Genomic DNA, 144,179 nt, shown 5'->3' on the forward strand with positions numbered 1-144,179 from the left:
ATTTGTTGAGTCGAGTCTCAAATCGTCAAATTGGTCACTCGAGTTCAAGTCTTATGACTCGAGTCCGCACCTCTGGTGCATGCTAGTGCAGTGCTAGTGTAAAATTAAAACTGTATAAATATGCAACTTTGCCAAAGTTATTTATTTAATTCCCATTTCAGAACAGCTATTAAGTACAAGTTATTTTCAGCATCAGGAAAAACAGAAAGAAGGCTGAACGAGTTGGGGAAAATATCTGATTGTGATTTTTTCTAAGCAATATTGCAACCGCAATTTGCTACCTGCTACTTTCGCCAAGAAGACCAAGATATACAGTTTTTATACATTCTGACATCAGGCTTAAACACAGCCCTGTTAAAAAAGACCATTACAACCATTAGGGACTAAAACCTGATGGTTTCGCTTTCTGATGGGAATTGGCTTAATTGATACCTTTACAGACCACTAGTTTCTTGTAGGACACCTTTAGATTCCATTAAAAAAACCATCAAACGCATCTGGAATCAGAACACCTGTTAAACCAACGAGTCCTTTACACTGTGATATCAACCTATTAGGAAACCACAAAATACTATTTGAGACTAATGGACACCTCAGAACCAATGCTAACCGAGCAGCATTCAGTAGCTGTAATGCTAACCAATCAGCACTCAGCAGCAGTAATACTAACCAACCAGCACTTAGTAGCAGCAATGCCAATCAATCAGCGCTCAGTAGCAGTAATGCTGACCAATCAGCACTCAGTACAGCAATGCTAACCGATCAGCACTCAGTATCAGTAATGTTTGCGTCTTGCTGCCCAAAACCTGTTTTGCTGTAGAAAAAAGGAAACACACAGGTGAGTTTTCTTTGCTTTTTGTAGTGCAACTCATTCTTCTACATTCTAAAATTAAATTTCTGGTTAAGTGATTAGAAACTGTTTTGACTTTTGTTTGGCCTCTGGTGTTTTGCAGTCACGTTGATATAACTGGGAAAGGCCAGACTCCTCATAAACAGGCTCTGAAGTTAGCAGCAGTGGTCCGCAGAGACCCTTTCTCTGTTTTCTGCTCCAACTACAAGATCACACCTGAAGTTATCCATGCTCAGATAAAATGTGACTTTCCTCATCGAGTGTTAATAACCCACTACAGGCTGCATCAACTGAAGCTACCTCAGGGGGGCGCTATATGACACTAGAAAAGAAAAGATTCTAGCTTATGTATTTGAGTGTTTGTGTTGCTTTTTTCCGTTGTACTGAACTGTGACTTCTGTGTACTGTTACACCCCATTTATATTTTTAACGAAAACAAAATTTATCACGATAACGATAAAATATCGTCATATTGTTTACCTTTACTTGGGTGTTTGGTGGCTTTTCTTAGAAGGATCAAGAGCTCCATGTTTTTAAAGCTTAAGAAAACAGTGTTGATAATATAGGTTATAATTAAAAGTAGCTGTAATGCTAACCAATCAGCACTCAGCAGCAGTAATGCAAACCAACCAGCACTTAGTAGCAGCAATGCCAATCAATCAGCGCTCAGTAGCAGTAATGCTAACCAGTCAGCACTCAGTAGCAGTAATGCTAACCAATCAGCACTCAGTAGCAGCAATGCCAATCAATCAGTGCTCAGTAGCAATAATGTTAACCAATCAGCACTCAGCAGTAATGCTAACCAATCAGCACTCAGCAGTAATGCTAACCAATCAGCACTCAGTGGCAGTAATGCCAACCAATCAGCACTCAGCAGTAATGCAGTAAAGTGTTATAAAACTGCAGCTCTTGTAATTTGAGGCAGAGCAGTGCTGCAGCTCTAGTTAGTTAAGAGAGAGAAGCTGATCGTGGGTGAAGCAGATAAACAATGAGCTTCACGGAATCTGGATTTGAGTGTCTATTTAACCCAACAGGCAGCATAACATCATAATAAGCTTATTTTCAGGGACCCCCAGAATTTATAGACATTTGAGACATTCAGAAGGTCCAAGAGGTTAATTATGGGGTCCCAGACCCCCAAGAAGCCCTTGTATTTCATGCTTTGGTCTTTGTTTGACTGTAAATGTGAAGTTTGCAAAAAAAATACAGGTGTTTATTCGCCTGTGAACTTTGTGTGACTTTTCTGTAATGGAAGCTGTAAGTTTTGTTTATCTGATGGGGACATTGTTAGTCTACCTCTCTTGCAGGCAGTTGTCAGGAGTCCCATGTTCTCTGTAGATTTTAATCTTTTTTTAAACTCAAAAAACTTTCTTCACTCTTAAAAAGATGGTTATTCAGGGGTTCTTTAGTAAAGAAAATACTTCTATATAGAACGATGAATGCTCAAAGAATCCTTTGCATGATTAAAGGGATTTTCAGATGGATGGAGAACGTGTTATAGATGGTTCTATATAGAACCTTTTTGAAAAGGGTTCTTTTACTGTGGCAAGCTTGACATCGTAACAACCCCTTTTAACAACCTGAAGAACACTTTTTGGTGCTTTTAAAAAAGGTTCTATATAGAACCATACACAAGACATTTTCTGTCAGTCTAAAGAACCATTTCACAATGCATATAATCCTTTAATCATGCAAAGGGTTTTTGAGTGTTTATAGTTCCATATAGAACCATTCTCTTTACTTAAAGAACCCTTGAAGAACCATCTTTTTTAAAGTGTCTACAGCACCAAAAAGGTCTTCTATTGTTTGAAGCTTACACAATAGAAGAACCCTTTTTGTTGCTATAGAACCATATAAAGCACATTCTCCATCAATCTGAAGAACAATTTCACCATGCAGAGACCTTCAAGCATGCAGAGGGTTCCTTGAGAGTTAGAACCATTTTCTATACTAAAGAACCCTTGAAGAACCATCTTGTTTAAGAGTGATATCTAACCTCCTCACAAGTATCTGCTGAAAAATCAGTAACTTCTACTTAATAGCTGTTTTGACTGTGAGTTAAATAAATTAAGGGGGTTTCTAACTGGTTCCTTCCAGTCGGTTCTGAATTATAAACTGGTGTAAAGTGGAAACTATTCATGACTCTGCTGGTGTCAGTGAGGCATTACTGCTCCATTTGATAGAGTGGAAACTATTTACATCTCTCCGCTGTAAGTGTTATTTAACCTCAGAGAGCTTCTCTGTTTGAGGTGTTGATGCTGCACAGATAGCGTTGCTTTACACAGCAGCGCAAAGAACACTTACGTTCTCTACTGAAGATTCAAACATCAGAGAACCACCTGACATCCTCTCAGCACTTCGTCACAGCTCTGACTGAGGAACACTGCTCACGTCTGGAGTTTTCTTCTGTTTCCTCAGGGGTTCTTTATTAAAGTTCTACAAAGAACCCTGAACACTCAAATAATTCTTTGCATGATAATAGGGTTCCTTGCATCATTAAAGTGTTCTTCAGATCGATGGAGAATATGCTGAATGCGCTTTTTGAAAAGCGTTCCATATAGTACTCAAGTACTCAAAATGGTTCTTCTATTGTTACTATGTCTTGTAACAATAGAAGAACCATTTTGGATGCTACATAGAACCATCTCCAGCACATTCTCCATAAGTCTCTTTAATAATAAAACCCTAAAAAAGAGTTCTTCCATTGTCTGAGCTTGTAACAATAGAAGAGCCCTTTTTGGTACTGTATATACACTTTAGAAAAGATGGTTCTCCAAGGGTTCTTTAAGTAAAGAAAATTGTTCTAGAACCATGAACACTTAGTGAACGCTTTGCATGATATGATATGATGAAATGTTTCTTTAGACTGATGGAGAATGTCTTGTGTACAGTTATATATAGAATCTTTCTTAAAAGGGTTCTATATAGCACCAAAAAGGGTTCCTCTGTTATTACGATGTCAAGCTTGCAACAATAGAAGAAGCCTTTTTTAAAAAGGTTCTATATAGAACAGTCTACAGCACATTTTCCATCAGTCTGAAGAACCCTTTAATCATGTAATGGGTTCTTTGAGCGTTCATGTTTGATTAAAGAAACATTTTCTTTACTAAAGAACCCTTGAAGAACCATCTTTTTAAAGACTAAATAGAAGAACCTTTTTTTGGTGTTATATAGAACCTTTACAAACAGGTTCTATATAGAACCATCTACAGCACGTTCTCCATCAAACTTACCAAACATTTAATTATGCAAAGAACTCTTTAATCATGTAGAGGGTTCTTTTTCAGGGTTCTAAATAGAACCATTCTCTTTAATAATCAACCTTTGATAAAGAGTGTCCTGAAGATTCAGGCATTAGAGAGCTCTGACTGAGGATCACTGCCCACATCTGAAGTTTTTATCATATTAGGTTTAACATACACTCTTAAAAAGATGGTTCTTCAAGGGTACTTTATGAAAGATATTTGGGCCTCATTCTCCAATATCTGTTCTTAAATGTGTTTTTGAGAAAGGTCCTAAGAAAAAGTGTACGTCAGATTCATGACATGTTCTTAAAGTGCAGAACTGTTTACACCTTTGTGCTCTTGAGTGTGTGTAGATTCTGTTCTTACTTAAGAACAAATCCCGAATAAGAAAACACTGATTAATGTCAGTGCAACGCGACAGAGTGACGCAGACGCTCTCAGGTAAAAAATGAATGAGAGGCTTTACTAGTGAAAACAGTCCACAATCATAGTCAGGTCACAGGCAATGGTCAAATCCAGAAAGGGCAAAATGCACAAAAACACAAACATAACCAGGTGAACAGTCCAAAAGGGATCAAGCAAAAGGCAGGTCAACAAACAGGGCAAAACAGGTCAGATCAGCAATAAACAGTCAGAAATAACGCTAAGTAGCTCTGTGGAAAGAAGCAATACCTCGCAATGAAACTATCTACAAACCCGGGCTTTAAACTAAAGTAATCAGAGAAGAACAGGTGATACAGATCAGTACCCTGGGGAACTGGAGCGCTGGTTGGAGCGGGAGAGAAATCTGTTTAGTCTCCATGACGACTTCAGTAAGGACTGAATTTAGGACAGTGGCTACAACAGAATAACATCCTTCCTAACTTCATAATCTCTTCATTAACTCCAGATAAGAAAACAGTATTACACAAACATCCTAACTAGACTAAACCTCCTAAATCCTGTCCTAACTTTAGGATGAACCCCAACAGTGTTCTAACTTCTGTTTAAGGTCCGTTTCTATGGTTTTTAGGCAGCTGAGTCAGCAGCATAGTTCACTACCAGCATAATGAGCTCCATTTATTCCTACTGTAAAACGCTGCTTTCACTGTGAGATGATTTTCTTTTCTAACTCTGCGTTTTAAAGATCTCAGACGCTGCAGACTCGATCTCCACCGCCCCTCTGATCACCTTCGTGTGTTAATGTTGATGATAAAGTATTACAGTGATGTTGGTGAATAATGAGGAGACGGAGCTGAACATGTGCCTGTTTATTAGGAGGAATAACGTTAGCGTTTGGGAAATGGAGACTTAAACTGGAGAGCGGTGACGCTCTGATAAACAGCAGGGGGCGCTCTCACAGTATTCACAACTTACAGTTTAGCACACTTTAGTTTTGTTTGACCTTTTTTACATTAGTAACAGCAGCTGTAACTTACATGTTTAACATTATTTTGATTACATGTTTATGTTTTAGCTGTGTGTGGTCGGTTGCTAGGTAACAGACATGATAGCTGATTATGCACACTCAGCAAACTTTAATAAAATCACCCTGCAAAAAATTCATGATTTCTATGTTTTGTTTTGTTTTTCAAGTCAATAAATAAGAACTATTATCCTTAAATATGTTGTTTCAATCAAATTGGATGCCAACAATGTTAACAGGACAGAGACCTACAAGAAGCTGAGGAGGTCAACCTTCTCCAGGTCTCAGGCTCTCTGAAATAAGACTGCAAGGTCCACTACTGCTGCAGAAGTTAAAGAATACTGCAATTTAAGATGCAACTCCATTTACTTGTGGTGGAGTATATCGTGAGAATCCTCAGAGATCAAGGAGATCATGGGTTGTGAAAGCTGCACTCAATGTTCCCATGAAAGTAGCCAATGTCTGTTTGGATGTCTGTTCTCTTTTTCTTTCCATTACCTACAGCACTAACACTTACAGTTCCTCTATGCTGAGAGTGCCAATGAATCATAGTACTTCTATGAGTTCTAAACCTTTCTGCAAGATTATTCTAAAAGACAAGGAATAATTACAACCCTGTTTCCAAAAAAGTAGAGATGTATAAAATGTAAATTAAAACACAATGCAATGATGTGCAAATCATTTAAACCCCTTATTTATTTGAATATTGTACAGAGACAACATATCAAATGTTGAAACTGAGAATTATTTTGGTTTTTGAAAAAAAAATATGCCCATTTTGAATTTGATGCCAGCAACACATTCCAAACAGTTCGGGTGGGGGTCTGTTTACCACTGTGTTTCATCACCCCTTCTTTTAACAACACTCTGTAAGCGTTTGGGAACTGAGGAGATGCTGCTGTAGTTTTGAAAGTGAAATATTCTCCTGTTCTTGCTTAATATAGGATTTCAGCTGCTCAACTGTCTCCTTTGTCATATTATTTGTTTCATAATGTGCCAAATGTTTTCAGTGGTGACAGGTCTGGAGTGCCGGCAGGCCAGTTTAGCACCCAGACTCTTTTAATACAGAGCCATGCTACTGTAATACATGCAGAATATGGTTTGACATTATCTTGCTGAAATAATCAAGGCCTTCCCTGAAAACGACGCCGTCTGGGTGGCAGCATATGTTGCTCCAAAACATGTATATATCATTCAGCATTAATGATGCCTTCACAGATGTGCTTGCTTAATCATGATGATGATGATGATGAAGATGATGAAAAAGATGATATTTGTTTGCAATTTAGGCCTCAGTTACATCAAGGAACATCTGGCTGAGAATGATGAGCCTCTGCTTTGGCCCGCTGACTGCTTCTTAATGCACTTCTGATAAGGGTGATATCTTTTCTAATATGAAGCATGTGTACACACCGAACACAGCCAAATAACTGGATGCACTCTGATGTGCGCAACTGGAAGTATGGACATGTTGACATCTTACCAGCTGTATACAGCCTGTCGCTCCAGCTACACGCAGCCCTGCCTCTGCTGCCTGTGAAAGGCTTTTTAGGGCAGCTGGAAAGTGGCCCAAATCTGATTTTCTTACCAAATCTGATCTTGTTAGGCTGTTCACAGTATTTTTTAAATGTGACCTACATGCAACATCAGTCTGAACAGATCACGCTCCTAACCTGACCCTCATGCATAAAAGAACAATGCTTCATGTGGCTCATTCATAGGTAAACAATAAGAATGGAGTTAACAGTAACAGAGGTCTCAGTTTCATCTTCTCCAGGATCACAAGAGCTAATAAGAAGTTTTGATGGCTGACAGCTGGACTCATCACTCAGAATCACTTGCTGTAAAAAGGGCGTGTTATTCAGCCACATCTACTTCTTTGGTTTGCGTTCTTGGTTTCTTTAAACTTCACTTTCAGACTTTTAATTTTCTTTGACCCTGCAGTCTTGCTCTCCCATGGCCGTGTCCAGACATTTCTTTCCAAATCTCTTTTGTTTGTACAGAAACATCAGCCCAGATGTTTGTGAGGTCTCAGCAGTGCGAAATTATGACAAATGTTCAAGTTGGATTGACGTAGAAGTCACATGAATTCTGTAAAAGTGGCATGAATACCACTTATGAAAGTGTCCCATTGAAAATGTCAGATTGAGTGTGTTTTTGCTGGTCACACTGACACACAGACAACACATCTATGTCACATATGAGGAAAAAGATCAGAATTGGGCCACTTTTACCTGCTGTGTGAACAAAGCCTATGATATTATTCAGTAACTGTGTGAATAACTGCTGTCTGGTGGTCTGATAGTGCATAAAGACACTGTTCTGTCTGCACTGATTCTTCTCTTTGAGGTCTGGTTGTTACAGAAAGGTGCCTCTGTTAGTTTTCTCTAAATGACGAACTGCTCCAGCTTTTCCTCTCCAGTGCTAATGTACCACATTCATAACATCTTGCTTAAATTAGAAGCCACACGTACTTCACCCATCGGGTCTGGCATCCAAAATCCCTCTCAGACAGTTTACAGTGAGCGACCATCTTACAAAAATGTTCTCTCAATCTTCTCGTACTTCAGCAGGATAAAGTTAAGAGTCTAAGTTTATATGAATAAATTCCATCACAGGCCGGGGTGTTTAGAGCTGCACGCTGGGTCTGATCGGAGCTCTTCCACAAAAGCTTTTGTTTGAAATATTCTCCAAAATATTTCTCATACAAAAACAGGCCGTGTCCCGCAGCAAACACACACAATCAGAAGTTATTTCACTGATTTACTGATCGATCCTGACATGAATAACTGTTCAGGCTGTTCTAACAGTAGCTGTGTTTTATCGTTGTCTGGCTGACTGGTGCTTTGGGCATTGAGACGGCCCTGCTGTGTTTGTTTATTTCATTTTCTGAACTTTAATTGGGCTTCTGGGGAAACACATGCGCTCCTTATAAGGCAGAAGAGAACATCTCTGTTCTGTCTGACTGGCTGCAGCTCAGGACGGCTCGTTGTTTTCAGATGGAGAGACGGCGGTCAGACTCACCGGAGCCAAAACACACTCAATCAGTAATCAATACAATCAGTATCAGCTGATCTGGGTCTCAAACGTCCTCGTCATTGAGGCAGTGTGTGTTTGGGGGCGGAGCCTATAGACTTCCCAAAAGCATCACAGCATTAAGATCAATGTAAAATCATAAAGCAGTATAAAAATATAAAAATATAAAGCGGTTAATCTGTAAAAAGCTAAAATTGTAAAATGAGATAACAGTAAAAGTGTAAAACTATAAAGTGGTTAAACTGTAAAAGATAAAATTGTAAAATGAGATAACAGTAAAAGTGTAAAACTCTGTTAGGTAATCTAATGTGGATGATCTTTGGGAAACAAGTCAGCATTCCTGTAAAAACAGCTGCCCCTGTATTAGCGATGCTAATGACTTTGATGAGCGGAGTTTGGCTGTAATGATCAGAAATTAAACTGCATCTGAAGATCGTCTCCGCACAGATATTTAGTCAGTTCAGTCTAAAACCTGTTCTTCATGTTGTGAGAAGCAGCTTAGCTGCTTTAATTCATGATGAATTATGTGGATAGATGAAGTGAAGCTGAAAATCAGATCAGATCTAAATCCCATATACACTTCAGATCAACCTCTGATATTTTTACACTAGAATAACATTCTCACAGAGAGAGAGAGAGAAAGAATGAGAGAATAGCCCAAACAACCACAGAGAGATGAAACACGGATGTGCTGTTTGTGGCTGTAGTTTATCATTGTGAAATCTGCACCATATGTCTGTGAGACTACTATGACACCTACTAGTGATGTAGTGGTACACGGTATATACGGGTTTCCTGTTTACAAACATAACTGCGTGTGCACAGCTGAAGGGGCAAAACTGCTTTGGTAGCTTAGCTGCTCACAAAACTGTCACATTAGTCAACTGTTATAATCAACATAAATTTCACCTTGTTTGTAAATTCTTGTTGACACAATAATAAAATGCCATTTCAGAGTGGGATCTGTTTGTTTTTGATTTGCATGTCCATAGTCTTCTGCGGTGTTTGGCGAAGGGATGTGATTCCTTCTGAAGCCAATCAGCATGCAGTTTGCAGATATGAACTGATGGGGGGGAAACAAATAATGCCTCAGCTGCAATGTGACAATGGCGAGCGATAGCAAGACAGAGAGAAGTTAAGGCCACTGCATACTGGACACATCCAAAAATTTGAAACTTTGAAAATTTTGAATGAATAATCAGACTGTGGCTCCCATAATTCCACTGCAGCTCCCGTAATCCCGCTGCAGCTCCCATAATCCCACTGCTGCTCTCAAAATCCCACTGCAGCTCCCATAATTAATAACTGATCACATTGATTTATCAGTCTACTCAGGCTTTAGCAGAGCTCAGTAACACTGAGATTAATAACTGATCACATTGATTTATCAGTCTACTCAGGCTTTAGCAGAGTTCAGTAACACTGAGATTAATAACTGATCACATTGATTTATCAGTCTACTCAGGCTTTAGCAGAGCTCAGTAACACTGAGATTAATAACTGATCACATTGATTTATCAGTCTACTCAGGCTTTAGCAGAGCTCAGTAACACTGAGATTAATAACTGATCACATTGATTTATCAGTCTACTCAGGCTTTAGCAGAGCTCAGTAACACTGAGATTAATAACTGATCACATTGATTTATCAGTCTACTCAGGCTTTAGCAGAGCTCAGTAACGCTGAGATTAATAACTGATCACGTTGATTTATCAGTCTACTCAGGCTTTAGCAGAGCTCAGTAACACTGAGATTATACTATCACTGTATCTACTCAGGTTTGAGCTACACTGAGTATCAGATTTATCAGTCTACTCAGGCTTTAGCAGAGCTCAGTAACACTGAGATTAATAACTGATCACATTGATTTATCAGCCTACTCAGGCTTTAGCAGAGCTCAGTAACAGAGATTAATAACTGATCACATTGATTTATCAGTCTACTCAGGCTTTAGCAGAGCTCAGTAACACTGAGATTAATAACTGATTATATTGATTTATCAGTTCACTCAGTAACTTGGACTGAATCCAGATGCTTAATTTCTGTATTCTGAGTACACATTCCCAATACTTCACTTCTGTTACATCGTCATGATGCGTGTCCGGTGTGCTGTGGTCTTTACAGCGTCTCTCCTATACACATTCTGCAGCAAAGGAATTCACAAACTCTATGAAACATCACAGAGAGGAATTGAAAACAACTGACACAGACACCACTGTTTATTTAAAACAGAGAAGGTAAAACACCTGCAGGCTGTCAAAGCTAAGAAGCACTTTTAGTTTGAATGTTTTTCTCATGTGTGCAACTTTTCTGAATGGAACATTTTATTTGTCTTTCTGCAAGATAAAGATTTTACCGTTTAAAGGGTGATGTGTTTTCTTTATCTCTAGTTTATATCTCATCTATAATCTCTATATGTAACAGTAATGATCAGACCTGCTATAGTGACTGGATCACCTGGAGAGTTTATGCTGAACTGGGAAAATCTGCTTTTATCCGCAGAGCAGCAGCAAGCCAGAATTTATCACAGGAAATTTATTACAGCTCCCTCACTGGAGTCACTCAATCATTCAAACTTTTAGCCTCTGACCATCTTCAGACAGCCTGAAACTATTTTAGCTATGTTTAACTTTTCTTTTCTCCTTTTTGTGTTATTTTATTATTATTTTTCATTTACTTTTTCCCAATAGTGTTATTTTATTTTGTTTTATCTCAATTCCATTACTGTTTATATTTCTTTAAATATTACTTAATGAAATCTTAATTTTACTTAATGAAATTTTTTATATTTTTATAATTTATATATTTTTTTCTTTTTATCTTGTCTGGTTTTTCTGTTCATTTGTTTGTGTAGTTTTGTTTATTTTAATTTAACCTGACTAAATTCCATTTAAAATTCTTTTTCAATCTGTTTAAATTTGTAAATGCTCAGCTACATTAAAAAATGAGGGTCAGCCTCACTGTATTTCTGAGTGAAGGTCAAGGTAGACTGAATGATTGATGTGTTTATTTTTTCTTAAATATAAATATAAAACCAAAACTGGACTGTTACCATGGCCCAAAAACCGTGATACATAAGGAACTGAGGGCCCACTGTACATTGCATAGGATTTCCGTGACAGCTGATATTAACCCATTTTCTGGGAGGTTGAAGAGGCTGCAGCCCTTCAGATCTCAAAAATATTTAACTGGAACTGCTACAAATAAATTACATTGTTAACTAAACACATTTAACAAAACTGGGGCTGACCTAATCTTTACTGTCACTTTGTAAGCCAGGCAGAAGTATCTTTTTAACACATTCTCACTGCTCTCGCTTATTTATCACACACACTCACAAAACAAGTAATGCAGATCCCACAGAAAATATTGGAAAACTGTGTAAAACAGAAGGATAACATAGTGACAGCTGATAGAAAATACTCTAATACAGTCGCATAATAATTTGTCGTCCACTGCTGACAGTAAGTGTGGATAAAGGAGACTGTGCACATGTTTATATCAGATGAGGAATGGGTAACAATTAAGACTGTCATTATAAACACACTGAGTACTTTATTGGGAACAGTGCACTAGCACTAGTTAGTTCTTTGTGGCATGGGTTCCAGAAGATGTTGGAAACATTCCTTTGAGATTCCTTTTGAAAGTTATTATGATTTGAAAATGCTCAGAATAATACAAATCCATCAATATTAATAAGTTCACGAAGAGTTCATTTCCATTAACAGATATGTCCATTTTAATGATTTCAATCAAACTGCAGTTAGGTTATTTTGATTAAGTAAAAATAGCAAGATAAAATACAGGTAACTTATAGAGTTAAACTTTATCACAAAATTCTTTTGTTTATTATTTAAATTTTGTTTTTTAGGCAAAAGTCAAAGCTCCAATGGTCATGAGTTGTTTCAGAATTAAACAAAAACGCAAAAGTTTCTTTTAAAGTCAATATTTTGCCATAAAACAAGCAGGTAAAGAGTTGAAAACTGAACACAATTAATATTAAACATCTATAAGATCAGAGTTTGGAAAATCCTGAAGCTGAATCTCAAACAGCTCACTGGTCCCTGTATAGTGCACTATGTGATTTATGAAATTTTGTCTTTTGCTCCCTAATATTGCGCTTTCCTCGACAATGAACAATAATGGCCTAAGTGACAAAACGTGTTTAGGGTTCAGAATGTGCTGTATATTGGAATAACTCGCCACAGTCAGCTCAGTTTTTAAAAGATGGCATTTGACCTTGAAATGAACTGTTACATAAATTTGAATGAATGTAAGTAGTTGTTTTATGTTGTAGTTGTTTTTTCTTCCAATATTTTACATATTGTTGAGAAACTGAGCACTAATATGTGCAATAAAAGCAAAGCAAAATTAAGTGTGTTCTCTGTAGAAGATGTGTTCACTTGTAAACTTTTAATTTGAATAGAAAGTGTTTAACTTTTCAATTTTTCATTCTTAAGGATAAAAAGAGGTGGTAAAATAGCCATGTAATAATCAACTTTGGTACATCATAAGTGGACCTCAGGACAATTACAATGCAGGAAAATGTAGGATATGGGCTCTTTAAGCATTCAATACCGACAAATAATATTAAAGCATTCATAGATATTAATAGATGAAGTAGTTAATATTATTTACAGCCGGTTGTAAACAGTGATGCTTAGCGTGGTGGGAAAACATCCATAGAAGAGTTAAACAAACGACAGGCCAGTGATGTACACCATTTGGACTATGAACTCTATATGAAGTATAAACTGAAGATGAAAACTGTAAACTTTCCCAAAACATTCATTAATGTTCGTCTCAACAGCAAGTTCACATTGTGCTCCATTGGAGAACGTCCACTCTCAGCTGTCCGCACTTATTGTTGCTATAAAAAGTAATCTGAGTGGACAAACATGCTGTTCTCTGAATTAACATTTATAGTAATAATCACAAAAGGAAACATAAAACAGATAAACAGCTTCACGGGTGGATTTTAAAGAGCTGCATGTTTGCAAACACAGCCATTTCTGTCCATCTGTCTGCCTGGGAAAACCACCGCAGTTCACTAGGTTGTGAACATCACTGATTTGGACGCTTTCCCGAAATATTTTTCTTCTAATGGAATTTCTGCCACAGGATCTGCGTCCTCCATTCCCTTCAAAACCACAAATCACAAGCTCCTCTCCCTCAGGCTTCAACTTTTAATATTAGTTTACTCTTTAAAGGGCCAGGTTCTCCAGGTTCTTCCATTAGAGAAGCAAACTATGAGTATTTAGAGGTGGCAGAGTCAGTTGAGTAGAGTTGTGTAGGCATTTTGGTGGCAATGCTGGTTGAGTGGAGATGTTTAGAGGTGTTTGGATGGCAGTGTTGGTTGGTACAGATGTTTGGAAGTGTTGAGTGGTGGTGTTGATTGAGTAGAGGTGTTTGGGTGGCAGTGGTGGTTGAGTAGAGATGTTTAGAGGTGTTTGGGTGGCTGTGTTGAGTGAGTTGGTACTGTTGGTTGGTACAGATGTTTAGAGGTGTTTTGGTGGCAGTGCTGTTGGTACTGATGTTTGGAGGTGTTTGCATAGCAGTTTTGGTTGGTACAGATGTTTAGAGGTGTTTGGGTGGCAATAATAATATAATAATAATTATAATTTTTATTTATGCACTTTTCATGCCGGTTAAAGTTAAAGTTAAAGAGATACATTTTTAGATGCTTCTTAAAAGTGAGCACTGAGCTTGACTGTCTAATAAAAGGTGGAATTGAGTTCCACAGTTTAGAGGCATAATAACTGAAAGAGTCTCTCCATGTTTTCTGTATTTTACAGAGGGTCTCTGTAGAAGGCCACTATCTGCGGATCTTAGATTACGTGCTGGAACATAAACAGACAGACACTCTGTGATGTAAGCAGGTGCTAGGTTGAGCTTTAAAGACTGGTAGCAGAACCTTGAAATCTATCCTGAATGATACAGGCAGCCAGTGCAGCTCTTTTAAAACGGGATTGATGTGATCTCTCTTTTTTGTTTTCGTTAGGCTGCTGCTGCTGCATTTTGTACGAGTTGTAAGGGATGTATAGTTGTCTTAGGAAGTCCAGTAAGAAGAGCATCACAGTAGTCAAGTCTGCTTGTAACAAATGCATGAACAAGTTTCTCTGCGTCGCTCTGAGACAGAAAAGGCCGATATTTCTTAAATGATAAAAAGCTACTTTAGTGACCGTGTTTACATGTGGGGTAAAACAGAGCTCAGAGTCTAAGATCACACCCAGGTTTCGTACTTCAGGTTTGATATATAAAGCTAAAGAAAGAAGTTTCTCATAAATCATTTTTCTCTGAGTTTCTGTACCAACAATCAATATTTCAGTTTTTTCATGATTTAATTGTAGAAAATTTTGCGACATCCACTGAGAAATATCTGACACACAGCTGGTTAGTCTGTCTACAGAGTCTTGATCTTCAGAAGGAATAGAAATGTATAGCTGGGTGTCGTCAGCATAGCTATAAAAATGTATACTATGCTTCCTAATAACATCACCTAGAGGTAGCATGTACAAAGAGAAAAGCAAAGGCCCTGAGACTGAACCTTGAGGGACTCAGAAATGGCAAATCTTTTTGATGAATGATTTCCAAGTGAAACCCTGAACTGCCTATGACTTATATATGATTTAAACCATTCTAAAACTATGCCTGAGAGGCTGACCCAGCATTCAAGACGCTGGATTAACATCTTGTGGTCGACAGTATCAAAAGCTGCACTAATAAAACCAAAATAGAAGGATTTTGTGCATCAGCGCTGAGCCTGAGGTCATTCATAACGTGAATCAATGCTGTCTCTGTACTATGGTTAGAATGAAAACCTGACTGAAACTTCTCATATAAATTGTTTGATATGAGATGCGCATTTAGTTGTTTGAAAACAACTTTTTCCAAGACTTTACTTAGAAAAGGTAGGTTTGAAATCAGTCTAAAGTTATTTAGTATAGGAGGATCCATGCTACTCTTTTTTAGCAGAGCCTTCACCAAGGCAGTACAGATGTATAGAGTGGGTTGAGTAAAGGTGTTTAGAGGTGTTTGGGTGGCAGTGTTGGTTGAGTAGAGATGTTTAGAGGTGTTTGGGTGGCAGTGTTGGTTGAGTAGAGATGTTTAGAGGTGTCTGGGTGTCAGTGTTGGTTGAGTAGAGATGTTTAGAGGTGTCTGGGTGTCAGTGTTGGTTGAGTAGAGATGTTTAGAGGTGTCTGGGTGTCAGTGTTTTTTGAGTAGCGATGTTTAGAGGTGTCTGGGTGTCAGTGTTGGTTGAGTAGAGATGTTTAGAGGTGTCTGGGTGTCAGTGTTGGTTGAGTAGAGATGTTTAGAGGTGTCTGGGTGTCAGTGTTTTTTGAGTAGCGATGTTTAGAGGTGTTTGCGTGGCAGTGTTTGTTGAGTAGAGATAGTTGGAAGTATTTGGGGGCAGTGTTGGTTGAGCAGAGATGTATAAAGAGGATTGCGTGGCAGTGTTGGTTTATTAAAGGTGTTTAGAGGCATTTGGGTGGCAGTGTTGGTTGAGCAGATTTATACAGCCATTTAGTGGTAGTGTTCATTGAGTAGAGATGTTGATGAGGCGTCTGATTGGCAGTGTTGGTTATCTAGAGATGTTTAGGAGTGTTTGGGTGGCAGTGTTGGTTATCTACAGATGTTTAGGAGTGTTCGGGTGTCAGTGTTGGTTAAGTAGAGATGTTTAAAGGTGTTTGGGTGTCAGTGTTGGTTAGGTAGAGATGTTTGGAGGTATTCAGGTGGCAGTGTTGGTTGAGCAGAGATGGTTGGATGTGTTTGGGTGGCAGTGTTGATGCAGATGTTTAGAGGTGTTTGGGTGGTAGAGTTGGTTGAATAGATACTTTTATATGCATTTTGGTGGCAGAGTGGGTTGAGTAGAGATGTTTAGAGGTGTTTGTGTGGCAGAATTGGTTGGGCAGAGATTTTTGCAGTAATTTGGGTGGCTGTGTTGTTTGAGTAGATATTTTTATAGCCGTTTTGGTGGCAGTGTTTGTTAGGTAGAGTTTAGATCAAGATCGTGCTGATGTCCCAGTGAGTAAATCTACTAATAATGTTTGTAGAGAATGACTTGTTTATCTTTTCCTGGAAGTCTGTTGATCTGTTCCAGTGTCACAACAAGGTTATACAACTACAGACAAGCCAAACAACTGGGAATAAATGACAGACCAGGATGGTTTCATTCTCATGCAGATGTGAAAGCAATGATTTTTGAATGAGCACATTTTGAAAGTGATGTAGCGTGCTCCAGAAAAGTTGGAACAGGAGTTAGTTAAGACAAGGAACATTGATAAACCTCAAAAATCATTTTAAACAGGTGCTTTAGTAATACTCAATAGGCATAAAAGGAGACTTTAGGAAGTCCTTTTTGAGGAAGGATGGGTCAAGGCTTTCAGTTTAAGTACAACATTCCTCAATGAGTGATTGCAAAAAATTTCTACAGTGCATAATTTTATTAAAATATTCATCATCATCATCGTCATAATAATAATAATAATAATAATAATAATAACAATAATAATAACCTTCATCAAACATGGCAGAATACCCTCTGTCAGACAGCCAGAGTATAGCGCTGTATGATGTGCAGATGAAGTTATGTAGGCATGCTGAATCCTGCCCTAAATGTTCTGTCTGTACTGTTCTTCATTAAGAAATCCCCCCTTCAGGGTTCCAGGAATCCTCAAGCAGAACAGTTCCACGTCATACATGACCTGCTTCAACACATCCTATTTACCCCGGCTCTTATCTCAAACATTTCTAGGACCTCCTCTGCTCTGCTGCTCTCCGGATGCTTCTTCAGATTCCTCTGCGTTCCCACAGAACTGAAGGACTTCTCCTGAAATCTCCACATCTGTGTTTACTCACCAGGCTGCTGACCCATGTGTCCTGCTGCGACCCCCCCCCCACCCCCATCGCTGGCTTTATCCACACTATCTTCATTAGGACCGTCTAGACGTCTTCTTTGTGTATAAATTAAAAAAGGCCTTTGTTGCTCTTTTAATTAAATTGGAATTTCAAATACTTTCACTTTGTGGAGATCTGGCTGGTCCGTGTCACTGCAGCGCTGAGAATGACCCACCAAAATAATGTCTGAGGGCGGTCTGACCACTGATGACTGAGCTACGTAAATCATACAGAGAAATATAGAGAGAGACAGAAAAAGAGAGAGAAAATAGAGTTAAAGAAAGAAAAGATTGAAAGAGTTAAACAGAGAAAGAGAGAGAACATAGAGAAAGAGTTAAAGAGGAAGTGAAAATAGAAAAAGTCAGAGAGAGAAAATAGAAAAAGAGTTAAGGAGAAAGAAAAAGAAAGAAAGTAAATTAAAAAGAGTTAGAGAAAGAGAGAAAATAGAAAAGTTAAAGATAAAAAAGAGAAAAAGAAAATTCAGTTAAACAGAGTTAAAGAGAGAGAAAATAGAAAAAGTCAAAGAAAGAGAGAAAATAGATAAAGAGTGAAAGAGAAAGACAACATAGAAAATAAGAGAGTAGAGACAGACAGAGAAAGAGTGAGAGTTACAGAGATAGAAAGCCAGAGAGAGAGAGAGAGAGAGAGAGCGAGAGAGAGAGAGAGAGAGAGCGAGAGAGAGAGAGAGAGCGAGAGAGAGAGAGCGAGAGAGAGCGAGAGAGAGCGAGAGAGAGAGAGCGAGAGAGAGAGAGAGAGAGAGAGAGACAGTGCTGTCTGTTGCAGTTTGTATTCAGTAAGCTGCTGATTGTTTAAACAGTGAAGAGCTAAAACAGCACAGCAGATCCAGCAGCACAAAAACAGACTGAGTTTTATTCACACTCAGCACAGCCTCACAGTAAAGCTGCTCACAGAGTCCATCACCATCACCACTAGCATTGACCCTCTCACCACCACTACCATCACTATCCCTATCACCACCACTGTGTGTACGTGCACCCAGTAATCGTCATTATCAGACCCATGTAGAGTTTCCCCATTATCAGGGATGGGGAGTAGCTAAGTAGCGCACTACTTTTTGTAGTTAGCTACAAATGTGTGTAGCTAGTAGCTGTAGCACCTACAATTTTTTGTGTAGCTTCAGGCAGTCTGCGCAAATTCTGAACCGCAGAACATAGCCGTTAACTGGGCTTTTGGCAATTGCGCAATCCTGACTGAGCTGCGGACAGCTCGAGCAAACGGTCATGTTCTGCTCCCCCACGCGCGAATCACCCCTTTCTAGTAGGCTTAGCTCAGGGGTCGGCAACCAAAGCATTTTATATCCGTTTTACCATCTTGGCTGTAAATAACTCATAATACCATAAAGCTGGAGTGATTATAAATGCAAATAAGTCCATTCGTCTCCAAATCACTGATGTTCGTCTTAAATCTGGGGACAGAATATTATGCCTCATTTTTTTTATATGAAATTTGATTTGCTCTCTGTGAGCGCTGTCACTGAATTACGGCCAATCAAAATCTGCCAAGCTCCGCGTTATTTTCTCAGCCCTCCAATCACCGCTTATTAATTGTTGCTGTCCGCAATCACTTCAGTAATCAGCGCCTGTGACGTTCGGAACTAGTGTTAGGATTCCGAGCTCCTCAGAAGTTTCTCAGAGTTTTATGAGATTCAAAAAGCGATGAAACTACACAGCGAGCAGTGAGAGGTTCTCGGCTGACCTCAGTACAGCTGTGGCTCAGCCAGACTGAACTGCCTGCTCTGTTTGTCTCTGTACGAGACGCTACAGCCCAGAGAACCAGAGTAACTTTGACTTCTTCTTGAGATGTTCAGGTATGCAGCACACATCCTATAACATCGCTATGGCAAAATGTAGCTAGCTGAGAGTTTATGAGCACAATTAACACGTTAAGATTGTAAAAAAAAAAACTATAATTTTTTTTGCTTGGACTGCTCGGAATGTGGCTAGCCAAATCAGCATGCTTTAGTCCAGCTCCAGTAGCTGCTCAGTTTAGGCTACAGGCTCCATAGTCGGCTATATTAGAGATCAGATGTGAAATTAAAGTTATATTGTGTTACCTACTCATAACATACTACAAGCAACATGAGAAAGTTCAGCCATACCAGCATATCAAAGGTATAGTATCATGTAGCAAACATTAAGAAATCAGCTGTACATTAAACTATATTTTGTCTCATTAACTATATGAGTAGCTGCTTTTCCCTCTAGCTGGGCTTTGGTACAGACAGCCTTTTAGAACATCTGTTTAATGTGTGCTTTTACAGTAATCAGTGAGTACAGAGATGCAAAAGAGACAAGCAAAGATAGAGAGAGAGAGGTAAATGAAACAAAATCAATTTAAAAATATCACCTGATTTAATATAGGTTTGACATATTTTTTTTTAGCTGAAAATAGACATAAATAAATAGTTAAATGATTTATTAAACCTAAACAGGATAATTGAAGTCAAATAAGTTTATGGAACATTAATAGCAGTTTACAGAGGGATGAAGAAGGAACCAATGAAAGAAAAAGGTGCATAGATGGTTAACAAAGGAGCAGTGATTGAATAAAAAAACGAAAGGAGAAACTTATTGTTGCTGTAATACTTACATTTGGTAGTTATTTTAATCACAATCAGATGTAAGCAAAATGGACCTCACAAAAATTCTGATCCTAGTTACGGCCCTGTTAGCAGTTCTACGTTAACTCCAGCGTTTAAGACCATTTATTGTTAAACTGTGTTGAACGATCAGCGGAGCTTTATTTTACTGCAAAGGATGATTATGTTATTTTACCTAAAAATCTAGTTCTGCTGTGGAGCTGTAACAGGGCAGTAAAAGAGCCGCATGTTGCCGACCGCTGCCTCAGCTAAAGTGGAAAAAACATTTTCGTAATAGAGTATCACTAATAGTACTCCGCAGAGCCAGGGTCACTGATAAAAATTTTGAGGCTGAAGTGTTGCTGAAGTTTAACAAAGGACTCTGAATGTCATGTTTGTACATTTCTTGCTGAAATGTTTAAATTGGAGCAGTTTTATTTCAACAGTTGACAATGCCTTGCCCAAAATTGTTTGGTTTGTATCCGGTTATTTTTGTTGATTTTTGTTAGGAAAAACCTGGAATGATTGACTTTGCCTTTACTTAATCTACATTTTTGTTGGAGTTACAAAGTAGCTAACTACAAATTTTTCAGTCGCTATCCCAACCCCGCGCATTATCTGATTACTCAAGAGCATAAAAACACACTGAACCAGCTACTGACACAATATGATTTTCTGCAGTTATCAGATTATTAAGTGTAAACACACTGAACCAGCTACTGACACAATATGATTTTCTGCAGTTATCAGATTATTAAGTGTAAACACACTGAACCAGTTACTGACACAATCTGATTTTCTGCAGTTATCAGATTATTAAGTGTAAACACACTGAACCAGTTACTGACACAATCTGATTTTCTGCAGTTCTCAGATTTTTAAGTGTAAACACACTGAACCAGTTACTGACACAATCTGATTTTCTGCAGTTCTCAGATTATTAAGTGTAAACACACTGAACCAGTTACTGACACAATCCGATTTTCTGCAGTTTTCAGATTATTAAATGTAAACACACTGAACCAGTTACTGACACAATCTGATTTTCTGCAGTTATCAGATTATTAAGTGTAAACACACTGAACCAGTTACTGACACAATCTGATTTTCTGCAGTTATCAGATTATTAAGTGTAAACACACTGAACCAGTTACTGACACAATCTGATTTTCTGCAGTTATCAGATTATTAAGTGTAAACACACTGAACCAGTTACTGACACAATCCGATTTTCTGCAGTTTTCAGATTATTAAATGTAAACACACTGAACCAGTTACTGACACAATCTGATTTTCTGCAGTTATCAGATTATTAAGTGCATGTAAACGTATTCACCACCATTACCATCACTATTATTTTCAGTATCACTATCACCACCATTATCACTATCCTTCTCACTCTCACCATCACTATCGTTCTCAATATTACTATCACCCCCATCATCACCATGATGTGTTTAAATTTTTACAGTGTTCACATACCACATCAAACTTTTCTATTTCAACAAGTGAGGAAAATTCAGTTCTGCATGACAGGAGCCCTTTAATGCAACTTTACCCCTTAAAATCCACTATTACATGCTAAAGCTTATTATTCAGTAACTACAGGGACCTCAGTGCAAACTGGCTGAGCTATTCTTAGCTAAAGACGTGTGTAATAAAAATTAAATCACATTAAACTCTGTTACTTCGCCTCTTCCACACAGTTCGAGGTTAGGAGAGTGACTTCCGTTGTTATGTGAGTAACTCTCCACTAAAAGAACATTGAGCGTAGTAAAAGTTTATAAATAAAGCACGATGTCCAGCACTGAATATTTACACACTGCTCATTTCCTCTTTGCTTTTGTTTGTATCTAAAACAGAGCAGTAGCTATCTTACCTCATTTCTGGCCTGGTGAAATATTTATGTTTACAAACATGCATGATAACAATTACTTAACCGTGATAATATTTAAAGTACAGGGTAAATAATCAAGCACTGGTACAGGAAAAGGGAAAAAATGATGTTGGATGACTAGTTCTCATCCCAAAGTCATTGGATGGAGCTCCATCTCTCCAGAGAACACAGTTCCACTGCAAAGTTGTGCTCTTTTTATGTGACCAACGTATGAACTACTCTGTGGCTGGTTCGTGAAACTTTTGTACGAGGTGGAAATAAGCGCAAATAATGAATCCGCTTCAGTGCATAAAATCAAGTGCCAGCCTACCAACAGGGGCGGATTTAGTGATTCTGGGGTCCTGGGCTTAAATTAGCTAAGACCCTGGGCTCCTGAGATGTGCAGCCATCAATCTCACATAAAATTGATAGTCTTAAATCAGTCAGTACATCCAATATTTCTCATTTTATGATTGCTGTAAAAATATTATAAGACTATTTAATTTATTTCTGGACATTTTTTAACTTTAGTAAAATGATCAATTATATTAAGTGAAATATTTGAGTCAGTGTGTGAAGTACCCCCCTGGTATTTTGGGGGTCCCATGTTGGCTGGCTGCTAACTCGCTCATCACAGCGGCGCTAATGCTTCAACATCAGTAAAATGTTTGCTTTATCAATTGTTCTGCTGGAGATGCTCTGTTCTAGTTTGGTTTTGTGCTCTTTCTCATATTAACTGAGATCTTACTCATCTCATCTTGTCTTCAGTGTGAGAAATGAGGAACAGTCACTCTTTACACCAAAATTTTGGGAAACTGGGCGAGTTTTCAGATTTACAGATTTGCTGCAGCACAACTGAACCAGTCTGCTATAGCGCCACCCTGAGGCAGAGCAGTGTTGCAGCTCTAGTTAGTTAAGAGCACCAAAGACAGAAGCTGATTGTGGGTGAAGCAGATAATGAGCTTCACTGAATCTGGATTTGAGCGTCTGTTTTTCTTTAATGGGCAGCATGACTTTTTTTATTTTCAGGGACCCCAGAATTTTGATTTTGAGATATTCAAGAGGGCCAAGAGGTTAATTAGGAGTCCTGGACCCCCCATGACCTCCTGTATTTCACACCTTGAAGTGTGTACAGAATGATGTAGAAGTAATGAGTAATAAGATTACTTTTTTGAGGAAATAATAAGTAACGTGATCCCATCACAGAGGTCAAGTGAGAACCAGTCTTTGGGAGCGCAGTGACAAACGTTTTGCTTTCTTCCTTCCTTTTGTGTTTCTCTTCTGCTTTTGGATAACTAGCCCCGAGGCCCCACTCTGATGCATTCGTCTGCAGGATGAAAGGCCTGTCAAAATCTGGGTTCCGTAGGACGGGCTCCGTTGTCAGGCGGTGCTTTAGGTGCCAGAAAGCTGCGTCTGCCTCAGCCGTCCATTTCACCTGGTCAGGTTGTCCCTTTTTGGTGGGGTCTGAAAAAGGGGAGGCTGTAGTGGAGAAGTTAGGGACAAATCTCTGATAGTACCCAGCCAAACCCAGAAAGGCACATACCTTGGTTTTGGTTTTCAGTCACTGACAGTTCAGGATGGCAGCCACTTTTTTGTCTTGGGGTTTTAACAGCCCTCTACCAATACGATACCCCAAGTAGTGGGCCTCAGTCAGTCCGAGGTGGCACTTTTTGAGATTGGCCGTGAGTCTAGCCTCGCGGAGACAAGTCAGAACCCTTCTTAGGTGTTCTATGTGCTCAGCCCAGGAACCGGAGTGAATGACGAAGTCATCGAGGTACGTGGCTGTGAAGGTCTGGTCATAGGACAATGTCCATGGGGCGCTGAAATGTGGCAGGGGCTCCATGGAGCCCGAACGGGAGAACACTGTAATGCCAATGACCGCTAGGGTTGGAAAAAGCTGTCTTTGGCCGAGCCTGAGACGAGAGTGCCACCTGCCAGTAACCTTTGGGAAGGTCCAAAGTGGAGATAAACCGGGCTTTGCCCAAGAGGTCAATGAGATTGTTCACCTGAGGGAGTGGGTACAAGTCGAATTGGGAGACCTTGTTAAGTTTTCGGAAGTCATTACAGAATTTCCACGTCCCGTCGGGCTTTGGGACCATGACGATGGGGCTGGACCATGGGCTTTTGGAGGGTTCTATAATATTGGCTGACAGCATGCGTTTAACTTCCTCTTCAATGGCGGCCCGGCGTGCTTTGGGGACATGGTAGGGCCGCTGCCTGACCACAGTACCAGGGGGAGTACAGATGTCATGCTGAATGATGTGGGTGCGGCCAGAGTTAGTGGAGAACATGTCCTCAAACTGGTCAGCAAGCTCTGCCAGTTCTTGTCGTTGGGATGATGATAGGTCTTCCCCATATTGTAGGAGGGCAGACCTGTTTGTGGAAGAGGCAAAAGCTGAGAGCAGAGGGACAGGTTCAATCCACTTTTTTAGGAGGTTGATATGATAGGGTTGTTCCAGCTTTTTTATACCGGGCTGTTCCAGGTGGTAGTTCACTGGCCCCACTCTCTCCTTTACTGTATAAGGTCCCTGCCAGGTAGCCAGGAATTTGCAGTTGGTTATGGGAACAAGGACCAAGACACGGTCTCCCAGCTGAAACTCTCTGGACTGAGCTGGGCATTTGTAAGTTCTTTGCTGAGCTCGCTGTGCTTCTTCCATGTGCTCCCTCACAAAAGGCACTATAGCATCTATTCGGTGTTGCATTTCTCGTACATATTCAATGACAGAGCGAAAGGGGATGGCTGTTGTTCCCATGCCTCTCTAACCACATCGAGAAGTCCACGGGGTCTCCTTGTGTACAATAACTCGAAAGGGGAAAACCCTGTAGAGGCTTGGGGAACTTCTTGAATGGCAAAGACAACATAGGGAATCAACAGGTCCCAGTCATGTCCATCTTGTGCTATCACCCTTTTCAGCATACGTTTGAGGGTCTGATTGAAACACTCCACCAAACCATCGGTCTGGGGGTGATATACTGAAGTGGGTAGGTGCTTTACCTGAAGGAGGCTGCAGAGGTCAGCAATGAGCCGTGAGACAAATGGAGTGCCTTGTTTCGTTATATTGTCTTTGGAAATCATATATCCTGCCTCGTTTTTACTGGCCCTCCTTTAATGCTGAAGTAAAGAACTTCTGTCAGCGTTGCGCAGCTCGGTGCCCGCATTCTCCACCACTGTGGGGCGTTTGCCAAGAGGGACAACACAAGTTCAAGAAAATTCTGTTTAAGGCGGCACTGCGCTGATTTTGATATATCTCTCAACAAAAACAAAAACAAATCAAGGATCCCTCCAGGGAGGGCATTCAGTCACTTTAAATGTGTGTAAGCTCTCTCTTTACTGCTGTGGGGAATGACAGTTCAGGTCTCAGGCAAGTCGGCCCGGGGAGCTTGGCAGGTTTAGTCCCCTAGGAAAGAGAGGGAACAAAAGAAAAGGAAATAAGAGGAGTTAGTTCAGCCACTGGAATGGAAGCCACTCACCCGGCTGATCCTCTGACTGTGCTTTTTATGGGGCCGGCTCCGCTGAGGTGAGCCAGCGCAGATGGTGAAATCATTGGTGGCCAGGCGTGCGGTATTTGGGGCACCGCCCCTGTAGCCACTTGGCCGCCGGCTGTCCGCAACAAGTGGTGCTGGGTTTTGACAGCTGCTGTCAGTGCCTAGGAGAGCTGCCCTTGAACTTGACGGCTCGTAAAAACAGAACTGGCAAGAGCCCCGGAGCTGCCAGTGGTCACAATAGTTATGGGGCCCTTGGCTCATAGGGGCCTTAGGCGTTATCTGCTTTTGCCTATTGCAAAGACCGCCCCTGCCTACTAGCACCTCATTTACATATCATTTACATGAAGCATGCCATAACTCACCCGGATGTTTTGGTAGGGAGCCAATTAAACGAATGAGTTTAGCAATACATGAGCCAATGGCTGTGATCGGAGTTTGAGGTGTAGCGGTGAGTGCACTGCTCTCACTACAGACCAAACTTTATACTGTTGAAATTACCACCACTAGGAGGAATAAAAGGTGAAACAAACAAAACGTCTTAGAGTTTTTTTAAACTTTAGAGTGATGTAATTGTGTAGCGTAAAATAACATGTAAAAGCTGTATTATTGAACTCGCGGGCGGAGTCAGTAGTATAAAAGAAAAGCACAGTGTAATATGGATTTAAACAGAAAATGGAATGTTTATTTATACAGTCTATTTATAAAATCTGCCAGGCTCCGCCTTATTTTTCAACTCTCCAATAACTGCTTAGCAACATTGCTATCCACAGTCGCTTCTGTACGTAATCAGCGCCTGTTTTGTTCATAACTAGCATTAAGACACCAAGGTTCTTGTAGGTTTCGGAAGGTTTTTATTAGCTTCAGTGCGGAAAAAAGTGATGTAACTACCCGACAAGCTCTGACTGGTTCTCAGCTGACCTCCGAACAGCTTTGGTTTGGCCATAGACTTAACTGCCCGCTCTGTTCATCTCTGTATGAGATGCTACGCTGCCCAGAGAAGCAGAGTAACTTCTTGAGATGTTCAGGTATGCAGCACACAAGCTAGAAGCTCACATATAATATTGCAATAGTAAAAACTTAGTAAGCTAAAGGTTTATGAGCGCAATTAGCACATTAAGATTGTAAAATACAAACCTCATTTTTTTATTGTTTAGACTGGTCGTTATATTGTGTCGTTATGTAAAATGAAAAACCCTAAAGAAAAAACTTCACTATGAGATGTAGGTCACATGTATGCTCTGTTTTGATTGGCTGTCCTGTATTGTGCCTCATTCAGAAAGTAATCCAGGCTGAAACGCTCCTTATAACTTCAGTGTGAGTGGGTGGGGCTAAACAGGTGTAGGCTGAATAGGAAGATGTACAATGTGTTGGTTTTGTGACTCCACAAAAACAAAAAATTTAAGAGGCACATCTTGAAGCTTAATTTTTTTTTATGTATGGACTGTATAGACTGTATATCTTTCTGTCCTATCTTTCTGTCTGTTTTTCCTATGTTTCCAGTGGTGCTTGAAAGTTTGTGAACCCTTTAGAATTTTCTATATTTTTGCATAAATTTGGCCTAAACATTCATCAGATTTTCACACAAGTCCTAATAGTAGACAAAGATAACCAAATTAAACAAATGAGACAAAAATATTAGATTTGGTCATTTATTTATTGAGAAAAATGGTCCATTACATATTTGTGAGTGGCAAAAAGTATGTGAGCCTTTAGGATTAGAAGATAATTTGAAGGTGAAATTAGAATCAGGTGTTTTCAATCAATGGGATAGCAATCAGGTGTGAGTGACCAACTTTTTTTTTATTTAAAGATCAAGGATCTATCACAGTCTGATCTTCACAACATGTTTGTGGAAGTGTATCGTGGCATGAACAAAGGAGATTCCTGAGGACCTCAGAGAAGGGGTGTTGATGCTCATCAGGCTAGAAAAGGTTACAAAACCATCCCTAAAGAGTTTGGACTCCAACAATCCACAGTCAGGCAGATTGTGTACAAATGGAGGAAATTCAAGACCATTGTTACTCTTCCCAGGAGTGGTCAATCAACAAAGATCATACCAAGAGAAAAGCATGTTATAGTCTGCGAGGTCACAAAGGAACCCAGGGTAACGGCTAAGCAACTAAAGGCCTGTCTCACAGTGGCTAATGTTACCGTTCATGAGTCTACCATCAGGAGAACACTGAACAACAATGGTGTGCCTGGCAGAGTTGCAGGGAGAAAAAAAACATTGCTCTCCAAAAACATCATTGCTGCCCATTTGCAGTTTGCTTAAGATCACAAGGACAAGCCAGAAGGCTATTGGAACAATGATTTTGGACGGATGAGACCAACATAGATCTTTTTGGTTTAAAGGAGAAGCGTTATGTTTGGAGAAAGGAAAACACTGCATTCCAACATAAAAACCTTATCCCATCTGTGAAACACGGTGGTGGTAGTATCATGGTTTGGGCCTCTTTTTGCTGCACCTGGGCCAGCACCTTGCCATGATTAATGGGGCAATGAATCTGAATTATACCAGCAACTTCTATAGGAAACTGTCAGGACGTCTGTCTGTGAGCTGAAACTCAAGAGAATATGGGTCATGCAGCAAGACAACGACCCTAAGCACACAAGTCGTTTTACCAAAGAATGGTTAAAGAAGAATAAAGTTAATGTTTTGGAATGGCCTAGTCAAAATCCTGACCTTAATCCTATAGAAATGTTGTGAAAGGACCTGAAGCAAGCAGTTCATGGGACGAAACCCACCAACATAACAGTGTTGAAGCTGTTTTGTCTATCTATCTGTTCTGTCCATCTGCTTTTATAGTGTACAGTAGAAGGAGAGCAGTTCAGTTGAATTGAGGTGTATCAGTATTTGTGTATCACTTGTTACTGAAGACGTCATTTTAAAGCCCAACAGGAGTCTTGTATCCGTGTCCTGGCTCATAGTGAGTAATCCAAGTGTGACTGTGTCAAGAATCTGCCCATACCCACCCTCTTACAAAACACTGCCACAGCAAAAGTAATCAAAATACACTCCCCTCTTTCTTCTTTTCATCCATTTCCTATATCAGATGATGTATCAGATATTGTGAATAGCTCTTTACAGTGTGGCATGTTCCTGTGCTCTCTATAACATGCTATTATAACACCTTTACTGAGCCTTCACCTCTTACTATTAGTACAGGCTGATTTATAATATCCTCTTTCTCAGTAAAAAAATTACATGTTTGTCTTTCACAATTAATCTGAATGATATGGTTTCAGAGCTAACCACAGTACTGAAGCTGCACTGGTAGAATTCTAAAAGAAAATGTCAGGACATCTGTCTGTGAGCTGAAACTCAAGAGAACATGGGTCACGCAACAAGACAATGACCCTAAGTACACAAGTCGTTTTTACAATTAATCTGAATGATGTGGTTTCAGAGCTAACCACAGTACTGAAGCTGCACTGGTGAAGGTAGGCACCAACTTTGAGGTCAATTCTATTAGACTTACATGCAGCTTTTAAAACTGTCGTTATATATGTATAGTTTATATACAGTAAAGACCAAACATTTACATGCATCCAGGCTAAAGACATTCAAACCTAATTTATCTCTATACATTTTATGTTACTATTAATTTCTTTTGGCAAATTGATTAGTGTGTGTACTTTATTCACATCAAAGGTAATGTTAAAACAATCAATTAGAAACTTTAATTTGCTAGCCATATCAAATTTCCAGTGGGTCAAAAGTCTACATACACCAAGCTGACTGTCTCTACATAGTTCTCAAGCTTCTGATTGGCCAACTGTAAACATTAGGTGTTAATTACTTTTGCACCTGTGACTGAAGTTAAGAGGCTACCAGTGGCAGCCAGTGAGAACATGGACAAATCCAAGCAATTCAGACCTTACAAACAAAATTGTGGACCTCCTCCTGGTTCTTTATTAGGAGCAATTTCTAAAACATTTAAGGTATCAAGAGCATCTATACAATCAACTGTATACAAAAATCTTTGGATCACACCACACAGATACTGCATTTTTTCTTTTCAATTTCATTTTTTACAAATTAACTCCCAAAGGTGAACAACCTTTAGTTCAGCTCAACCCCAAGACAACAACAGAGGAACTGGTGGAGGAGTTGGAGGCATTAAGTACCAAAGTATCTACATCCACCTTTCAGAGAGTCCTGCAGCCCAGTGGACTGCAAGCCTGACACTCCTAGGAGAAGCTCCAACTCCAAGACCGGCATAAAAAAGCCAGACCGAAGTTTGCAGGTGATCACCAGGACAACGGCTGAGCTTTTTGGAGGAACTGTTTGTTTGGAAGCGGTTTGTGTGGAGGACAAAGGGTGAAGCTTTTAATCCAAACAGCACCATCCTATCTGTGAAGTATTTGTGGTTGCTGCATCATGCTGTTAGGGGTGTTTTGGTGTAAATAGGGACTAAAGCACTTCAGAAAACAGATGGCCTCCGGAGTTTTGAAAGTGAATTTTTTTGCCATTCTTCTGTTATACAAGTCTTCAGCTGTGCAACCTACAGAGTCTTTGTTGTGGTATTTTGCACTTCACTTTCAAGAGGAGACAGGCAGGCCAGCCTAGCCTGCATACTCTCCTTACAGATTGCAGATTGTTTCTTGATGTTGTCATGTTGAAATAAGCATGAGCGTCTCTGAAAAAGAAGGCAGTATATGCTGCTCAAAAATGTGTTCAGTGTTAATGGTGCTTTCACCCATGTGCAGGTTACCCACTTATACCACCTTCCTCCACACACACACAATGCTGTATTTAGAACTTTATGCTGTTACCAATCTGGAAGGTCCTTTTTTTCTTTGTTCCAGAGAACACAACATCTATTATTTCCATAAATAATCTGAAAGGTTGACTCGTCAGGTCACAATACACGTTTCCACTGAGCATCAGTCCATTTCAAATGAGCTGGAGCCCAGAGAAGTCAGCAGTGTTTCTGGACATTGTTGATATGTGACTTCCACTGTGCAGAGTACAGTCTTTACCTGCATTTGTGGATACAGTGCTGGAGGGTGTTTACTGACAATGGTCTGACAGGTATTCCTAAGCCCATGTGGTGGTCTCATTACAGGAACATGCTGTTTATTTAATACAGTGCTGTCTAAAGGCCTTGAGATTTTTTCAGATTCCTTGAATCTTTTGAAGATATGCACCGTGGAGGCTGAAGTACCTAAAATTAATGCAATTATTTGCAGAGGAATGTTCTTCTTATGGGCTATCTGCTGATGCAGTTTTTGATGAAGTGGAAGCTCCCTTTATACCCAAATATAATTACATAATCTCTTTTGAATTGTTTTTGAACATTTAACCCTCTGGGATCTTAGGGCATTTTCTGGGTTTGTGTGTATCTTCCTAAACTCTCCTTTAAAGGCTCTTCATATAACATGATACTCATATGTTTAATATCAAAATGCTCCGTTATCTTCATCACTACTTTCCAAAACCGCTGCAGCAACTTCAGCAGCTGTAAACTCTCTGCACACCATTTCACATGTGTCTCTGATGTGGACTGAATGAAGAATGAAGGGTTCCCGGCGTGATGGGTCAGTCCCACATAATGTAGGTGGACACACAAATCCACCAGTTCCACACGGTGAGAGGCAGATGATGTGTATCTCAGCCTCTCTTCACAGCCTCATGACTCCGGATGTGAGTCATGTATGATCTCGTGATAAGATGGAATGGAAAGGGCGACTCTACAGATTCAGGAAATGTTTGAACTGGATTTCTGTGCTGGATTATCACAGCAAGATAGAAAAGATACAGAACCAGATATAAAAACATCAGATTTGTTTGTGGACTCCAGAGGGTTAACAACATTCCTAGTTTTAAATTGCCCCAGCTTTTTTGGAATGATGTTGCAGGGATCAATTAGAATCAGAATGAAAAACAAAAAGCTGCTAAGATACAACATTATAACTTTAACATATAACATGAGCTATCTTTGGTGAGTGCAAAGAAGTCAGGAAGTCCTATCAAATTTACTGTTTGTCACGACTATCATGGTTGTTATGGATGCAGATCTAAAGTTTCAGAATCCCATTATGTATGTCACTAAAGCAGCATTTGATCATTTAAAGAGCCTCTCAAAAGTCAGAAGTTTCTTCTCTGAGTCTGATGCTGAAAAGCTGCTCCATTAAAAATCATCTCCGGCAGATCGGTTTACTGTAATGCTCCCTGTGCTGGACTCTCGCAAAAGTCAATATTAAAATTATATCAAAATTATCAAAAACACAGCTGCTTACTGGAACCAGAAAAGATGACTACATCGTTCCGATTCTGAGGTCTCTCCACTGCCTCCCAGTCCAGCTCAGAATAGAGTATAAAGTGCTTTTACTTGTTTACAAAGCTTTGAGTGGTTTTGCTCCTGAATGGATTCAGTATGCTCAGTATGTATAAACCAAACAGAACCCTCAGCACATCAGACACTGGCACTGTAGTCACAATGTATTTGTAAGTATGACTCTTACATAGTGCCCTGCAAAAGCATTCAACCCCATTAAAAGTCATCAGATTCATCCAGACTACAAATGACATGTCATATTTTATTTTAATCAAAAATAAAGTGATAATGTTTTAATGCGTCACTTAATTCATGCACCACTGATCAGACTGTGAACCTGATGAACAGCTGTGAAAATAATAATAATGATAATAGTAATAATAATAATAATAATAATAATAAAAATAATAATAATCTTTATTTATATAGCACCTTTCATGCATTAAAAATGCAGCTCAAATTGCTTCACAATACAAAGTGAAAACAACAGAGGAAGAAGAGTAAAAAGATAGACAACAAAATAAACAAATAATAGAAGCTGTAGCAGAAAAAGGAACATAGTAATAAAAATTCAAATAAAAAAGTAATAAAAAATACAATATAAATACAACTAACAAGAAAGCAAAATGATATATTCCATTAAAGGGAAAAAAAGGAAAAATAGCTAAATGCTACAGTACAGAAATATGTTTTCAACTGTTTTTTAAAAACATTTACAGCTGTTTATTGATAACATGTTCCCGATCTTTAGTGAATAAAAACAAAATGTTGCTTCTCTTTTGTTTTTAAGTTTCATACATGGAATATAAAGACTAAAAAAATAGGGATGCAGATAACAGACACCAATTTGTCAGAAAGCTTATATTTTAGTACTCGCTGATACCGTTTCCGACACCAGACTGAGTAACCTACTCAGAATGAAGTAGCTGTTAGTGTAAATAAGTGTAATGTACATTAACAGTTAAATTATTAAAACCTGTCTAATTTTAAATGAAGTGCATTAGCTAGCTATGCTACACTGGTTATCTTGGATTGAGTAGCGCTGCAGTGGAGAAGAGCGGGCTTTGTTCCAGAAAAGCTCTTCTGTACAGCTGTAAGTAAAGTGAAACACAGCTTCTACAGACACTCTGTCTATGGACCATTATCAATAGCGCTGATTCACTCAGAATAACACGAGTACTGAGCAAACATGCTGAGACACTGAGCAGCGCTGCTAACACTGGGCATTGAAGCTAAAAGCAGGCAGCGATGTTCACGATAGCACAGTACGTTCTCTCTACAGCCTGACTTACAAAAAAAATCACTGTATTAATGTTAATGCCTTACTATCTTATTTAGTCAAACACAGTAAAGTCAGCATAGATGGACTTTGTTAGGAAATGTCGACTATTATCTTTTCTGTTTTCTTACCTGCGTGTCTCCTCCTGTATTGGTGAAGCGGTTGTGATTATGTGTTTATAAATGGTCCCTTGAATATAACAATTCCCTTTCTGAGTTATACTGTTTCGCAGTGTGCCCCAGTAGGTGCTGTTGGATCAATTCTGAGGAAGGGGACGCTGCATCATGCCACCCAGACACTGCCAAGATAGGGCCGTCCTTCAAAACTGAGTATCAGAGCAAGAAGGGGATTCTGTGAGGGAAACTACAGAGCCAACAATCACTCTGAAGGAGCTTCAGAGGTCAGTGGCTGAGACTGGAGTGAAGGTGCATCAGTCTACAATATTAATAGATATATGGCTGGACTGAATGGGAGGGCAGCGAGAAAGAAGCCATCACTGATGAAAAAAACACATCAAAGCAAAAATGTGAGATAAGGTTTTATGGTGACATGAGAAAAAAATGTAACTTTCTGGCCAAAAATCAAAACACTGTGTGTGGTAGAACTCAGTGGGTTTCTTCAGTCCAGCTCCCACAATATTTTATCCCCTTCCCACAGAAAATCTGAATGTTCGTCCCACTCCCACCCATGCAGCTCCATCAAGGCAAACTGACATCCAGTATTAAACAAAGTGTATTTACAAACACATTATTCTCTGCTGAAATAACACGGCAGTCATCTCTCTAATGCATGCTTTGTCCCGCTCCCTCCTGCAGTGGGCTGGTTACCCACTCGCTCATTAACACTAAAAATTAGTCCCGTACTGCAAGATATTGTGGTGGGTTTTGCAGGTCCAGTGGGAATTTGTGGGAGTGCAGACCTCTAGTGAGTGACACCAACCAAACACTGCCCATTTCTCAACAAACACCAGTCCAGCAGTGAAGTATGGTGGGGGCAGCATCATGCTGTGGGCATGTTTCTCCTCAGCAGGGACTAGGCATCTCATTGAAACTGAAAGATGGATGGATGGAGCAAAATACATGGACAATACAACCTGTTTCAGCTTGCCAAGTCAGTATAGGAGTGGTTGAACAACAGAAAGGTGAATGTTCTATAAAGTTTAAGTCAAAGTTCAGATCTCACTCCAATCAAGAATCTGTAGCACTGTTTGACAATTGCGGTCCACAAGCGTCATCCAACCAACCTGAACTTTTAATGTTAGTTTGTCGTTTGCAACATTGAAATACACACACACACACACACACACATAATCTAAACCGCTTATCCTTCTGGGTCGCGGGGGGGGTGCTGGAGCCTATTTCCAGCTGTCATTGGGCGGAAGGCAGGATACACCCTGGATAGGTCGCCAGTCCATAGCAGGGCAGACAGACAGACATACACAATCACACACACTCACACCTAGGGGCAATTTAGCACGACCAATCAGCCTGACTGCATGTCTTTGGACTGTGGGAGGAAACCGGAGTACCCGGAGGAAACCCACACAGAGACGGGGAGAACAGGCAAACTCCACACAGAAAGGACCCTGGCCACCCAGCCGGGAATCAAATCCAGACCCTTCTTGCTGCGAGGCGACAGCACTACCCACTGCGCCACCGTGCTGCTCAACTTTGAAATGGTATCAAATATAACTGAATATGGCACACTGTGCTGCATTACCTGCATAATGTGCCTCAGTGATGAAGGGAAGGTGGTTTGGTTGTGAAACGCTCCATTCTAGAGAAACTCACAGTCAGAATTCCCAGAAACCCTCAGTGGTGGTGACAGGAACCAGACATCCACCTCTAGAAGCTCCCTCAGACAGTTATTGCATGAAATGGTTATGAATTCACTGCCTGATGTCTGAGACATTGTTTTATGATAGTTTTGAGAACTTAAATTCATGGTGGAGGGATACATAATATGCAGGGTGTTGTGAGGCAAAATAGTCCCCAGACAAAACTTATTATTTCAGATTTTCCACTATTTTCCCATCATCAACATTCCATATAAAGCTCAGAAGACACGTGTAGGTTCACTGGTCGTTTTGGATCTTAAATAAAATGGATAAATGCTGTTTGAAAATTGCAGTTCACAAACGCCAACTGACCTGAACATATTGGAGCAGATCTGTACGGAGGAACGGGTGAAAATCTCTCCCAAACAGTGTGCAGAGTTGGTGGAAACTCAGGTGATTCTACCAAGTACTTGCCTGTAGGGCTGTGATGATAACTTACCACAGTTACGTGATGCCTTCCTTACATAGCTCATAGCTTGAGCTTACCGTCATCACCACAATAACTTCTTTTCTTATTTTTTTCACTGGAGAAAGTTATGGGAGTGTGTATGTGTCTGCTATGAAATATAAACACAACAATCATTGTTTAGTTATCATTGACTGTCTTCCATCCTGTGTTCAAGAGCTTCTGGACAAACAAAACTTTTCAGTTGCTGGCCACTTCAGCTTCAAGCAAGGGGGTGGGACAGTCCATTAAACATATGGGGGATTTCTTTTGTTTGTGTCTGATAGTTATTAATTATTTCTAGGCTTGAGTACTTGTGGTATCTACAGATAACATTCGACATGCATTTCAGTCTGGTTAACTTCCATCACTTTTAAGGTAAAGACAAAACAGAATTTATTAGTCTTTGGGGTAACAGTGCAACATTTAACCTCAAAGAGTGTCAAATAAACAGGATAACCAATGCACCATTATACGTATATTTTCTCAAATACCATAAGCAAGGAATAACACCACTAAAAATAAAATAAAACCTCTCAAATATTAGTTAATTCTTTGGGATAACAATGCTAGCATTTAACCCCAAGACAGTTAAACAGATTATAAATAATGTTTTCCTCAACAGTGTATAGACTGTTGAATTAACCCTTTGGCAAAATAAAATTTTAAAGAAGATGCAAAGTAAAAGAGAGAAAGAATTATTATATTATTATTATTATTATTATTATGATTATTATTATTAGCAGTAGTAGTATAGAAGTTATATGAACAATGAATAAGAATAATGAATAGTGAATAATGAATGAAGAAACAAAGGAAGCCTGACCACTAGACAGAATTCAGAGTTTCAAAACTGTTACAAATCATAATTAAAACTCCAGACTTTAAGGGTTAAATGTCGCTGTGTGGTTCAGAGGGGGGTGAGGTCAGGGCTTTATTTTGTATTTCCTCACAGCTCCTTTGTGACTTCCTGCTTCCATTGAGCAACTGTCCATGTTTTCATCACCCCTTGCTGGGAAGTCCAGCCAGGCATCCCTCTGTGAGCAAAAATATCAGAATTCAACAATGAGAAATTCAACCAGAGGACCTGCACTGTTACAACAGAATCTGATGACTGATAATAGAATCCTAAACATCGCTAAAAAATCTATTAGACTTCAGAGATCCAAATATGGTCTCATTTTAAAAATAACCCTGCTGAGATAAATCATTTAAACATGGTTATTGTGACGTTTTCCCCTCTTATGATCCTTTGTGCCCCTTTCCACTTCAGGTCAGGGTTGTTTTTAGGAGCTTTTACTCAAAGGTCATATGCCCAAGATTGCTCAAGAAGATTACTCAAGGATGTTATGGCATTGAGTCAAAGTTAACAAAAGCCTCAGATGGAGGGCTTAATATGGCGAGTATTTGGACAATATGCTAAATTTCGTGTTTAAACATGTTCAAAGCAGAAAGCTGGTGGAACTTGCTGGTTCAGTAGGTGGTTAAAGTGAGAAAGCCTGGCTTAGAGGCGAACTACAGAAACTGGACATGCCAAATAGTCCTGCGTTTACTCAGCAGATGCTGACAGAGTGAGCTCAGACAATTACATTAGCTACGCTGAAAAAAGATGAGCCGAAATACAAGAAATAAACACTGAATCTGAGGAGAAAATGAAGTGAAATTATCAGCAAGATCATTTTACTCAACAAGAAATCTTAAAATAAGTTTCAGTCCAGAGATAAAAAGCTCTGATAAAAGTTCAAAGGTCTGAAGTCACTAAAAAATGTTACTTTTTAGATCGGATGACGTGAGATCAGACTCACTACAGCACAAAAATAAAGGAAAATAAATCAGTAATTTAGTGTAAATGACTGAACACTAGTGGAGGAAGATTCTGCTGTTACTGAAACAAGCTGTCTGATGTTGAAACAGGTCTAAACACGTATTTAATTTAAAACTAGTCCTTAATCTCAGAGCAGACTTTTACTGACATCACAACGAGCGCTAAGAGAAAGAGAGAGAGAGAGAGAGAGAGAGAGAGGGGGGGGGGAGACAGAGAGACATTGGACCACTAAAGAACAAAAAAAGTTTGACATTCTTAAAAAAGTGGTTCTTCAAGGGTTCTTTAGTAAACGAAAGAGTTCTATATGGAACCATAAACACTTAAAGAACTCTTTGCATGATTAAAGGGTTCTTTGCATCATAAAATGGTTCTTCAGATTAATAAAGAATGTGTTGTAGACGGTTCAAGAGTTCTTTAGTAAAGAACACGGTTTTATATAGCACCTAAAGGGTTCTTCTATTGTTGTGATGTCTAGCCAGTAACAATAGAACAACCCTTTTTGGTGCTATATAGAACTATTTTCTTTACTAAAGAACACTTGAAGAACCATCTTTTTTTAAGATTGTACTTTGGGTAGTTTGAACATCAGAGGGAAAAACATATCTGAATTAAATAAAACTGAACCTGATAATAGAGTGAAGAACCTCAGCAGAGGAACAGAGGAACCTAAAGACAAACTGGTTATGATTCTTACATCAAGCAGCTGAACTTGAGGTTGTGTCTCTGAATCATGAAAATAGTTTTAGTGACAGAGAGACGGAACAGATTGGTTCCCTATAAAATGTAGCTTGTTTTATCAGTAAATTATTCAGTTTTCCTGACTAACTGAGGCAAAAAAGACACATTCAAGATCAATAGAAGAAAATACCATGAATTCAAAGATAGAAACTAGTAAATAACTTTTAAAACAAGACAACTTATTTCTAGACATTTTTGCTTGTTTTAAGTGTTTTTAGTAAGTTAAATGATCTTACTGTATTGGCAAATCATATTTCTTACTTCAAGAAAAATGATCTGTCAGTACAGTAAGATCATTTAACATACTAAAAACACTTAAAACAAGCAAAAATGTCTAGAAATAAATTGTGTGGTTTTAAAAGTTAATTACTAGTAACTTATAATTCATGGTATTTTCTTGTATTGATCATGAATGTGTCACTTAAAATAAGTAAAAATGTCTAGAAATAAGTTAAATAATCTTATAATAAGCTTAAAACACAGCCTCAATGTTAAAGGGCACTGATTTTTCAAAATTTCTGCACGATTGAGTGGTTAAGATGTTAACAGAGTCGTTCAGAGTGGTTTGATATGAAATGCTCCGTTCTAGAGAAACTTACCGCGCCAGAACTGTTCACAGTGGTGGTGATAGGAACCAGACGTCCACCTCTAGAACTCCATCACAGAAAGTTACTACATGAAATGGTTATGAATTCACAGTCTGATGTCTGAGACATTGTTTTATGATAGTTTTTAGACAATTATGGCCTGACGATCTATCCATGGTGCAGGGATACATAATATGCAGGGCGCTGTGAGGCAAAATAGCCCCCAAAGAAAACTTATTATTTCAGATTTTCCACTATTTTTCCATCATCAACATTCCATATAAACTCAGAAGACACATGTAGGTTTACTGGCGGTTTTGGGTAGTAAATAAAATGTCTATATTTGTGTTGTAGTCATGGCAACCCCTGGTTCCTGTCACCACCACTGTAAAGAAATCTGAACCTTTTCACACCAAACCACTCTGAATCACTCTGTTTACATCTCACTCACTGAGTTACGGGGGAATGTTGTAAAATTGGTAGAATATGGTTTGAACGCAAACAGCAGGGGGCATTCTGACCACTTCCCTATAGCACGCTTTCTTGTTATTGGGATAAGATTATGTACCAGTCGCGTTCTGATTGGCTCTTGAAGATGTGCTGCATTTTTTATTAAAACTGACCATTTGTCCCTACACAAAGATGGATGAAATAACATTGCACTCAATTACATTTACATTTAACAGTGGAATTATAAAGGACCTTTATTGTGCTTTGGAGTTCCTGCTTGAATGTGAGGGAAGTTATTGGGCTTGTTCGAAATGAGCTGCACCTCAACTAAAGGAGGAGCTGAGAAGTGTGCCACCAAGTCAGGCAGTTTTCCCAGCAATACCCCATGTGATCCAGCAGCTCTCACTGCCATTGACATGAATTGTCATTCATTTAACATTTCTTTAAGAATATAAATTCCAACTTTACATTTGAAAATAATAACCATAATCACTACACTATATTATAATATGCTATGTACTCTTTTCAACACACTTTGTGTCCACATGGTTGTTGGCTAAGTTTCGAGCGAATGAGGATTAGGCTCTGTCGTCCTCAAGCCGTCTCTCAGCTCGTGCAGTCGGGAGGTGAGCTTCTGCAGTGCCTGGTTCTGAAAACTGCACTTTATTGGAAATGAGAAATATTTGGGGGGAATTAGGAATTAAAAATTGCATTCATTTCCTAATTTATTCATAACCAGTAATTTCTTAATTGTGTCAAATTGTGTCCTGAATGAATTCACGAAGGCAGATATCCGAACTGCAACTCCAGCAAAACTCTCATTATTTTGTCCGTTCATACATGAACTAAAATCAGTCCAAAGCCTTGTGGCGTTTTACTTACAGAATTAAATGAAAATAAAATTTCTACCACACAGCAGCACTACACTTCTGCACACACCACCTGAGCGCTTCTTAAAGGAACAGTGCACCTTTACTGGCCTGCAAGATCCCCAGTCTTTGCATAATCATGTCAATAGTCATGTCGATAGTCTGAGTCTCATAGTCTGTCAAATCAAAAGCTCTGTTCTGACACATTATCTCACCAGCAGGCCAAACCTTTTAATACAAACTCCTATATCCTATAAGATACATATATAAGAATATAAGAATAAGCATAGTTAAACTCATTTGCATTAAAGTCCCTGTAGTTACTGAACAATAATCCTTAGTGTGTAATAAGCCTGAGATTTGAAGGGGTTAAGAGTCTTTTCAGAGTATTTTCAGAGTCGTCTGATGTGTGGTTAGCAGTAGAATTCCATGACAAACACCAAGAACAAGACAAATCAACACAACAAGAAACAGGTGTTGGGGATAATGAGGGGATGGAGCCAGAATGTTCTGAGGAGATCCAGGAGGGAGGTCAGCTACAGCGTCACAAGTGCTGCACATTTGTTTTTGTCTTAATTTACAAAACACCCAAAAATAATCAGCTCTTCAATGTGAATCAGCTCCCAATGTTCATCTAAAAGAGAAACTCATTCATAAAAAACAGGTCAGTAGTGGACAGATGGTCCCATGTTGAATCTTTGCAGCTTTCGCTGATATTTTATCATCATAGCGGAACAGATGAACACCCAGGCCGGGTTCACACTGCTGGCCCAAATCCCATTCTTGGCATATCCTGATTGTGTCTAGATAGATTTTTTATGGTCTGGATAGCAAAAAAAAAGAACACTTTTTTTTTTTGAGGTTTGAAATGCGACTTCAATCAGATTTTCACAGATGCATCTCAGTCTAGACGCTCTGAACACTCAAATCAGATTTTAAAGTGTCTTGTGCATAACTTGCAACACAACAAACAATGACGATGTCAAATCCAGAGTGATGACGTGCCAGGGATTCAAGAAGAGCTCCAAAGATTCATGATTATGAAGAGAATTCTGAAGAGTTTGGAGGGCGAGATGATGCTCCTCCATCTCTCCTGTATCTGTGTTTGAAATCCATGTCACCAGCGTAGCTACATAGTTACTGACGCCTACATCGTTACCACGGCAACCCATGAAGATAGACTGGTGATGCCTGGACACACAAATCAGATCTGACCACTTGCAGATAACAGAGCGGGCAGTTGCCTCAAAAGATCTGATCTGAGACACAGATCGGATTGGCCTGCAGTCTGAATGCTCAGTAGACAGTAGGTGTGGGTGTGAATGAGGGTATGAAGGTGTGAACATGCTGAAAGGGGTTTTGTGCTGTGAGAACCTGTTCTGTAACCAAAAGATGACGCAAGAGAGTTTTGGAGTGCAGCCAAAAGCGGCAGATTCATAAAGCTGTGTTTGCACTGAGGTTTGGTTTCCATCAAAATGATGATGACGTGTGGCTCAGAATAGCTGTAGGGATCAAACCACCAACTCACAACACTCTGAACAGCTGGATTTAATTTACAAATGCTCAGAAAGTGCATTTATGAATGAAGATCGTCTTTAGGGCTGTAACAATCAAATTTTTGCAGGAATGTGACAGACATCTCATATAAATAAAGAAAAAATGCTGAATATGAGTATTACCCTGACAGTATGCTTCTCTTTTAGGTTTTCTTCCTTTTTTTACTAAATATTTGCTCCTTTTTTACCCATCTATAACTGTTCTGCACCTTTTCCTTTCATTTATTCCTTCATCATTCCTCCATTCAGATTATTAAGTGTAAACATGCTAAATCAGTTACTGACACACTCTGATTTTCTGCATTTATCGGATTATTAAGTGAAAACATGCAAAATCAGTTACTGACACACTCTGATTTTCTGCATTTATCAGATTATTAAGTGTAAACATGCTAAATCAGTTACTGACACACTCTGATTTTCTGAATTTATCGGATTATTAAGTGAAAACATGCAAAATCAGTTACTGACACAATCTGATTTTCTGCAGTTATCAGATTATTAAGTGTAAACATGCTAAATCAATTACTGACACAATCTGATTTATTGCAGTTATCAGATTATTAAGTGTGGACACACTGAACCTGTTACTGACACAATCTGATGTTCTGCAGTTATCAGATTATTAAATGCATGTAAACACATTCAGTGTTAAACTAAAAAAGATCTGGATTAAATCTGGATTAAAACATTGAGGACTCTAGCAGTCCCCTTTTAGCAGGAAGTGAACATCATACAGCTGCAGGACTGTGAGCAGGTTTTCTGACTCAGAGGGATTTACAGGGATTTTGTAGATCCTGCATGTCTGAGTTTTCCTCACTTCCTCGTTCTGGGTGTCATGCGACCTCATGCTGTTTTCATGTTTCAGAGTTCTCCAGTACAGGGAACCTTTCGCTTGGAGTGCAGCAGCTTGCATAACACACCATTCTGAAACATGGTCAACCAAAGAGTGTCATTGTTAAATTTGCCATCTGATGTATGGTTTTCACATAGCAACCGCACATAACAACTGCTTTAAATCCCTGCTTTAAACCACCTAATAACAGCCTAGCAACTACCTGGAATACCACATACCTTCTCCTTCGCACCTGCTTTAGCATTCACCTACCAACACCCTAGCAACCACCTTGCACCTTAGCAACTGCTTAACAACACCCTAGCAGTCGCCTGAGAAGTTAGAGACTATTACAACACACTAGCAACCACTTGCAATGCCGTAGCAACCACTTAGCAACAACCTAGCTGGAATACTACAGAAATCATCTACCAACACCCTAGCAATTTCTCAATTGCTTCAGCTAAACTAGAGAAGTGCATTGCCTGAAGAAAATTCTCTCGTTGTTATTATTATCAGCAGAAGTGACTGTATTATTTTGCTAAGAGTCATACATTTATTTATTTACTCATTTGAGTGTAAAAATTTTATTAACAAAATTACGCTATGTGTTCAAATACTTTAGTCGACATCTTCTGATCCAGAGCTTCTTCTGAAATGAATGAGTGTTAATAGTGAGTCTGTGCTGCAGTAACAGCCTCTACTCTTCTGGGAAGACTCTAAATGTTGGAACATTGCTGTGAGGATTTGATTGAGCATTAGTGAGGTCAGGTACTGATATTGGATGGTCAGTTCTGGATCACTCCAATTCATCCCAAAGGTATTAGATGGAGCTTCATCACTCCAGAGAACTCAGTTCCACTGCTCCTGGTGCTGAAAAGGTTCTACTGGAGAACTTTTATTCACCTGAGTCAAAACCATCTCTGTGGAACAGAGTAAGATCTCTACAAAATGAAAAACATTTTAACATGAAAAATATCGACACACTTCTCCTCAAAATTGAAAATCATATTGAACCTGAAACTGTGTAGTATTATACCTTGACTCTTGAAAAAAGAAAGGGAAAAGACAAAGGAAAACAAGGTAAACCTAAATGGTTGCTAATGTGTTGCTAGACCATTGATATTTTATCCTAAATGGTTGCTAAGGTGTTGCTAGACCATTGCTATGGTATCCTGGGTAGTTGTTTAGGTGTTGCTTGGCCATTGTTATGGCATCCCAGGTGGTTGCTAAGTTGTTGCCAGGCCATTGCTATGGTGTGCCAGGTGGTTGCTACAGTGTTAACAGGACATTGTTATGGCATTCTAGGTGGTTGCTAAAGTGTTGATAGGCCATTATTATTTTATCCTAAATGGTTGTTGATGTGTTGCTAAGCCATTGCGATGATATCCCAGTGGTTGCTAAGGTGTTGCTAGTCTATTCCTATGTTATCCAAGATGATTGCTAAGGTTTCACTAGGCTGTTGCTGTATTATCTTAAATGGTTGCTAAGGTGTTGCAATGTTGCAAGGCTGTTGCTATGTTATCCTAGATGGTTGCTCAGATGTTGCTAGGACATTTGTATGCTGTGCAAGGTGGTTGCTAAGGTGCCATTACTATGTCATCCCAGGTGGTTACTTACATAATTTGTGGAAGTTATATTTGAACTTTCTCAACATTCTGCCGTTTAATGCTTTGGGGAAAAAACTGTTTAAGTGAATGCTGTATGAAAACCATACGTGCAATCTGTCCCAAAAAACGAGCGCACATACTGGCTTCTACAATCCTGTAACGTTCTGCAGAAAACTCATAATAACGGTATAAAAAAGTGTCTAATAATAAAACTAACAGTCAAGTCAATATATATATATATATACATATATATACATATATATATATATATACATATATATATATATATATGGTGTTATGTATTATAATAAGAGAAAGTTCCCCTCTGCTGCAAAAATTATCCTCTACAGATCCATCTATTTGAAGGTTCTTTAGGGAAACAAAAGTGTTTTTTCTCTGCCATCACATCTGGCTTGTATGTTTGTGACCTCCACCCTGGACTCATTAGTGAGGCTTCACAAGTCTCTCTGGTGCTGATAATTTCCAGAAATCACTTCAATTTGAAATGTGGCCAAATCATATGAGAGGATACAACACTGCTGAGAATGAGTGCGGTTAGAAATGAAGGGGAAATAAATCCCATTAAAGCCCTTCTAAAAGCTCAGATCATCCCAGTATACAGCACACAGAGGACCACAGCATAATGTGGATCTGCATTTCTGATGTGAAATATAATACATTTCTGCACCACATTCAGGTTTTGGGGTCATTAGTCACACTATTATGTAAATTGAATCAATATTTCTAGCAAACACAGCCGGAGATCCATTAAGCACAATAATTATATGTGGCTTTACAGTAGAACCAAGGAGAACTAGTTTGATTGGCCAATTGCACCACACAGTAAATCACAAATCTGTCTGTTTTTCTCCGGGGCTTTTCACTTCTCTAGAAGAAGTGACTGACTCCAAAGATATCTGATACGCACTTCCTCTTTCTGAAGTTTTATTGTATCTGTTCATTAGAACAATGCTGATTCATCAACATGTGCCTTTTATCTAAACGTCAAACAAGGACACAAACATGTTTTAGTGTCATCTCATTCATTCAGACTTAATACACCTACAGAAGTACTTAATCTATTATTATTTATTAGACAATAAAAACTGCTACATATCAGCTTGTTTTCAGTTTTTGATGCACTGTCCACTGTATCTGGACACTGTCCACTGTATCTGGACAGTCCTTTTGAGTGAGTTCAGTTACTTTAAGGTCACCCATTGCTGACACAGCTTGTATAATCTCCATAGAAAGGCACTGACCAATAGAATAGGACTTTCCGGAGCAGCTACATATGATCCTAAGGTCACCATGTCCAATGCCAAGTGTAGGCTAGAGGGCTATAAGGCCCCCCAGCATTGTGTTAATTACATCGACCTGTGCCACCAGCTGTTAACAACCCTAAATCAAGACAGATCCACCCCCATGCTTAACAGCCAGCACATTGTTCCTTTCATCAAATGCTGCTCTTTTTTTTCTCCAAACACACCTTTGGTCCTTGAAAATTGACATTTAGTTTTAGATAATTTCTATTAATCCATTCACCATGAAATGTTGAATTTTCAGTTGATGTAAAAAAGCAAAAATGACAGCAGTGATCTGTAGAGCAGGGGAAATGGGTGGAGGGGGTTCGTACATATGCTGCAATCCAAACATAACAATGCCAAAATTCTGAGTGCTAACAGTGCTGAGCTGATATGTGTGCTGATGTCTACCAGAAAAGCAGGATTCCACAGACAAACCACAGCGTGAACCAGAAAAACGTAAATGGGAAAAGAAGTGAAAGAAGTGGGAGTGTTATCAATACATGCTTACGAAACATGAAAGTGTCATTCCATAGCAGGGGTGTCATGTCATAGGAAATTTTATATATGTAGTATGAATGTCCCCAGGAGGTAAATGATTTAAACCTAACTAGCAAAATGTTTATTTAAATGGAAACATCTCACTCCCCAGTTCCACAATAATATTCATCATTGTATTCCAAATGAATCTGAACTGTGTATAAAATTAGGTGCCAGGAGAAGAGAAAATGAATCTGGCTACATAAATCAGGATAAACTCTAAAACAAGCAGTCATTTAAACAGCTGTGATCATTAGTTAATGCAGCTGTTTTGTGCTTTAGAAAACACAAAACTAAAAACCTTGAGCCACTCAATAAACTATGTTGTCCACTGATCTGATGAAATCAAATGTTTAAATTAATGTTGTTTGATATGATCACGTGACCTATTATCATCAATTTGATGAGCTTTAAGTGAGCTGAAGGATGCTTTACATTACACAACACAAGCGCAATTTAGGTTCACGTGGGTTTCAAGCAGCTAAAGTTGCATGTAAGATTGTAGAGCCAGCCTTAGGGAGCTTCCACAGCTACCTTGTTCGGTTTGGACTTTTCAGTTTGGTCTGAACCAAAATAGCAGGTGTGAAAGGTTCCTCAACAAAGCACCAAAATTTGGTCCGACAATGAAAACACTTTTATGGATGGTTCGAACTTTTACAGGAAGGTGAGACAGGATATCGTCACCCATTAAACAATAGAAGAAGAAAAAGAACTGAGAGAGAAGTAAAAATGAGCCGTGGCAGCTCATGGGGAGGATAACAAAAAATTAACTGTAATTTGGCCAGATAAAAAGTCAAAAGTCAACTTGCTTAAAATGCTAAAACTTCTCCCTTATTCTCTGAGAGGATGAGAGAGAGAGCGAGAGAGGATATTCATTTTACTCAATTCAATCAGAAAAGGCTGCCTGCCAAACTGACCACACGTCAACATCAGACGCTCCTCTACAAACCAATCAGTGTCCAGAACAGGGAGACGCAGCCCATGCAGGTGATGACAGGACGCAGGTAAACTGCTGTAGGCTGGATGGGCAGGGCGAAACTGCTGTAGGCTGAATGGGTGGGGCTAAACTGCTGTAGGCTGAATGGGCGGAGCTAAACTGCTGTAGCTGATGGGGGAGCTAAGCTGCTGTAGGCTGATGGGGGGGCTAAACTGCTGTAGGCTGAATGGGCGGAGCTAAACTGCTGTAGGCTGATTTGGGTGGAGCTAAGCTGCTGTAGGCTGAATGGGTGGGGCTAAACTGCTGTAGGCTGAATGGGCGGAGCTAAACTGCTGTAGGCTGATTTGGGTGGAGCTAAACTGCTGTATGCTGAATGGGTGAAGCTAAACTGCTTCAGGCTGGATGGGTGGGGCTAAACTGCTGTAGGCGGGACGGGCGGGGCTAAACTGCTGTAGGCTGGATGGGTGGATATATGTGTTGTTTTTTGTGACATCAGCAAACAATTAATTCAAATGTTTTGCGGTTTACAGTGAAATTTTTTGAAAATTCAGTTTTTCATGGTATAGATGAAAAACGTTGAGCATGTGTTTTTAAGTTCAGTGTTAAATATTTAAACCAGCTTTGTTCCTTAACGTACTATTTAAAAACTAATTACTTTAAACTTAATTAGAAAAACTATATATTTAGCTACAATACGGAATCAACAAATGCTTATGTCGTATTATGTGTAAAAAAAAAACAAAAAAAACACTCACGAACCTACCAAAATGGATAAACAACATGTATTAAATATATGTGAAATATTTCAAAAATATATGGTATAAAAATATGAAAATATTTTAAACTGTCCCAAATTAATACATCACTCAAATATGTGCACATTTATTTTCAATATAAATTTAATAAATCTGTTAACAGCAAATGTATTTAGAGTAATAAATCAAGCAATTGATATTTTGAAATAAATGTACTGTTTTATTTGCAAAACACAAGAAACTAGAGTTTGATCTATGAATATCTGAAATTTGTCAGATGCCATTTTGTTTGGAACTTTACCAAATCGTAAAGTCTAATCTTCAACATGTCAAAACACATTTTTCCACCTATGTTTGTGAATATACTGCAATTTACATAATATATTTAGATATGACTGAATATGTTACAGCGTATTCGTAATATATTTTCTTCACTGTAAAATATATCTATTGTAATTTTTTCTGTATGGAGCAGGCCTCAACACTTTCAGAGCTCTCTCTCTCTCTCTCTCTCTCTCTCTCTCTCTCTCTCTTACTCTTTATGTAATATGTGGAGCTGCTGCCGCCCTGTGGCTAAGAGGATGTATTACACTGAATAGAAAGCAGCAAAGAATGTGTAGAGATGAGCACTGCCGCTCAGTAAAGTTTTCGGGGGTTGCCAAACGCTAGAGGGCGCTAGACGAGTCCAAATCAGCAGAATCCAATAGAGCTTCAGTGTATACTTATAGTTTATAAATGCTTAAGCATTTTTAATATACGTAAAATTGTACATTAAAGATGACATAGAGCAAACCAGCCAATGAGCTGATCAGCTCACCAAACCAATCCGCACTCAGTAGCAGTCATTTTTTTGTGAAATACATCCTCCTTCTTCTACTGCAAATACTACAATACACTAAATTGGAAAGACAGACATGCCATTAGGAGGCCATTTAAACTTTTATTTTTTTTACACATGCATTCTAGTTTATGTGGCTATTTTGAAAAGATAAATGTAGTAAATTTTTAATGCATTTAAAATATATTAATGTTGTATACCGAAAAAGCTGGAAAAAGTAGGAGACGCTCAAGCCATTTGAACGTTTTTACTTCTTACTTTGCTCACAAACAGAAAATGGATACTTTTAAGATCACATTTGTACCGACAGCCGATTTGATCAGACTCTGAAGATGAGACTAAATTCCCAAACTGTCATCACCACTGAGCAGCTTTTCAGTCGGCAGCTGTGACAGAAGAACAGCTGAACAACCTGGAATAAGCCAGAAATGAACCCAACACCATTCGCCAAACGTGTTGTCTGATCTTCAGAGTCTGACCAAATCGGACTGAGCCATTAAACTGCTGCAATAAAAAAAAACAAAAAAGCTCAGTAATGACAATTTCAGCCCTTAGTGTAAGGAGCTGGGGAATGAACTGCCGGCAGTGCAGCGAGTGGGCGGAGCTCGTTACTGTGACGTAGCAACGAGCTGCTTGTTAAGGAACTATAATTTGGCGGAAGGAACTGCTAACATTAAAACATATTAAATGACACGCTCACGGCCCAATTTATTACTTTCTTAATTTTTTTTTATTTAACTGTTGTATAAAAGCAATAGAACACTCGAGGTCGTGTGTTATCGCGTATAATATCACGGCTGTGATTTGGTGGCAGGCATCAGCCGAAGGCGAGTGCCGTAGATCATCTCGCGATATTTCGCGAAAACACACTCCCTCACGTTCAATTGCTTATTTGATTGTTTTAAGTGACTTTATTAACCAAAATGGTCTCATATAGGCAGATAATTTTGTTTGTTTCCGACAAATTTCTCTCAACAAGCAAAATTTTCTGCCACTACAGTGAGATCACTTGACCCGCTAAAATCACTTAAAGCAACTACAAATATCTAGAAATAGGTTAAATAATCGTATAATAAGTTTACAACAATCTCAAATTGATACAAATAGATATATAGACTAGATACAAGATGATTTCACTTGTCAAGATATAATGTTTTGCAGTGCAGAGGTGGGAACATTTTCTCTTTCTCCAGTGTTCTGAAGTCGTCGTATGGAAGTCGGAAAATATCAGAAAATATCAGAAGTCAGAAAAATATACAGCCATTTATTAAGTTATAATAATGAAAAAGTTAATGAGACTTACTTTCTCATAATAATGACTTAATAATGTCTCATACTACTTACTATCTCAGAATAATGACAACATTTTCTCTGAGAATGTAAATCATAATTATAAGATACCAAGTCATAATTATGTGAAAGTGAGTCCTAATTATATGAGTGTCATAATTACAGAATTCTATAACATTACATAACTAATTATGAGACATCAAGTCATAATTATGGGATATTAAGTCATAATTATGAGATGCTAAGTCATAAATATAAGATACTAAGTAATAAATATGAAATACTAGGTCATTAAGATGAGATGCTAAGTCATAATTATGAAAAACTTTCTCATTATCATGATTTACTTAATAGCTATGTGTTTTTCTCCACTGGCGGAAACTGGCTCCCTACCATAAGTCCTCCAACTTCACTCATGTTTTTTTTTTTACATATTCACTCGTTCCCTCGTTCCCTTGTTTCCTCGTCCCCTCGTTCCCTCAGTGCAGCAGGAGGCAGCATAAAGCTCTGCAGATCTACAGCTCGGTCAGTAAAGCAGGAGATCATGGCTGACAGCCGGGAGAAAGGACTACAGGACTACAGAAAGAAATTACTCGAGCACAAAGAGATCGATGGGCGTCTGAAGGAGTGTGAGTGACAAATCTGGAATTTTTATTTTCTACTTTAACCTTTAAATCTCATAACGGACCCGTTTTCGACTTGTTTTCGTATGAATCCGCAGCCTCATTGAACTCGCTTTGTCATGCAGGAGTATGTAACGTTAGCTTAGCAAAATACACCCGTATTCCGCACCGTCCCGCCCTCTCTTGTTCAGGATTGGCTAATAATGTCCCTACGTTCTGCGTGAATATTGGCCAGTACGTTTTACTCTCCACCAGTCCGCCAATCACGGGGCGCGATTGAGCGAATACGAGTGGGAAAAAAATAACGCGCTGCTAGCAAAGCTAACAAGTTTATCCAAGAAACTGACTACCTAAACTCTATTCTGTATTCAAATAAAAGGTGTCAGATTATTTAAAATATCAGTGTTCAATCTTAGATTATATGTCTTTTATCAGGCTACATCCCCGCGTTCTTTGGCTCGCTGGGTCTAGCTAAGTTAGCTAGCTAGCTAAGTTAGCTCAGCTAACAGCTACAGTTACAGTAATGCAAATTAAATTAAATGGTTATAGTGAATTAAACTGACTCTCTCTAAGCTGTTTTATGTTTTGTCCAGTTCTAATTTGATTAATCGTTGCTCTGGATTGTGTTTTCAGTGAGAGAGCAGCTGAAAGAGCTCACTAAACAGTATGAGAAGTCTGAGAATGACCTGAAGGCTCTGCAGAGTGTTGGTCAGGTAAGAATTATTTACGCTGTTATGAATATTACTTACAGAAATTTACAACATTCTGAGTATTTACATCGCTTACATTACTCTATATGTTAACAGTATTTGCATTAAACTCAAGACTCATTGTTTGCCAAATGTACAGTTCTTTGTTTACAACGTTTAAAGGGGAATTCCACCTACATTTAAAATTTTCTGCCCAATTCAGTGGTTAATATGTGAACAAAGTTCATTCAGAGTGGTTTGGTGTGAAACGCTCTGTTCTAGAGAAACATACAGAGTCAGAATTGTTCACAGTGGTGGTGATGGGAACCAGATGTCCACCTATTGCTCCCTCACAAAGTTATTACATGAAATGGTTATGAATTCACTGACTGATGTCTGACACTGTTTTATGATAGTTTTGAGAACTTAAAATCCATTCATGGTGGAGGGATACATGCAGGGTGCTGTGAGGCAAAATAGTCACCAAAGAAAACTTTTATTTCAGATTTTCCACTATTTTCCCATCATCAACATTCCATGTAAAGCTCAGAAGACACGTATAGGTTCGCTGGTGGTTTTGGATAGTAAATAAAATGTCTATATTTGTGTTGTTGTCATGGCGACCCCTGATTCCTATCACCACTATAAAGACATCTGAACCATTTCACACACTCAATTATGGGGTAATTTTGGAAAATTGGTGGAACTTATTATTTGTAACTTATTGCAACATTATTATTTACAGTATTTACCTAACTAACTAAGACTAGCTCATATGACCTATCTCTGAGTAGTCTTACTATTTACCATCCATAAGGCTTTACAGTATTAACAAGACTTTTTACAGCAGTCTTATTATTTACACTATTTTATAGGAGTCTTATCAAGACTGTTTACAGCAATCTTTATTATTTAGTTCAATACAGAGAGTAAACATGGCTAAAGTGTACCAGTGATGACAGCAGAATGTTTGTATTAATGTGCTGTTTTTTCCATTGTAGATCGTTGGCGAGGTACTCAAACAGCTGACGGAGGAGAAGTGTAAGTCCTTTACCTTCTTCTATTGGTAATTTCTGTATATTGTCATTGTGAGGAGCTAAATGGATTTTCTTTGCATTTTCAGTTATTGTTAAAGCTACCAATGGCCCTCGCTATGTGGTTGGCTGTCGCAGACAGGTAAGCGCTGAATATACTGTACAGTTTTCACACATTTATTAGTATTAGTAGGATTTGGACTTCAGTATGACAGCATGCTTTTCTTTCTGCTGTTTCTGTTTATCACAGCTGGACAAAACCAAGCTGAAGCCTGGAACCAGAGTGGCTCTGGATATGACCACCCTCACAATCATGAGGTGAGCAGATGATCCTGCTTAAAAAAAAAAAAAAACCTCACTCACTCTAACAAATTTAGCCCAGATTCTCAGTCAGTCTGAGTTGGTCAGCTCTAGTCTGCAGATTTTTGGGTTGGAGTCGACAGTTGGAGAGAGAGTTGAGTTGTGTGTGAGACTCAAGGTTTACTGCCTCCCGATCGAGTTTCAGACCAGTCAGAGTTTATCAAACATGATTTGATTTTTTTCCAACCTGACTTTGAGCGTGATCTAGTGTAAACTGATCAGCGACTCAACATGAACTGAGTCCTCCAACAGCCTATGAGAACTGAGAGCGATAAAGAAGTAAAAAAGAAAAGCAAGTAAAAAAGAAAAGTGGTGAAAAGTCACTCGCGCTTGGAGCAAAGCTTTTTAATGAGCTGAGTTTAAGGCTCGAGCGAGTTTGTCTATCTAAAACTCTCTTTAAAAACTACCAGACTGATCATGTCTCTACACCCATGATCCTCCCTAAAAATGGTTACCTGCTGCTTCTTTACCGTGTCAGTGCAAACAACATTTGCAATCCACAATTGTTTATCTGTGTCATCTAGTAAGGGGAGAACATGAGTTCGCATGAGTTCAGTTCAGCAACAACTTGCAGTTTGAGAAGTGTGTCATCCCCAATACTTCAGTCACCCAAAAAATCTGCAGAAATCCGTCAGATAGTGTGAGATGCCCAGTCTGTTAAAATCTGTTAGGACTTTTTTTTAGTTTTTAGTGTACCTAAGGCTTTAAAGAGATATTAAAAAAAAAAGAATTGAATGTTTACCCCAAAATGTAGTTGATCAGCCAAGACATGTTTGTTGCCTCTTTAGTTTTAGCACTGGAACATACAAGGCCAGTGTAGCAAACAGGTAATTGAAGCCTTTGCCCCACTGATTAGCATCGTGCCTACCACATAAGTCTATTTAAGATTACAGTTTGACATGGTTTGAGCCATGAAGCTGAATTTAGCTTCCCTTTTCTCCAGCTCCTTATTTGAGAATTTTCCCTTTGCCTGGGGCGCCAGAATAACCTGCTGCACCATTCAATGTGAAACAGAAAATTCATATAAGAAGCTGGCAAATAGAGAACCCAAATTTACAGACACACTCTAGGCAAGTGTGTGGTGATTTAGGCATGCGGTTAGCACCATGTGAATTGGTGGAGTATAAGCTTCCATTACTTACAAAATTTGCCTTGTAGCTCCAAAGCCACAACCCGAGAAGCAAACTTCATACACCTTGTCTGACTGACTGTATTTGCGATGAAGACTGTGCACCTTTGCTTTAAGTGCCGCTCTGTTGAGATTCCGTTCTGCTTATTTGCAGGTATTTGCCACGTGAGGTCGACCCACTGGTGTACAACATGTCCCATGAAGACCCAGGCAGTGTGTCCTACTCGGAGATTGGTGGGCTGTCTGAGCAGATCCGTGAACTCAGAGAGGTGAGTGTATCTTCAGTGTGTAAAGCAGAGCTACGTCACTGAGAAAGAGAACCTGAGAACATTTATATTCATCCTTCTTCAGGTGATCGAGCTGCCGCTGACCAACCCTGAGCTGTTCCAGAGGGTGGGCATCATCCCCCCGAAAGGCTGCCTGCTGTATGGACCTCCAGGTGCTGTAACAGGCTGAATATTCTTATGTGTCTTTGTTTTGTTCTTTTAAAGCAATAGTTGTGTGAGTAATCTACTGTACCTTACCCCAAATTTAATTGATCAGCCAAGGTGTATTGGGTGTCTGAAGCTTGCTTCTCTAGTTTTAGCTCTGGAGCTAAGAGGCTAATGTAGCTAACAAATAGTGGAAGCTTCTAGCCCACCAATTACCATAAATGACATTCAGCCTTCAGAATAGCTGCTACTGCAGTTAAAAGATGTGAATTTGAGTGATGCCATAGGAAAAAAAAACATTTTTGGTACCCTAAAGAACCATGATTCAAAAGGTTTTGTGAGCTTAAAGAACGTCTTTCAAGGTTTAAATTGGATGAACCATCACATAATGAGATGAAAGTGCCAGAAAGGTTTCTTTACGCGATGCCATTGAGGAACCACTTTTGGTACACTAAAGAATCTTTCAGAGGATGGTCTTTGTAAAGAACCATTTTGTAAAGTAGATATCTGAGAATGGAGAACTTTTAAGTTTAAGGAACGTCCACAAAATAATACAAAGCTACATTGGTAACGTACCTTTTGTACAAATTTCTTTTTCAAACATGGTTCCTTGGGGAACCAAAAGTGGTTCTGCTATGGCAGCACTCAGAGAACCCTTTGTGGCACCTCTTTTTAAAGAGTGTATACCAATTTGAGATCTTTCTAGAACCTTTACCTTGTGTGTAAACTTTTAAAAGGTTCCTCACAGTCAAGTCTCATTACAACAGTGGTTCTCTAAAAAACATCCAGTGAATGATTCTTTAGAAAGTGGTTCTTCTGTGTCACCTTTATTTTAAAATGTGAACTGTGTTTATCTCAGCTAATGTGCTTTAGTCCACGTTGGTAGATAACGTACAGTGTCAGAAACCACCTAATCTACATTGTTAGCTTCATACATTAGCCTCCTAGCTGAATAAATGAGATTTTTCTTTTGAAACTATAAATAATAAAGTGTCTAAATGTGTCTCGAACAGGAACTGGAAAGACCCTTCTAGCAAGAGCTGTGGCCAGTCAGCTAGACTGCAATTTCCTGAAGGTAACAGAGAGCACCAATAAGATTTCTTCACGTTTCCTGTTGCTTTCTTTTGGAGAATAGTGCTGTTTAGCTGGACAGTGCATTAATGGTGGTGTTTCTGCAGGTGGTGTCCAGCTCCATCGTCGATAAGTACATTGGTGAGAGTGCCAGGCTGATTAGAGAAATGTTCAACTACGCTCGGGACCACCAGCCCTGCATCATCTTCATGGATGAGATCGATGCTATCGGTAATTTTTCCTTTCATCTAAATGAATCTAGTACTGTCTAAAACCCATGTGTCAAACACAGATCAGGCCCATATAATTACTCTCAATTTATTTTTATTTAGTTTATTTTTAATACTAGCCTGCTTCACAATGTGCTGCACTACAGTACCCAGCATGCACTGCAACATAACTTGTACTCCCACCCTCCTCCCCCAGCAACAATCTATGGGACAGTGGTTACACCACAAATTCTACACAATTCCACACCAGTAACATCATCAAACACACCAGCTGCGTTTCATCTGCAACTAACATAAACGTTATGAACGCTATAAACACTCAGCAGTTTAGAAACTGATCCCCAAAATTAATGAACTTGCAGAGAAAAGATGCCAGGTGTGTAGATCAAGCACACAGGTAGGTTTTAAAGACTTGCATCCTGGGGCCATTTTTTTTTTTTAAATATTTAAAGTTTTCATGTAATATTTTAAGGTTTACTACAAGTGCCTATATTTTGCTGTTGAGGTTCTACTGTTATTTCAATTAATAAGTCCAGTGGTCTGAAGAATGGAGTTCAAAGACGATATTTATAATATTTATCATCCCAAGAAGATAATTTTGATTTAATAGGATTTTGTTGAAAAAAAATATTTAAACAGTTGATCAGCTAAGACTTGTTCAGTGTGTAAATAAACATTTACTAAGGTGGAATTTTTTGTGAATGTCTTTTTAAAGGTGGTCGTCGTTTTTCTGAGGGAACATCTGCAGATAGAGAGATCCAGAGGACACTCATGGAGGTACGCCATGTCCATAGTTTTGGTTTTATGTTTGTAAATGAGAATGTACATTCTGTTAGACGGTGAGTGACCGTTTTCGTTATTAATTAGAGTTGGCATTTAACTGTTAGTAAATGTTTTCTGTAGCTGTTGAACCAGATGGATGGATTTGACACCCTGCACAGAGTGAAGATGATCATGGCTACTAACCGTCCAGACACTCTGGACCCAGCGCTGCTGCGGCCCGGCAGACTGGACAGGAAGATCCGTAAGTCAATTCTAAAACAAACAGTGCCTTTAACAAACCTAAGGGTACTTTACATTAGGAGAGAGGAGAAATGGTAAGACTGTGTCTTAGGCAGCATATGTTGCTCCAAAATGTGATCAGTGTTAATTGCGCGTTACCCACTACTTTTTTTGCAGATGCTTTATTTTTTACATTTTTTTTTAGGCAAGTTAGCCTCAAACCGTCCTCGCTTATAACAGACTCTGCCTTTCCTGGACGCTCCTTTTATATCTAAGCATGATTACATCACCTGTTCAAGATGTTTTCATTTAATTTACCCAACCTTTTTTTTTTTTGGAATTGACCAATTGTTCATGTAGATATATATATTTTTATATATAAAAATATACCCTTAGGTTTGTTTTATATATATAAAATATATGTTAACCAGTGAAAATAATAAACAGGGTGAGTTGTTGGTATTATTATTTTTATTTATTTATGTATGTATGTATGTATTTATAACCAAATGTATTTAACTGATTCTTAATTACAGACATTGAGCTGCCCAATGAACAGGCTCGTCTGGACATCCTGAAGATCCATTCGGGACCCATCACCAAACACGGAGACATAGGTGTGTTACAGTTCATACAGGAACTTCTCTTACATCTCTGCCTTCATCCTGAGCTCTAACTGAGCTGCTGCTCCTGTTTCTTAGATTATGAAGCCATCGTCAAGCTCTCGGATGGGTTCAATGGCGCTGACCTGAGAAACGTCTGCACAGAGGCTGGTACGGAACTGTCAGATACAGTACACAGAGTTTTTTTTCAGCTGTAGACCGTGATTTGAGAGTGGTTTTTGTGAAATGGTTCAGATTTCTTTACAGTGGTGGTGATAGGAACCAGGGGTCGCCATGACTACAACACACATATAGACCTTTTATTTACTATCCAAAACCACCAGTGAACCTACACGAGTCTTCTGAGTTTATATGGAATGTTGATGATGGGGAAATAGTGGAAAATCTGAAATAATAAGTTTTCTCTGGGGACTATTTTGCCTCACAACACCGTGCATATCATGTATCCCTCCACCATGAATGGATTTTAAGTTCTCAAAACTATCATAAAACAGTGTCTCAGACAGACAATGAATTCATAACCATTTCATGTAATAACTTTCTATGAGGGAGCATTTAGAAATGGACGTCTGGTTCCACCACTGTGAACAATTCTGACTCGGTAAGGTTCTCTAGAACAGAGCATTTCACACCAAACCATAATTTCTGATGTAAATGGTTACATCAAAACCATTTAATTATGGAGAAATTTTGGAAAATTGGTGGTATTTCCCTTTAATCAGGAAAGCTGAACGTGCTTTGTGAGAGAGGACCTATGAGTTTTCCCCGCATATCAGTGGTTCACCAAAAGTTAATTTGTTTTACACATTTACACAATGGAAATGGAGAGAATGTGCTAATTTTAGTTCTTTGTAAACCATTCCCTGTTATTTTTTGTTTGTTTTGTATGTGTATATTCATTCAGGGTTTGACACCTTTTCTCTGCTTTGCAGGTATGTTTGCTATCCGCGCAGACCGCGACTACGTCACTCAGGAAGATTTTATGAAGGCCGTACGGAAAGTGGCAGATTCTAAGAAGCTGGAATCCAAGCTGGATTATAAACCTGTATAAAATATCAGTGTCAGATTACAGGTGGTGGATGTTTTGCTCATGTTAAGAAGACCTTACGATACTTTTTGTCACTCTCAGTTGCAGAAAACTTTTCTTTTTATTATGTTTTGTGAACTGTGACAGCCAGCAGCTCCCTCTGATTGTTACTATCAGGATTTTACTATCCCGTGAGCTCAGCTGTAGGGAAACGTGTGTGTTCCGTAGTCCAAACACATCGACTATTGGCCTCGTCTGTAAGCCTCCAACATTTAAATCATACTACAACCCTCTATGTCCCGATTATAAAGCGTTGTTCCTGCCTTGTTTATCAAATCATTAAAGTTTGATACTGAACAGGTGCTTTATGTGCTTATTTTGTTAATAATGCTTTGAAACAGTATGTAAACATTGCTAAAGATTTTGAATGTACTGCCCAGTCAATACAGTCCATATAGGGAAAGTACAGAAACAGCACATTTTGAATTTATCTTTGTGATGTCACAAAAACCTTAACATCCAGTTCAGCCTACAGCAGTTTAGCCCTGCCCACTAACACTGAAGTCAGGGTCTTTTAGCCTGGACTGCTTCCTGAATGAAGTTCAATACAGGGCAGCTCATATCAGTCTTAAAGGCACAGTAACAAAAAAAGAAATCATGTAAATTTGAATTATGATAAAATAACAAAGATGAATAAGTCCTTTTTAAGAAGGCCCAGCCTTATTATAAACTAAGCACATTAATCAAAAGTCCAGAATTTATTTTTATTTTTTTCTATGGAATCAGTATGGTACAGTGAGTATATACAGCAGTTTTTACAGTAGACTGAACCTAGAGCTGGGCAATATGACACACACACACACACACATTATATATATCTATATATATATATATATATATATATATATATCATTATTGTGATTATGTCGCAGTAAAATAGAATACAATGGTTTGAACAATGCTTTTCTGAACATATTGTGTATATCGTCAGTACTTGCAGACACTGACCAATTGCATGTTTCATTATAAAGAGAGCAACATTAGTCCTGTTTAACTGGATTTAGTGCCAAATATTGAACAAAAATAGTTGTGTTTACAGTTTTTGTTAGCAATTTTAGGATGCAGCACTATTGGCTCTTTTTCCTCTTATCCAACTGATCAGATGTCTGAAACAAATATTGTGTATCGTGAAAATTTCCTGAAGTATCAAGATATTAGATTTTTGCCGTATCACCCACCTCTAACTGAACCGTTTTTTAACACTATCTTTGATTTTAATTAGTTTCTGACTTGAAGCGTCTCATCCAAAACGTTTTCCAGCAAGAAAACATAAACATGAAAACATGCAGTAGCTCCTCTTGCCTCAGCAGTTAGTAATACAATAAAATACATATGTACATACATATTAATTTAGGTATGATTAATTAACACTTTTAAACCATTTTACATATTAAAAAAACACATAAGAAAATAAAAATCCATACTATCTACATATTTTACAATCTGAATATGTAACATGAATTTCTGAAATGTCCTTCTTAGTCAACCACGGAGTTCACTGTCTGCATTTCCTTTAAGGTGCTACAAAATGCCCTTCAATCACTCAAAAAAAATAAATAAATAAAGGAATCAGCTCCTTTAATGAATGATTGTAGCGATTTTACATTAAAGTCTATCTGCTACACACAAGACTGAAGTGTCCCTTTAATATTTTAGAGCATCTGCCCACTGACTTCTATTATAACACAGTTATAATAAGTTACTTTATTTTATTTATGTTTATAAGTTCAGGGAAATCATTGTCTGGTAATCAGCTATAAGCTACAGATACAGCAGATATAAATTAGGTTTAAATGTACTAAAATGTTCTTGTAACACTTCAGAGCATCTGCCCTTTGACTTCCATTATAAAAGTTTTTTGTTCCTTTATAAGAACATGGCAATTCTTAAATCATAAAATCATATGTACTTCAGATGTAGTAGATAGAGATTAGATTGGAAAATTCTGAAGTATCCCTTTAACACTTCAGGTGAGCTGCCATTCCACTATAACTGTGTTTTAGATGATGCATTTTCTGTTCTTTTCCAAGTACAATTTAGTTATTGTCTGTGGTGATGAACTGTGTGCTACAGATAGGTTGGACAGATAGGTTGGACAAGGCTGAAGTGTCCCTTTAATATTTCAGAGCATCTGTCCATTGACTTCTATTATAAAGTTTCAATGGGTTTTTGTGAGTCAGTGGGTTTTGTATTCTTTACCATCTACAGGGGAATAACTATCCATCATAATAGACTGTACACTGCAGATGTAGCAGATAGAAATAAAAAACACTGAAGTATTCCTTTAACACTAACACTGATATCGATTATATATAACGTAGTATATAACGTAATTCACTCCTCCACTTCACCTTCAGGAAGTGTTTGATTGGCCAAAGCGAAGGACTCCACCACAAAAGCCCGGCACATCGGACAGTGCTGAAACCGCGTCACGCACCTGTCACAAACGCACGTGTGTCGGCATGGTAACAGCACTCTGTTCACTGGTGCGTTCTGACACACAACACAGTCTCTGCCTGGCACTCCTGGCTCCTCCTCTTCCTCCTCTGGCTCCTCCCCTTCCTCTTCAGGTGGTTTAGACTGTGGCCCAAGGTCTGCCATGGAGGATCCAGACTGCTCGCTGTTATCTGTCGACATGAAGAGAGGCTGCAGGAGAAACAGCAGACACAGATTTCAGTCATATTCTCTACACAGAATTAAAGCGATAGTTCAGTGAATAATCAGATTTACACAGTATGCTCTTTAATATGAATGTAGTCAATCAACCAATTGACTACAATGTCTGGAGTCTCCTTCTTTAGTTTCCTTCTTTAGTTTTAGCACTGAAGCTACAAGGCTAATGCCAGTGTAGCTAACAAGTAACGGGAGTTTACACCCCACCAATTAGCATTTTGCAAACAGCTTGCCTTGCTTTCTTTTCTATTTATTTATTATTCCCTTATTGAGACTGATGTATACTGATAGGTGTATCTAATAGTGGCTAATGTAACGAACAAATAATGGAAGCTTATGTACACCAATTAGCATGCTGCTAACTTAATCTCTGGAGTTGTTCAGCATGGACAAAATTCAAGCTTCATTGCTTGAAACGCCCAATCAGGACTGTTCTCTCTGTGATATCTAGGTAGACACAGCTGAGCAACCTCTCCCATTTGTTAGGACTTCAGGAGCTGGACTGAAGGCCTTACACTCTAGATTAACTACCAGCATAATTAGGAAGTGACTGAGGAACCAACCACTCATGCTTTAATTTACAATAGAGACCAAAAACATCACTCTAGTCCTACTGGAGGTTCTAGATATGTCACTGACTGTGAATATGAGCTGTAGTCTAAGCAGTGTTCTGGTTGGTTGTTAGGAAAGGAAAACTGCGGCTCTATGGCAAGACTCTTTTCTGAAAGAGTAAAACTGATTTATACAAGATTGGATATATGATAATGTCTGTTACAAGCTTCAAATGAAACATATGGAATATCAATTACAAGCTTCAAATGTCTGTGTTTAATCTAGAACAGAAAAAAATATTTATGGGACTCACCGTTAGCTTAGCGCTAACATATACTAGATATCCCATATGGGCGCTAACAGAAATTAGCATTATTTTTTTATTGTTTTATTTTTACATTAATGAGGTTTGACATGTATACTGTTTTAGCTATGCTAACGTACTTTAGTCCATGATCAAGTCTACTAGAGATCACTGAACAACTCATGGTTTGAGATAAGTAATGTTTCAAGCATGCGGTTAGCACTGTTGGAGTATAAGCTTCCATTACTTGTTAGCGATATTAGCCTTCTAGCTCCAGTGCTTAAACTAGAGAAGAAAACTTCAGACACCGAACTTCATTTGGAGAAAGGAGGGGGGAAACTGGATAAATGCCATTAGTTGGTGAACTACTCCTTTAACAGTACATGATTAATTACAGCCTTATAAGATTACTACGGGGACACACAGAGGTCAAACTGTGATTAAATTGATTAAATGAAAGCAGCTGTGAGCTGATTGAGGCGTACAAGGTCAGACTTCACCTTTAAATCATACATGTTCCCCTGAGCCGTGAGCAGAAACTGAAACAGAATCCTCGCAGACAGCCTGTATTTATCATCAGGAACATGGACCACCGTTACACTGGCGACCTGCAGAATCAGAGGAGAGCTTTGATATAAAATGAATATGAGTGACATATTTCAAGCGCTTTCAAGGCACATGTCTTGACAAAAATGACTGCAAACAGATAATTACTGTAATTAAGTTACTTAACAAACTTGGCAACCATCTGGGACACTGTAGCATAGCCAAGCAACACCTTAGCAACCAACTGGAATAGCATAGCAACAAATGATGTCAGAATCTCCCAACAGCCCCTCATACACACAAGATGTGTCCCAATTCAGGGGCTCCGTCCTTCGGAGTCTGCATTTGAAGGCTGAATGCGTCACAGCGGCGCGACTAGGCTGTCCCATTTTGAAGGCTCCTTCATATGCGGCCGAGAAATGTGTCCTTCTTTTCCATGGCAACGAAGGATCCAATGGGTGGATCTTTCGCCAGCCAACATATCCTGTTTTCATTGTGTGTCAGCAGAGGAGGAAACAGTGGCTGAGGGGTTCACTTTAAAATGTAATATTGGGTTTAAACTGAGTCAAAAAGCGAACAATACAAATTAAAAAAAAAAAAGCCAATGTGGTCTGAGTCAAAAATTACGCTAAAGTGCAGGCGCTGACAGTGAAGCATCTCCAGCTCTAATAAATGAAAAAATAAATAACTAAAATCAAAGTTTCTGGCTCCGTCTTTAAAGAACTTTAAAAGAAGCGGCGTTTTGTGATGTACCGGTAAGGGCGGGAACAGTGGTGCTGTGTATATACACACATGTTAGCAACCACCTGGGATACCATAGCTACGGCCTAGCAACACCTTAGCAACCACCTGGAATAACATAGTAATGGCCTAGCAACACGTTAGCAACCATCTGAGATAACATGGCTATGGCTTTGTCAAGCCAACTTAAAGTTTGTTCACAAACGTTCCCTTCTAGTTTACAGTATATTATATATCTTGAAACACTGAATTAAATTACATTTTTTATCAAAAATACCTTCTGGTGTGGAATTTAAAATATTTCAATCTTGTGTAAGTTATCAAACATAAAATAACACACATCATGAATACAGTTTGTCTTTTAAATGATACTCGCTGTTCCAGTATATTATATAATTAAATGTGTTTACTCACTATATTGTAAGAGTCTCTGTGCTCAGCATTAGCCAAAGTTAAAACAGCCACTAACGGATAACGATCCCGCGGGACAGACCCAAAATCCCACACCCCGACATCCACCGGCAGCTCAGTAAAGCACTCCTCCCTCTCCTCCTTCTGTACACTGAGATAACAGTTAAGGTAAAACTGCTTGGAGTTTACTGTTTATTGATTATTTATGGTCCAGTTAATGTGTTGGTTTTTGTGACATCACAATTCAAATTGGGCTGTTTGGTCAGGGCTGTTTGGTCTTAGGAGTATGCTTTGAAACTTTATCATAGTTTACATGGAACTTTTAAGGAATAAAAAGTGAATATTTTTCAATGATACAAGCTCTTTAAGACTGAAAGGATACTGAAAGGTCTGGCAGTGGAGGTAGTGAAACTGCAGGGCCTCCTGGAATGAGTGCGGTGTGGACAGTCTGGGTCCGTGCTGGTGTTTCTGCAGCGCAGTCTGAAGAGCCTGAACTTCACAGCCCCAAAAACAGCTCAGCATGCAGTCCTCCAGACAGTACGGCCGCAAACCCACTCCATCTGCGAGCACGCAGTAAACACGATCAGCAAGCCATTTATTTATCTGTTTTAGAGTGTAAACCTGATCAGAATGTGATGATAAAAGTGGCTGTGATAATGGGTGGATAACGCTCATCCTATTAGCATGCAATTAGCAGTAAATACAAACAGAACAGAACCAAAACACGGGTAATAATGGTAAAATCTGGCAAAAAAAAAGAGACAGTAAGGCCAAATGTACATAAATAATGGATTAGGACTAAGTTTTCATTGTTTTTTCAGCTTTTAAAAATAGCTAGTGAAAGTGAACGCATGGCACTGTTAGCTTGCCGCTAACACAACACTGCATCTCTTACAGTGGAATTTAGCATTATTGTACTGTGAGTTAAAAACACAGTCAAAAGTTCTGAGAAAGACCTGTAGCAGAGCAGACGGGCAGACGTCTTGCGTTGTGCTTGTTTCGGCCAGCGGAGGGGGCTGCTGCTGCTATTTACTGACCACTTCTACCACTTGCTTGCCTAGTTTTACAGAACACTGCTGTGTAAAACTCCACCAGAAGCTCACAAGTGTCCAGTGAGTTAACAACTTCACCACAAGTCTTTTCAAGACACGAGCTGACCCAGGGGTTAAAGCACCTCTTTTTATGTCATAGATAAAAGCATCGGATACTTTAATGATATATTGACAGCTGAACTGGAAGTGTACTTGGTTTCCATTTTAGAAATCTTGTCACCTTATATAAGTACCAATAATATTACAAACCAATATTACACTACGGACACACCCACACTCAAATTACTGTGCTTTTATTCTGAAGAACTAATAGATTCCAGAACCTGTGCTTATAAAGTCAAATACAATAGTAAAAAATAAGAGAACACCTCAAGCTCAAACTCAAACGTATGTGCATTATTGCATCCCTGCTGTCTTACCCGCTACTGTGCCCGCTGTTGTGCCCATCTCCAGAGCGAAGGGATTGGTAACCTGCACCATCCTCTTCTCTGGAACAGAGGAGAAAGATTCCGCTTCATCAGAGCTGTGCAGGATCACCGGGACATCAAAGCCAAACCTGGAGGCAGAGCACACAAACCAATTACTGCTAGAACCTCAGCCAAAGTTCTGCTTTTACAGAGAGAACCAGTATTATTACAATAATAATACACCAACAATATTACAATTCTATAATACCCTACCAGCCAAAAAACTGCTGTAATGCAATATTTTTGTTTTTATTTAATTATTATTAATCTTACCAGCAAAACACTGCAGTACTGTAGTATATCATTATTTATTTTATTTTTTATTTAATAATAAACAGTACCCACTGCGGTGCTATAGCGTATTATTATTTATTTAATTTTTATTTAGCTAACAATAAACATTACCATAGCCCAGCACTACTGTACTGTGGTGTGTTATTATTTATTTTATTTTTATTTAATAATAATCATTACCCATAGCCCAGCACTGCTGTACTGTGGTGTGTTATTATTTATTTTATTTTTATTTAATAATAATCATTACCCATAGCCCAGCACTGCGGTACTGTGGTGTGTTATTATTTATTTTATTTTTATTTAATAATAATCATTACCCATAGCCCAGCACTGCGGTACTGTGGTGTGTTATTATTTATTTTATTTTTATTTAATAATAATCATTACCCATAGCCCAGCAGAGCCGCTGCGGTGATGATGAAGCAGACTGAAATGACGCTGATGTAGAAAACAGGAGAATATTCATACAGCTTGACCAGGAACTCCGCGGCCATTCCCAAAAACACTCTAACGTGAGATGCGTGAGGACTGAAATTTTAAACAGTTTAAAAGAGAAAAATGTGGAAATTAACTCGGCGCTGTCACAACAAACCCACCACAACACACTCACTTCCGCTTACTGAAGCTACGGCGGCCCGTTCGCTCAATCGGAGCCTTTGAAAACGCGATTTGGCCGTAAAGCTGCTGCTGTGGAGGAAGAGACAGAGCGGAGGAAGAGCCCGGAGAGAGTCCGCTGAGGAAGGCTGTTCGGCAGCAGGCCGGACTGCGGGTTGTAGGATGATGAAGGAGATCAGGTAGTTTATTGCTGGTGCTGCTTTACTGGTTAGCGGCGCTGCTGCTGGTGCAGATGGAGCGGATGCAGCTCGGACTGGGTGGCTGAAGAGGATCCACCTTAACATCATCTACAAACAAACCAGTTCTGCTGCTTCATCATATCTCACACACAGGCGGAGATGAGCGGGTTTAAGGAGCCGTGTGTGCAGGAGGAGGAGGCTGATGGAGGCAGGGCTGGGTGGGGGAACCATGTGGGGCTTCAGGACGGACTGCTGCTGGGCCTCATGGAGGATTCATACCAGCACTACCAGAGCTCCAATCCAGACTACCAGACAGCTAATCCAGACTACCAGACAGCTAATCCAGACTACCAGGTAAGAGTGGAAGACACGGCAAAAATATTGCTTTGCAATATGTGTAAAATTCTATGATCTACACTAACCAGACACCTCCTTGTATCTACACTCACTGTCCATTTTATTAGCTCCACTGACCATATAGGAGCACTCTGTGGTTCTCCTATATGCTCGGTGGAGTTATAGTTATAGCTGGGCAATATGACAACATATATCGCTATTGTCATAAATTATGTCACAGTACAGTAAAGTATGCTTTTCTGATCGTATCATGGATTTCATCAGTACTTAAAAAACAACTGCATGTTTTATTAAAAAGACAGCCTGTGTGAATTGCAGGCCTATGCTGATATTTTAGGGTTGGGCAATATGATTATATATATTGGTATCATGATAAATTATGTGACATTAGAGTACAATATGCTTTTCTGATCATATTGTGTATATCATCAGTAATTGTAGACACTGACCAACTGCATGTTTCATTATAAAGAGAGCAAAATAAGTCCTGTTTGTGATATTGCATTTTTGCCGTATCGCCCAGCCCTGCTTTGTACTTCTACAGTTACAGACTGTAGTCCATCTGTTTCTCTGCATACTTTGTTACCTTGTTCTTCAATGGTCAGGAACCCCACAGGATCCCCACAGAGCAGGTATTATTTGGGTGGTGGGTCATTCTCAGCACTGCTGTGACACTGATGTGGTGGTGGTGTGTTAGATTGTGTTGCACTGGTGCGAGTGGATCAGACACAGCAGTGCTGCTGGACACTCCTATCTTCTTGGTCCACCTTGTAGATGTAAAGTCAGAGACGTTAGTATGTCTGGCTGTGCTGGTTTTGATGTTCCTGAACCTTCTACTAGAGCAGAGTGTCTGGAAGAGGTGATGTCCAGGATGAGAGGGGTCAGCTGAAATTTTGCTGGTGCTGGAGACGTCCTGAGTGGGCTGCTCTGCCTCACACATGATGGCGGTGGCGGCTCACACTGGTCCGAGTAGCTCGATCATTTCTTCAGCAATAATGGCGTTGTTTTCATCGAGTGTGTGCACGTCACTTGCACTTTTCCTTAGTTTTCTGTCCAGTAGTGAAGCACACACTGCAGCTTCCTGTTCCAAAAATGTCTCTATATTTTGCAATTATTCCCTCCACTGCATCAGAATTTTATGAAAGTAGAGCTTTTAATTTGAAATGACGGATACAGCGTGCTAGTAAGCACTGATTCGTTAGTATTACTACTACCAAGTGCTGATTGTTTAGCATTACTGTTACTGAGCACTGATTGGTTAGCATTACAACTACTGAGTGCTGATTGGTTAGCATTACTGCTGCTGAGTGCTGATTGGTGAGTGGAGCACATTATTTGCTGTTTGTGGTCACTGATGCTCGCTTCCTCGGACAGCGTTCTCTTCAGTCTCTGGGATTACCAAGAACTTGTAGAAAGGAGAATAACCACTCTGTAAGGTCTTCATAATCCAAAATGAATGGGTTAAGATAGAGCATTGAGCAAAATCATAGTTTATAAATGCTTAAACATGAATGTACATTTTATACATTTAATGTAAAAGAATACACTCATTTCCAACACTGAATAGCATAAACATTGTAACACTGCTGTTATATTTCTAAGAGCTTTTAAACTTGAGTTTAGCACTAGCAGTAGCAGTTTATAATGGTGCCTCAGGTACATCCATGACATCTGTGAGCGTGAACAGCCAATGAGCTGCTCCGCTCACCAGCCAATTAGCACTCACTAGCTGTAATGCTAACGAATCAGCACTCAGTAGCAGTACTGTTACCATCCTGCTGCCCAAAAGCCCGTTTGCTGTAGAAAAAAGGAAACATGCAAGTTTTCTTTGCTTTTTTTTTAGTTAAATACATCCTTCTGCTTTCTAAAATTAAAGAAAAGTTCTGGACAAGTGATTAGAAACTCTTAACTTTTTTAGCCATTGAGCTCCATTTACTCTCATTCATTGAGGACTCGCTCACGGATGCCCTCTGGCATTTTTCAGTCATGTTTTTGATATAACGGCGAAATAGGAAGTGGCCAGGCTCCTCATAAACTGGCTCTGTACCGAGCAAGCTTCTTCTTATAGCTCGTTCTCACAGTTACAGCTAGTTACACAGTTGTGGTGAGAGTTCTCGTGCCGCTCCTCCAAAGTTACATATTGCTATAGCAGGCGTTCTGGCCTGGAGTGCACTCAGTGTAGCATCGACATGATTTAGAAGCTGTTATTTTAAGCTGAACTGCTACATCATGTTGTTTTAAATATAATATTTTCCTGCACATTTTAGTACATTTATTTTCTGTTTATGTGCATTAAAATGTGCAGAAGCGTCCTCTGTAGAGGATGTGTTAACTTATTTCCACAGAGACAATCAGAAAAACAAGTAAATTAATCACTAGTGCACAAACTTGCTCACAACTGTATATAACTGCTGTTAATCCTTGATTAGCATCACAGAGACGTATAACATTTGTGTAGTTACTACAGTAAATTTAATAAAATGCAGATATTTTAGTGCAGTAATCCAGCATCATTCTACTCGATTATATATTGCTTTGAATAAACGTTAATTAAACGTTTAAAATTAAAATTTCACATAGGATAAACAAGAGTCTGAAATGATCCAAGTGTGTGTAAATGTGATATATGCAGTTGTTCAGTGCTATAAAAGTGCTGATATAAATAAAAAAGTGCTCTATAAATAAAGATATTATTATTATTATTATTATTACTATTATTATTATTAATAAAAAGATTGTAATTGATCTTGATAATGATAACACATCATCACATTGTCCCTTCCTGCTCCCAGGACGCTGACCCAGGTTACCAAGGATCAGAACCAGGCTCGGATTACCTGGACCTGGTGGAGTACGGCACCCGACGCAGCCGGGCGGGAAGCTCCAGGCACCGCGGGGGGGAGGTGGTGACGGAGCTGGGGCCGGAGGAGGTGCGCTGGTTCTATAAGGAGGACAAACGCACATGGAAACCCTTTGTAGGTCACGACTCTCTGAAGATAGAGGTGGCATACCGGAAACTCTGCGAGCTCAATCCGAGTAAAGCCGCTGAGCAGGAGGAGTGGGAAGAGCTGGGGGGTGAGTCTGAGGGGGCAGAGGGGGGGAAGGGGCAGACGGAGGCTTTGGTCAGCAAAGACATGGCGGAGGAGATTGACGTGGACTCGATAAGCATCAGCGTAGAGGCGGTGTGCGTTCGAGGTGGACTGTACGAGGTGGACGTGAAGGAAAAGGAGTGTTACCCGGTCTACTGGAACCGTAAGTACTGCAGGATTAGGCCCAGCTGAGCTTTTCAGGGCGGTTTTAATGCAAACGAACATGTTTTCTTTAGTAATCACACTGACTTAAAGGGCAGTTTAGTAACTTCATGTAGTAATTAGGCCAAATTACCATTAATATTATATTTTTTTTTACTAATAAGTAGAAACATCCTGTTGGTGGTTAAAGGGGAACTGATTTATCAAAATTTCTGCATGGTTAAATAGATGTAAACAGATTCAGTCAGAGTGGTTTGGTGTGAAATGCTCCATTCTAGAGAAACATACAGAGTCTGAACCAGGCATCCACCTCTAAAAGCTCCCTCACAGAAAGTTACTACATGAAATGGTCATGAATTCACTGCCTGATGTCTGAGACATTGTTTCATGATCATTTTGAGAACTTAAAATCCATTCATGGTGGAGGGATACATGCAGGGCGCTGTGAGGCAAAATAGTGCCTAAAGACAATTTAATATTTCAAATTTTCCACTATTTTCCCATCATCAACATTCCATACAAAACTCAGAAGACACGTGTAGGTTCACTGGTGGTTTTGGATCTTAAATAAAATGTCCATATTTGTGTTGTAGTCATGGCGACCCCTGGTTCCTATCACCACCACTGTAAAGGAATTGGAGTAAGGTTTTCTATAATGAACCATGTTAAATCAAACCACTCTGGATGATTTTGTTTTCATCTCAGTGCATGAATTGTGCATGCATTTTGAAAAATGGGTGAAATTACCCTTTAAATGATAGCAGGGATGTGGTTTTTAAGCTGGGGTGCTGAAATTTTAAGCAGTATATACGTGATGTGATTAGTGACATCATGCACAAGTATTTGCATTTTTTCTTTTTTAATTTTGTTTGATAATACATGCATAAAGTACAGAGAGGTGACAATATGCCCTCACTCTTAATAACAAAGGTGTTTTTTCAAGGGCTCTTTGGTAAAAAAAATAATGGCGCTATATGGAACCATGAACATCATCTGCATGCTTAAATGGTTCTTTGCATGGTCAAATGGTTCTTCAGATTTTTTTGCTATCAAAAACTATGAATTAAATTATTTGTATTCAACATTTCAGTGACACTTTATTTTGAGTGGTCCTTTTAGATGAAACAAACACTCAACAGACTCAGTAATGTCAAAATATATTAGGGTTAGGACTAGGTTTTGGGTTGAGGTTAAGGTGAGGGTTAGGATTAGGTTTTGGGTTGAGGTTAAGGTGAGGGTTAGGATTAGGCAAAGGCATCAGTACTTTTATTTTTCTGGTGCTGCTTTTTTTTTTACTGTGTAGTTTTCTTATCAAAAGAACCATGGGTAAAACCACCGCCTGGACGGTTCTGTTGTGGTCTGTTACAGAGCAGGAGCGAATCCCAGTGATGCGTGGTCAGTGGTTCACTGATGGAACGTGGCTGCCACTGGAGGAGGAGGACAGCGACCTGATCGAACTGGAACACCTGGCCTGCTTCCGAGGCCACCAGATGAAGGACACGTTTGAAACGGAGGCAGTGACCACGGCAGTGGACAGCAAGGATGGTGAGCGAGAGCGAAGGCTGTGAACAGAGGTCAAGTCAAGTCAAGTCAAGAGGCTTTTATTGTCGTTCCATATATGTACAAGTACACAGTGGAGCGAAATTACGTTCCTCCAGGAACAACACGGTGCAACAAGGAACAAAAAGTACAAAATTACAGAGTGCGAACGTGCAGACAGTGTGCAAACAAAAATTAAGCTAGAAACAACACAATAAATATGATAAATTAAACAGACATTAGACACGGAACAGACTGGACAGTGCAGCACCGACACAGCACAGATTTCTGGACATGAGGTAGTGGAATAAGGTGCAGACATATTTAACATGATGTGATCTGTAAGTTACGTCAGATAACATACATATACACAGCAGTTACTGAGGTAGTAAAACAATTAAAACAATTACTGAGGTAGTAAAACAGTTACTGAGGTAGTAAAAACAGTGTAAACACAGCAATGTTCCAGATAGATAGTGCAAGTAGAGCATCAAAAGAGGTGTGTGTGTGTAGGGGGGGGGATTTAGTTCAGTTCTTGTGAGTTTAAAAACCTGATTGCTTGAGGGACAAAGCTGTTGCAGAGTTTGGCAGTGATGGCACGGATGCTCCGGTACTTTCTGCCAGACGGCAGCAGTGAAAAAAGTCTGTGTGAGAGATGGATGGGGTCATTCACAATGCTGGTGGCTTTGCGGATGCAGCGTGTGGTGTAGATGTCCATGATGGAGGGGAGAGAGACCCTGATGATCTTCTCAGCTGACCTCACTATGCGCTGTAGGGTCTTGCGGTCGTAGGCAGTGCAGTTCCCAAACCAGGCGATGATGCAGCTGCTCAGGATGCTCTCCACAGTCCCCCTCTGGGAGGGGGGAGGTGAGCTTTCTTCAGTCTCCGCAGGAAGTAGAGCCGCTGCTGGGCTCTCTTGGCTATGGAGTTGGTGTTAAGGGACCAGGTGAGGTTCTCTGTGATGTGGACACCGAGGAACTTGGTGCTCTGGACGATTTCCTCTGCAGAGCCAGTGATGTTAAGTGGGGGGTGGTCACCTCGCACTCTTCAGAAGTCAACAACCATCTCCTTAGTTTTGAAAGGTCACCAGCACAGTGTGGGTCAGTTAGAGCTGAGGTCAGCTGTACCGTACACTCTGTTTATGTCTCTTTCTCTGTGGCAGTCTTGTTTGATTCTGATGTTTACTGTAACGAGAAGACTGAAGATCTCACTGCCCGATTGCGGTTAAATAAGACATTAATACATAAACAGATCAATGAGTTTTGACAGGGAACATAAGCCAACATCCTCATCTCTCTCTATCTCTCTCTCTAATATATATATTGGTCTGTCTCTCCCTCTCTCTCTCTCTCTCTCTTCATTAATTCAATTCAGTTCAATTCAATGTTGCTTTATTGGCATGACAAATAGTAACACTTGTATTGCCAAAGCTTTTGTAGGAAGATTAAGAACAAAGTACAACAAGCAATAACAGAAATAAAGCAAGAACAGATATAACAGGTGTTAAAATAATAACAATAATAATAACAACAACAACAACCATCTCTCTCTCTCTCCCTCCCTCGCTATCTCTCTTTCCCTGTTAATTTATAATTCTCTCCATCACTTCCTTTCTCTATCCTTCTATGTTTTTCTCTCTCTCTCTGTCTCTCTCTCCCGCTCTATCTCTCTCTCTCCCTGTCTATGAATAAGTTATAATTTTTTCTCAATTGTCAATTTCAGTTTCAACAGTGCTTTATTGACATGAATATAATAAAATATACTATTGCCAAAGCAGTTAACAAGAGACACATGAACATAAATAAGAGAAAGATAATATTATTGATTGTAATGGAACACTCTCTCTCTCTCTCTCTTTCTCTCTCTCTCTCTCTCTCTCTCTCTCTCTCTCTCTCTCTCAGCCATCCACAGTCTGAAGCTAAGCCGCAGTCATGTGGACTGGCACAGTGTGGACGAGGTTTACCTGTACAGCGATGCCACCACCTCCAAAATCGCCCGCACAGTCACTCAGAAACTTGGCTTCTCCAAAGGTCAGATGCGCTGCGTTTCTGTTTATACAACGATAGTAATGTATAAATAAAGGATCTGGTAGTTAAACATTGTTCGGTTCTTAGTACAAATAGTTCATGATAAAGAACGTCAACATTGTTTATACATCCTCAGTGCAGACTGTCCATGCATGGAAACTAAACTACAAACACGATTTAAAGCTGTTTAGCCCCACCCATTCAGCCTGTAGCGGTTTAGCGTCATCCATTCAGTCTATAGCGGTTCAGCCCCACCCATTCAGCCTGCAGCAGTTTAGCTTCACTCATTCAACCTACAGCAGTTTAGCTCCACCCATTCAGTCTACAGCAGTTTAGCCCCGCCCACTGAGCCTACAGCAGTTCAAAACTGTGAGAACTAGAACTTGTCAATGTGTGTGTGTGTGTGTGTGTGTGTTTAGCCTCCAGCAGTGGGACCCGCCTGCATCGAGGCTATGTAGAGGAGGCAGCCCCTGAGGACACGCCCCCTGCAGCCACGCACATCGTGTTTGTGGTGCACGGGATTGGTCAGAAGATGGATCAAGGGCGGATCATCAGGAACACCAGCATGTGAGCATTAGCTTAGCGTTTTATTAGCACTTGCTGTTTTTGCTCATATATTGTTGTTTTGATTATTTTATATCCAGTCGTGTGCAAAAGTTTGTGCACCCCCGGTCAAATCCCATGAGTCTGTCGATTTTCTAAGTGAAAAAAGTGAACACCTCCTCCACATCTGCACATTTTAATGCACAATTACTGTTTATTTACTGAATTTAACATATTGGGGAAAAAGGTAAAACATAAAATGTGGCCTGTGCGAAAGTGATGGCACGCTTTATATTTTATGTTATGTAATTATAAATCAAATGAATTTAGTTTTTTCTCTGTAGAGGATGTGTTCCCTTTTCACTTAGAAAATTAACAAACCATCTCATTTGACTGGTGGTGTTCTAACTTTTGTATTCTTCATATGAAAAGTAAATAAATGTGTAGTGTTTTTAATAAATACATTTGTTATACAAATATTTATAAATGGCCAAACAAAGATATTTTTGTTTAAAGCACTTTAGTGTTTGAAACAGTAGTGGGTGATGTACCAGTTCATCAGGTTGAGATTCTTTTTAAGATGTTAGTTTTGTCATTATTGTTATGCCGGTATGCAAATAAACGCAGATAACACAACTTATTGAAAATGAAGTTTTGTTCAGAACAATACACCATTGGTATTCAAAATGGTTTTATTTGGAAACAAATATACAAACGTACACTTTACCATGATAGAAACCATGAGTAATCTTAATTAAACTGATATATAATTTTTGCCCACAACACCCAGTACATGAAATACATTTTGGACTAAAAAAATTATATATTTGAAATGTTTTATCGCAACGTAAAAATACATGCCAGTGTATTTCTGTTTTATATGGATGACTGTACAGTCTTTATATTTTTTTTATTGTCTTTTCTTTCTCTTATATTTGTTTTTTTTAAATGCTTTCTGTTTTTTTACTTTATTTAAACTGTAGTAATAATAATAATAATAATAATAATAATAATAATTTATATAGCAGCTTTACAATCACATGACAGTATCTGTTGACGTAAATGCACAAACACACCAGAACACAAAATGTAAAAGAGGTGATGGAATATAATGTACAAAATTGTTATTATGATTATTATTATTGTTGTTATTATAACTGCTGTAGAGCAGAGCAAACTCTGCACGTGCTGTGTTTATTAAATCTGATGGTTGCGTGTGTGTGTGTGTGTGTGTGTGTGTACAGGATGCGTGATGCTGCGAGGAAGATGGAGGAGAAGCATTTCTCTGACAGAACTACAGAGCATGTGGAGTTCCTTCCTGTGGAGTGGAGATCTAAACTCTCTCTGGACGGAGGTGTGTCCACCCAGCAGGACACCAGAGTAAACAGGATTATAGCTCAGTGAGATGGCAAGAATATCATTACACGATGATAAAAATAATAATATTTATAGAGCACTTTTTTATCAATGGTAGCTCAAAGTGTTTTATAGACAGATAATGATAAAGCTTAACAGTGATATAAGAGATCATGAATTTTAATTTAAAATCATATAAGACAATAATAGAGATCAGATTAAAACGATAAAGTAGCAGAAGCACTGAGTTAAAGAGCTGCGTTTTTAGCTGTTCATTAAAAGGTGAGCTCTGTGCTTGACTGTCTAATAACAAGTGAACTGATTCTCATAAAGCAGCTTTCTCTGAATTTCAGTACCAAAGATCAGCATTTCAGTTTTTTTCATGATTTAGTTTTTCTGACACAAAGCTTGTCAGCCTGTCAAAGTCTTGATTATCAGAAGGAATAGAAATGTATAATTGTGTGTCTGCTATGAAAATTGATAGGTTTCCTAATGACATCACCTAGAGGTAGCACGTACAAAGAGAAACAAAGAACAAAGACCCTAAAGAACAAAGACCCTAAAACTGAGCCCTGTGGGACTCTATAAGAAATGTTAAATGTCTTCGACAAATTGTTTCCCAGAGAAACCATGAACTGTCTATTAACTAGGTATGATTTGAACCATTCTAAAACCACCTACTTCCCAGAATTCAAAGCAGTGTATTAGAATCTTGTGATCAACAGTATCAAAAGATCCAGTAAGACCAGGATGGAAGATTTTTGTGCATCAGTGCTGAGCCTGAGGTCATTCACAACATGAACCAATGCTGTCTCAATATGTATTTCAATATGGACAAACATAGCACCAAACAGCAGGGCTACATAAAAAAAGGGTTTTTTTTTCATTTAAGGAAACTAAGAGGGAACAATTGTTCATGTTGTTGTCATTGTTTACTAGCTCTCTATAATTGGTCTAAATCTGGTTTTGTGATCAGCTAAGAAATGTAATGCGGCCAGAAGCTCACACTACTTGACCTCTGTGTTAAATTGGGCCCCGTGTTAGGTTTTTCCCCGTGCTCCACTGTTAGGGTTATTGAACTTGCGCCGTGTTCAACAGAGCAGCAGTGGAGGGTCTCTGGTTTTTAGCCTCCCTCAAAAATCTTCCTTCAAGGTTCAGCTTAGCAGTAACTCATTTACATATCACATGAAGCATGCCCTAATTCAGAGGTTTCGATAGGAAACCAATAAAACAACAGCACTCTGCATCTTGTTGGTGGAGACTGAGGTGGAGCGGTAAGTGCACTGCTCCCTCTCCTGACCACACTTCATAATGTCAAAATTACAGCCACTGGAAAGAATAAAATTTGAAATAAATAAAACGTCTTAGTGTTTTTTAAGACTTCAAAGTGATATGATTGTGTTGAATAAAATAACACAAACTTTATTTTGTGGGTGTAGTCAGTAGTATAAAACAAAAGCAGTGTAATGTCTCTTTAAATGCATTTCTTTAAATCAGTGTGCATGTAAATTAAGTACATTCACTCTTGTATTGGATTGCCATGTGCACAAATTATTAGTATTATTATTATTAGTTTCTGTTTTTATTATTCTTATTGGTATTATAGATGATTTTTATGCAGTTAACCAAAAGGACTCCTACTTGGCATGAGTTTGATCGTACAGATATGCCAAAGAATGATGAAGAAGACTGTGAAAACTGTGAAAAACTTGCATACGTTCATTTTACGATCAGATTTGACTGTTTGCAGCTTTGATGAACGAAGTCCAGTGAGAACTGTGAAAAGTCTTTAAGTATAAAGGTATTAAATGTTTGCCATATCTCCCACCACTAATTGACAGGGCCAAAATTGTTATTTTTCCTTGAAGTGTTTTGCCTTAAATGATGAAAATATTGTTTTTTGTTGTAATTTGTTGTTTTTTGTTGTTTATTGTTGCATATTGTTGTAAATTTATTGTTGATTTTGACCTGATTCGTCAAAATTGCCTATCGTCCCAGCCTTACATTTACACTTATTCAATTAGCGGACACTCTTATCCAAAGTAACGTAGTCAGGTTAATTGCACTGCAGAGTTTAGACAGGTTGTGTGTGTGTTGAGTTGAATAGTGTGTTTTGTTGCTGCAGACACTGTGGACTCCATCACGCCAGATAAAGTGCGCGGGCTGAGGGATATGCTGAACAGCAGCGCCATGGACATCATGTATTACACCAGCCCCCTGTACAGAGATGAGGTCAGATAATACGGCCACCCTATGGCTGCTCTGTACTCAAAGGGCAATTCCACCCATTTTCCAAAATCCCTCAATAACTGAGTGTGTGAGATTTAAACAGAGTGACTGAGAGTGGTTTGGTGTGAAATGGTTCAGATTTCTTAACAGTGGTGGTGATAGGAACCAGGGGTCGCCATGACTACAACACAAATATAGACTTTTTTTTGTTTACTATCCAAAACGACCAGTGAACCTACAAGTGTCTTCTGAGTTTTATACGGAATGTTGATGATGGGAAATAGTGGAAAATCTGAAATAATAAGTTTTCTTTGGGGACTATTTTGCCTCACAGCGCCCTGCATGTATCCCTCCACCATGAATGGAGTTTTAAGTTCTCAAAACTATTATAAAACAGTGTCTCAGACATCAGTCTGTGTATTCATAACCATTTCATGTAACAACCTTCTGTGAGGGAGCTTTTAGAGGTGGACGTCTGGCTCCTATCACCACCACTGTGAACAGTTCTGACTTGGTAACTTGATAAGACACCAAACCACTCTGAACCGTTTAATTATGTAGAAAATTTTGAAAAATTGGTTGACCGGTCGTTTAGTCGTGTTCCTCTGCTGTTTTTCTACAGATCACTCGAGGTCTGACCAAAGAGCTGAATCGGCTCTACATGCTGTTCTGCTCGCGGAACCCAGAGTTTGAGGAGAAAGGGAAAGTGTCCATCGTGGCCCACTCTCTGGGCTGTGTCATCACATTCGACATCATGACTGGGTGGGACCCTGTCCGCTTTCATCACCTGCAAGCCCCTGATGCCATGGAAACAGAGCTGCGGCGTAGAGGCTGTGAAGAACAGCGACTGCTGGAAGAGCTTTATCACACACGCATGAGGTACCAAACACCCATCGCACTATCAATCACACGTTTATTGCTATCATGATATTAGTATTGGATCGTTAAGGGCTGCAAAACACAGTTTGCCTCACACATATTTACGTATCGTTTGAAGCTAATATGTGCCTCACTGAGTGAGTGACTACCATAAGGAGCTTTTAAAGGGCTCATATCTTGCTTTTTTGGTTTATTTTATTTTTTCTTCCTTTCCACTTATGACATGTACGTTTATGGTACAAAAACATATAATAATCATAATAATGTTATACATGACCATTTACAACCTTTTTTTACAATTACAAAATCATGGAAAACCAATTTTTTCTTTGCTTTTTTGAAATAAAGTAACGTAAACATTGTTAAAGTTTTAAAACATACCATTTAGTCCATACATACAAAACAAACTGCAAATATTTTATGATTTTATGTGCATAGATTTCAACCCCTAACAACTGAGCTTTTTCAAGCAGTGATCATGAAGCCACATGTCTGCTGCAGCTCTGTGCTTTTTACACTTGTGGCAGTGCTGTTCTTGACATACTTTCATCGTCACTCGGCTGTAGTGACAGCTGCAAACTGCACACTGTCCCAGAAACACCTCCAAGATATTTAGTGCAACAAAACGATAACTTAATAAGTAGGCATACATTCTTTGACTTCTCTAAAACAGTACAACTCTTCATTCCACCAACCAGATATTTCAGCCACCTCGAAACACAGTCGTCACATGGAAAAAAAGGTTCTGCTTTTGGGACTGATGGCATGTACATATTTTTTATAGCGTTTGTTCAAACGTTGTTTATTTGCCATAAAAAATGAATGGAAAAATGTTGACAAAATTCAGATCTAACTGCCGCAAGAGATTGATAATTATTAACACAGATATTGTGTGTTTGTCTGTGTGTGTATGTGTGAGTGTGCATGTGTGTGTGTGTGTATATAGGTCTACACCTTAGACCTTAGCAACCACTTGGAACATCATAGCGACAGCCTAGTAACATCTTAGCAACCACCTGGGATACCATAGCAATGCCTTAGCAACACCATAGCAAACCTGAGATAACAGAACAACAGCATAGTAATACATTAGCAACCACCTGGAATAACAGAACAACACTTTAGCAACCGCCTGAGATTTTATAGCAACAGTTTCTAATTTGTTCATGAAGTTTCTTCTTCCTTAATATCTGGGTCTCAGGATGGACACCAGCTCTTCCTGTGGGACAGTTTAGGAAGCCCTGTTCTATACAACTGTATGCAGGTTGTCGTAATCCAGTTTATGTAATGCTCCTGAACCACTTTACTGTTTTACTGTCAGATTGAGGGACTTGGAGGATCAGTTTCAAGGCCTGAAGACCTCATCCTCAAGAACCTCTCCTCCCTTAAAGTTTAAGGTAAGTTGGAAAGTGATGCTTTTTTCTCCTGAAGTGTTTGCTCGGTTCTGAGGCTGATTGGCTTTCATCAGTTGGATCAGTTTGAACAAGTTCAACTGAAGTATCTGACAAAAGTTCCTCTGTGCATTTCAGAGCAGATCTTTCCTCATGCATTGAACTGAGAACCATCGAGTTTGCAGCATTAGAACTCCCCTCAGTCCTGAGAGTAAAACTCTTTCATTGTTTTTCTGCATGTTATGTTTGAATTATGGTTCTAGGTGGAAAACTTCTTCTGCATGGGTTCTCCTCTGGCTGTGTTCTTGGCTTTGCGGGGCGTCCGGCCGAGTACCAACGGAACACAGGACCACATCCTGCCCCGGTCCATCTGCCAGCGGCTCTTCAACATCTTCCACCCCACTGACCCTGTGGTGAGCTGAACCAGAGACTTAGACTGGAACTTGAGACTACACACTTAAAAAAAAGATGGTTCTTCAAGTGTTCTTTAGTAAAGACAGTGGTTCTATATAGCAGCATGAACACTCACAGAACCCTTTGCATTATTAATGGGTTCTTTGCATGGTGAAATGGTTCATAAGATTAATGGAGAATGTTCTATAGATGATTCAGATGAAAAGCTCCAAGAAGGGTTCTTCTATTGTTACAAGCTTGACATTGTAACAATAGCAGAACTCTTTTTGGTGCTGTATAGAACCATATACAACACATTCTCCATCAATCAGAAGAGCTATTTTACCCCCAGCCACTAGGGGGAGGAAGAAAACTTCACCGGACAGATTAAGGCTGACTGTTTTCAGCTGTTGAGCTCCATATTTAAGGAGAGCTCACACACAGCTCTGCTCAGTCTTGAGTTCATAGTGCCACATGCACACCTCTGTTGAACAAGCCGGTACTGGTATTGTTCTCTCTCAAGTTCTGGGTTTTTTGTTCCTGGTCTCTACCAAGTAAAGATCTCAATTTTCTTACTTTCTCCCAGCCACCAAAAGGAAAAAGGGGGAGGAGGCCAAATGAAAAAAGTAAATAAAGAAAGGAGCTATATGAGCTAAAGGAGATTGTCTTGTTTGTTGCAGGCTTACAGACTGGAGCCTCTGGTCCTAAAACACTACAGTAACATCGCACCAGTCCAGATACACTGGTAAGCCACTTAATGCCACAACAACACAGCCGTGTATTAGCTTCTCATGTGAGAAAGAAAAAAACGTTGCTGTTAATCACATAATCACTAAATTTTATTTTTGATTTTGGCTTCTAGCAATTATGAAAACAAGATAATTGAGATAAAAAGATTACTGCATTTTGCTTCACAATGATGCTCTCGTTTTGTCTTAAAATCCTTTTATCTTTAAATCCTGTGCGCCCCTTAGGCTCTCATACTCAACAAATACATAGGGCAGAAAAAAGATCTCATTCTGCCAGCATACATGCTAAAAATGTCATATTTTGTTTGTGTTTACAGTGGAGACCCATGATGTCTCAATGAATGCGTTTACTGCTTCCTTTTATTTACATTTATTCACCTCAACCCGACTTACTGATTCACATTTTGTTTGACTGTAAAATTTAATGACTGTGGAAAATGATTGCGGTCAGCTTAAATAACTGTGATCATCTCAAACATTTGCTGATAATGTAATAATTATGACAGCCCTACTTCTGATCACATGATTCCATTTGTAGTTCCAGTGAAGTTCAGCCTCTGCATTTTGTGTCTAGCTCTTCGGAAAGGCTCAAAGCAAGGATTGTGCTTTTTTTTCCAACTTACTGCTAACTTATTTTTCCGATCTGTGCAGCTCCACAGCCTTCTGTCTCAGTTTAGTTGACAGCTCTTTGGTTTTGCTCATGTTGATGGGTGACAGAAGGGATTTTACATGTGTGTAACCTCATATTTATACCTGAGGGAAACAGGAAATGGTCATAGGCGACAGTGGAGTTCCTGGAGCAATAAAAAAGAAAGACAAAGATGCAAATTTGTTTTTTATTTTAAGGATCACAATCATTTTGCTCCATATGTTTTTGAAAGAATGTTTTCTGATTTTCTCCCCAATTTTCTCTTGAATTTAGGCGAATCCAGTTCCACCCACTAGTTAGACCTCCCCAATCACGTGATACCTCCAGCTAGAAGCACAAACTGCCATTAACGCAATGTTATTGGACAGCTGAACACGCTTGGAGGAGAACACTAACCACCAGTTCTGTTACGTCTGTGAACAGATGCCTGTGCTAGCTAGCATCACACTGAGGGATGGGGGAGACTGGGGGCCATCCTGCCCACCCAGAGAGAGAGAGATAGGACAAAAGTGCTGCCTTGGACTCCCAGCCACGGACGGTCATTTAATTGACATTTTTTTGAGGGGTGCCAACAATTTTGGAATTGCACGTAAAAAATTATGTAGTGTAAATCAGTTTTATATCAGGACATCAGTTATAGCTCTAATGGCTGAAGTTCAAAGCTGACCACAAACAGATGTGTGTGGGTGCATATTAATGTGTGTGTATATGTGTTAATGTGTGTGTACTGCAGGTACAACACCAGCAGTCCCACTTCATACAATCATGTCCGGCCCACTCTGCTGAACCCGCTGAAGGAGAGTGCCTCAGTGTCGGACAGCGAGAGTCTCCCGAGCCCCTGCACGTCCCCCCCACAGAACCGCAGACACTACGGAGAGTCCATCACCAGCTTGGGAAAGGCCAGCATCATGGGTCAGCAGAACCAGCACAACCTCCACACTGTACACATCACACAGTTACTGTAGCTCAATCAGGACAACTAGAGACTTTAGGGCTCTATAAATTATATTTTTCTTATCACAACAAACTCATCATAAACAGATCAAATCACCTCTAAGCCTTGTCGGAGCTGAATCAGTCCTGTTCAAATCAGGATCTCAGTAATGTAATACAACCAGCTAATAGTAAACAGCTCCTCATTTTTTTGTGATTTCAAGATGAGGCTAACAGCTAAAATGGATTAAGATTTGACCCTGTTTCTTAATTCATGACAGTTCAAGTTCATGTCAACACTACTGAAATCCACGACTATTCACCCTACAATTAGGTACCATAATTTGGAGTTGCCGTTGATAACAGACGTCACTTCATTCTGAAATTAGATGTAAAGCCTCCTCCCTCATCCAGTGTCGCGAATGTTATTAGCTTTATTATTGTTATTATTATTATTAACTGTTGGTTGTATGTTATTAGCTGATAGGAGGTGTGTGTGTGTGTGTTCCTCAGGAGCGGCGAGTATAGGTAAAGGCATCGGTGGAATCCTCTTTTCCCGGTTCTCCCGTTCCAGCGGGCAGGTGGGCGGAGCCGAGGAAGAGCCGTCAGACTCCGAGGGCGGGGCGAGTGAAGTGGAGGGCGGGGTCACAGTGGAGGAGGGCGGAGCTGCAGAGGCAGAGGAAAAGATGGAGGAGAAGGAAGAAGAGAAGAGAGAAGGAGATGCCGCCAGTATGTCTCAGTCCACCTCCGCCATCATGGACAACTCCACCTGTGAGTTACGTTCTCTCCTAAAAGTCCTGTTTTATTTAGAACCCACTTAGAACAGTGTTCTTTATCGGAAATAAATTGGAAATTCCCTTTGACAGGCTCCACCCACAAATAAGTTCTTTCGTAGCTACTGTCTGATGATCTTTACAAAACGTTGGCAAAAATCCCATTCAGACGAATGAGCTGAGGTTGGAGTATAGAACATTTTCGAAAATGGTTCTATATAGCACCCAAAAAGGTTCTCCTGTAGTAACAATGTCAAGCTTATTACAGTAGATTATTGTTATTATTAGATATTATCAAAACAACAAAGCATGGAATTTGACCGGGGTGCCTGTACTTTTGCATACAAATATCAATTTAAATTTGCATTGTATTTATATTTTGCTGTCTGATAGTTATGTAAACTGTTTATTTGACTTACTGGTTTTGACTATGTGTTTCTCTAGGATGTAAAAAGCACATATGGCGTGTCTTTTGTTTTAAAGTAAAAAAGCTTGTCACAGCTGTAGTTATAAGAGAACACATTTATGGGCGGAGCCTGGCAAGGTTAATTGGAGCTGAAAGGACCAGAGCTGTCCTTAACAGTTCAATCGAGATCCCAAACACAGTGATTGTTAGTGAAACTGCTAAAGCTGGTCAGTATTAGCCTGCATTGCTGTAATTGACTGTGATGTTATTAACTTCTCGCTGTGTCCTGCTGTTTCAGTGGAGCTGGACAGACGGATTGACTTCGAGCTGAGGGAAGGGCTGGTGGAGAGCCGCTATTGGTCAGCGGTGACATCTCACACTGCCTACTGGTGTTCGTACGACATCGCTCTGTTTCTGCTTACGTTTATGTACGGACCCAACAGCACCAACGAGAGCGCAGAGGACCACCCGGAATCGTAACGCACTACACTACACACAGGCACGTTTACTGCTCGTCACAGGTTTGGGGACACCTCGCCTTATCTGAGCGCCGGCCCTGTCGACCCCATCCGTAAGTCCAAGAGATGATAACAGTCCTCGTTCTCTCTGGGTGGGTAGGGTGGTCCTCCAAGATGTACCAGAATTAGCAGTTAGCATTCACCAACATAACCGTCTGTTAGCTGACAGAATTAGCAGGTACCATTCTCAAGATATCTGTAAGCTAACAGAATTAACAGCATCCTCCAGTGCATGTGTGTCAGCTAACAGAATTAGCAATTAGTGTCCTCCAATGCAGGCATCTCTTACCTAACAGAATGAACAGTTATCGTTTTTCATGGCAGGCGTCTATTACCTTACAGAATTAGCATTTGGCATTCTCCATTGCAAGTATCTGTTAGCTAATGGAATTAGCAGTTAGCATTCTCCATGGCAGGCATCTGTTACCTAACAGAATTAGCAGTTAGCGTTCTTCAGTGCATGTGTGTGTTAGCTAACAGAATTAGCAATTAGCATTCTCCAGTGTACGTTTCTGTTAGAATTAGCAGTTAGCGTTTTTCTGAGGCAGGTGTTTGTTACCTCACAAAATTAGCAGTTATGGTTCTTTATGCCAGGCGTCTGTTACCGACAGACTTAGCAATTAGCATTCTCCATGGTACATTACTGTTAGAATCAGCGGTTAGCGTTCTCTAAGGCAGGTGTCTGTTACCTCACAGAAATAGCAATCGTTCTTCATGCCAGGCATCTGTTACCTAACAAAATTAGCAATTAGTATTCCCCGAAGTAAGTTTCTGTTAGCCATCAGAAATAGCAGTTAGCGTTCTCCAGTGCCTGTATGTTAGCTAACAGAATTAGCATTAGCGTTCTCCTTAAAACAGTTTGGCAGTTTTAACAGAGATAAATTCTATTTAATATATTAAACTATTGCAAAAATCAAAAATCTGGATTGAAAACCAATTTGTAAAGCTAGGTGTCCCCAAACTATGGACAGGCAGCTTATGCATATTCACATGCACGAATGCACAAATACGTACACATACAGACAAACGCCATGCACTTACAGTGGCTGTAGAAGCTGAATAGGTTAATAGACCCAGTTCACTGTGCAGAGACACGCTGTCCACTTCCCCTTCTTTGCCTTGTCCGTTGGTGAACACTTGGAATTGCCTCCGTCTAGTTTAGTCTCTGGTCAGTTCTGACTGTTTTTCATAAAGCACTGGACGAATTGCATACACATTTCTGATTGCAGCCCCGCTTATAGTCATGCCTTCTTTACTGTTATTGTTTGCCTCTTTCACTGTCGCAGCATTAGAGTTCAGACAGAGTCTGCCAAACCGGTTATTTAGCATTTACACAGTGGAAATGATGAATTGAACCAATATTTCTACATTTTTACTGCATTTATATAAAAAGCTCCTTCGGCTGTGTAGCAGCATTGCCCTCTCCATGTTTACATCACTCACTGAAATATGGCTGAAGCGTATCTGTGGTCGTCGTTTACCATTTGGAATGCAAAATTCTGAATGAAATTGCCAAATACTGATCTTTGAGTTTGTGTATTAACCAAAGCCTGGAATTTTCAAAGCATGGAAGCACAAATCGCCTGAAATGCAGTACTCATAACTACACACAGCAAATGGCAAGGTGTACATTAAGGGTGAATGATATGCTGATACGTTATCATTATTGTGATAAATTTCATCCCAGTGCGCTTTTCTGAGTATATTGTGGTAGAGGTGGGCGATATGTCAACAATACAATATCATGATACCTCAAAAAAATTTCACAGTACACGATATGTCCTGATATTTATTTTTTTCAGACATCTGATCAGTTGGAACAAGCGCCAGTAATGCTACATTTAAAAAAAAACACTATCAAAAACTGTTAACACAATGATTTTTAAACAATATTCGGCACTAAATCCAGTTAAACGGGACTAATTTTGCTCTCCTTGTAATGAAACATGCAGTTGGTCAGTGTCTACAAGTACTGAAAATATACACATTATGCTCAGAAAAGCATATTATATTGTACTGTGAAATATTTGTATCATGATAATGATGTATATGGTCATATTGCCCTGTGTGGGTATCGTCAGTACTTTTAGAATCAACCCAGATCTTCAGACGCTCCAAATTTTTGCTCTATCCCCGCTCCAAACACACCTGAAGCCATTAACAGATGTATAACAGGTATTATTATTATTATTACTATTTATTAATAATATTAGTGAGCCTGTAAACATCAAAACTATAGTCACCACAAAAACTACACTGTCAGCTCATGTTATTTATTTATTTTTATCTCTTTTTATTTGTGCTGATGCCAAATTAAATTTCAGAAAATAATCATACTCAGGTTTCAGGTGCATTTTTGTCAGTTTCAACTCAAAATATTTTGATACATATCGCCCACCTCTAACACATATTCAGACTAATATTTCTGGGTCTGCTGACATGCTAGAGCGTTTTGGATCCATTTTCGGATTGATTTACAGCAATATATTATATAATTTTATATAACGACGTACTGCATATGCTCAGATGATCCAACATGGGGATGCTTTTGGGAACCTTAGGCACCTAAACAAATTTTATGACTCAAACGTAAGAGTGAATATTACGAAGGCTTAATTGTATAGATCAGAGAGATTGACTGAGCACTGTTGTAATAGAAGTGGACCCACTGGAAAATTATTTTAGAATTGTATGTTGAATTATCGAACGTATTTTGCCCTGACAATATTAAAATAAACTTAGAAAAGTTTAAAATTGTTATTTATGTATAATTACTATTGTTATTATTATTGTAATTTGCACACCTTAGTGTGACCACACTGTTGCATGAAAGCCACTTTTGCATCGCATTCAGCTAACAAAGAGTTTCAGTCAATGTAAATGAGATTTAATCACTAAAACAATGGGAGAGTCACGCTCCAGCACTGGATGTATCGTTGTAAAAGGACTCACTGTTGGTTTTAATGAGACCGATGCTGAACTCTCATTTTGTGTTACTTTTGTGGTTGTGTGTTTTATTTATTTATTTTTTTCCTTATAGATAATAATCCTTGAAACTCACCCCTATGCCTTTACATTCAGAGGAAATAAGCTGGTAACATTCTCCCCCTCACTCTTAGACCAACTGTGGAGGTGCCAACAGTGTGAACAGTGCCACCGTCTGTCCGAGCAGGACGATGGAGCAGCAGAGGGCATTTACTGACCCATTTACAGCCCAAAACAGAGGGCACTTAATGCCCCAAACGAAGGGCATTTACTGAGCCAATCGGAGGATATCAACTGCACCAATCAAATGTCATTTAAGGTCTCAAAAGAAGGACATTTTCCTGACCCAATCAGAGGGCACTTAATGCCCAAAAAAGAGACACTTGATGCCCCTATCGAAGAGCATTTACTGACCCAACTAGAGGACACTTAAGCTCCCATTTAAAGCCCCAAACAGAGAGCACTTAATGCCCCAAACACAGAGTATTTACCGCCCCAGAGGACATTAACTGCCCCAATCAAACATCATTTAATTTCCCTTTTACTGACCCAATCAGAGGGCACTTAATACCCAAAACAAAGCCCCAGCCAGAGGACATTTACCGTCCCATCTATGGCCCCAAACAGAGCAATAATAATAATAGCCATTTATAGCCCTACTGGAGGGCACTTACAGGCCCAACTGGATGCAATTCTACCCAATTACATTTATAGCCCACATCAGAAGGTATTTATTGCCCCAACTGGAGGACATTGTCTCAACCACAGGGCACTTTTAGCCACAATCAGTGGACATTTACAGTGCCATTTACAGCCCCAACTGGAGGGCATCTACTGTGCCAACTGGAGGGCTCTTACAGCCCCAACTGGGCAGCATTTACTCTGCCAAGTGGAGGGCACTTACAGCCCAAACCAGAGGGCATTTATTGTCCCAACCAGAAAGACTTTACTCCCTCAACTAGAGGGCATTTACTGCCCCATCTAGAGGGACCTAACTCCAAGAGGACAAGAGGACACTTATTGCCCCATCAGACATCTGTTAGCCCCATGTACAGCCCCAAAAAGGACATTTGCTGTACCAAAGTAGAGGGCACACACTGCCTCAACCAGAGGGCATTTACAGCACTCGCCAAATAGCATTTAATCTCAAACTGCCCCAACTAGAGGGCATTTATACCCCTAATTGGAGAGCATTTACTGCTTTCCATTCCAACCAGTGGGTATTTACTGCCCCCCTCTGCTGCGTCCGTCTGTCTGCTCTTCATTAGCCCCCTGTGTGTGTGTTTATCTGATTAAACGTGTAATGCTGTGCTGCTGTAAACTTTGTTCCACTGTAAAGTTTCTCTGATGTCCAGCAGGCTGTGCCTCCTTCATTCCTTAAAACCATTTCAATATTTAAAACTTGTAACAAGCTGTAATTTGTTCACAACAATGACAATAAAAGCCTGAAACAAAAATCAGAAGCTGTGAGTTTCATTGCCAGTGTTCTGTTTAAATGAATTGCAGTTCAGTTTATGCTGAAATAACCATTAAGTACAAGCTATATATGAGGATTTGGAGACTCACGTTCAGTTTCTCAAAGAAATCTGCAGACACTCCTCCAAAGTTCAGTCTTAGAAGCTGGTTGATGATTTTCTGAAGTAATCCAAACACATTCAGTGGTGTTGAGGTCTGGACTCTGGGGTGGTCAGTCCATTGTTCAGCTTCTTTGTTTGATGTGTCCGTCTCCTTTTCTCAGTGAGGCTCTTCTTGATCAGCTACACATCCTTTCAGACCCACAGTCATCTCACAGTGGAAGGATGGACAGAAACACCTGTGGATGTTTTCAGATCTGAAGCAGCTCAATTTTCTCCTCTCTCTCAGAGATGAAAGCTTTAAGTGCTGTTTATCTGTTGGGAGCAGTTTTGGTGTCGACCAGGTCTTCCAGGAGGTTGTTATGAGTCACATTTTCTCTGTAGCTTTCAATCATTTTTTGAACTCCAGTTTTGGAGACTTTGGAGTTATTTTCCTTTACTTCCTCTTTCATAATGTAAGCAGATTATCTCATATCTAATCTCCTCACAAACTTGACAATAATGGCTGTTTTGACTGGAAATGAAAGGAGGGGGTACACAGAACTGTACATTTCACAATTGATTGAAGATGCTCACTGCGCACTCCCTATCACACATTCACACTCACGGGGTGGAGGGGTGGGGGGTGGACTGTGAGCGGCTTTAAAGAAGGAGCAGATCGAGGAAGAGAGAAGCAGGAGGTCAGACAGAGCCACCAGGGTGAGTAAGTGTTGTGTATTTATCTATGTATAAGAGACTCTAATGCACTAACATTAGCCGCTGCTGTGGTCAAATTGGACATTAACATCAACTCTAATGTCCAGTTATCAACTTTGCTTTTATGCTGCTAAAGTTTAGAGGCTTTTCCTACCTGTTTCCTACTTGCTATCATACTCTCAGAAGACATAAGCTTCTTTCTGCTGTGTACTCGTGGATAAAGTTGATTTAAAACTTTCTTTCATGATTTGGTCACTTTCATCAGACGGTCAATGGTGTTTATTTGTCTTGGCATGACTAATGTAAGCACAATGGCCAGTCTGTCCATCTCCCAGCTGCTCTCTTTCATTGTTCTGGTATTTTTTGCCCTGTTTCTATGTGGTTCTTGGCTTGAATGTGAACATCTAGGAAACTTTAGTTGGTATAGAATCTTTACATGGTGTGGACATTCTTTAAAAGGTTCTCCACGCTTACTTCTTTTAAGTTCTTAAAGTTATTTCTTCTATGGCATCTCTTTGAGGCAAAATTTAAATATTTTCTTACTGTTGTTGAAATCATTTTTTGAGCTCAAAAACTAAACCTTGCACAAGGATGGTAAGTGTTGGTTTTGATAGATCCTATGAATCCTACTATATCTATAGTAATAATTCCATCCCTAAACTTTAATGATTTCTTTTCTGACTTTAAAGATCTTACAGACCTTAATCATTTCATCCATACTCTTTATTAATGTAATTCAGCAGTACAAGGTAAATTAAAGGACCCAGTACTAAACCCTGTGGTACACCCTGAGAATATCATGCTGTCCAAATTGCGTTCACATAAACTAATAAAATAATACCTTAATTTGAGATCTGTAGTAGGATAAGACAGGTCTGTACAATTAAAAAAAATAAAATTCTTAAATGGTTCTAGGTTTGTATATAAAGTGTTAGGAAAAAGTTTTATATTGGTTTATATTGGCTTTCTCCATGCTTGCAGATTTAGGTTACAAAAGTGACTTAAAAAAAAAAAAGTATCCTAGATGTCCTATTGCTCTTTTATGAAATGGCTCCAAATAACCCATTTCGGCATCTTTTATTTTTCAAGAATCTACAACTGTGGGCAAATTTAACTTTTCTGCTTTGCTCCTGCTTAGTATTTCTGTCTTTCTGTGCTGATGTTTGGCCTGTTTGGTCTCCCACTCTATGCACTGTTTGCCCTCTTTGCTCTGTTTATATATAGTGAAAAGTGGCCACTGATGTGTTAATGCTGTGCATTGTGTTATATGTAAGAAGCAAATCTTTGTTGTAAAAATCTGAGCTCCTGTTGCAGTTGGCTCAGAAACTAAACTTTGCGCAAGGACAGTCACTGTTCGTTTCAGCAGATCTTGCAGACCATGAAAAGAATAAATATAAAAATAGAAGTAGAAAATACTCTTTAGTAATGTAATGCAATATTTCAAAGGGGATAAAAGTGGGCCTAGGACAGAACCCTGTGGCACACCCTGAAGAATATAATGTTCTCTATGAGACGTTCACCCAGAACATACATACATACATACATCATCTAAACCGCTTATCCTTCTGGGTCGCGGTGGGGTGCTGGAGCCTATCCCAGCTGTCATTGGGCAGAAGGCAGGATACACCCTGGACAGGTCGCCAGTCCATCGCAGGGCAGACAGACAGACATATACATTCACACACACACACACCTAGGGGCAATTTAGCGCATTTACCCGGAGGAAACCCACGCAGACACGGGGAGAACATGCAAACTCGAAATCGAACCCAGGCCATTCTCGCTGTGAGGCAACAGTACTACCCACTGCGCCACCATGCCGCCCCCTTCACCCAGAACAGTATCATCTTATTTTAATGTAGGATTCAACTATTTTAGGACAATTTTTGAGTGGCCAACACAGTTTTCAAGATGTGAAAGGGTCTTGGAAATGCCGTGATCTATTGAAGCAAATGCAGCAATTAGAAGTTAAAGAACTGAAACCATATTTCCATCTGAACTGACTCAGATCACTTTCTCTTTTCAAGAGAATCTTTTCACCTAAATTTTACTCTTAGATCTGACCTGCTTTCTCAGTAACCATCAGTTTTAAAACGGTTTTAAAACATGTCCAACATATCCTGAAATGTGCTGCTACAGAGGCCCTTGGCACCCTGATGATGAACATCCAGTCCGCCATCAGCAGGGAAATCTTTGCCCCGCAGGACGAGAAGTTACTGGTAGCAATCGAGGTGAAGAAGAGGACGAGGAGGAGGCTGCCCTTCCTCACGGCCAGCCGCAAGAGAGACTATGTCACCTTCCTCTGCCTGTCGGGTAATCCACTGCTCGTGTATTAGCGGAATTGTAATGTGGTGTAATTCGACGAAAAATCTAATTTACATAATTTTCCTTTTAGCACAAACTTGCCCGATCAGCCAAAATATGTTTGGTTCCTAAACTTTGCTTTGTTAATTTTAGAACTGGAGCTACAAGGCTAATGTAGGTAACAAATAATGGAAGCTTATAGGCCACCAATTCCAAAGTAATCTCTAATAGACTTAATTATGTGATTATCTGTAAACATGGACAAATGTTTGGGAAAATCCAGCTGTCTAGATGGCTGCAGTTACTGGTTTTTGAGCTACGTGATGTGCTTTTGTCTAAAAACTGCAGTTACGAATAAGCGGCCCGTTCAGGTTTTCATCACGAAGGTGAAACAATATCCTGCCTCTCCACGCTTTGCCAAACGATCTCAGTGGTCAGTGGAGCAGCTCCGCCGGGTCGATGGCAGCAACCCCAACAAGGTTTCTCCCTTCGAGTTTTCTTCAGTTATCTCTGCCTTCCATGCACGTGTTTCTATTTGGCTCATCACTCTGATTAATCGTTTTCAGGACAGTCCAGAGTTTGATCTGGTGTTCGATCACAACCATGACCAGTGGGTAGCCAGCTCGGCTGCAGAGAAGTGCATGTTTGTCCAAATTCTCTATCATGCCTGCCAGAACTACTGGGAGGGTAGGCTCGAGCCGGCCAATGTGGGGTATGTATGTATTTGTACAATAATATACCAAATATGGGCAGCTACAGCAAAAATTCAACCAAAATATTTTTATTTCTGCCAAACAAACTGTCAAAGAATGTGTAGTCAAGACATAGTTAAGCAGTATTATGAAAAAAAAGGAAAAATAATACACTGCTTTGGCATATCCTGACGTGTTTTTAATATAGATTCATTGTTTTTAAAAAATGTATATGTGTAACGTGAATTGTAAAATGACGTGAGAATTTTTTGTATAATGTGATGTACCTAAAAAAAATTAAATGTTTTTGATATGGCCACTGATGTCATAGATGTGATATAAAATGTTACATTTTATTGTATTGTTGAAAAATCAACAAAACTCCAGTGTCGGGACCGCTGGGGATCAGAAGGGCCCCAGGACCTCAGGGGACCAGCCTGCTGTTCCAGGAGTGGTGGAGAGGAAGAAGGTCCAAACTGCTCCACGGCCAACAGAGTTCATCAACTGTCAGTCCAAACTGATGGGAGGTGAAAGCTTCACTCATTCATTTTAGAGTCTAAAATGAATTGTAATCAATCAGCCAAAACGGGCAAAATTCAGGTTTACAGATGGCTGCTACTGTGTTTAGCTGTGATAATGTACTGTAGCTCATTTTTATAGATATCAGTGCTTCATACAATGTCAGAAAACACATAATCAAGTCTTTGAGGAATTACTGAGCACCCTCCCATGCTTTGAGGCAAGTGTTTAATGATTTACACGAATTGGGGAGAACTTGTTAGCACATTAGCCTCATCCTCTAGCTCAAAAATAAAGATTATTGCACTTCATTCCAAATGTAGTCACTGTTTACTGGTTACTGATCCTTCACTCTAAAGGCTTACATTACCATAAAACAGTAAAGTGAAGGTTGTTGGGAAGCAGGTAGCATTGCCTTACTTGCATAAGTAGCCTCCTCTGATAATTAGCATGGACTGACAGGTCTTTTCTTTGTTTGTTTACTCTAGACGCCTGCTCTGTAAACATGGTCATCTACCGCTGTAAGATCTTTTTGAACCGAATGAAGAACACAATGATTGTAAACCAAGGCCAGCTTCAGGGCAGCAGCCAGAAGGGTAAGCCCAAATGTTTGCTCAGCTTGTTTGTTTTATTTACATCTATTGTTTCGCAATCCAGACCTCAGACCTTACTGCTTTTTTATATAGCATAATATGACATAAAGCCTAATGTTCAGTCCCAATTAATTATGCAACAGTGTTGTTCATTAACAGTAGGTTACAGGATTATTATAGCGTTTTTAATTTTTATTTAGTTTCTAATTTTGATTTTTTGTTTTCAGGTTAGTTTTTGTTTTAAAGTTGCACTAATAGTTTTAGTTTAGTTTTTATTGTCTGAAAAGCCTTGGTTTTAGTTTTTTTTTTATTTAGTATTAGTTTCAGTTTTTGGTATTATGATGATAGCAGGTATATGGTAAGTGCAGAGTAAAATGAACACAGCAGTAGACTGAGCTCAGCTCGACTCCTGCTTTCCTTAAAGACCAAATACAGAACGTTCCACTTCTAAACTCTCATTTACACACTAATAATACTAAAAGTAAAGGTTTTTATTTAGTTTAAGACAGTTTTGCATTACACATTATAGTTTTGATTTAGTTCTCATGTTTTTGAAAAACTGTCCTTTTCTTTTTTTATTGCAGTTAACTGCTGGTTTTAGTTTTAGTCATGGTTTTAGCAAACTATAATAACCCTGGTAGGTTGCAGTTGTCAAGCAGCATAACTGTCAAGGATTATTCCTGTGAACTAGGGCTGAAAGATTAATCTTTTTTATATTGAAGTCCCAACTTGAGAGAGTGCAGTTTTCAAATCGCAAGAGCTGCAATTTCGATTATAGAATACATTATGAACAGTGTTGTAATGAGAATATTTAACCTAATAACACAGAGCTTGCAAACTGCCTGTAGATGAGGTAGACCAATCAGAAGCAACAAAACACCAAACACAAATGTTCTGTATATGTGACATCACATCCCCAAGCTTCATTCTAGAAAAGATGGATATTCTGATCTTCTTGGCCAAAAAGCAGGCCTGTAAATTAATTTATGGAAAATAACTGTCTATGCATTTAAAGCGCAGTCACAATATTAGAAGAATTGCAGATCTTTTCCCCAAATCATTCAGCCCTACTGGGAACAACACCGTTGTTTTCTTTAATTCAGGTAATGTATGCAGTCATATTTGTGAACTGTTCATTTTAAAACAGCGGTAAACAGATTTAGGAACTAGTTTTTAGACTGTAGGTAAGCGGGTCTCAAGTCCAGTCCAGGGGACCCACTGCCCTGCACAGTTAAATATCCCCCAGCACATTTAAGCTGAAAAGCTTGATAAAGAGGAGCTGAGTCAGGGAATCATTAAAACAAGACAGTGGGTCTACAGGACAGGAGTTTGTCCCCATCATCGTGTCCTGCTCTGTGAGACTGAGTGGTTGGTGGTGGGGATGGTGGGCTGGTATGTGACTGGGTCTTTGTGAGCTGAGAGTTATTCCTCTGCAGGGGCTGTTCAGATCTCGCTGACAGCGCTCTGATCTCCAGAGAAAGGCTCCATTACGAGGGTTCAGAGGCCACTTTGTTCTGGAGGGTGAGCGGGGACACAAAGTCCGGCGTTAGTGTGGGGGTGTTAGCTGGCACCGGGCTTCACGCCGGCTGCTTGAAGTGTAATGGATGGGAGAGATGCCAGGCTGGAGGAACACAGTGACGAGCCTTACAGACACCTCGGTTGCATTAATTGATCTGAATGAAGAATCGATGGAGTGGGTTTATGTTCTGAGTGAACAATTAGGAGGCAGCAAGATGCTTTATTTAGGGACTTACACTCGTAGTCATTGTAAGAGGTCAATACACAGGGAGAACTTAACATGCAGCTCCCAAAGAATGTGGTGAGCTTGGACCAAGTGAAGGGACCGTTAAAGCTGCGTTAAAGATATCCAGAGGCAAGGATGACCCATCAAAGGGGTCTGGAGCAGGACTGGCAGCAGGGGTGGGGATCATGAACCTCCAGAGAGTAAAAGATGAGCAAATGTGTCACAAAGCACTGGCAATTACTTGAGGAACCAGTTTGAGGATCTGGTCATGGGGGAGCTGGTGCAAGATCAGCCTCTGGAACTGATGCAGATGTGGTCCGGAGTGGGAGCAGAGCGACAGAATGTCAGAGTGTAAGTGTTCTCTCTCGCTCCGAAACGGCTCCAGTACTGCTCCATCCTGCGAGCCAGACAATCCTTTTTCCTCACTGCTGACCTCTGCCTCATGAGTGATGTGGCAGCGTGACTGCCACAGCTCGAACACGAAGGCAACAAAGCGCTACAGATATTGCAAACGGTTTGTCTTGTGATTGGGCCGTCGCTTCAAGGTTAAACCTTCCGAAAAAAGACTGTTTAACACAGAATGGGTCGGTCTGAGGGAATGGCAGAGGAACAGCTGCAGGGCTTCAACTACAGGGCATTGTCCTTTGGCACAGGCAGGGCAGAATAGATGTCCTCTGGCTGAGGCATGAAATTGCATCCTCCTGAGCAAGCAGGGCAGCACAGAAGTGCTCTGGAACATGTAGGGCACTGCATCTTCTGGCCTGTGAACCATCTGACCTCCATCTGAAGTCCCAGAACGAGGCCAGTGAGTGAGTGGCCTCTGTCTGGAAAGCCCACATGTAAGCTGCCTGTGTTGAGGCAGGTCCTCTTAGCTTTCAGGTCTTTATCAGGGTAGAAGGACCTTCTGTGCTGGGCTAGAGCTGGATCAAATCCCATCACCTCTCAGGCGATCCATCAGATGTCATAGAAAGGACCAGTTGTCAGAGACAGGCTTGGTGGTGGCCCTGAGGGGCTTGCTAATCACTATTGCAGTGGGTTCTGGAGCACCCCCTGCCCTGCCCTGTACATTTTACTGTTTCCCTGTTCCCAGTATGCCTGATCCAACTACCCAGCTCATTAACGAGCCCTTAATGACTTGAAGTGGGTGTGCTGGGAGCAGGAGAAACTTGCAGGGCAGGGGGTTCCTCAGGACCAGGGTTAGGAACCTGTGTTCCTGTAAGGATTAGGAGGCAGTGGCAGTGAGCTGGGCGTTTTTCCAGTTTGGTTGTAGACGTGTAGTTGGTGTTGAGGTTTGCACAGGCATGAAACTGAATCCCAAATCCAACCCATACCTGCAGCTTCAAATAAAGTGGCTAGTGAGTGGAAGCACAAGGTGGATGTTTCTAATAAAGTGGCCAGTTGGTGGAAGCAGAAGGTAGGTGTTTCTAGTACAGTGGTCAGTTAGTGGAAGCACAAGGTAGTTATTTCTAATAAGGTGGCCTGTGTGTGAAAGTGCAAGGTGGGGGTTTCTAATAAAGTGGCCAGTTAGTGGAACCACAAGGTGGGTGTTTCTAATAAAGTGGCCAGTGTGTGAAAGCACAAGGTGGGTGTTTCTAATAAAGTGTACAGGGAGTTGACTGATGATGTCCTTTCTGTCATTTCAGCCTCTGCTGCTAAAATGTCCACTGCAAAAGCAACCACTGCTAAAGCTTCCACTGCAAAAGCATCTACTGCTAAAGTGTTCAGGCCCCCCTCCTCTCCTCCAGCAGAGAGGAGTATGGGTAGTGTAGTCCGCAGGGCCAGTCAGGTGTTGAGTGATCGTGGAGACTTCAGGGCTGCAAAACAACTTGCAAAATCACCCAGAAGGTAAGCAGAAAAATACAAGAAACTCACTGAAAAGTGAGGTCATCCATTCTGTCTACAGCAGTTTAACCTCACTCATTCAGCCTACAGCGGTTTCGCCCCACCCATTCAGCTTACAGCAGTTTAGCCACACTCATTCAGCCTACAGCAGTTTAGTGGTGTGATCATGTGTGGATTTTTCAGCTGTTGGAAAATCATCTGAGGTGTCTCCTCATGAAGCTCCCTGATAGAACACCAAGACTTTTTAAAGTTTCATAAAGGCTGAGTGGGTGGGGCTATTAAATAATCTAAAATAGAAGTTAGTTTGGACTTGTTGAACACATTTTAGGTCACTGTATTTCCAAAGGTCAATGTATTTCCAAACCTTTCAACTGTATGTTATATACTATTAGGGCTGTCAATGCGTAAATAACGTGTAGATGTGCTAACGTGTGCACCGTATGTTCATCTATTAATATATATATATATATATATATATATATATTAAAATCAATGATTGAACATTTTGTCACTACCAAAATAATCATAACCTTTACAATTAAAACATCCAACCTTTACCTTGTATGCACACTGACTTTTCAGACTTTGAGACACATTTGCTTAAAAGCAATGGGATCTAACTACTCACCATGTGGCCGTGAGGGACAGGGATACAGCCTCACTTCCTGCTCCAAAATGCAGGGGTGTGGCTCAAACAAGTCTCTGCCTACAGACTAAAACTCTGTGTTTCAGTAGTGATATGAAAACATTAGACAGCATGTTTTATTTAAAAATTGAACTCATTATAAATCTAAATCTTTCAACTTCACTTTACAAGAAATCAAATAAAACAATACAAAAAAGTGAGTATTATTTGAGAAATAATCATTGTTCATTGTTTTTAAATAGTTTTTTAACTGTTTTGGCAGAATGCTCCATATATCATATTACTGTTATACTGCATAAAAGCTATAAAGCTTTGATGTCTGTATTATATTGTATTCTTCTCTGTTCCCAGTTTGCCTTGAAGCAGCTGAATTAAGAGGATCAGACGCTTTTCCCTCTGTCCGCACCTTTAATCTCTCTCCGCTGACCCGTACGACCTTTGAGGTTCCACCTTCTCCTCTGGATGTGTGGAGGATCTAAAACACTGCCCTCTTCTGGACTGGAGTGGACTCACAGGTTGCTTCTGTCTGAACGCTCCTTGCTCTGGATGCTGCTGCTCCTCCTTTCTGCCACTAGAGGGCAGCTCTGCTCTACTTTAGCTTATGTCGCTTTTTTGGGGGACGATGTTTGGATCTTTTAGACGCTCCTTTAGATTTAGTTGGATGAAGTGAGCTGTTTTATCTGGTGGCTGCAGTTTCAGGACAAACAGCTCTTTTTTCCACATTTGGATTTTGCATTCACTTCTTTACCTTATCAACAGTAAGAACGGCAGATTATCTCAGCTAATGTTTGGATTAAATGTATGATTTTGTTGTCACTCTGCAGTGAAAAATCCTCACATAATTTAACATGTTAAACGTGTAAAATCCTGACCATCTCAGATCAAACACAGCAGAGAGGAGTAGGCAGCCCTAGAGTTAGTAATAATATTAATAATACATTTTATACATCAATCAGCCATAACATTAAAAAACACCTCATCTACACTCACTGTCCATTTTATCAGCTCCACTGACCATATAGGAGCACAGACTGTAGTCCATCAGTTTCTCTGCATACTTTTGTTACCCTGTTCTTCAATGGTCTGGACCCCACAGAGCAGGTACTATTTGGGTGGTGGATCATTCTCAGCACTGCAGTAACACTGACGTGGTAGTGGTGTGTTAGTGTGTGTTGCGCTGGTGCGAGTGGATCAGACACAGCAGTGCTGCTGGAGTTCTTAAACACCTCAGTGTCACTGCTGGACTGAGAATAGTCCACCAACCAAAAATATCCAGCCAACAGCGTCCTGTTACCAGAGATGAAGGATTAGAGGACAACCAAAACAAACTGTGCAGCAGCAGATGAGCTATCGTCTCTGACTTTACATCTACAAGGTGGACTAACAAAGTAGGAGTGTCTAACTGAGTGGACAGTGAGTGGACAGGCTTGGTGAGGTAGAAGTTGAGATATAAATATAATATGTATATTAAAAGACTAAAAAAACACCATAAATAAATAACAAGATGGTAAAATAAAATGCAGTGAAATAGTTCAGATGGTTAATTGATCAAATCAGTAAATTAATGACCCCCAATTACTGAGTAGTATCTTATATTATGCAGCGCTGAACACTGAACTGACCTGCACCGCTACACTGCCTGTCAAAAGTTTGGGGGCACCTAGCTTTTCAAAATCACTTTAAAATTTCTTTTTTATATTAATGACTGATTTTCTGTTATCATGCTTTCAAACTGTGGAACTTTTCGTTTTAATGAATACTCTTATTTTAGTTATTATTTGCTTTTTATTACTGATATTGAATTTAATCTCTTGTTTGTAAAGCACTTGAAATGTGTTCTATAGTTGTTGTTGTTATTATTATTATTATTATTATTATTATTATTATTATTATTATTATTATTATTATTCTGTTTAACTGCAGTAACTTACCATATTACAGAAGAAAAAATATCATGTACATATTTGTGATAATAATCAAAATAAATTGAAACTCGTCTTTTCTTTAGCTATTTGGCTAAAATGTGCTTTTAATATTTGTTGTGATGTTGTTTTCCTGGTTAATTTTTAATATATTGTAAAATGAACCAAGAAAATGTTCATTTAAATCAGAATGAAAAGCTAGGTGTCACACTGAGCTGCAGGACGTATTCTTATAATATACCTTATCCATGTGTTCCACACAATGATAATCTCATGTGCATCAGATATTAATTATGTTCTTTAACAGGTCCAGAGTCGTATATTAATAGTATTAACGGTAAAGAATGTGGTCCACAGAAGTTGAATCCTGCTGTGTGGTGTTGTTATATTGACTGTAATAACTGTTATAACTGAGGCCTGTAGCTGTAATAGTCGTCTTTGTCTCTGTGTCCGTGTCTGAACAGGCTCAGCTAATGACACTGTCTGAATGTTAACTCTTCTGTTCATCCAGTAAATTTAACAGAACCCAGTTGGTGTGCAGACATCTTTTCTTTTGGAGGATCTTATGTGTTTAGCCAATATTTGAAACATTTATCAAGATAAGTGAAAATATAATGGAACGTGATTTCTGACACTGTATGACACACTGATATCTACAAATATGGACTAAAGTACATCCCATACATGCCTCCCGATCTTTCATCACTAGATGGCATTCACACATAAAGCCACTATTTAGATTATGATCTGTGACCAACTTCTCCCGTCCTGCTCCAACCTTGCACTTGCACTAACTGGCCACTTTATTAGAAACACCAATCTTGCTCTTCCACTAAAATATGTATGTGTGTGTGTATATATATATATATATATATATATATCACATCATTTTCTGTATGTTTCGTGGATAAACGTTTATTTTAAAACTATAAAGTGATTGACAGGCCTGTGGATCAAATGACAGACAGTCCAGTCTCTGTAGAAGAGAACACGGCAGTGATCTAAAACAGCTCAGGAGTGTCTTTATCTTTGGACTGAAATCAGCCCAAAATGAATATTAGTGAATGGAGAGCTTCTCTGAAATTGTGCTCTCATGAGTCAGCAGCTCACTTCCAGGAACACGCTTTGGAAAGTAAAAGCTGGGGGTCATTCAGAGTGGACTGATGTGAAATCATAAATACAGAGTGTCCTGGGGGGTCTCTAGGACCCCCTGAATGTCACACATACACACTTTCTACGCCACTTATCCTTCTGGGTTGTGGGGAATGCTGGAGCTTATCTCAGTGGCCACTGGGCGGAAGACATGAAACATCCTGGACAAGGTCGCCAGTCCATCACAGGGTAGACAGGCAGACATACACACGGGCACACACACACACATGCACACCTAAGGGCAATTTAGCATCTCCAGCTGGCCTGACTGTATGACCTTGGACTGTGGAAGGAAACCCGTACAGACACAGGGGAAACATGCAAAGTCCGCACAGAAAGGACCCTGGTAACCCGGCCGGGGAACCGAGCCCAGGCCATTCTTGCTAGGAGGTGACAGCGCTACCTACTGCGCCACTTTCCCCAAACTTTCTTAATCAGCTACTGCAGCATCTGACCACTGGACACTGCAGAGATAAATTACTCCTCATCTGATCATCTGATGTGTAACAGATCATTATATGATCTATGAAGCGGAACAGCTTTATTGTAATCGATCAATGTGATTTATTATTCATCCCCAGTCATGCAGAGCGTGTTATTGACATGCTGCACAGGTCAGTGTCAGCAAAGCACATAAATCCTGCATTGATTTCACTGACTCTTCGTCCTCCTTCTTTAACACCAGTCTGATCCTCCTGACCCCTGCATGACCTCTGAGCAGGACATTAAAATGATAGCTCTGGACATTCACAGCTTCAGTACAGCTGCTACAGTGTTTTAGACTTTAGTCCATGTTTATAGATAACAGTGAGTTATACAGTGTCAGAAACCACATAATCAAGACTATTAGAGATACTGAACAGCTCCACAAGCTGTGAGGAGAGTGTGTGATGATTTAGGCCTGCAGTTAGCACCATGCTAACCTAGCGACTAAGAGCTTCCATTACTTGCTTGCCACATTGCTGTGCAGAAGCCTTACAGACCTAACCAAACTGTTTAAACCATTTATATGCTGTTCAGCCCTACCTGGCCCTGTGTGAAAAAGTAATTGCCCCCTTAGCTACTAAATCAACCAGTTGACCAAATTCAATTGATTATTGGGTTCAGTTTCATTAACCACACCCAGGCATGATTACTGCCAGACCTGTTGAATTTAAACATCACTTACATTGAACCTGTCTGGCAATGTGAAGCAGGCTTGAAGGTCTTAAAAAGCTCTGAAGAGATTCAAACACAGATGTGAAACCAAGTCACTGAAATCCACCAGTCTGGAAAGGGTTACAAAGCCATTGCTGAGGCTCTGAGACTCCAGTGAACCATAGGTAGAGCCATTATCCACAAATGGAGAAAACTTAGAACAGTGGTGAACCTTCCCAGGAGTGGCCGGCCTACCAAAATTTCACCAAGAGCGCACTGACAACTCATCCAGAAGGTCACAAAAGAGCTCAGACGAACATCTAAAGAACTGCAGGCCTCACTTGCCTCAATTAAGGTTAATGTCCAATAAGAAAGACGCTTGGTAAAAATGGCATCCATGGGAGAGTTGCACGGCACAAACCACTGCTGACCAAAATGAACACAAAGGCTTGTCTCATATTTGCCAAAAAACACATAGATGACCACCAAGACTTTTGGGATAATATTTTATGGCCAGACGAGTCAGAGGTAGAACCTTTTGGAAGACATGGGTCCCGTTACATCTGGCGTAAAGCTAACACTGCTCCCCATCTTAAGAACATCATACCAACAGTCAAACATGGTGGTGGTAGTGTGATGGCCTGGGCTGCTCTGCTTCTGCAGAACCTGGATGACTTATCATAACTGATGGAACCATGAATTCTGCTCTCTATCAGAATATCCTGAAGGAAAATGTCCATCCTTCAGTTTGTGACCTAAAGCTCAAGTGCTGTTGGGTTTATGTAGCAGGACAAAGATCTGAAGCACACAAGCAAGTCCACCTCTGAATGGTTAAAAGGAAACAACATGAAGGTTTTGGAGTGGCTGAGTCAAAGTCCTGACTCGAACCTCATTGAGATGCTGTGGCAAGACCTTAAACGGGCAGTTCATGCTTGAAAACCCTCCAAGGTAGCCGAATGAAAACATTTCTGCAAAGAGGAAGTGGACCAGAATTCCTCCACAGTGATGTAAAAGACTCATCGCAAATTATTGCAAATGTTTAATGGCAGCTGTTACTGCTGAGGGTGGCACAACCAGTTATTAAGTTTAGGGGGGGGCTATTACTTTTTCACATGAATGATATAGGTTTTTGTTATCTTCAATAATTGGAATGATTTTTTAGAAGCTGCATTTTGTGTTTACTTGTGTTGTCTTTATCTTATATTAAAATTAGTTGGATGATCTGAAACATTTAAATGTGCCAAATGACCAAAAATAGAAGAAATCAGGTGAGGGGCAAATACTTTTTCACAGTACTGAACTTTAGGATGAACCCCTAACAGTGTTCTAACTTCTGTTTAAGGTCCGTTTCTATGGTTTTTAGGCAGCTGTGTCAGCAGCATAGTTCACTACCAGCATAATGAGCTCCATTTATTTCTACTGTAAAACGCTGCTTTCACTGTGAGATGATTTTCTTTTCTAACTCTGCATTTTAAAGATCTCAGACGCTGCAGACTCGATCTCCACCGCCCCTCTGATCACCTTCGTGTGTTAATGTTGATGATGAAATATTACAGTGATGGTGGTGAATAATGAGGAGACGGAGCTGAACGTGTGTCTGTTTATTAGGAGGAGTAACGTTAGCGCGCTCGGCTAAAGCATTTGGGAATTGCAGACCGAAACTGAGGAGTGGTGACACTGTGATAAACAGCAGGGGGCGCTCTCACAGTATTCACAACTTACAGTTTATCACACTTTAGTTTAGTTTGACTTTTTTACATCAGTAACAGCAGCTGTAACTACATTTTTAATGTTATTTTTCTCCACCAAAAAAAAAAAACAAGTATTAACCATTGCACCAATTTGTATTATCTGTTGTTAGATCATTACAGTGATCAACTCTGCTGAACAAACGCAGCAACAAGTTTCTCTGTGTCACTCTGAGGGAGAAAAGGCTTTAGTGATATTTAGTGATATTTCTCACATGATGTAACTGAAATGGTTATCCCTTCAGTTGAGTCTTTTCTCAAAGCCATGTCTGACCAAGAACATGTACTCTCTGTGTGGAATTTCCTTGTTGAGAAACTCATTGGTTTCATCCCCATTGTAAGTGCCTTTTTCCCATTGTGTGTGTACTGTTGCCTTTTTAAAACAAAATGCAATCGAAATGTACAGCTTCATTTTAGTTATAGGCTATGCTAACACTAGTTGATTATGCTAATCTACCGCTAGTTGTATTACGCTAATGCTAAGCTAATATGCTAAGCTAAAGCTAAAAATGCTAAGCTAAAGCTATTTGTTGTAACTAAAGTTGGGTTTGGTGTGGATTTCTCAAACACTGTATTCATTTTCATGTGCAGAAGGAGTTTTTGATGAACTGTATGATACCTGGACTGTCTTACAGCTGGAGGACTGTGAGGAGTTTACAGACTTGAACTTTGGTAAACCTTCTTTTCCGGCCCCAAGGCTACTAGCTATTCCTGCCACCATCTCTGCAGACTTCCATTCTGCTGGTGGGACTAAACCTTAATCGTTTACTACTTCTTCAAGTCAAATATCACTGCCACATCAAAGACTTCTGGCTTTGGCAGTCTGTACATAGCCTGTGTGTATATACAGTTTGTGTGTGGGTATTCTGGGGTGTGAGTTTGTTTTATTGTTTGTGGGGTTGGACCGTTGGTTGGTGGGGTGGGAACCCTTGCATCTGAGGTAGAATCTTTTTTTTTCCTTCACAATTTGGTAAAGACTTTTGACTAGACCTGTTTGTTGTACTGTGTCTTCCTTTGAACTCGTCTTTGGCTGCCTCTATACATCTACATATCACAGGTTGTCCCTACCCTCAATTTTATGTAGCTATTTTTTCTAGAGTGTTCTCTGGGGGCAAAGTTACAATGATAAAAAGCTACTTTAGTGACTGTTTTTAGATGCAGATAAAACAGAGCTCAGAGTCTAAGATCACACCCAGATTTCCTACTGCAGGTTTGGTAGATGAGGATAAAGACCCAAGCAGCTTTCTCTGAGTTTTAGTACCAGCAATCAGTATTTCTGATTTTTCATTGTTTAGTTGCGAGAAAATTTTGTAAAAATATCTGGTACACAGCTGGTCAGCCTGTCTGCAGATTCTTGATCATCAGAAGGAATGGAAATGTGTAACATTATTAGTATTAAGTATTAAATTTGAAATTATGTTTCCTAAAGACATCACCTAGAGATAACATGTACAAAGAGAAAAGCAAAGGCCCTAAAACTGAAAAGGTTCATTCTAAAACTGTACCTGAGCGGGCTACCCAGAATTCAAGACGGTGGTTTAGAATGTTAGTATCAAAAGCTGCACGAAGATCCAATAAGACCAGAATAGAAGGATTTTGTGCATCAGCGCTGACTTCATTCACAACTTGAACCAGTGCTATCTTAGTACTATTGTTAGAACAAAAACTTGACTGAAACTTCTCATATGACTTGTTATACACATTTAATTGTTTGAAACTAACTTATTCTAAGACTTTAAAAAGGAAGATTAGAATTTGGTCTAAAATGTTAGTTTGAAAGGATGCTGCTCTTTTTCAGAAAGGGCTTCAGCAGGGTAGTTTTAAAAGCATCTGGAAAAGCAACTGTTGACAGAGAACGCAACCTTCAAAATATATTCCAAAACAGAAGGTTGCGTTCTCTGTATAACCAGGGATGTGGGAAGTGGGGGTGCTGAGAGGAGCAGCACCACCACCAGATTTCAGCGTCAGTTAACCGCAACTTCTAAAAATAATTTAAAAAGATCTGAACTTGAAACTAATTTGAACATACCCAGCTGGCACATGACCGACCTTCAACGTTGAAATGTGGTTGAAATAATGTCGGTTGTTGTTTCAACGTTGAAAAAACGTTGAAACCGTTAATGTTAAATAGTTGTGAAATGGTTAACAAAATACTCATAAATCAACGTTGAAATTTCAACTTTAAATCAACATAATGTCTTAATCATCTTGCTTTACAAATATGATCATTATTATTGTTAATTTATTGCCATTTTTTATATTTTGATCATAAGAGCACTTAAAAAAATCTAAATGTATATGTTAAAAATAGCAAACAACAGAAACAATAATAGTAACAGGCAAATTAAGTTTGCGGAGAAAAACTTGTTTGCCGCCCATTGAAACAGCATGAAGAGCTATGTAAACTGACAATCAGCGCCCGTACTGAGGCGGGCTGACTACACCCGTTTCGAGGCTGCTCGAGTGCGCCTGCGCTGCAGCGACGCGCGCGATTCACCAACGTTTAGCTGAGCAGGAAAAGCGTTCAGAGCGGCTTCTGGAAACTTCGGAGGCTTCAAAGCGCGTTTGGTGAGTAATACTTGGTTTATTTGACGTACCAGCAGTTTTAATCGAACATTTACTTAGATTTAATCCTAAAATCTGATAATGTTCAACTCTTCATACAGTAAATCAAACATTAGCGTCACTTGCTAAGTTAGCTAGTTAGCCGGTGGTCTGCTATGGCGGGATAGCTAGGCTAGTCACCTCTGACTGTTTCTCTCGTTTATGAAGGCAGTTATTATTATTACCCTGCTTAATTGTTCTAATTATTATTTTAAATTTGGAGCGACGTTGTCGAATTCATGCTCTAAGTATAGCTAATAAACTGAGTTGCTGTCTAAGTTAGCTCACGGTTAGCTAACGTTAGCAGGCTGTCTAACAGCTCTGCTGGAAGTCCGGTTCGGTTCCGGCTAACTTGTGCTAAACTCCGACGAATTTCAAGGAAAAATGACTCAAATTTGAGCGAGTGAAGTCGAGTGGACGGTGCTGGAGTGTCCGATAAGCAGAAACTAATCAGGGTTTGGTGTGGGGCTGTTAGGTTAGTTTGCCAGTTAGTAGGTAACGACACACAGCACGGACCAGGTCTGATTCTTCACTCAGACGAGACGAAGCAGAAATCTTTAGAGGGAAAGACGCGTCGAGTGACTGGAGCCGGAGTTAAAACTTAAAGGAGAACCCCACTGATTTTCAAAAATTCTGCACAATTAAATGGTTGGGGTGTTGACAGTCATTCACAGGGGTTTGGCGTGAAATGCCCTGCTGTAGTGAAACCTACGATTGAGGAAATGTTCAAAGTGGAACCAGACGTCCGAAGAATTCAGTGCCTCTGAAAACTCCCTCTTAGAAAGTTACTATATGAAATGGTTAGATGTATATGTACTGTGTGATGCCTGAACCTTTGTTTTATGGTAGTTTTGTGATTAAAAATGTAACTTGCTGTTTTTTTTCTTTTAATTCATTAATGCCGGAGGGGTGCATGCAGGGCAATATAGTCTCCAAAGAAAGCTCTTTTTTTCCAGACTGTTTTTCCCACCATTACACAAAAACACATGTAGGTTCACTGGTGGTTTCAGATAGTAAATAATGTGTCTATATTTGTGTTGTTGTCATGGTGACCCCTGGTTCCTATCACCACTGTAAAGAAACAGTATACTTATTTACAATGAACCATTTTATATCAAACCACTCTGAATGACTCTGCAGCCACATGTTTACATCATTTACATGTTTACATTGGACTGAATTATTCAGGAATTTTGAATTGGTAGAACTTTGTTATCCTAACTGAGCTGAACTATAAATTGGTTACTTTCTGTCCGATAGTTTTACTTGCTTGAATTTGAATATCTAAAGCGATTAACGTTAGGTCAGTGTTCAGCTTTTGGAAATTCAGTATCTGTTGTATAAACTGAAGTTTGAGCATCCACTTTATGAGAATATTAATGTGTGTATGGTAAGTGGAATAAAACCATTTAATGCTTGTACAAGAAATCACTGCGTCACTGACTGGAGGTTATTCAGGGTGATGTTTCTGAAATCTCCTTGTTCTCTTGTTGCAGTCACTGGCACGTCCTTCGTACACCAGCAGCATCTTTCACGTATGGAAACAACGTTAACTTAATTTTTTTTAAGTCCTGTTTCAGTGTCTTTTTCCTCTTTTACTTCTACACTCCCTATTAACCCGCCCTGTTTTAAGCTACGGAAACCAGCCTTCTCAGCAGGAGTGAGCAAAGTACAAAACTTCTGAACCTGAGTAAAAGTAGAAATTCTTAAAAGTACAAATATTTTATTTGTTTTTTCACTTGAGTTAAAGTACAAAAGTACTTTTTTTTTAAGTTGTGAATTGGAAATCATAATGCAATCTATATTAATTTAAATGCAATAGGACTTTGAATATTAAGTGTCATTGCGAAAACCAGCGCATCATTATTTACAGAAACCCACTCCTTCTTCTATGCTGATGCACCCACAACTGCTTTTTTCATGTTTCTTTGTAGATTTATTTCCCATAATGCCTGCTGTCTGCTATCCGGTGAGGGTTTTACTGATCTTGCTGACTTTTTTTCTTTATTTTAGATGCAGCTATGAAGAATCCACAGTAACAGTCACGCAGCAGGTGACAAAGAAATCGACCAGAGACCTCCAGGTCTGCTAAGAGCCGAGTACATTTAACATTATTGGGTAGGGGTCAGATGTTCATATTCTGTCTGCCTCTCTCTCTCTCTCTTCCACACATGCTCTATATATACATTCACTGACTGCTTTATGTACACCTTACTTAGGCTTGTTTGCAAATTACATTACATCACTGCGTTGCTGTGGCACATACTGGAGGGCAGGAAGTGATTTTCATAGAAGGCACTGTCACAGGTTCTCGAAATGCCTATGGTTTACGTTGTTTATGGTTGCTAAATTAGTTCTAACTGAGAAACTACAAGGTTCTTTTATTAGGTCCCAAAGCTTGTTCATTGGGGGAAAATGCAAGAAAAACACCAGCAAAAAATATGTTTTGCACAGTTCATCTGTGCACAGGTGATATATTTAAAAGGTACAAGCAACACCACTTACACTTAAATCAGGGTTAACAGTTAAACACAAGATGGGTGAACAAACAAGTTGCTTATATCTGCTGCCTCAATAGCAGGGAAGTCTTTCAGTTCAGTTGGGGAAAAAAAACACTTCTTTTGAAAACATAAGGAACATCTGTCCAACATTTCTCTTGAAACATAGTCTAAATTAGCATAGTATGGGCTTGCCTCCATCTTGTTTTCCGCTTTACACTTCCTGCCCTCCATCTGGAATTTGTTCCGTGTCCTTCAATGGTCAAGACCCCATAGACATTTATTTTTGGGTGGTGGATCATTCTCAGCACTGCAGTAACACTGACATGATGGTGGTGTGTTAGTGTGTGTTGTTCTGGTTTGAGTAAATCAGACACAGCAGTGCTGCTGGAGTTAAACACTGTCCACTCACTGTCCACTCTATTAGACACTCCTACTTCTGCTAGTCCTTGTAGATGTAAAGTCAGAGACGATAGCTCATCTGCTGCTGCACAGTTTGTGTTGGTCATCCTCTAGTCCTTCATCAGTGGTCACAGGACGCTGTTGGCTGGACGTTGTTGGCTCGACATTTTCGGTTAGTGGACTATTGTCTGTCTAGCGGAGACACTGAGGTTTTTAAAAACTCCAGCAGCACTGCTGTGTCTGATCCACTCAGACCAGCGCAACACACACTAACATCAGTGTTACTTCAGTGCTGAGAATTATCCACCACCCAAATAGTATCTGCTCTGTGAGGGTCCATGGGGGTCCTGACCACTGAAGAACAGGGTAAAAGGGGGCTAACAAAGTGTGCAGAGAAACAGATGGACTACAGTCTCTGATTGCAGAGCTACAAAGTACTCACCTATTGGTGAACCTGATTAAATGGAAAATGAGTGAATACAAGGTAGCTATAAATGATAAAGTGGCTGTGCGTGTGTGCGTGTGTGTGTGTGTGTGTGTGTGTGTGTGTGTGTGTGTGCGTGTGTGTGTGAAATAAAGCTCAGTGGTGTACTGCACACTTCAGTTTCATGTGTATTTTTCTTTAACACGTTTATTGGTATATGTTAACTGTTTACCTTTATGTACTGAATAGTCCATTTTGTTAGTGTTGTAGGCATGTACTGTATATTTATGTAAGACAATTAAAGCAGTTGTTTCCAAATGATTTCTAGTGTTGTCATTGAAATTCATGCATGCTTACAGGTGAAAACAGGTGAGCTTTAAAATTGTGTTACTTTACAAGTCATGATACAGTGTGTACTAGCTTAATAGATGATGATGATGCATATTAAAACTGTGACAAACTATTGATTGTTCAGCTGTGTTTGCCTGTGCTTTACTGTGTTCATTGGCTATTGGGTCAGTTGGTTTTCTTTTTATTGTTGTCTGGATTCTGTTATGCTATTTCAGAATAAAAGTGAATGTTAGTCTACATCTTAGCAAATGCTATGCTTTTGGTTGAGGTACATGTAGTTATAGAGATTTAGGTTTATGCAGAAACTGTATGGAAGTAATTTGAGTATATTTTGCTAGCTGGGAGTGTTAATAGCACAACGTACGTGAGCCGAGCATTTAGGCCAGAATTGGGCGGAGATACAAACCAAAGTCTCGGCAAACGAGGTTTAAGATCGGTATGCAGTATTCAGCCGGGATGTGGCCCAACTGATTTTTGCTATCTGGGAGCCTCAACGTTGAAAGGTAAGACTGAAACAACGTCGCGATATCAACGTTGATTCATCTTTCAAAATCGAAACATAATCCAACGTTTCAACCATGATCTGTGACGTTGATTCAACCGTGAATAAACGCTGAAATGCCAGCTGGATAGTACATTTTTATGTTTTATTCATATATTTTGAAGAGCCTGTGGTAAATGTGCACATTTATGTTAACAAAGTTTATTAAAGGGAGCCAAATTGCTTTCCTCCCTCCATGCTGGCCACTTTGAGCATCACTAAAACACACACAGGCTAAGGTGCAAAACGTATGTGCAGAGCTGTGGGACATTTCTGAGCTCCAAAGCAGCCTAATACTTTTATTATTAACCGTTATATCTCCCTACTCAGAGTGTGTTCAAACTGTGGGTGTGACACAATCAGTTACCTCGACACACATCTGACTGGATATCATTCAACTAATTTGCATAAAGTTCATTCAGAATTAGAGACATGTAATGACATGCTCTGTTTGGTGTAAATTGCCAAAAAAATTGAAACGAAAAAAGGTAAATCATTTTGCATGACGTCACTGTTCATGTCATGTGTATACTGCTTCAAATATCAGCACCCCAGCTTAAAACTCCTTCATGTGTCCTGGTGTATAAGTGTTTTTATTCTGCTTAAATGCCATTTCTTGTTGTTTTTAAGGCTAAAAACTAAATAAAATACTTTTATTGTGTGTTACTAGTCAAAATGTGACAGGTTGTGTCACTGTATGAAAAATCTAACATTATTTTGGCTCCATGGCCCAATCCCATTTCACCCCTGGTCCCACCACTCAGCCCTACCCCTCTGTTTTGTGTGTTCACGTCTAGGGGTAGGGTGACCCGATTCTTGTTCAGATAGAGGGATGGGGTGAAGTGTTAAGGCCACATGGCCCTCCAAACAGTGTCTTTTCAGAGATACACTCCAAACGGAGTGTTATAAGAATAAAAGAAAACGGGCAAGATGGCTACGCAGGTGACCAAAGAAACCCACAAATGTGAGTAGTTTCTCTGTTAAAACATTACAATGATTGTATTATCTTTAATGTCATTTCAGGGTATTATGGTCCTTTTCTTCATAACAAGCATTAAAAATCGCTAGTAGTAGCTGATGTCTCGGTAGCTAGCTAGCTAAATGTCCCATTCCACCTTAAATGGTGCAGCAGTTACATTCTGGCGCTTAAGGGAAAATTAAAACAAGAAGCTGGAGAATATCTGACTTCAGCTTCACATCACTGAAGAATTCGGGGTGGGATGATAATAAAAAAATTTCCTCTTTGAAAGCATATGATTCCCTAAATGTAACTAAAGCCCAGCAGAGAGGAGCTGAACTTTACCCTCATCTGCTATCACTGCAGACTGGCAGGGTCGCCTACAGACCACCGCTAGTAGCCTTTTAATGAAGTAATGTTCTTCTTTATTTGAAGGTCCCATTTTGTGGGGAAGATTTTAACCACTCCACCTGTAGCTCAGTTCCAAGGGGCAAGGAGACACTTGAAAACAAGCGGTAAAGAAATTAGAAATAGAATTGGGCCCAACTTTTTGTGTCCTGCCTGATGTGCTACGCTAAATATACTGCAGTGCAGTCACTCACATGGCTGGATCTCAGGATAAACATCACTTCAGTCCTGCACGACATCCCTGGAGGAAATGAGGACCCAGAAAAAAATGATTAAGGATCTCATACACACACACTCTCCGTGTTCCAGACAAACATTATGTTCCAGTGTGAGTGGAAAAAAATCCAATTTGTAGTGCGTGAGCAAACACAGGAGAGCGAGGGATTAAGGCCAGATGCTGGAAAGCCAGAGAAGTGGGACAGAAAGGTCCCCGTCACTGTGGCTGAGTGACGGACCCTCACAGCGGCGCTCTAATCCAGACAGGACGCTGGAGGTGTTTCAGGCTTTTAGGAGTCATTTGTCACCTTAAACCGATGATTTTGCATCCACTCCAACCCCAGCCCCTTCAACCAGTGGGTTATAATAGTCTTTATTAATAATAGTGAAATTTTAAATAAGTTGGCTTGAAAAAGTTAACTTACTGTTCTTCATAATCTTATTATTATTATTCTACGCTCGAAATATAAAATGTTTCCCGTTACATAATTTTTCAAGCTAGAACCACCAGACTTTGCAGGATCATAGGTCCTATACCCGTGGACTGTGCTTGTGATTTTCTAACGAACATACGGTTTACGGAAAATTATCGTTCAAAGACGATATTTTTCCATAGGAAATGAATGGGCGGAATGTTCGGAACATTCAAACTAACTGCCACAAGTGATGTCACAATGAACATCTCTCACACCGACACAGTACACACAGACTCACACGCTTACAGCCTAATGCACAGCAATAACAGCACAAATAATGAATTTAAGGTGGAATTGCACTTATGTAGCACTGAACTTAAAGTGGCACTCTCTTTAAGGTAGCACTAAAATTAAAGTGGCACAGACTTTAAGGAGGAACTTCATTTAACATAGCACTAAATTTAAGGTGGCACAGAATTTAAGGTGGAACTGCAATTAACATAGCACTAAATTAAAGGTGGCATAGAATTTAAGGAGGAACTTCATTTAAAGTGGCAGAGAATTTAAGCTGGAACTTCATTTAAGGTGGCACCGAATTTAAAGTGACACAGAATTTAAGGTGGAACATTTAAGGCAGCATGAAAATTAAGGTGGCAGTGCATCTAAGGTGGAACTATATTTAACATAGCACTAAATTTAAGATGGCGCAGAATTTAAGGTGGAACTCTATTTAAAGTGGCACTAAAATTAAGGTGGCACAGAATTTAAGGTAGAACTTCATTTACAGTAGCACCTAGCAACGCATTACCATCCATCTTGGATACTGCAGCAGTTTAACAACCATCAACAGTCTTTGACCATTTTAACGTTTTAACACAATTAGCTCACTTTTTTTTTTAAGCCAACTTAAAGTTTGTTCATGAACTTTCCCTTTCTAGTTTGTTTTATTTTTATTTAGTTTTTCATTTTGGTTTAATTCCAGTTCATTTTAAAGGTGCATGAATAGTGTTATGTTCACGCTATTATGAAGGAAAGTTAACACAACAAATTACAAATTTACTGCATTATTGGGGCTGTATTTGGCCAGCATCACTGTACTTGGCTAGCATCACACATGCTTAGGGTGCTAACAGCTAGCTCTATGTAGGGCCTAGACCCACCCCCCCCAAAAAAAGGTGGGAAAAGCCTGCGGCACATATGCACCGCTCAATCACTCCCCAGTTCTCCCAGTGTTGCAGCCCAACAGTACAGTCCAAGGACATGGTGGCCTTTGATGTCGCTGTCCACAATAAGAGCCCCCAGCATAACAAACCCCAGAATAACCCCAAGCACATTCCCCGAGCACGCTACAATAGTTTTAATTTAGGTTTTATTTTCTAAATAAAAAGAATAGTTTTAGTCCAGTTTTTATTTAGTTTCAGTTTTAGTTGTTTATGATTTGTAGTATTATGATGAATGCTGTGATAGCAGGTCTCTGATGAGAGTAAAATAAAATGAATGAAAAAAATGAAATGATTAAATAAACACACTCCTAAACTCTCATTTACACACTGAAAAAAACTAAAACAAAAGGGTTATTCTCAGTAATTCTGTTTCCTTTTAGTTAGTTTTGTACTGACCATTATAGTTTTGAGTTAGTTTTCATGTTTTTGAAAACTGTTGTTTATATTTTTATTACAGTTTGTGTACATTGTTTTTACGCTAGTTTAGATTTGGTGAACTACAATATCCCTGTCTTTGATGTCTGAAGTTTGCTTCTTTACTATAAAGTTAGGTAAAAATAGGCAAAAGCTAATGTTAACACTTATGGCAACTTACCAGTTTAGCATAATGTAAACTGTCTTTGTATTGGAACTTTAAGAGTCATACGAAATTAAAAATATTCAGGATTATATATTAAAGAGAAATCACCTTAATGCAATGTTTATTGGTAATTTATTTGGTTTAAATAGCGAAGTGCTTTAGCATGTGGCTAAGTGCTTTTATATTTAGATAAAACACCAACCAGTCCAAAAAAAAGAAAAACAACAAAATTCAAAAAGTTTCTTTATTCAGATTAATTAAATTACAAGATAACAAGAATATTCTTTAAAATTATCACTGGCTAAGCTGTTGTTGCTTCTAGATGCTTTCATTTCACTATAATAGCACTTACAGTTGTCTGGGGCAGATCTGGCAGGACAGAAACTTAACAAAGTGAATTATGTTAAAGGTGGCGTCCTATGACAGTGCCGTGTTTAAAGTCACTGAGCTCATCAGTACGACTCATTCTACTGCCAGTGTTTGTCTATGGAGACTGCAAGGCTATGTTCTTGATTTTTTCCACCTGTTAGCAATAAGTGAGTTTGCACAGATTAATCAGGAGGGGTGTCCACATACTTTTGGCTATATAGTGTATATTTACACATATCATTCAGCCTACAGCAGTTTAGCCCCGCCCACTCATGCCTGAGTCACAAAGAGAGTTTTAGCACAGACTGATTTTTCAATGAGGCAGAATATGTGAGAGAGCTCATTTACATATGGTAACAAAAACAGCCTGCTTAGTTATTAACCAATAAAAGGATAAAGAGAGACAAAAAATGTTCAGCAAAAGTGAATTATGTCTGTTTTTGGTACATAAAACCACATAAACATCATGAGTGGAGCTCAGGGAGAAAAACTAAATGATAAGAGAAATGAAGAATGTACTGGAAGATGAAACTGTACATGATGTTTATGTTGTAGAGTAAATAAATAACAGTAGCTAATAAGGTCTCTCTCTCTCTCTCTCTCTCTCTCTCTCTGTGTCTGTCTCTCTCAAGGCCATCTGTGTCCCACATTCTGTTCGAACCTCTGGTCACCTCCAGATCAAACCCCTCAGAGACCGTCTGGGTTACACACCTCCATCTGTCTGTCTGTCTGTCACTCTCTCTCTCTTTCTCTCTGTCAGCCTAATCACTGATGTTACCTGTCCAGGTCCTGACACTGTCTGGTATGGTTCTAAATTTGTTTTTATGGGTGAGCACTTCGAGGGGTGTGTGTGTGTGTGTGTGTGTGGGTGTGTGTTAGTTTCAATTTAAATGTTTTGAGGTGCCCTGTCTGCCCTGTGACCTGTCCAGGTTGTATCATGCCTTCTGCCCAAAGAAAGCTGGGATAGGCTCCAGAGACCCAGAAGAATAAGCGGTTTAGATGGTGTGTGTGTTTCGAAATGCAAATTAATCAGTGTTTCCATTACAGCTGTCAGATCAAATCAAATCAAATCAAATTTATTTGTATAGCGCTTTTTACAACTGATGTTGTCACAAAGCAGCTTCACAGAAATCCGTTTAGAACAAAGTTTCAACATGAAATGTAAATCCTCCAGGTGAGCAAGCCAGGAAAAACTCCCTCAGAGCTGAGGAAGAAACCTTGGGAGGAACCAAGGCTCACATGGGGGGACCCATCCTCCTCTGGTCAAACTACGTACAAAATTATTATTCTACTAATATTAATAGTAATAGTAGTAATAGTTAGGAGACTTCAGTGTAGAGTGGGCAGCCAGTCCAAGGCAGGTGGCGGTGACTGGGTTGTGGGTAACTGGTCTGAAGCGGGTAGCCGGAGAGCTCTACAAACAATCATCCAGCAGTGTCCGGCCGGACAGGTGAGCAGTCGTTTTCTCGGAAGAAAGGTAGGGAAATGGAGTTAGTTTAGTTCTGTATGGGTGTATGTATAGTAGTATGTAAAACATTTCCAGAGTGTGGCTAACGACTCCGGCAGATCTGACTATAACAGCTTAACTAAAAGGAGAGAACCAAAAGGGCACACAGACACGGGAGCACCCTGAAACAATCTGGCATCCCTCCGCTCCACCGTCCACAAACCTGAGTGATCGCGTGTGAGCGGCGGGACGACAGCACCAGCGTCTCAGTTTACTATAATTCCCTGCGTCCATGGACCCCTGGATCTGCTGCCTTTATCCAAGGGGAAACATTAGCTACCAAAAGCTAAACTAAACAAATGAGTTTTCAGCCTAGATTTGAATATTGCGACTGAGTCTGAGTCCCGAACATTTTCTGGAAGATCATTCCAGAGTTTGGGGGCTTTATAAGAAAAGGCTCTTCCCCCAGATGAAACCTTCTGAATTCTGGGAACTATTAAAAAGCCAGCACTCTGTGATCTGAGTAATCGTGGTGGCTCGTAAAGGGAAATAAGGTCTTGCAGGTACTCAGGAGCCCATGTAGGGCTTTATACGTCAATAAAAGAATTTTGTAATCAATACGGAATTTAACAGGCAGCCAATGGAGTGATGATAGAACTGGACTGATATGATCAAATGTTCTAGTTTTAGTGAGAACCCTGGCTGCAGCATTTTGAACTAGTTGAAGTTTACTTAAATTCCTGCTGGTGCATCCTGACAGTAATGCGTTACAGTAATCTAGCCTTGAGGTAATAAAGGCATGTACTAATGTTTCTGCATCGTGCAGCGATAAGGCATTTCTTATTCTGGCGATATTGCGAAGATGTACAAAAGCTGTCCTAGTGATGCTGCCTATGTGTTGATCGAATGATAAATCTGGATCAATTATGACACCAAGATTTTTTGCTGCTGAACCTGGTATAACTGGAAAGTCAGCGAGATTTAAAATTAAATCTGATAATTTATTTCTTGCCACTTTTGGACCCAGAAGGAGAACCTCTGTTTTGTTACTGTTTAGGAGGAGGAAGTTACGCGACATCCAACCCTTCACATCTTTTACACAGTCCTCTATTTTCTTTAACCTGTATTTGTCATCAGGCTTGGCTGATATGTACAGTTGCGTATCGTCTGCGTAACAGTGAAAGTTAATGCCATGGCTACTTATAACTGTGCCTAACGGTAACATGTATAATGTAAATAATAATGGTCCTAAAATAGAGCCTTGCGGAATTCCAGATCTTACTTGTGAATAATTGGAAGATAAGTCATTTACCTTTACGAACTGATAACGTTCCGTTAAGTAAGATTTGAACCACGATAGGGCGGTCCCTGTGATTCCAACCATGTTTTCTAACCTTTCAAGGAGAATATTGTGGTCTATCGTATCGAAAGCTGCGCTGAGGTCAAGTAGCACTAACAGGGATACGTAGCCTTGATCAGAGGCAAGAAGAAGATCATTTGTTATCTTAACTAGAGCTGTCTCAGTGCTGTGATGTGGCCTGAATCCAGATTAGAATTTCTCAAATATGTGGTTCTTATGTAGATATGAACTAAGTTGCTGGGCTACAGCTTTTTCTAAGATCTTAGATATAAATGGCAGGTTAGATATAGGCCTGTAATTAGACAATATGCTAGCATCAAGGTTTGGTTTCTTGATCAGAGGCTTAATAACTGCTAGTTTAAAAGCTCTGGGTACATGGCCCAGGCTAAGGGACGAGTTTACTATAGTTAAAAGAGGATTAATGATAACTGGTAGTACTTCTTTGAGTAATTTTGAGGGGATTGCATCAAGTGTGCAGGTTGTACAATTTGCAGAGGAGATAATCTTCTCTAGTTCTAGCTGTGGGAGTGGGTAGAAATTTTCAAGCCTTTCTTCTGCAGCTATGTTATGTTTTATATCAGCCATGTCAGATGACAGCCAAGTTGGATTTAATACTGTGGGTTGAATTTGTTGTCTAATATTTTCGATTTTATTATTAAAAAAAGTCCATAAAAACTTCACTGGTGAGGGTCGCCGGAATTTGTGGTTCAGTACCTGCCTGATTTTTTGTAATTCTAGAGATCACACTAAACAGTACTCTAGGATTATTTTTATTGTTCTCGATCAGCGAGGCCAGATATGCTGAGCGAGCTTTAGTGAGAGCATTTCTATACTCTATAAGGCTGTCCTTCCAGGCCAAGTGGAACACTTCCAGCTTGGTTGATCGCCATTTCCGCTCTAGTTTCCGTACTGTTTGTTTTAAGGTACGGGTTTTATCATCGTACCATGGGGCGAGCTTTTTCTGTCTTATCCTTTTGATTTTTAGTGGCGCCACATTTTCTAAAGTAGATCGGAAGGTATTTTCTAAATAGTCGGTTAATACATCTAGCTCCATTGGGTCAGATGAAATTGTTCCCTTGTTTGTTTGTCAAATATTCAAATATATTTGAATTTCAATTCATTATTTTTTACAAAATAAATTACATTTTTTCTCCAAGAAAATAATAGGATAAATAACCAGATTTCAATCACTGTCATGTCTCCTAAATCCACCAGGTGGCGCTCAGCAGAAATCATAAAGCGTCCTTAAAACCACAAGGTTTTTGATAAAAATGTTAACCTAGACGGTAAACCATCAGATAAATACTTACTGTGACCACAAAGCAAAACGGATATCTTCCATTCTCTCCTCTTCCAGTTGCTCTATGAGAAAAAAATATTTAACACATGGTCAGTTAGATTTAAAGCATCTTCAATTTTAACTATTAGCACTAGCTAAAACAACTACACATGATCCCATATATACACATATAGCTCACATATAGCTATGTTCCTGACCTGTCAACCAATCAGAGGCTGTGTTTATGACTTGTCAACCAATCAGAGGCTGTATTCTTGACTCGTCAACCAATCAGAGGCTCTATTGTTCCCGGCTCTATCATCAGCAGAGGAGCCTCTGCACTTGATGTCTTTTTAGCCGCTTTTACACTGCATGGGACCTACGCAGCTTGACTCGACTCTACTCAAGTTTTTTGGTTCTCCAGACAAACCTCATATCTGGTACTGTTCTTTGGTATCACCGAGCCGTACCATGCACTGGCAAAAATGGCTTTGTAGAGATTTGCTGTGTATTCCTTCCCACTTTTTTGACTCATCTGTTAAGATTAGTCCATTGACATCTCTTAGCATAAATCTATTTTTGATCTCCCATAGCCTCTGAAAAACAATCCTTGTTTTTCCACATTTGTTCTCATTTTCAACATCGCCTATGCTCTCGATCCACACACTACTGTACTAAATATTATGTTCAGAATAATAATGGCACCATTAGTGGGGTAAAAATTTAATGTGTTAATAATGTACTTAGTCATATGCAAGTGTTTGGGCTCCCCTGAGGGCGTATATATTGCGAAACAGGTTTTCTCAGTTCGCCAGACAGCTTTAGCCCAAAGATGAGAACTGTCCAATAGGAAAGTCCCGCAGTTCTTTTCCTGTTGGACAGGCTTGACTTTGGGCTTAAAGGCTAACTACACCCTAAGACCTTTTTTCATTAATAGCTGAAATGCATTGCTCTGTAATAATAATATACAGCAGCCTTGCTTGAAATGTGAGCTGTAGAAATTTTTATTGTGGTCAGTTCCGCCTCTTCAGCTCCCCTTGGGTTAACTCTGCTATAGGTGCGGGTGGCGTGTCTTCGTATCAAAACACGATACAGTCTTGTTGTTATACTTCTGTGCTTGGAATGAAACAGGCAGCATGCTAAAAGCTAGATTGTGATGCTGGTAATGCTAGAGAATGGCTAGCATAAGCTAACTAGATTAAGCTACAATGTTTGGGTTAGCTTTTTTCCGCATTATCCTTTAACATACCTCTGCCTCCTACTGCAAATGTTCTTAACAATTTGTACAGTGCTCAAAAGTGCACCTGTATAGAAGGAAATGCTACTCTAATGGTCTAATAGAAGTATGTTTTTCATAGCTGGATGTCAAAATGAGAGAAAAGGTCTAAGAAATCAGGGCTCGGGTTATATTGAATAAGGATAATTTGAAGCTAGTTGTCATGGTTTTAGGGAATGTTCTACCGTTCGGACGCCTCTCCCGCTCACTGCTAATCATTTTCTGGCACTATAATAACTCTTTGGCAGCTTGAGTCAGTGGCTCATACTGGTAAGGCTCAGGACACCAGAAACACCTTCCCTGTCGAAGATGGGGATGGTAATGGAGAGAAATCATCAACTTCGTAAGACCTCGAAGTTGCAAAAGTGCCTTTGGATTCAGTCACTCTCCAAATTTTCTGGTAGCTAATGTTAGCTATATAAACACAGCAGCCCAGCCCACACAGTTTCCCTTCCAGCCCCACCTCCAAATCTGAACATCACTGCACTGCCCCTCCCAGTGTGGCCCTCCTATTTTTAGCATTTTTTTGTCTGCCGCTGCATTTGTTACCGTCAGATGAGGCTCAAACATGTGACTTTCATTCCCGCCACATCATCACTTATTTGAAAAATCTGTTTCCATCACTGGTTTAGAATTTTTTCCACCTCATCCAAGAGTAAAAACGACCTTTTTTATTTCTAGCTGTTTCGTCCAGGTTATTTTAAGCTTATTTTCAAAATGTGCATAAAGAGGTGGATGTAAAACCCTCTCAGTCAGAGGACAGTTTAGGTGAATAACGGACGTCTGTCTGTATTAAACTCCTTTCAAGATCATTTCTCTAATCCTGCAGATGTTGATTTATCAACCGCAGTTAAATGTGTGTGTGTGTGTGAGAGAGTTCATGCACAGGCTATGAGGACTTCACACACACACACACACACACATACTCTACATAGGGACTCAGTGAACAGGAGTGTTAGTTGAGAAGCACTAGAGCTGAACTTCTGTATCTGGATTATTTCAGTTTAAGAGGCAATTTATTCTCAGTTTAATCTCTAATTTCTAAAAAAAAGAAAAGTGATAATATTTATAAAGTGAAAAGAAAGAAAAAAGTATTATATATAACAGATCGGGACTATTATAATTTACAGTACAAACATTACCACTTCCCAAATTTTAGGCTCCCTGCCTCAGAATCAAACAGACTGGCTTCTGTTAATGTTCATTTAAAACTGATATTTGTAATATGAACTCTGTTCTGACTGGCTGCCTTGTACTATGCAACAGTCTGAGCTAAAACACTCTTTATAACTTCTCTGTAAAGTTTAGCGTGGCTAAACTGCTGTAGGCTGAGTGAGTGGGGCTAAACTGCTGTAGGCTGAGTGAGTGGGGCTAAACTGCTGTAGGCTGAGTGAGTGGGGCTAAACTGCTGTAGGCTGAGTGAGTGGGGCTAAACTGCTGTATGTCTTAGTCAAATATAATGTATATAATACAAATGTCTTGAAAACAATAAATTTAAAATAAGCACTACAAGGACATCAGATCCTCCAGAAGAAACTATTGAACACCCGACGGACAATCACAAACTTTTAAAAGTGCTTTAGTTGGTCAGTGCTGCTGGTTAAGCACTCTCACTGAGTGTTGTGTAGAGTTTAGTGGACGCAGGCTGCAGTGATGGACGCTGAGCGTTTGTGGCAGTGTTTGACCTGATGTCAGGTCTGTCTGTTCTGCAGATGTCAGAGGAAGGGTCAGCTCTGTGATGGCTGGTGAGTCAGAGGTGTGACTGGCCCACCTTAGCCAGGTCAGATCAGATCCACAGCTGAGGTGCTGCAGTGCTGGACTCAGTTACTGTATTTGATTGACAGCTGTGAGTTTATTTGTGTTTGTGATGTGTCCCCCATGCTAACAGTGTGTGTGAATCAGCGCTTCAGGAAACACTGTTTCTAGTGATGAGGGCTAATTCCTAATGTTATCAATGGGTGCTTTAGGAATTGCTAATGCTACCAGTGAGTACTTTGAGAAGTGCTAATTCTAGCAATGGGTGCTTTATAAAATGCTAATGCTATCAGTACATGCTTTGGGAGACAATAACTCCAGCATTGAGTTCTTTAGTAAATACTAATGCTATCAGTGAGAGTTTTAAGTAATGCTAATGCTAGCAGTAAGCACCTTAGTAAATACTAATGCTTTCAATGGGGGTTTTAGGTAATGCTAATGCTAGCTGTAAACACTTTAAGAAATACTAATGCTGTCAGTGAGTGTTTTAGGCATGCTAATGCTAGCAGTAAGCATTTTAAGAAATACTAATGCTGTCAATGACTGTTTTAGGTAATGCTAAATGTTAGCAGTTAGCGATTAGCCTTAATTCCTTATTAATAACAGCAACAGTGATTCAAATCTGATTTAATTAATCACGTAATTCAGTCAGACAGCATCAGGTGTGCTCTCTGCTACTGTTTTTATTCCAAAAAGTAGGATTTAGTTGGATTGTAGCACAGTGGTAGATTACACAGCTGTCTAGTTAATTCACCCCTCCATCCAGCGCTTTACACACAGCAGATGAAAACAGATAAAAGTAAGGATGCTGAAGTGTCCTCTGACCAATTCCTGCTGATGGAGATTTATTTCAGTTCAGTTTAACTTCATATGAAGAGCATGTTCTTCAACAGTGAATGTCCCAAAGCAGTTTTAAAATATAGGTGAATCCACACAGAGAAAAACTCCCAAAGAGCATGAGGAGGAACCAAGACTTAAAAGGAGAAGCTTAATAAGAGCATGACGAAGAACATGTCAAAGGATGTCAAAAAGATGATGTGATGTAGACTTTTATGTTTAAAACAAATCATGAACAATATTGTTAAGAAACAAGCCTTAAATGAAAATAATAATAACAATAATAACAATAATAATAACAATAATAATAATAATGGCATGATTTCATGGCAAAAGCTTTAGTTTTTGATTCCTCTCTGAATCTTTCATTGGTCAGTTTAGCAGATCCTCTTTCGCAATTGGCCTGTGGTTTGAGGATTAGCTCAGGTCAGCGAGGTGCTGTGAGGTGAAAGTGACGTTTCTGCCTTCAATCAGATCAGCTAGTCCTACATTTTGCACTGATACAGAGGGGCACAGAAATACTGTATAGTGGCAACTTTATCTCATTTTATTGCAGTAAAAAATAGAGACTCATTCCAAAACACAACTTGAGTGGAGGTACAAAACAAGTGACTTAAAGAACTAGTTAAAGGTGCAGTATACAATTCTGGAGAATTATTGTTGATATTTAAGCACAACAGCAAAACAAACACACACCGCCTCCCTTCAGTGCTCCTTCAGAGCTCCTTTGAAAGCCCCATCCCCCAAATTCATTAGCCTTTCAACTGTCAACGAAGCTGAAGTCAGCTTCTTATTCGCCAGCGTCTTGTTTGAATTTTCCCGTTCCACCTTAAATAGTGCAGCAGTTGCATTCCAGCACCTCAGCTGCTTGTTCAAATTGTCCCGTTCCACCTTAACTAGTGCAGCAGTTGCATTCCAGCACCTCAGCTTCTTGTTCAAATTGTTCCATTCCACCTTAAATGGTGCGGCAGTTACATTCCAGCACCTCAGCTTCTTGTTTGAATTTTCCCGTTCCACCTTAAATAGTGCAGCAGTTACATTCCAGCGCCTCAGCTTCTTGTCTGAATTTTCCTGTTCCACCTTAAATAGTGCAGTAGTTGCATTCCAGCAGCTCAGCTTCTTGTTCAAATTGTCCCATTCCACCTGAAATAGTGCAGCAGTTCTGCCTTCAATCAGATCAGCTAGTCCTACATTTTGCACTGATACAGAGGGGCACAGAAATACTGTATAGTGGCAACTTTATCTCATTTTATTGCAGTAAAAAATAGAGACTCATTCCAAAACACAACTTGAGTGGAGGTACAAAACAAGTGGCTTAAAGAACTAGTTAAAGGTGCAGTATACAATTCTGGAGAATTATTGTTGATATTTGAGGTCAACAGCAAAACAAACACACACAGCCTCCCTTCAGTGCTCCTTCAGAGCTCCTTCAGAAGCCCCACTCTCCAAATTCATTAGCCTTTCAACTGTCAATGAAGTTGAAGTCGGCTTCTTATCCGCCAGCTTTTTGTTCGAATTTTCCTGTTCCACCTTAAATGGTGCAGCAGTTACATTCCAGCGCCTCAGCGTCTTGTTCAAATTGTCCCATTCCACCTTAGATGGTGCAACAGTTACAGTCCAGCACCTCAGCTTCTTGTTTGAATTTTCCTGTTCCACCTTAAATAGTGCAGCAGTTGCATTCCCGCACCTCAGCTTCTTGTTCAAATTGTCCCGTTCCACCTTAAATAGTGCAGCAGTTGCATTCCAGCACCTCAGCTTCTTGTTCAAATTGTCCCGTTCCACCTTAAATGGTGCAGCAGTTACAGTCCAGCACCTCAGCTTCTTGTCTGAATTTTCCCGTTACACCTTAAATGGTGCAGCAGTTACATTCCAGCACCTCGGCTTCTTGTTTGAATTTTCCCGTTCCACCTTAAATAGTGCAGCAGTTATATTCCAGCACCTCAGCTTCTTGTTCAAATTGTCCCATTCCACCTTAAATGGTGCAACAGTTACAGTCCAGCACCTCAGCTTCTTGTTTGAATTTTCCTGTTCCACCTTAAATGGTGCAGCAGTTGCATTCCAGCACCTCAGCTTCTTGTTTGAATTTTCCTGTTCCACCTTAAATAGTGCAGCAGTTACATTCCAGTGCCCCAGCTTCTTGTCTGAATTTTCCCGTTACACCTTAAATAGTGCAGCAGTTGCATTCCAGCACCTCAGCTTCTTGTTTGAATTTTCCCATTCCACCTTAAATGGTGCAACAGTTACAGTCCAGCACCTCAGCTTCTTGTTTGAATTTTCCTGTTCCACCTTAAATAGTGCAGCAGTTGCATTCCCGCACCTCAGCTTCTTGTTCAAATTGTCCCGTTCCACCTTAAATAGTGCAGCAGTTGCATTCCAGCACCTCAGCTTCTTGTTCAAATTGTCCCGTTCCACCTTAAATGGTGCAGCAGTTACATTCCAGCACCTCGGCTTCTTGTTTGAATTTTCCCGTTCCACCTTAAATAGTGCAGCAGTTATATTCCAGCACCTCAGCTTCTTGTTCAAATTGTCCCATTCCACCTTAAATGGTGCAACAGTTACAGTCCAGCACCTCAGCTTCTTGTTTGAATTTTCCTGTTCCACCTTAATTAGTGCAGCAGTTGCATTCCAGCACCTCAGCTTCTTGTTTGAATTTTCCTGTTCCACCTTAAATAGTGCAGCAGTTACATTCCAGTGCCCCAGCTTCTTGTCTGAATTTTCCCGTTACACCTTAAATAGTGCAGCAGTTGCATTCCAGCACCTCAGCTTCTTGTTTGAATTTTCCCATTCCACCTTAAATGGTGCAACAGTTACAGTCCAGCACCTCAGCTTCTTGTTTGAATTTTTCTGTTCCACCTTAAATGGTGCAGCAGCTACACCCAGGCGCCTTAGCTTCTTGTTCGATTTTTTCCCGTTCCACCTTAATGGGTCTCTGCTGCTGATTGGCTGGAACAGTCTTGTGTCCAAGACACTTTTTAATAGGAGATATTAGTCCCGAAAATAACCTCAATATGCCATCCTATACACTGGAATAGGAGATATTAGTCCATAACTACCTCAATAAACACTCCTATACATCACAATGAGATATTAATCCATAAATGACCTCAATAAACACTTTTATATATTGTAAAAGGGAGACATTAGTTCATAATCTACCTAAATAAACACTCCTATAAACCAGAATAGGAGATATTAGTCCATGAACTACTTCAATAAACTCTATAGACCAGAGTTGGAGACATTAGTCCATAAATGACCTCAATAAACTCTCCTATACACCAGAATAGGAGATATTAGTCCATAAATAACCTGCATGCCCAAATAGGAGATATTTAGTGTGTTCCATTGTGGAGACATCTGCTTTTTTTCTCCCGTTTACAGAGTCGTGGCTGTTGATCCCCAAAAAAGATAATTGTAATTAATGACTGGAATATAACTGAAAAAAAAAAATTACTTACTAATATAATTCAGTTAAAATAAAAATATAATTAGAAAACATTCAGGAAAAGACAAATACAGTACCTGAGCACATGTAACTGATTAAATACAGTGAGTTGTTTCAGTGTAGCGAATATTAGACCTTCAAATTTACTCATCAGTCCAGACATACAGTGAAGCATTCTACATTATCAGCAACATCTGGATTCATACATAGCATCAATAATAGAACATTTCTCACTCTCTCTCTCTCTGTCTCTCACACTGAGTTCACTCTATTATATGTCAGACTATTGTACTACATCCTGATCTATTTTTAGTGAGCAGTAATCCAGCGTTCACACCATCCTCACTGCTCACAGAGGGGAGGGAGCGCTGTCGGCTTTTCTGTCTTTATACCTCTGTGTATATGTATATATCACATGCTAAAGCATTTAGTGACATTTCCATATGCAAGAATGGGATGTATTAGTTCATAAATGAACATGACGAGCACTTCTGTATGCAGGAATGAGATATGTTAGTCAATAAACAACCTCAATGAACCTCCTTCTGTAAGCTGCATAGGAGATATTAGTCCATAAACAATCTCAGTAAACTCTCCTTTATACCATAGTAGGAGATATTAGTCCATAAATAACTTCAATAAACACTCCTATATACTGGAAAAAGGAGAAATTAGTTCATTATCTATCTTAATAAATGCTCCTATATGCCAGACTAGGAAATATTAGTCCATAAACAACCTCAGTGAACTCTTGTATGTTCCAGAATAGGTGATATAAGTCTATAAACTACCTCAATAAACTATAACCCAGAAAAAGAAAATATTAGTCCATGAATGACCTCAATAAACTCTTCTATGTGCTAGAATAGGAGATATTAATCCACACATAACCTAAATAAACTCTGGTATACACTAGAATAGGAGAAATTAGTCCATAAATGACCTTAATAAACACTACAATGTACTGGAAAAAGGAGATACTAGTTCATAATCTATCTCAATGAATGCTCCTATACACTAGAATAGGAGATATTAGTCCTGAAAATAACCTCAAAATGCTGTCCTATACACTAGCATAGGAGATATTAGTCCATAAACTACCTCAATAAACACTCCTATACGTCATAATAAGGTATATTAGTCCATAAACTACCTCAACGAACACTTCCTATATATTGTAAAAGGGAGATATTAGTTCATAATCTACCACATTAATAAAAAAAACTACTAGTCCAGCATGGTGGCGCAGTGGATAGCGCTGTCGCCTCACAGCAAGAATGGCCTGGGTTCGTTTCCCAGCCGGGCGACCAGGGTCATTTCTGTGTGGAGTTTGCATGTTCTCCCCGTGTCTGCATGGGTTTCCACCCACAGTCCAAAGACATGCAGTCAGGCCAATTGGACATGCTGAATTGCCCCTAGGTGTGATTGTGTATGTCTGTCTGTCTGCCTTGCGATGGACTGGCGACCTGTCCAGGGTGTATCCTGCCTTCCACCCAATGACAGCTGGGATAGGCTCCAGCACCCCACCGCGACCCAGAAGGATAAGCGGTTTAGATGATGTATGTATGTATGTAGTCCATAAACTACTCCAGTAAACTCTCTTATACACCAGAACTGGAGACATTAGTCCATAAATGACCTCAACAAACTCTCCTATATGCTGGAAATAGGAGATATTAGTCCATAAACTACCTCAATAAACACTCCTATACACCAGAATAGGACATATCAGTCCATAAATAACCTGCATGCCCAAATAGGAGATATTCAGTGTGTTCCATTGTGGAGACATCTGCCCATCTGGTCACTACCTTCAAAGGTTCCTCTCTCATTGGGCAGCAAAAAGGACCCTTAGTAGACATCACATCTGGGACAGTCTGACTTATTCTGCCTTCAGAATGGGATGGGCTTTGTCTCCGGAGGGCGCAAATGGTGCCTTAAAATGTTGCCTACTTAGACAGCTGCCTCCCGAATGGGCCGCACCAGATATTTAATAAACAACCTCAATGAACACTCATATGCTAGAGTAGGAGATATTAGTCCATAAACAATGGAATATCACTCCTTCACCCTGAAATAGAAAAGGGGGTGGTAACATTTCAGACTCAATTTGATGCTGTGTCACAATTCAGGGGCTACATCTGTGTCACAGCGGCGCGACTAGGCTGTCCCATTTCAAAGTCTCCTTCATATGCGGCCGAAAAATGTGTCCTTCTTTTCCATGGCAACAAAGGATCCAACAAGTGGATCCTTCGCCATCCAACATATCCCGAGGTTCACTGCATGCTTGCGAGGATTCTAGAACATAGTGGCTTCAGCAGATGAGCGAGCGGCGGCTAAGGAGACACTTTTAAATGTCGAATAGCTAATGATACAATGTTAAAAAAGCCAATCTTATCAGTAAGATACAGCACGGTGAAGCATCTCCAGCTCTAATAAATGAAAAAAATAAAAAAACTTTCTGTTTACTGGCTCCATCTTTCAAGAACTTGACAACAGCAGCGTTTCGTGACACACCGGTAAGGGTGGGAACAGTGGTTCTGTAACGCAAACAGGAAATCTGCTGTAGAGCAGACCATCTCATTTCGGTTCAGCCTTTGGGGCTCTATACGCCCTTTGAAGGACACACCTTTGTAGGCCTTAGTGTTCTTTGAAGAATGCAGCCCCTGAACTGGGACACACCTTGAGTGTTCCCTATTCTAAACGGTTTAAATGCTGTGTGCGTTTATTGTGTTTAAATGCTGTGTTTGTTTTCAGTGTGTAAATGCTGCATGTGTTTATTGTGGTTAAATGGTGTTTATTACATTTAAATGCTGTGTGTTTATTGTGTCAGTTGTGCAGGATTGTTTCATGTGTATAAATCTGCATTTGTCTGTTTTATCTCGCCACGGCTGTCCTTGTGTAGAGGTGTGAATTCCCCCCCTCATTGCATGCTAGCAGCTCAACACAGACTAACAACATTTCACACAGGTTCCTAGTTTACCTGATAACAGAGTTACAAGTGAAACAAATTTTAATTGATGGTATTAATGAAATCTAGTTGTCGGTAGAAAAAGTGAAATCTATAGTAGCGCTCTGTTCACTGAGGCCTATTAGGGCATCTGTTGATCACAGACTAAATAAACTGAGAGTAACGTGATATGATCGTCCTCCTGGCTGGGTCTTTGTCCGACGCCCAGCAGAGCTGAATTTAATCCCACTGTTCAGCGGAGAATAAAATAATCTGCCCTGGATTGAGGCTGTCTGTAATAAAGCGCTGTGTACGAAGGAGAGATGAAATAACAGATTAATATGACAGTTTCTCTCCTTTACTACTGTACCCTGTCCTGCAGTGGACTGTGGGTAATAGAGTTCACGCGAGGCTGGGCCGCTGTTGGTGTCATGCTGTGTCCCTCTAAATGCTGGCCTACTTCACCTGCGGACGACGGCAGAAGAGACACAAAATCTCATAATCCATCCTACATTCTGAACCTGAGATGATTAAAAAGCCAAACCGGAGTAAAGCACTCTGCACTCTAACACAAATCCTGATGTGCTCACCAGAGATATGTAAAATTGGAACAGGCCGTTTTGGTGGTGCTTTCGGGGAGTAAAGTTCTCTTAGGTTCACTCAGAAACTGGAGCTGTTTCCTAAAGTTCACATGCAGCTCAGATTAGTGGTGTGTTCACACTTGGCTCTGTTAGAGCGGTTCATTAGAGTGAGTGAGAACACTACACTCTGAAATCGTTCTTCAGATTGATGGAGAATGTGCTGTATATGGTTCTATGCAGAACTTTGTAAAGAGTTAGTGCCAAGCTCATAACAATAGAAGCCTTTTTGGTGCTAAACACATTCTTAACCTGAAGAACTATTTTACCATGCAAAGAACCATTCAGGCAAGCGAATTGGTCTTTGAGAGTTCAGGAATTTCACTGGCTTTAGTAAAGAACCCTTGAAGAACCATCTTTCTTAAGAGTGTAAGATCTGAACTCTGAGACCTCCTAAGCAGGTAGGACTTGGTTTGCTTTGAAACGAATTCTGATGCAGTTCATTTGAAGTGTGAACGCAATCCAGACCAAAGACATCTAAATGGACCAAAGATAGATGAACCGTCTTCTCCTCTCAGCAGAACTTCTCTGGTTTGTGGAGAAGACGGGTTTCTGATGCTGTTTTGATGCGTGGATGCATTTTACTATCTCTTCCTGAGCTCTGATTCAGGAATTATAAAACATATAGTTTGGGTTTTAAAACAGCATTATTATGAGGTTATTATAAAATACTCCATATTAGGGCTGGGCAATATGGGAAAAATATCGCAATGTTTCAAGACATTTATCACAATATTTAGTTTTTCTAAGGTGTAATAAGTTGGAACAAAATAGAACCTGTAGTGTCACATATAAAAATACTATAATAAAAATAATAATAGTAAACCTAATAGTAAACCTCTTTGTAATCAATATTTTCACACTGCACTAAATCTAAATGAAACAGGCCTAATTTTGCACACTTTGTAATAAAACATGTAGCTGGTGTTCTTTAAGTACTGATGACATCCGTTATATGCTCAGAACAGCATATTGGGACTTAATTTATCACAATAAAATATCATTTTGCCCACCCCTACTCCAAATACACATTTGACCGCACACATACATTATTTTCTGTAATTAATGTGCATGTAAGTGTAAATTAACATATATCCAGCCTCTTTAGCCTAAAACAGAATAGCCCCACCCATTCACACTGAAGTCATAAAAAGGACTGCTTTTTGAATGAGGACAGCCACTCAGAACAGAGCTCATTTGCATATGTCTGTCTTAAAGACACAGTGACAACAAACATAGCTTGTTTAATTCTAAGTGAGAAAGAGAAGTTTGGAAAATGAACATGTAGAAATACATTATATTTCATACATAAACATTATTGGCGGATCTTAGCATGTCATAATCTTATAAAACTGACACAACAATCTCAAAAAGAGAGATACTTACACTAGATTCAAGATGATTTAACTTGCCAAGATCATTTTTTTGGGCAACCAGCTTTAACAAATTTTAAATATGGATCCAGGGGGCGCCATTCCTGTTATTAGCCCAGAACCAAAAAATCACTAAATCCACCACTGGACACGTACTGTAAAGAGTAACTTGTTAAAGGCTTTATCTGCAGGATTATAATAATAACAATGTTTTTTTAAACCGCCTTTTCCAGCCGCTGGTGGACTCTGCCCATTGCATGATGGGTAACTGCTGTGGACACACTGTGCACTCAGCAGATCTGAGTCGAGGGCCGTCAGGGCTGATGTTCCTGGGCTTGGTGGGACGTCCTGTCACTGTCACGCCACAGCCTGTGTCAGCAGGACGTGGTGGCATGTGTCACATTGCATGACAAGTGCAGTGGAGACGAGGATGGGGCCGAGTCAGAGAAGTGGGCATGGAGAGATGGGGCTTTGGTCAGAAATCCCCCCTATCAATTGTTTTTCAAATTTTTGAAAAACAAAAACACAATATTTAATATTTTACCTTTACCTGAACTTTATTTCTTTTTAAATATGTCCCAAAAATAGAGCATGTGTTACATTACCTTTCCTTTTATCAGCACTGAAGACACCAGTTGATCCAGTTTTCACTGTCATACTTGGCGCTGTATCACTCTAAAAGCTGCTGGGTTGTTTTTTTCTACCGACAAACTGCTTCAGTCTGCTGGGTCATTGTGTTTGGTTGTTTCCACAGTAGTGGTAGTTTTTAGGCAGTTTTTGGGAGTCCAGCTGCTGAGGTACTGACTGTGACACAACAACAACCCAGACAAAAGGTTACAAAACACAACAGCACCAGTTAGAACAGAGTCGGTTAACCACCTAATCATCAGGCAGCAACTTGGAATCACAGCTAACAGGAATCAGTCAGTCAATTTCTATAAAATAAAGACTTTTTACCCTTATTATTTAGTGAAACCAACAAACTTGGGTGTTTCATTTTGAGAAAACTCAAAACTGTACTTTTCTAGTTGTGACTAATAAGATTACACTCTAAAAAGATAGTTCTTCAAGGGTTCGTTAGTAACGACAATGGTTCTATATAGAACCATGAACACTCAAGGACTATTTGCATGATTAAATGGTTCTTTACATGGTGAAATGGTTCTTCAGATTGATAGAGAATGTGCTGAAATGTGCTGTATGGCACCAAAAAAGGGCTCTTCTCGTTATGATGTCAAGCTTGTAACAATAGCAGAGCCCTTTTAGGTGCTGTATAGAGCATTTTTCAAAATGTTTCTAGAAAGAACCATATATGACACATTCTCCATCAATCTGAAGAACGATTTCACCATGCAAAGAACTGTTTAAGCATGCGAATGTTTTTTGAGTGTTCATGGTTCTATATAGAACTATTTTCTTTATTAAAGAACCCTTGAAGAACCATCTTCCGCTGTCTAAATGGAGGGTCTTTGGTAACTGTAGCCTGGTATGACATTAGTCCACATTTATAGCTGAATATGACTCTCTGCTCAATGTGCAATACATTACTTTAAATGAGGTGTTTTTCAGTGATAAATGTTATGTGTGCGCTTTCATCTAAATTTGTCATCATTTCTTTTTACAGGTTGAAACCAACATGCCAGAATATCTGCAAACTAAGAAGAAGCTTAAATACTAATAACAATTTGATTTTAATTTAACAGTTTGTCATTATTGAGCAATACTTGATATTATGTAAATTTTAGAAGTAGAAGATCATACAAAACGTAAAATTGAAAATAAAAACAAAAAATATCAGATAGAAACTCCATAACAGGGTTGAAATGAACACAATCCTGAGACAAAATAACCATATTTTGGGGTAACTCTAACTCTGGCGTTGTTCATATAACCACCCAATGCTGCTGTCAAATTAACCCACCAGGTGTTCTGTTATATAGTGACCCAGCACTGGGCTATGGATACAACCCAAACTGGGATGTTTTTAACCCAGTATTACTTTGAGTGATTATGTTTTTCAGTTGGAGACAGCAGGCCACTCTCTGATTATGCAGCCATGCAGCTGTAACATGCAGAATGTTTCTTGGTGTGGTGCAAGTTAAAACGTGCAAGTTACCCACTAATACACCTTCACATCAAGACAGACGCTAGATTTTAAACTTTACGCAGGTAACAATCTGGATGGTCCTTCTTTGTCCCGGAGAACACAATGTCTATTATTTCCATAAACACTCTGAAAGGTGGACTTGTCAGACCACAATACATGTTTTCACTGAGCATCAGTCCATTTCAGATGAGCTCAGGCCCAGAAAAGTCAGCGGCGTTTCTGGACATTGTTGATATGTGACTTCCACTGTGCAGAGTACAGTCTTAACCTGCATTTCAGGGCGAAACAACACACAGTGTTTACTGATCAGTTTGTCAAAGTATTCCTGAGCCCATGTTGTGATATTCTTCACATAGACATGCTTTTTTTTAATGCTCTGCAGTTTTTTTTTGTAGATTTGTAGGTTTGTAGATGAAACTCTGGCCTCCAGGAGTCATCTTTCAGAGTCGGGGAGTACTGATGGATCACCTGTGTGCTGCTGCATTAATCTTCTCCTTCACACTGACCCACCAAACACCACTGACCCTATCCTCATACACACACACACACACACACACACACACATTCTCTAACAGTGTGTTTTGTATTGACATGCAGTAACTTGGGGCCGAGGCTCATTCTCCACGCGCAGTCACACATGAGACAATGGCATTACAGGCCTAATCCAGATTACCCCTTAAATCATTAGAGGATGTTCTAATCCTGCAGCTTTCACACTGACACCATATCTGTGGTGGAGGGGGTTTGGGTTGGAGTGTTTTCTGTTTGGGGGGGGTAACACTGAGTCGTGATTTACAGAAGCTCTGTATGAGGAAGATTGTCAACGCAGGAGCAAATTATGATTTATTATTACCAGTGGAGTGAAAAATGCTCACACTGTAGCCATGACAACGACTTCTGCCTTGTGTCTGACTTTACTGCAAACTTGCTAGCTTAGCTTGATAGTGTTTTTGTTATTTATTATAAAACTGATAGGTCCGGTCCTAAGATCTGATTGGCTGAGCCGTGTTCAAAGCCGTTGCAAAATCCATGATATACGCACACCTATGGTGGTCATAGGTGTGCGTATATCATGGATTTTGCAACAATTGAACTGTCTAACACTGTGCCACAGCATGAAAAACCCTTGTGCTGTTAATGGAATAATCTTTGACTCTTAAGCTGCTCTCAGGAATCACAGAGTGTACTGATTAAGTTAGAATCCCTAAATAGTGTTTTAGCCATGAAAGCTTAGAAATTCTAGCCTCTACAACCAAATAGTGCATAATTTATCGAGTACGGATGTAACTGAGTTTTCCTGGGTGCAGGATCCAGTATTTAAATCAGTGTTTAAGCAGAGTATTAGACAAAATTCCACTTACTATCATTCATTTTCCACTCACAGTCCAATTTACTGATTTTTCCTTCCTTCCTTTCTTTAGGTTTACCTAGTAAATTAGTTTAGTAAATTATTTTAATCTAGCACAGTTATTTTCTCAAATGAAAGGCTCTGTGCATTTAAAATGTTTTTGAGGAGATTAAAAACTAATTAGTCCTTGCCCAGATAGCAAGCATACATCAGTCCGCTGGCTCAATAAGGTCGGCACCCTGCTGACTGTTTGCACTGCTAGTCCACCCTCAGACCACCAAGATTATTGTCCTGCATACAAGCTCTAATTAGTTTTTAATCTCCCCAAACAGATTTTAAATGCATAGAGCTTTTTATTTACAAACAAACAAATATTACAAACAACTGAGAGAAAAAAAATAGAAAATGTTGTGCTGACACTGTGCTGGACTAAAATACTTTACAAAGTATAACTAAAGAAAAGAAACAATTAAAAAAATAGTAAATTTCACTGTGAGTGGAAAATAAGTGATGATAAGTGAAATTTTGTCTAATACTCTGTTCAACCACTGGTAGGCTGCCCAGAAAACACTGAACAAATTGCTAGTGGACCGCCAGCTTTGCCATCAGCGGGCCGAGAGTGGCCCACTATCCTCTTGCTATCAGGGTAGTTAGAGCTTGTTAGCAGGACAGTAATCTTGGTGGCCTGAGGGTGGACCAGAAGCGGCAAACCATCAGCGGCGTGCTGACCTTATTGAGCCAGTGGGCCGATATATGCTTACTATCTGGTATATAGTGATCCAGATTTTCAAATGTAGGGTATAGTGATTAGGGATCATTTTTGACGTGACACATATGTTTAATTTAACATTTACAAAGTGCAGTTGCAGTTGAAAACATGTCATTTTGTATATAAGTGTAAGTGTAATTTCTGTAATACAGTTAAAGTTTGTAACCGCAGTTGTGGGACGTGATAAAACAGATAATTTTAATAATAATAATAATGCTTCTGATGACATTAACATACATTACATTTAGCAACAACTCTGCATGTGGCACAACCCTAGTTAAATACTTTGTATATGTGCACATACATTCAGAAATCCATTGCTGGGACCGAAAGGTGCCTAAATCTGCAGAAAAAAACAAGTTTGGTGAAAAATAACTATATATACTATATAAGATGGTGAATTTTGTTAAATCAAAGAGGCTGAAGGATGCAATGCTTCACTACAAATAACATATTAAATGAACTATTCTAGTTTTAGGCTCCAATAACCTTAAAGTTTTGAAAAGTACCTTTTTTGTTTTTCTTAACTGCTTCAAAGTGCCTATGAAAGCTGTATTTGGAGCTGAATGTCATGGCTGTATTTATTAGGAGTTACTGCATGTCGAACAGTGATGTGTGGAGACTCTATTACATTATTGATTGCTGATTTATATCACAGGTTGTGGTGCAGTGTCCCTGAAAGCCACATAAATCTTTACATGAACTTAAACAGCTGGATCTGCAGCTGGTAGCCCCCCCACCCCCTGACTTTACTCACTGCCCCCCCAAAACTGACTGTACTTTCAATATTACCAACAGAAACATTCACAATTCCATTTTTTTACTACAATCAACATTAAAGTGGCTTTTTGGACCCTGAATGAATACTGAACACTGAAAGCTTAACAAATATTCCACAGAACATCAACGCCACCCCAATCATTTTTCAACCTTTCAAAAACCAAGTTTAATTTCTTTGGCCTTGTTTGGACTGACAGCCCTAATCCATTTTCTGTCATATCCAGATTGTCTCCAGATTAATTTTTGATAATTTTTGTTTGAAAAGCAAAAAACCCATGAAATTCCATTTTTGAAAATCAGATCCAAACCACATGGATTCTCGTTTGAAATGCGACTTCAGTCAGATTTTTACAGTTTTGTGGTCTCGATGCTGTGGTTGCTCAAATCAGATTTCAAAGTGTCGTTTCCGTCACTCAACACAACAAATGATGACAATGTCAAATCCAGAGTGATGAAGTGCCGGGATTCAAGAAGAGCTCCAAAGATTCATGATTACAAAGAGAATTCTGAAGAGTTTGGAGGGGAGATGATGCTCCTCCATCTCTCCTGCATCCGCGTTTGAAATCCGCATCACCAGCGTAGCTACGTAGTTACTGATGCCTATGTCATTACCACGGCAACCCATGCAGGTAGACTGGTGATGTCTGGACACACAATTCTGATCTAATCACTTGCAGATAACAAAGCGGACTGTCATCTCAAAAGATCTGATCTGAGAAACAAATCTAAATCTAAAGCAAACATACTTCATTAGTTTCAATAGTTTCATTCAAACTAACTTCATTAGTACAAAATTATTGGGCCTCATTTACCAACCGTTCTTAAGAAGAAATTTCTTTTTTCTTTTTTTTCTTCTTGAAAATTTACTGTATAAGGTTTTTGTGGTGCACCAATGCTTACACAAAAAATTCACACATTCAAAATGTAAATAATTTATAACCAAACGACTGGCTGTCTTCATAACCAGTTGTTGTGTAAGATGCATAACAAATTATTTCTCTTTCTTTCATTTCAAAAGCAGTTACATTTATGAGCTTAGTAAGTGGCCATTAAAGAGTTCATTTTTGCTTAGCTAAATGGTTTCATCTGTGACATATCTGTACATTCAAACTTGTGTAGAAGGGCATGTAAATTTAAGCATAATAGCTTAAGAAGTTGAAAAATGATTTGCAATAAACCAAAATTATAAATAATATGGGCAATAACAACAATATAAACAAACTTAATTTAATATAGTGGTAATATGCGGGGTCCAAGCACTACTTGGCGCACTTCTCAAATACTTTTGAAAAATAACTTTGTTTGACATTGAATCTACTGACAATAATCTGTGCAATGTAGCTGCATGTTTATTATGGACTATTCCATGTTGAGACAACCGTGACAAGACAGACTGAACAGGGTAATTAAAAATAGAGTTACTTCTCTAAAGTATAGAATAGAATCACTTCCCTGAAATGTATTGTATTGTGTCTCTCTACCAAATTATCTCACTATATTGCCATATATACACAGTATATATTCCTTACAACAAGCAAAAATGATCTGCCAACATAGTGAAATTTATACTTAATAAAATGAAAACAAGTAAAACAACGTCTAGAAGTAATTAAATCGTATAATCTTACAAAAGTCTCAAAATGAGAATTTAGATACATCAACTAGACATAAGATTTCACTTTTATTTTTTTTGCAGTGTAGATGGATGCACCACTCAGGATCTCAGAGGCTCAGCTGATTTAAAAAGGTGCATGTAGGGGGCGCCATTCCTGTCTTTTGTCCAAGACAACCAAAAAACTGATGATCTGGCAAGATCTCTAAAACAGTAACTTTACAAAAGAAGGCACAAACGTTATCAGAATAATGAGAATTCTGATGGAAAATCAATAATGGATCAGTGTCACCCTGCTATCTGAAGTGTTTCAGCTCTCAGCTCTTCATAGCAAAACTAACTCCTCTAAAACCATCAATGCTGCATATGGACTGGAAGAATGAACACAGCATACTGTTATCAATTTGGATGAATATGAATAACTGCATGACTGAGTGAGATCAGAATTCAGAAGTTTGCATCAAGTCCAGGGTCTCTGCATCTGCTTTTCCTCATGAGGAGATTCCACAGTACAGCACAGTGATGAAGCATAAGAGAGAGAGAGAGAGAGAGGAGAGAGAGAGAGAGAGAGAGAGAGAGGAAAGTTGGCTAATCTCAGTTTATCTTCAACTTATCCACATAACCAGCACTATTTACACTAATACAGAACTGAGAGGGAGAATGTGAGTGAGTGAGCTGTGTGGTGACGTAGTAATTATTAATCCACTTATAGGAGGGGCTAAACGAGGCTTAAACCTCACTGTGTACTGCAACCAGGTGTGTATTAGTGTGTGAGAGAGAGACTGCTTAATGTGATTGTGTAATTTGACTGCAGTAGAAACATGAGCGCAGCGCTGGCGCACAATTTAACATACTGCAGCACCTGAAATAAAAACTCCATTTTTCTAAAACGAATTAATTCTGATTGGTGTCACTTTGACATTGCTTTGAAGCCAAACAAACAAAAAAGGAGCAGCATGTGAAATTTTTGAACGCTGAATGCTGATTTTGTGGATCCAGATTTCCCCACAAGGGGGCGCTATTAGCATACAAGTGGCATTTTTGTGCATCATTAAAAAGGATAAAATCCACACGTGAACCCACACCAGCAGGATTTAATGTATGCTCCCTGTCACAGATATCGAAGAAGTGAAATTAGCTTTCACTTTATTTTACTTTACTCAATTTTTTAGCCAAAGGTTCATTGTTATTGATATGTGGGTTTTAACTTAGTCAGTTAATTCTAAAAACAAATAGGGCTTTATTATTTTATTTATTACAGCAAGAAGTCCCATTGTGATCAAAGGATCTTTTTTACGATAAAACCTGGCCCAGACAACAATCACACAGACTCACAACATATTAAAATAAAACCTATTCTACATTAAATATGACACATACGATTTAATGTACAAAACAGCAAATTAAACTCAAGGGCTCCTCAAGAAAAACAACCGTGTGTTCATTCATTCTTTTTTTGTGCACTTTTTCAGTTGAATTATTTTTTTCCAATTTTCTCCCGCAATTTCACGCACTAGCTAGGATCCACCAATCACACTATACCACCAGCTCTAGGAGGGTAAAAGCAAACACAGGCTTCCACCGAGTCCTGTGAAGCTCCACTACATCTTTTCAAACTGCTGCTAATACAGTGTCACTGGAAAGCTGTAGCTTATTCCATGTCCAAATTGCATAGGAAGAAAATGCAGTTTTCCCCAAATCTGTCAAAACCCAAGGTGCGTTCAAAAGCACCCACCTGGAAGAGTGTAGTTGGTAACTACCCAAGCAGAAAACAAAGAAGATTTCAGAGGTAAACTGGGTAAGGTATCACTTTATAGATAAAAAGATACCAGTGCTGTTGTCTGCAAGTGGTCAGTGATGTCCAGCCCGCCAAATAACAAAGAATGCAATGGCAAAAGACTTTTTTGCAATAAAACATTTTCCACTGCATGGACTCTACTCACCATTTTTGGTTTTCCACTTGACAAAGCTGGTACCTGCACTCTAAAAAGTGATGTGTTAAATATCAACACACTTGTGCTACCTGTTTTAACACTTTTTTTGTCATTGATATCTGATTTAACACATTCTGTGTAAAAAGTAACACAAAATTTGTCTCCATCTGATCACACTGATGTGTCTAGTTAGATACAGAATGTGTTGCTCTTTAAAACATCTGTTTTTAGAGTGTGGTACTGGGTTTGGTATCACCTCCATCGAGGTTCCAAGTGAGCTGATGTGATACCAACAGGTGACAGAAAAATGCTGCAGATTACTGATTGGTTGGAGAGAGTTGCTAAACACATATGCTAGCATTAGCTAACGAGTTAACATAGCCTCCTGCGTCGCATTTAAGCAGCCACAATCGTCTCATTGTCTGAACTGTAGTTTTTCCCAAACTCTCCTGTTTTTTTCAGCAGTCTTTTGCCTCTTCTGAACAACTTTGTCTCCTTCATGTCTCAGCAGTTTCATGTGGCACCGCTACGATGACCAGCTACACTGAGGGGGTGCTATATCTGCAGTAGAAAACAAAGTGGCTGGTACCAAAAGCAAGTCGAGTCAAGCTGTACCATGCAGTGGAAAAGCAACTTATGTATCTGATCTTCAGTATCAGTGGTGGGCAATGAGGTGATTTTTTTATTGTATGGTGATAAATACACAATAAGCTTTTCTAAGTAAATTAAATGAATAAGTGAATAAAGTCAGCAATGTTATATTTCAGTGAGAGTTTGATGTGATTTGAAAACTGTTTAGATTTCTAAACATGCTCTTCACTCCCCAGTCCATACAAGGGAAACTAGCCACCATGGACACATTGCCAAAAGATAGCTCATTCTGCCTACAGCAGTCTAGTCCCGCCCATTCTTGTTGAAGTGTAGTTCCTGCAGACAACCAGTATAGAGTTCGTGGAGTGGAAATTGTGGGAAAACGACTAAACGTTGTGCTGTTTCTGGCTGCCAGGAAGCAAATTTCAGCTTCCAAAAAATCCACACATCCAAAATGAGCAGCTGCGGACTTTCTTTTCTCCCCATGGCTCAAAATATATTTAACAACCATGTTTTTATTTTTTTTTTTAGCATATATAGATATGAGCATGTATTTTGATATATTGAATATGAAATACATTTCAAATTCTTTGCAGTCCATGCTGAAATGCACTCTAAACACTACAATGTATTTCAGAATATATTGCCATATTAACCAAATCTATTTAAAAATACATTTATTTTAAAATGTATGGGGAAATATTACACATAGAAATGTACTATAACATACCCATTTTAAAGTGTATGAAAATATTTAAAATCCTGTCCTCTGTAAAAAAATACAGTTATGATTGGATATCTTGTTCATTTGAAATACATTGTGTGTGAGGGTCTTACTGCATATGTACATGGTTAATGTAAAGTACAGTGCAGATCACAGAAGTCAGTACCCTCTAGTTACAACACACAACTGAACAGATATAATAACTAATACAAATAAATGTATTTAAAATACCTATTTAACAAATACATTTTTTGGCCATTTTCATACATTGCAAAAATGTGATAAACACATTTAGGAATCCTGTGTGATCATATTCACTGTAAACTCACCACCTCCAGTGCAGTTTGTATGAAAGACGCTGCATGAATAGATCAGAGCAGAATGAAACTCTCAGAATACTTCCAGCCCTGAACACACTCAGACTTTATCAGACACTTCACTGTAAATCCTCTGAGCATGCAGGTCATGTGATGGGCAGACACGAGAGGTGGGTCATGTGACCAGCTGTGCTCTGTTGCCATGTGGAGAGGATTAAACAGGAAGCAGGGTGAGCGGAAGGACAAACTGGCTGCGTCCAGAAACTTTTGCTACTGCTCCTGTGCTCCTCCTCCCTTTCCTCCTGCCAGAGAGAATGAGCAGAAATTGGTGAAATGGGACAGCCGATTCCTTTAAACGTCATTAAATTTGATGTTAACTGTTGTCGGAACAAATCCTTGTATCTTCAAAATGCTAACTTTACAGGAGAAGGAAAAACCTACTTTACTTTCAATGTAAGTCAATGGAACCAGACTTCTTCCTGAGTAATTCTGGGCCATTTCTTTTGATCCATTCATGAAATTTACACACAATGTAAAGGGCAACATACATTTTCAACTTAGGTCACAAACTGAAAAATGGACAAAATTGGAGATTTTGTTCCGACAGCAGAGATAAATTGTATTTTTAAAATCATTTAATGCTTTATTTTTCTGTGCAGTGTGAAGCACTTTGCCACTGTGTATGAAAGGTGCTATACAAGTAAATGCCTTGCCTTTGAAATACCTTCTTCATTTGCTTGTCTAAAAGTTAAATTTATTATTTATTTAGATTTGGATCATGCGCCGTTCTCTATGAAAGTCTGCTGAAGGCTTCATCTGAAGCGGCAGAAACGGCCCTGTTTATCAGTCCTATAAGGCCCAGTCTCCATTTCACCCCTCGTCCCTTGCGTGTTCATGTCTAGGTGTAGGGTGTCCTGAGTCTTGTTGAGATAGAAGGGTAGGGCGAAGTGTTAGGGCTACATGACCCCCCAAACAGAGTGTCATGAGAAAAAAAAGAAAAACCAACAAGATGGCTATGCAAGAAACCAAAGAAACCCATGAATGTCAGTATTTTCTTTGTTAAAAATGACAATAACCATAGTATTATCTTAGTTTAATGTCATTTCAGTGTATTATGGTGCTTTTCTTCATAACACACATAAAAAATCACTGGTAGTAGCTGATGTCTTGGTAGCTAGCTAGCTAAATTTCCAGTTTCCCACCTTAAATGGTATTTTTTTCCATATGGGCTAATAAGCCCAATTGCATTTAATGTAAAATATGCAAGAAATGGGAGTACTTTCAAAACAAGTAACAGCCATCTCATCCATCAAACATCCTTTTTTGTGTGTTACTGCAGGTTTTCCAGCCAGTACATTTCTTTTAGTTTGAGATGTTTGTGTTGATGTTGAGGTAGCATGAAAACTAAAGATGCTCCTGTAAATTAGCATTTTTCAGAGCAAACAAGGAAAGTATTAATCTTTAAAAACTGACATTAATGAGTAAATTAATTACCTGTTTAACCTTGAAGACTTACATATTTTACTTTGCATTTCAAAAGATAGCAGTCATGTCTGCTGCTGACTGTGATCTTCTTTTTCTCTTCTTCTTTTCTTTACACTGTGTGAAATTTTCATGATGACAGAAATGCCCCTAAATTGGATTAAATCTTCTTAATACTAACTTACATTAAAAGTAAGAAATTATATTGCTGTCTCCTGTAAAGCTACCACTTTTTTGAAGATACTTGTTTTGTTTAAAATGTCACATGAAATGTCACATTTATGTCCATATATGACAAATCTGCACTGGATATAAAGGAAATCATATGTTATTATGTCATATTTGAAATCCATAATTGACATATGTCAGATTTCCATATGGTTTCAGCTGTTTTTCTATTTTTTTAACAAAAAAAATTTATTTCTTTTTTATTTTATGATTTGTTTTTTAATTATCAGCAATATTTATAATAATGGGCTTGAAGGGTACATCTAATTTTATTTCCAGTGTTTGTTCTGCGAGATTTATTGAATATTATTCTCTATTATTTTCCATGTCTTTTTGTTCATTAAGTGTGGCCTTTTTAAGAAGCGCTGAGTGACTCTCAGAGTGAAATCTCTAGAAATGGATCATCTTCACTCGTCTGATCTGTATGCAAATGAGACTGTTCTTCAGCAAACACGACCGTTAAGCAGCCCTGCAGCTTTAAAGTAATGGTTTAATAATCAGGTTTCTTCCAGTTCACAGTCAGGGCCTGTTTGGAGTTGGGTTGCCAGATTTCAGCAGTGAAAAAGCCAGACAGTTTTGGTTGGGTGTTCCCCAAGCGTCCAATATGTCACCAAGCATTCATACTGGTTCAGTCACTCATCAGCCTTCAGATGCTTAGAACTTTTACTGAACATGAAAATCTGTTTTTAGCTGGAATTCATTACAGACACTCTAAAGTTTCAATCACTGGAGTCACATTTACATTTTTAATTTTTAATATGAGTTTGGTATGTTAAGCTATTATTTCACTTTTATTATATTTTTATGTATTTTATAAGTGCCAAGTTATTCTTGTACATCTTCTATACCTTTATTTATTTAATAAAGGAATAGAATTTATTTCCTTTATTAATTATGCTTTTATTTATTTTATACTTATTTGATCTGTTGTATATAAAGGTAAGATATTGTTGCAATTTTAATAGTTTATTATATATTTTTTCCTATTACATTTGCTATTGTGATAATTATGACTTTTATAGCATTTGATATGTTTTAGTTATCCAGTTTTCCAGTCCCTGTTTTCTGTGTTGGCTCAGCTACCTTGTAAACGGGGGTCTTCCTCAATGTACTCTGAGTTTAAACAAAGGTTGATTGATTTGATTGACAGAAGTATTTGGCTCATGAGGACCTAATCAGCTGGGCTTTCATGTGTGTGGAGCTGGTGGATTTGGGTGTCCGTCTACATTTTGTGTGAAACTGACCGGTGGACACTCAGGAAATCACTAAGGGCTGACCACAATTCGTCCACATGAGTAAAGCTGTTTTCACAAGCAATATCAAAAATTTCTAAAACCAGATTGCATTTTTTCAGCTTAAGGCTGAATTATCTCTGCACACGGTGCTGCAGGTCAGAAGCGCCTCATTATAGACAGAGCTGAGATTGTTCTGAACATTTGGATAAATAATATGTGGGTATCATGTCGTATGGAAGTGTCTTTAAAGGCAAATTTAAAAATATATACAAAAATCAAGAAAATGCCCTCAGACCTCAGAGGGTTAAGTAGACTTTTTGTTTACTGTACTATTGTCCACGTTGTCCACGTCATGGCAGATTGGCTACAGTTGATTCAAGAGGAAACCTGCGTAAGTTTAGATTTATTTTTGACGAACTGGTCCTTTTAAAGCTGAACTCGCTCAGCTCTCTGTGCCGCAGACGGTTCAGCGAGAGTGTAAAAGCCTTTTGAGAGTGTGTTAATAGTGGAGTGAGAAAATTACCCCCTTTCCTACAGCTGTGAGGAGTAAACGCTCCACTCTCGCCGCTGTTTCCGGAGCAGATGGTTCTCCTTTTCAGCTGAAGAGCTTCCTTCATTCACAGCTTTACGCCTGCGCCCCTCACACCTGCTCTCTTTCTCACCTGAAA

At 39.4% G+C, this 144,179-nt stretch overlaps 4 protein-coding genes across 5 annotated transcripts; 3 read left to right on the plus strand and 1 right to left on the minus strand.

The window, feature by feature from the left end:
• The first annotated feature begins 49,871 nt into the window (after positions 1-49,871).
• Positions 49,872-57,947, plus strand: psmc6 (proteasome 26S subunit, ATPase 6). Its single transcript, XM_036582420.1, has 14 exons — positions 49,872-50,000; positions 50,628-50,707; positions 51,685-51,724; positions 51,807-51,859; positions 51,968-52,035; positions 53,361-53,475; positions 53,558-53,645; positions 54,651-54,712; positions 54,816-54,939; positions 55,654-55,715; positions 55,842-55,962; positions 56,477-56,557; positions 56,642-56,713; positions 57,496-57,947. The coding sequence occupies exons 1-14, from the start codon at positions 49,916-49,918 to the stop codon at positions 57,612-57,614; spliced, it is 1,170 nt and encodes a 389-aa protein (XP_036438313.1). The 5' UTR covers positions 49,872-49,915; the 3' UTR covers positions 57,615-57,947.
• On the minus strand, positions 57,689-65,337 carry cgrrf1 (cell growth regulator with ring finger domain 1). The gene is made up of 6 exons (XM_036582421.1): positions 65,081-65,337; positions 64,349-64,485; positions 63,260-63,437; positions 62,881-63,028; positions 61,680-61,787; positions 57,689-60,296 (listed from the first exon to the last, which is right to left on the minus strand). Exons 1-6 carry the CDS (start codon positions 65,185-65,187, stop codon positions 59,985-59,987), a joined length of 990 nt encoding a protein of 329 aa, XP_036438314.1. The 5' UTR covers positions 65,188-65,337; the 3' UTR covers positions 57,689-59,984.
• A 16-nt stretch (positions 65,338-65,353) lies between these two features.
• ddhd1b (DDHD domain containing 1b) lies at positions 65,354-87,922 on the plus strand. Its single transcript, XM_036582419.1, has 14 exons — positions 65,354-65,841; positions 68,637-69,096; positions 70,464-70,640; positions 72,536-72,664; positions 73,081-73,228; positions 74,449-74,558; positions 76,686-76,792; positions 77,412-77,668; positions 78,990-79,065; positions 79,323-79,472; positions 80,133-80,197; positions 81,584-81,762; positions 82,297-82,554; positions 83,261-87,922. Exons 1-14 carry the CDS (start codon positions 65,647-65,649, stop codon positions 83,440-83,442), a joined length of 2,493 nt encoding a protein of 830 aa, XP_036438312.1. The 5' UTR covers positions 65,354-65,646; the 3' UTR covers positions 83,443-87,922.
• Positions 87,923-88,651: 729 nt separating this feature from the next.
• Positions 88,652-98,052, plus strand: stxbp6l (syntaxin binding protein 6 (amisyn), like). Of its 2 annotated transcripts, none has more exons than XM_036582422.1 (8): positions 88,652-88,738; positions 90,875-91,048; positions 91,388-91,518; positions 91,606-91,751; positions 92,119-92,258; positions 92,739-92,846; positions 96,231-96,432; positions 97,427-98,052. In XM_036582422.1, the coding sequence occupies exons 2-8, from the start codon at positions 90,892-90,894 to the stop codon at positions 97,434-97,436; spliced, it is 894 nt and encodes a 297-aa protein (XP_036438315.1). In that variant the 5' UTR covers positions 88,652-88,738; positions 90,875-90,891; the 3' UTR covers positions 97,437-98,052. The 2 variants fall into 2 exon arrangements, with proteins under 2 accessions (XP_036438315.1, XP_036438316.1); XM_036582423.1 differs by having other exon boundaries at positions 88,665-88,742.
• Positions 98,053-144,179: the final 46,127 nt, after the last annotated feature.

This window comes from Colossoma macropomum, unplaced genomic scaffold, assembly GCF_904425465.1.
Source record: "Colossoma macropomum unplaced genomic scaffold, Colossoma_macropomum, whole genome shotgun sequence".
In the NCBI taxonomy this organism is placed as follows: domain Eukaryota; kingdom Metazoa; phylum Chordata; class Actinopteri; order Characiformes; family Serrasalmidae; genus Colossoma; species Colossoma macropomum.

Excerpts from the sequence above, each read along its gene's own strand:
- cgrrf1 (XM_036582421.1), bottom strand. The coding sequence starts at position 65,187 with ATGGCCGCGGAGTTCCTGGTCAAGCTGTATGAATATTCTCCTGTTTTC. Across the intron at positions 64,486-65,080 it reads GCGGCTCTGCTGGGCTATGG|GTTTGGCTTTGATGTCCCGG; the intron begins GTAATGATTATT and ends CTCTGCCTCCAG. Across the intron at positions 63,438-64,348 it reads AACAGCGGGCACAGTAGCGG|ATGGAGTGGGTTTGCGGCCG; the intron begins GTAAGACAGCAG and ends GCGTGCTCGCAG.
- stxbp6l (XM_036582422.1), top strand. The coding sequence starts at position 90,892 with ATGATGAACATCCAGTCCGCCATCAGCAGGGAAATCTTTGCCCCGCAG. Across the intron at positions 91,049-91,387 it reads CACCTTCCTCTGCCTGTCGG|TTACGAATAAGCGGCCCGTT; the intron begins GTAATCCACTGC and ends TAAAAACTGCAG. Across the intron at positions 91,519-91,605 it reads ATGGCAGCAACCCCAACAAG|GACAGTCCAGAGTTTGATCT; the intron begins GTTTCTCCCTTC and ends AATCGTTTTCAG.
- ddhd1b (XM_036582419.1), top strand. The coding sequence starts at position 65,647 with ATGAGCGGGTTTAAGGAGCCGTGTGTGCAGGAGGAGGAGGCTGATGGA. Across the intron at positions 79,473-80,132 it reads TCCACCCCACTGACCCTGTG|GCTTACAGACTGGAGCCTCT; the intron begins GTGAGCTGAACC and ends TGTTTGTTGCAG. Across the intron at positions 81,763-82,296 it reads GGGAAAGGCCAGCATCATGG|GAGCGGCGAGTATAGGTAAA; the intron begins GTCAGCAGAACC and ends TGTGTTCCTCAG.
- psmc6 (XM_036582420.1), top strand. The coding sequence starts at position 49,916 with ATGGCTGACAGCCGGGAGAAAGGACTACAGGACTACAGAAAGAAATTA. Across the intron at positions 50,708-51,684 it reads CTCTGCAGAGTGTTGGTCAG|ATCGTTGGCGAGGTACTCAA; the intron begins GTAAGAATTATT and ends TTTCCATTGTAG. Across the intron at positions 54,940-55,653 it reads GGATGAGATCGATGCTATCG|GTGGTCGTCGTTTTTCTGAG; the intron begins GTAATTTTTCCT and ends GTCTTTTTAAAG.